The following is a 116,671-nucleotide window of genomic DNA, read 5'->3' as shown; positions in this document are numbered from 1 at the left end:
ACTTTTCAGTCAGCAGCAGTCAGAGTTGCTGTCTTAAAACACACCACAGTCTATGTAAAATGTACCCCTTGTTCCAAAATATATCTAACAATTCTGAACTCCTTAAGACTTCCCCTTTCCCCAAACAACATTGAAATTAAATAAATCTAAAAGTCGAATCCAGCTTATAGTTACCACACAATTCAGGGATGATAATCAAGTCTGGGAAATGTCTCTTCTTGGTCCAGTGAATATATTTAAATGGCTTTTATGAAGGTTTCTGCACTGCCTTGGCTCTAAGACTTAGATGTAAAACTAGCTTCCTGGCTGGAGGTTGTGGTCTCATTTCTCAGGCTGTTACATGTAACCTGGCCTTCCAGACTGTTGGATCCAAACTGGCCTGTCTGCTTCTGAGGGGGCTGACAATTGTACTTTGATTCTGCATTCTGCGTTTTTGGCTGTCTGCCTCCTTCAAATTCCTATCCTCCAGAAATTAACACGTGAATGTCTTCACTGACCTCTCCTTCATCTAGGTAAGCTGTTTCTACTAATAGTGTGATGTACACCTGATTTGTCTAAATGCCTGCTAATCTCAATACCGCGGAAGTCGCCTTTTGAATGCTGGATAATGCTGTCACGTGGAAAATTACATGCTGTTATGCCTTGTTAAATTTGTTTATTGCTGCAACTAGGCAGATAGAACATAGAACATTACAGCGCAGTAACATTCGGCCCTCGATGTTGCGCCGACCTGTGATACCACTTTAAAGTCCATCTACACTATTCCCTTATCATCCATATGTTTATCCAATGACCATTTAAATGCCCTTAATGATGGCAAGTCCACTACTGTTGCAGGCAGGGCATTCCATGCCCTTGCTACTCTCTGAGTAAAGAACCTACCTCTGGCATCTTTCCTATATCTATCTCCGATCCGTGACATCAGCCAAGCTTCCTCAGATCGAAGAATAATATGCAGTACTGAATAAAAAAGAATCAGCAGTTGGAAGATCCAAAAAAAATCCAAGAACCTACGGTTTCACAACCCTAAAATACTTAGTTACTGTGGGGAACACTGAGAAAGATCAATCCAGGTAGTCATTGCTGACAATTTAAAACACAGAAATCACAAACATAATTTCTGCGGGAAACCACCAAAACTGGCAGGCATGGGGAACCTCATTGAAATGAGGGGACATCTTGGATTTCTGAACAGCATTTCGAACTATACACAAGATCATTTTTAAATGACGATGGCTCACAAATCTACCTTACCAGACTGGATTCATGCAAGGGTCAAATCCAATGCAACCTGGAGAAGAAACATGTTAAATTACCCAAGTACATCAGGTCTAAGTAGGAAATCAGAAGAAGTCCAGATTAATATGTTTTTATACTTGTTTGGCGAACTAGGTGATGAAGTAATCCTAATGCAGTGCATTGAAGAATCTTCAACCAGCTTTGTTGAGATATTAAAAGCTTTTGACAAATACTTTAACAGTAGATCCTGAGTTTTCAGAGCACTGCTCCTTCCTCAGGTGAATGGAGAGATTTTCAGCATCAGGTGTAATTTGCTTTTATCATATAGCCAGCCTTTCCAATGCATCCTGCCCATAAATCTTTCACTCATCTATTACCTCTGCCATTCCTGCTTCTACCGAATGTTTTCAGCATAATTTCCTTAATAAACAATGATAGAAAGTACTCATTAAGTACTCTACCCTGGGCACTTCGGGTGACGGCAGGTGGGAGACAGCCGCACATTGGAGGGCTCCCGTTCGGGAATGGCATTTTCAGGGTCTAACGCCTGGTCCCAGGGGTAACACAGGCGGCAAAAGCAGGGAGAAGGCACAGTGAAGGGAAATGTCAAAAATAAGTAAAACAAACGGCCGGAAAAAAGTGGCTGAAAGCCCATCGTGGAGTGGAAAGGTCACCGCGGGGACGGCAAGAAAGGTGGAGGCTGGGGCACTAGGGGAGGTCGCATTGCCCACGGCTGAAGAAATTACTAAAGTGATGGCCGTGGAACTCGAAAGGCAGTTCACAAAACACATGGAGGCGATGAGAAAGGAAATGGGGGCGGTATTGAAACTGCTGGTGGAGGAGGCGATTGCCCCGGTGAGGGCGGCGGTATTGAGTGCAGTGGCAGAGGTGCGGGAGCAAGGTGAGATGCTGAAGGAAGTGGAAGAGACATTATTGCAGCACAGTGATCAACTTAGCTCGATGGGGAAGGAGATGCAGAAGATGATAGAGATCAACAAGGGTCTGCGAGCCAAAATGGAAGACTTGGAAAACAGATCCAGGTGACACAATCTGAGGATCGTGGGTCTGCCCGAAGGAGTGGAAGGCCCGAGGCTGACTGAGTATTTTGCCACGATGTTGGCGAAGCTATTAGGGGAGCGAGATGATCCCTCCCGATATGAACTGAATCGGGCTCATCGGTCGTGGAGGCCTGTACCAAAAGAAAGTGAGCTGCCAAGAGTACTGACTCTGTGAAGGAGAAGGTCCTGTGCTGGGCAAACAGAAGCGGGTGGTGCAGTGGGCTGGAACTGGTATATGCATATATCAGGACTTTATGGTGGAGCTGACGAGGAGGCAGGCTGCCTTCAGCCGGGTGAAGAAGGCACTGTACATCAGTAAGGTCCAGTGCGGCATAGTATACCCAGCTAAGTTGAGGGTGACCTACAAATGTGGAAGCAGTGGAGGAGTTTGCAAAGGCAGAAGGACTGTGGCTGAACTGAGAAATGGTCATGTACCGATGTAGCCTCATGTAACTGTATTTTTTCACTGCGTGCTGGTGTATGTGCTAAATGAGCCAACGTTGTATATATTTGGATAAGGGAAGAGATGGGACTTTCACTTGCAATGATTTCTGGGTTTTCCTGGGGCCGGGCAAGGGGAAAAGAGACCCAAGCAGGGGCCTCCACGCTGGCCGGTTTAAGCCGGCCCGTGAACAGGAGTGAGGTGGGGGGGAGGGGCTGCGGCCATCGAAGCCTGGCAGAACAGGTTCCGATGAGTCTAGCCAGGGTGGAAAGTTGGGGGGAGGAGTTTTATAAGAGAAAGTGGAGGGGAGGAGTTGGGCGGGGTTACAATTCATGGGTGTCATTTACGGTACTCTTTCGGAGATTGGATGGCATTGAATGTTAGGGGGGTGGTGGACTCTATAGGTCAATGGTGGCCATAAACGATTCCTGATTCCTTTTTCTTTTTTTTCCCTTTGTTTTTCCCACCGTGGGAGAGTTTGTTTTACTTGATGCTCATGTTGTCAGGTGGGCCATTGTTTGGGGTGGTGGGAGGATGGGATCGTTGTTGTTGATAAGGGGATTGACTTTGTATTTGTTATCATTTACTGCTTGTTGGCGGGGTGTAAATTCTGAAGAAAATGGAGAATAAAAATATTTTACAAAAAAAAAAGACAAATACTTTAACCATAAGTTGTGGAACACACAGAGCTTAAAATTAGAGATTTTTTTAAAAAGCCAGTAAAGCTCTGAAAGGAAAAAAGTCAATTCTCAAGCAAACCACACAATGGTGCCAGAGAGATAGAGAACATTTCAGAAGCCTTAAATCTAAGTTTTTTTTTTAAACTTTCGCAATTTTAGCCAAACTGGAACAGCAGGTGACAGTGCTGAGCCACCTGACTATGATTGAGGAGAAAGTAATAGAGTGCTCGAAACTGCAGGCAGATAAAGAAAATGCAGCAGCAAGATAACAGGTTTGGAGCTAAACACTAAGAAATGAAAAAAAAACACCGGGTGGCAGGATTCTCCGTTGGCTGACGTAAAAATCACGAAATGTGATTGGGCGGATAATAGGTTCCCTCACTAAAATTGCGGCGGGCACCGATTTGACGCCAAATCACAATTCTGATGTGTTGGCTGGGGTCAAAGGGCACCTACGGGAGTGGCCTGGGGAGACACCTATACGACCCGTGGCCCTAAGTTCACAATGGGCTGTTAGTGGTGTACGTATTCTGCAACAAAGAATCCCACCTCAGCTACGTCAAACTAGTTACTGCGACAGCGGCGTCAATGCGGTCTGGAATGCACATATAGTAAACATCGTCTGCAGACCATTAGCGGCCCCGACCCAGTCTTCTCTGGGACCTCCGCGATGCCCCGCCTCTGATGGACCAAGTTCACGATGGCGAGGTTCACTTGTGCTTTTAAAAATCGGGAAACCGGTGTGGTAGCTGCTGAGGGAGAGAGAGGAGGTACGGAAAATGTCCAACATTGCCATAGTTTGCTGACAGTTGTGCCACTGGCTGGGTGGGCTCCTGCCAGGGCTGGGGGGAGTAGCGGGGGTTGGCCATGAGGTGGGCTGTGGGGTGGATGTGGACGGGCACGGAACACATTGCCACAGTCAGCAAGGCAGCCATGTAGCTGCGCATGCCACGAACAGGGTCGTAAAGGTGTCCCCCCAGGCCACTCCAATAGGTGCCCTCTAGCCCCAGATGACACATCAGTTGTATGGGCACGCTCCAGCATAACCAGTGCCATCTTGTTGGCTGGGATGGCTGTGTATGGGGATTGTAATGTGTATATGCGGCTGCAGCTTGTCAGCCTCCTGAGTGTTAAATCGTAGATCCGGCGAAACCCGTACCGTTTTTCATTGGAACCGCTTGTGTTAGTCTCAGACACTTAGTTTCAGAAACGGAGAATCCCACCCCAGATACGTCAAACTTACTGAGAACCACCGAAACCGTAAAGTGAAATGGCTGAAACAGATCGGATCCAAGAGAGACCGAGCACATGACTGTGTCTCTTCCTATCCCTCTGGGATTTTGCGCTCTTTGGGGTGATCCTTAACTTGGACCCAATAATTCGACAGACTTCGATCACTGCCTTTGATTTTGGTCAATAAAGGGGCGGACTTCTTGATGGCTGGGCGTGTCCTTAGCGGTCATTGACCGTGGCTGTTTGGGCTCCCTGAGTAAAGGGAGTGGCACCGATTAGTCTGTATCTGTATCGGTTACCTGAGTACAGTTCTTTTGTTCTGGGGAAATGGGCCATTAGAATGCAAATGAGCGGGGGTTTTGATCGCGTCTAGCTATCTGGGTTGCAAATCCACACACAAGCTCTGAGTCTGTGTGAGTCCTGGGTTGGCCATAATTCCCATGGTCCTTTGCATCTGAGATGGCTACAAGAGTTCCTTCATTCTATAATGAATGAGGTAAACCAAGGACCATCGCAAATATCAGATGGGGAGTTGAGAAGGAGTGGTTCAACTTCATAGAATGAGAAAAGACAATTAAGCTCAACCAACCAAATGTCAGAATGATCACATCCAAACCAACCCCCTGTTCATCAGATTTTCGCAGTACAACATGAGGTATTATCATAACTATCAGCATTGCAAGGGTTAATGTAATGTTGAGAGTAGCCACTACAGGGAGCTACAGTTACAACTATGTAAGGCACTGATGCTGGGCCTTAGGGGAGGAGTGTATGCAGGAGTTAGCTAGTGAAGGTCAGAAGAGCAGATAGTGCAAGTGAGTGTAGGTCATAGTTTAAACCAGTAGTGAGATTAGCTGTAGATGAGTGTAGCATAGATGTTACTTATCAGTTGTGTATTCTTAAGGAGCACATGGCGAATCCAAGATAGTAGTCTAAATAAATTCATAGCTTTGTTTAAGTCAAAGCTATTTTGGGGTCTTTGTAAATACTACGCCAACTATCCTGAAATAAGCAACACAAAGAACATCACACAACAGTCATACACTCCTCCAACTGTTGTAAAGACGAGGGGCGGGATTCTTCGGAAACCGGCGGGGCGGGCAACTCCGGCGCAAAGGAGTGGCGTGAACCACTCTGGCTCCGGGCCGCCCCGAAGTTGGAGAATCCTCTGCACCTTCAGCGGCTAGGCCAGCGACGCAGTGGTTTGCGCCGTGCGGCCGGCGGGGAAGGGGCTTGGCGTCATGCCAATCAGCACCGAAGGGCCTCCGCCGGCCGGCACGAGTTGGCGCATGCGCGGGAGCGCCAGCGTGTGCTGGCGTCATCCCAGCACATGTGCAGGTGCGATTCATCTCCGTGTCTGCCATCGCGGACTGTTACACCAGTCGGTGTGGAGGAAGAGTGCTCCCACCGCACAGGCCCGCCGCGGATCGGTGGGCTCCGATCGCGGGCATGCCACCATGTGGGCACCCCCCAGGGCCAGATTCCCCCGCGCCCCCCCGAGGACCCAGGAGGCCGCCCGCGGAGCCAGGTCCTGCCGGTAAATACCTGTCGTAATATATGCTCGTGGGACCAGCCAAAAATGGGCGGCCACTCGGCCCATTGCTTGCCGGAGAATCGCTGGGGGGGGGGGGGGCACTGCCAACGGCTCCCGACCGGCGCGATTCCCGCCCCCCGCCAAATCCCCGGCACCGGAGAATTCGGCAGCCAGCGGGGGCAGGATTCACGCCCCCCCCCCCCCCCCCCCCCCCCCCAAGCGGGGGAGTCGGAGAATCCCGCCCAAGATTTGGAAGAATTATAAAGACTGCAGACAATCTCAACCTGTAAACACAGAAATTTGAAGGAGGGGGCGGCGGAGCTGGTAGAAATAACATAAATATGTTGGCTCAACAGGAATGTATTGTAAATACGTTGGATAAGGACTTGGGAAGGTCTGGCATGGAAAGGATTACTGTGAAACTATGTCTAGTATAAGGGCCTGGCATGGAAAGGAACACATGACCCGAGTCTTGTACGGGACATAGATGTGTGTAGAGGCAAACATGAAGATAGCTCCTAGATTAGACCTTACACTATATATATGTATATGGTTATGACCAGTTAATAAACAGTTATTATTAAACTACACAAGCCTCAAAACTACTTTGTGACACCTACCAAACTGCACACATCTTACAACAAACCTGAAGCTTCATGTTGTGCTGCATTTGAGGTCCGTCAATTGCTACTGTTCAGCCTCTTACACCTCTCACGCTGGGCCTGGAGAACGGATGGGCGGGGTACCATGAAAGGAGTGTTGGCAGGTATTGTTGAAAGAGGACTGTACTCATTCTTTCTGGCCTTGTGAGATTATATTGAATCTCCTCCTATGCTGAAACCAGCTCCTTGGGGGCCTGGAGTGATGGATGATACTGTTGGTATTGCCCTGTTCAGCTAGTCCTGCTTCGATAGTTGTGCTGGAGATAGTACTGCAGGTGCTGGCAAACAATACTTCTCTTCTTGTCCTGACCTCCTTCATGAGCATCTCTGAGCAGGTAACAGAAAACTTGGGGCCATCGCTGTGAATCACAATGACAACAATTCTGTCCACACAGTGGTACAAGAAATCTTGTAACAGAGAATTAAATCTCATTTTATGAAGTGTATTCCCACTTACATAGGCTTTGAGTGGCTCATCAGAAATAATACATGACAATGACCAGTCAGCCTACCTGGAGGCCTACCAATTACATCACAATGAAACTTTGGAATTAAAATAGCTCAAGCCTCACAGTGCTTGCTGCTTTTCCCACTATCCGCCTGTTTGATTCATGCCCTGAATGAATAACAGGTGCCTGTACTTTATGTAGCATATAATTCACCAAGTATTGCATACTATCTAGTACATGCCATCTAGCGTTCTGTCATTTGGACAGCAAAATGTAACTAATAGTTCATGAAGCATATACAGATAATGAATAATTTAGAAAAACGTACACCCACTACTAGTTCCACTATCGGTCTACCTGTGATGAAATGGTGCTTTGACATATCTGATGCATTTAGCTACAGTAGTATTGTACTGTGAGACAATTCTCTTAATGCACATGTTAATTAATAAGTTAATAGATGGTATCTGGCTTCAGCACAATACTAATTTAAAAACTATATGTCAAACAGTTGAATTGAAGAAATGGCTACAATATCATCAAACCCACTGAGACTTCATAACAGCCTTTCAGAAGAAAAATTGGAAGTATAACTCCAGCAGTATGCTACCAAAGTATTTTTATTAGAACACAGAATACAGCTGTTCCACTATATGCTTTCTGGAACATAAAGGCAGATAAAGTGATAAAGCCCAATTTGCAGATTTTATTGTGGATTGTTTTGTGCAATTGCTACGTATTGTGTCAAAACTGAAATGTGTAACGTGAATTATCCAGGATAATGGTGAATCCATGGGTATTTCTTTCAGTTCCTGACAGTTCAGCAGGAATAGTTTACATTGTTACAAAACCAAATGCAAATTTGTTTAAGCTAAAATAATATATAGTTGGCAATAATTGAAGGATCTCAACACTATTTTGTTCTCTTGCTACTGTTTTATTTAAAGAACATTTGAATGAAGAATTTTAAATGGACTTTTAAATTTACTAAAGTTGCATAACTAATGAATATTATGCTAAATAATTAAATGCTAAGTAAAAACACCCATTTTAAATCATCAGCAGATTAAACACAATTAGTTCTCTCTTTTGTTCTAATTGCTCATTATAAGACAACAACACGGCAGCACGGTAGCCTTGTGGATAGCACAATCGCTTCACAGCTTCAGGGTCCCAGGTTCGATTCCGGCTTGGGTCACTGTCTGTGCGGAGTCTGCACATCCTCCCCGTGTGTGCGTGGGTTTCCTCCGGGTGCTCCGGTTTCCTCCCACAGTCCAAAGATGTGCGGGTTAGGTGGATTGGCCATGATAAATTGCCCTTAGTATCCAAAATTGCCCTTAGTGTTGGGTGGGGTTACTGGGTAATGGGGATAGGGTGGAGGTGTTGACCTTGGATAGGGGGTAGGGTGCTCTTTCCAAGAGCCGGTGCAGACTCGATGGGCCGAATGGCCTCCTTCTGCACTGTAAATTCTATGTAAAAAAACAGAAACCTTCATTCATAGATAAAATCATCCACAAATGGTTATTAACATTAAAATATTTTTCATGTGTAAATTTCTGAAAGAAAAAAGTTGGGCCTCAATAGTTGATTCATTATCTAAAACAATGACTGTATTCTCACAGTCAAGGCATTTTTAATAATTTCACTCTTTAGCTATGCATTCAATGAGCACCTAAAACCATGAATAAATCAATGAATCAATAAACCAATCATCTATCAGTCAGATGCCAAACCTCTCGGAAAGGTTATCCCAGAGCTGATGCAGACGCTAGAGCACGGACGTGAGATTCAGGAGGGGATGTCAGTGGCACTCCGGAGAGTACATAGCCGATTGGAGGAGTCCCACGGCTATGGGACATGAAATGAAGCTGGAATATGTGGCACTGAGGCACACACTGCTTGGGTGGTGACCGCGGTGGAAAACATGGAGCACAACATCAGCATCATGAGTGTCAGTGTTCAAGGTGTGGTTCAGTTAACATCGACCATAGCTGACGGCCTCAACATAATGTTCCAGTTGCTGAGGGATGTGTCCCAGATGCAAGTGGACATAATAATAATAATAATCTTTATTAGCGTCACAAATAGGCGCGCAATGAAGTTGCTGTGAAAATCCCTTAGTTTCCACACTACAGCGTCTGTTCAAGTAACTGAGGAAGAATTCAAAATGTCCAATTCGCCTCACAAACATGTCTTTCGGGACTTGCGGGAGGAAATCGACGCACCCAGAGCAAACCCATGCAGACACGGAGAGAATATGCAGACTCTGCACAGACAATGACCCAAGCCGGGAATCGAACCTGGGGCTCTGTGAAGCAACAGTGCTAACCATTGTGATACCGTGCCGCCATTGTCGAGGCACTGTCGAGTGTGGTCCAGTCCCCATGGAGACCCCCTGGGCACTGTTCGGGAGGAGGGAGCACTGGAGGCTGACCTGAGCCAGGCCACCAGCTCACCCCGAATCCCTCCTTCCTGACACCGGTGCGTCTGAAAGTCAGCTGGCAGAACAGGGTGGCACGGGGCTGCCAGTGCCACCGGTAAGTTGTCCGAGGCCCTCCGGCTCCATGTCCCCCCGGAGGACGTCCGCCAAGGGCATCAAAGGGCACAGGTCATAAGAAGCAGCAGGCTGCATCCACCTCTGTTGTGCATGCTGGGTATACACCGAGACGTAGATGAAGATGATTGAGGATAACTGAGTGGGCAATGGCTGCTCACAGCCACAGGGAGTTAAAGTGACCATCAGCATATAACCATGACCAGGCTCTGTCCTGGAAATGTTTGGTAAGACAGACAGGCTGCAGCTCTAGTTATCCCAGTTCTGGATATGTACAATATTGGAAGATAATAATAATCGCTTATTGTCACAAGTAGGCTTCAATTAAGTTACTGTGAAAAGCTCCTAGTCGCCCCATTCTGGCAGCTGTAGGATGACCTGTAGGCCGCAGACACTAGCCCCTCACCCCCCCCCCCCCCCCGCCTCCCCCCCACCCGAGGGCGACCCCTGATATATGGCACCCAGCCCCCCCATCCCGAGGCTGAATGCCGGGGATTGGAAAGGCTACTCACCTCCACAGCTCCCCTCAGCAGCCATTGCACTGGCTTCTCATTTTTATGTCGGACTGCTAAACGGTGCCTGCACGAACACTCACTGGGGAGCCAGTTCGCTCATGGGAAGCCATTAGATTGGGCTTCCATCTCGTTGATCAGATGGAGAATGCTCTTAATTGGTCTCAATTGGTGTTTCACCTTTAAAAAGTGCAAGCATGTCTGGGTGGGATCCGGCCAATTTAACCACGAGCTGATTCACACCCGGCATGGATCCCAATTTCAGCCTCACCCGCGATTTAACAGCTGTGCCTGGATCCACGCCGGCCGCAATGCGGCTGGTAAATCACACCCCTGGTCATTCTTGGTCTTGAACTTATTGGGTTACCACATGCGAAGCGTTAAATTTGGCAACTACACTCCTCAGTATTTGCATTAAGCTAGCCACTTGGTGGCCTCATTCTTGACACCGATATAATGTTGACAATGGTGTTGCAATTGTTTGGGGAAACAACAGAAGAGTACATCTGCGACAGGATATTTGTTATCCTCAGAGCACAACAGCATTTCACACAAAGCTGGTGACTATATATGTACATATAGTGTGATTTTGTTAACCAGTAAATTGTAATATTTATTACTGGTAAAAAAGCACAAAATTTGACCAAACTGATAAAACTTGCACTTTTTAAAGGGGAATGTTTATTTTTTAATGTTAACTACTAATTTTTCCGCACTGTTAGATTATAACTTTTTCTTTGATAGTAAATTGATTGCACACACGGCTTCACACTGTACTGATTTGCTCAGGTTTCTGCAACACATTTGTGGTTATATTCTGGAGCCCCCTGCTGATTTGTGAAAGAACTACAGGTGCTGTTTGAACATTATTGAAGCAAGGCGCAAATACCTGTATACACTGACTCTTGATCAGGAGCAATAGAACAATGTCAGTGAGAATGGGTCAATATAACATCACTCTAGCATGTGCCCATGCACACCTCAAGTTCTTCCTTCAGCAGAATGAGAGTAGACATTTAAAATGGGTTTATGGTGACTAAATAAACAAATAAAAAAATAAAATAAATAAATTTCCGGAGGAAACCCACGCACACACGGGGAGAACGTGAAGACTCCACACAGACAGTGACCCAAGCCGGGAATCGAACCTGGGACCCTGGAGCTGTGAAGCAACTGTGCTAACTACTGTGCTACCGTGCCGCCCATAGACAGCTCGTCTCCAAGTCTCAGGGAGGTGTTAGGAATGTCAAGTTTTATAAAAAGTTATTTTTTAAACTGTCTATTAAATTCCAAGATTCAATTAAGCGGGGGACTAGAGGGTAGTTAATTAGCATTTCTATCTTGTTACAGGACTCATATGATTCTCATTGGCATGACGATTGAAGATGAGCTTTGAGTGGCGAGGAGTCCATCGGAAGTCATTGTACGGCTGGATTACAGGTTTTCCTAAAATATCACTGCACCTCGCAGACAGAGTTTATCTACAAAAATCCGAGTGATGGAAAGATAGAGAGGGAAAGAAAGCAGAGAGATAGAGGCAGCAAGTGGTTAATATTCATTGTGCAAAATGCAAATGGGAGCTCACGCTTGGATTGAAACGACCAAGGTTGGGAAGGTTCAAACAAAGCTGGAAGATTTGCACAGCTTTAACTAGGGGGGGTGGGGGGGGGGGGGGGGGGGGGGTGGGGGGCGCGGAGTGGGAAGCCAGTCTGACCCAAGCTGTGAAAATCAGTTTGGGAATTAGAAGAGATCAGGCTGGAAAAGGGGAGAATAAACAAAGAATCATGTTGGGCTAGTTCCTAGAGAATCAAGGGCCTGTAGCAATAGAGTTGGGCTGTGAACTCTCCCCTGTAGCCCTTGCCCATGACTGTTTCTGCATTTTCACTTCACCCTCAACCCTTTTTTGGCTCTTGGTTTATAGCCAGTTTTCAGTGATCACAATTCTGCTGCATTTGCTGCTTGTGTTTTCCGATGGGCAAAACATTTAATGGAGCTGGTGTGAGTCAGGTCAATTTTAGGAGAACAGTACAGTGGGACAGCGAGCCACCACAAAACCCTGCCAAGGGACAATATAAACATTATGCTTTGGAAGGACCAGAAATGGGCACAACAAGGAAGAAATGTGGTTCCCGATGGTGGGGTTCTAACCACCTATTGGCCGTCGGGAACCTCGGGTGGCGTCTGCAGACTCAATCCACAGATGCCTTGGTGGGGGCGGGGAGATCAATCGCCGGGGGTGGTGGGGGGGCCTTATTGACAGCCAGGGGAGCAATCAGCGTCACAGACCCGCAGGCACCCGCGATCTCGGGGGTGGCCTACATTTCTGATGTCGCTCCGCGGCCCAAGTCCACCATGTCCCATGGGTGGCCGCTGCAGGCGTGGACTCCCGACCAGAAGTGCGGGGCTCCGTATCCGCAGCCAGAGCTGCGAGGAGCAGTCCGGGGCCCTGCCAGCCCCCTGCAGGTAGAAGAATCGCTCAAGACTTTCTTAAGGGAAGTCCAGAGTGAAACACTGGCGTAAGACATAGCCCCATTATTGGAGAATCCAGCCCATGATATTTAGATAGATGCTGATCCAACAGAATATTCATTTTGATTCACTTACTTTGTAGTATTCTATAGTCTAACAGGCATAATGCAAGGAATGTTTTTCACAGAAACCTACTTCTAATTATGTCTCAGACTATTCATCTACACTTGCTGCACTAGCAACTGCAGGAAAAATGTTTACATTGTCCAATTGAAATTGAGGTCTTGACAGGGAGAGAGCCATGTTCTGTAGGCATGGATAAAGGTGGGGACTGAACTCTCTCTCAAATAGTTTCAAATTTATATGGGCAAAAAGAAGAGGGGAAAATCATTACTCTCTCAATGTTTAATGTCAGGTAGGTTTATATAATAGTTCAACGGTCCGTGGAGCTCCTTCTGCACTTTATAAATTAGATTTGATGTGATATTGAGTTTGTACTCGAGTTGGTGTGAAACCAAAGTAGTTTGAAGTGACACCATCAAGGAGTCCAGTTCATACTCACATTTTATGCAAAATTCAAAATGCTTTGCGGAGAATAAATATCAATACAGACTGTATGGATAAAGCAGTCAGTTTGATTTGTAATTTTTATATCATGCTAAAATGGAAGTGTGTTAATACAAACTTAGTTTTGAATATCGAAGGTGGAACTCTTATATTGAATTTGGGTCAAATCTCCAGGAGAAGTTTGTAACACAAAATATTTAATCATTAATTAAATATGAAAAACACAACATTTTATGGAGAGACGTGCTCGTTGTACCACCTTTCGGGTGCTCTGGTTTCCTCCCACAAGTCCCGAAAGACGTGCTGTTAGGTGAATTGGACATTCTGAGTTCTCCCTCTGTGTACCCAAACACGTGGTGGAATGTGGCGACTCGGGGCTTTTCACTGTAACTTCATTGCAGTGTTAATGTAAGCTTACTGTGACAATAAAGATTATTAAATTAAAATTAATCTTAGAACCTCTAAGAACTCAAGATTGAAGTCAGCATCTTGCATGTCTTGTCCAGTTAACTTCTGAGTACCATAGCATGCATGGTCGAGAGACTGGTGAGAGAAGATGCGATATCATCCCGATAACAAAATGTGCTGTTTCTGTTGTGTCACTGATTTTCCATGGGGTGCGGTACATTACTCTCCCTAACTGCAGGAGGAGAGCAGGAAATCAGTTGTGTTTAAGGACCCTATTCATGTGATCCACCAGATTTTACAAGGTGATCTAAGTTTGAAGGTCCAACGGTTGGCGATACAGACGGCTGATGGGAGATCCCGACCTGCATCAAGGTGACTGCACACTCAGTAGCAGACTACAGATTGCTAATGCCTTGCAACATAATGCCACACATACTGGATGCAGCCATTTTCTAAATGCGGCAACAATTTATCGGCAGTCTTTCCAATACCTCATGCAAATTCCTACATGCAGAAAACAACTTTCTTTTAAAGGCTACACCGCTCATACCAGGATCATTGATCACTTTAGCAGGAGTCAAGCTTTCCCTCCAGCAAGCAATCAATTGAACTGTCCCTTCCAGTAGTGCCTTGCTCTTCCTCACTTGTAGGACAGAATTTAATCCGTAAGGCTTGGGTCCCAACTGTTGGAGTCACTTTGCTTCTGGGAGTGGAAACATGTGGAATTCAAAGGTAAGTTGAAAGGGTGAATGCAGGCCACATGAGGCATGTGCAATCACATGGCAGGGAGGGCACCTAACTTGCTGTTAGGTGATTCTTTGTAGCTCCAAGTCAGCTGAAGAAGAGCCACTTGATAAGCATGCAGGCTCTGCAGGTAGGGAGCAAACAGGGCAACTGGGACCTATAGAGTTGAAAGTATGTTGGACGGGAATCACAGGTCTCCAATGCCAAAATTGCGTGCGGAGATTGGGCAGAGAATCCACATTGGCGCCGAATTCAATTTGCAATGCTCCAAAACAGAGTACTCCAGTACTCCGTACACCGTATGGATGGCCTCAGGACGTTACTCGAGGCCCTTCCCCCGATGCTCCGCCCCCGACTGGCCATGCTCCCGACAGCGTGGGTCTCTCATGCTATTTATTTTTCGGGAATTCGGCGTAGCGGCTGCGGAGTGAGTCCAGCACTGCCAGTCGGGCAAGGGCCGATCCGCGGGCGGGGGTGGGGTGGGGTCTTTGATAGGGGCTGGGGCACTGGTGGGGGGTCGTCCGGGGGGGTGGTGAGCCTAGCCAAAGGGGGGGGCACTATTTGGCAGGCCGGGTACACGCAAGGCCAGCGCCATGTTGCACGGCGCGGCTATAGGCCGCCGCCATGCGCATGTGCGACCACGGACCTGGCCATTCTCCGGCCATATCTGCAGCTAGAGCCGGGTGCTCTACACTGTGTGACTGCTAACCCCCCAGACGGAGGATCGGTGCCATTTTGCGCCACTTGTTCGGTGTTAAAACGCCAACGCCACCGTTCCAACGCTGGAGTCAGGACATAGTCTCCAAATCGGAGAATCCAGCCCATTGTTTTAAATCCAACTTCTCATCCCTCTTTGGAACTGTCACACTTCTACCCCTAGCATTTCCCCATCAGACTTTCATTTAAAGACACCCAATGGTTCCCTTCTGCTGTCTATTCACCTCCTGATATCCCCATCACTCCCAACCTCCCCCCCCTCCCCTCCCCCCCATCCCTGGCCTGTAAAATGCTTGAGGCTATGAGACAAAAAGACCCCCACCCCCCCACCAAGTTTAATAATAACTCCCTTGCCGCCCAGGAATGATGGGAGGTGCTCTTCCCCACTGATGCCTCATGTCTGACCCAGCAGCCTGGGCAGAGATTGCAGTTATCCTCAGGAACAGTCATGACTCATGACTGTGTGTGTGACAGAGGTCCACTCTTCCTGCCCTTCTACATGGTAGAAGAAGCAGGTTTAAATCTATTTCCGTTAAAAATCAAATGGTCTCTGGCACATCGCTCCATGGTGTTCACATCTTGGAACGGCACTGCAACATTCAAAACCCTCACCCTCATCTCAGTCAGGGTGAAGCACAAAATCTCCTCATTGCAATGTCACATTATGGGGCTGTGGGAATGCCACAATGGTGTCACCAGCTACATCCATGGGGATAGCCCTCATCACCCACAATTCAACCGTTGACTTTTTAAAAAAAATTTTAGATTACCCAATTATTTTTTCCAATTAAGGGGCAATTTAGCGTGGCCAATCCACCTACTCTGCACATTTTTGGGTTGTGGGGGTGAAACCCACGCAGCCACGGGGAGAATGTGCAAACTCCACACGGACAGTGACCCAGAGCCGGGATCGAACCTGGGACCTCAGCGCCGTGAGGCGGTTGTGCTAACCACTAGGCCACCGTGCTGCCCATTCAACCGTTGACTTGAGCTGGAATTGGCATCGTAGGAGTCATGAAAGCTCCAAAATCAAGTACAAACCTGCATAATAATTCTGTATTGTCACAAACCACTTGCACATTAAGGGAGTAAATGTCCTTGTAATTGACATATGCTGCTGGCTGTTTTTGGGAAGCTCTAGTGGCCACATGAATGCAGTCAATCACTTCCTGCACTCATGGAACCGAGCGAAGGTCCCAAAGGCAACCGTCCCTTCGGCCTGGTTCTCTGCATCGGTCTCTACATCGGTCAAAAAACCTGATTGGTCCTTTCACACAGGGTATTGGTGACCTTGTACATGTGGCAGCCTGGGCTATGCCACTTACATCCCCTGTGGAGCCCTGCAAAGATCCAGTAGCATAGAAATTCAGCATTGCAGTCACCTTGCGACTGACATCAGATTCCCTCCAAAGCCACGGGGCTGCAGACCTTGTACAAGGAGCAAACACAGGCCAGTGGCTGCTTCCCAGGATAGCCTCAGCCAACTCTGGCATTGTCTCTCAGAGAGGAGGTAATTGGTATGTCTTCAAAACACGTGCTGATGCACCAATGCTCATCAACAACTAAGCCTTCCTCCTTACCAACCACTCCCTCTGATGCTATCTGTTGATGGCCTTGTGGTCCCATTGTTTGTTTAGCCATGGCCCTCCTCCAGCAAATCTCCTCCTCCACCTCCCAAGATTGCAATAAGACTGTGAGAAGAGGGCAGGCAAAGATATGAACACCTCTGTGTACACAGCTTTCATCCATACAGCAGTTAACCGATGGAAATTACTGAGCTTCCCATGTACCACACCCAAGAGCCCTCCTATCCCACCATTGCCTCCTCCCTTAAAACCTAAACTTCCCCCAGCTGAACCGGTTTGGAGCAATATTGTCAGACACGCCCACTATATACCTTTTGTTGTCAGCCATCATCCTCCAGCCTCTGTCACCCTCAAGCTTCTACCCATTGACATAGACTCTCCAAAAATCACCATGTGCCTCCCCTCAATCACCTCCACACCCATCACCCAATCACAGTGACCCTCGACCCTGTATCTCTTATTCTTGACCATAACCCCAACACCTTGCTTCTCAAAATCTTGGAGCTTACATTCGGCACTTTTTTTTTGAACATCATTTTTTTTCCATAGAATTTACAGTGCAGAAGGAGGCCATTCGGCCCATCGAGTCTGCACCGGCTCCTGGAAAGAGCACCCTACCCAAGGTTAACACCTCCACCCTATTCCCATAACCCAGTAACCCCACCCAACACTAAGGGCAATTTTGGACACTAAGGGCAATTTATCATGGCCAATCCACCTAACCTGCACATCTTTGGACTGTGGGAGGAAACCGGAGCACCCGGAGGAAACCCACGCACACACGGGGAGGATGTGCAGACTCCGCACAGACAGTGACCCAAGCCGGAACCGAACCTGGGACCCTGGAGCTGTGAAGCGATTGTGCTATCCACAATGCTACCGTGAATAGGGGCAACACGGTGGTCTGCTCCCCTTCCCTTTTCTGCAGAGTTCAACAAAGACACCGCTAACATCCAAGCCAAAATGATTATCTCACCTGGTAATGACGTAGTCATTAGTCAGGTGGCATGACGTTCCCATTCACTATGGACTTAATTAGGAAACTTTATGAAAATTGATGGAATGGTAATGTACAAAAGAGATTCTGGGCACCAGACTGCGCGAGTCCCAACCAACTGCCTGAAATGTCACCGATTTAATCGTTAAACTTAACCCAAACTTAACCCGGTGCCAGGAAGCTGAGATTTGGCTCCAGCCTGATTCAGTCACCCCGCCTGCCATGTTTCCCACTCATTAAATTCTACTCATACTATGTGATTCACCAAGTACAGGTTCCTCTAACACACTATCCCCGCCGATTTCTGCACCAGTGCTTGGTTGGGATTGACGCATTGCTCTTTAGCTTAATCAGTAAACCCCAGCCATGGGCCGAACGACTCCTTCAGCACTGTAGGGGTTCTATTTTATGGACACCTGAGAAGGGCCTAAAAGAGTAGAAATAGACAACATTTGGTACTCAGTGACAAGTATAAGCAGAGTAGCAGAGCAATGCACTTTCAGACTTTCTGGACATACATGTTTTCCAGGTAGAGCCACAACATGCACAAAATACACTGTCTTGCCACTTTAAATTGATTCAAAAATTTAAGTAACCTGATATCAACTACACACTAGTGCTGAACATTCAATCCAAATTCACCCTATTCACTCCTTTGTCATATCACCTTGACAGTATCGAGCTTATACAATCGACTTTAATCATTCAAAACATCAGTCAGTTTAAAAGATGCCATTTACCAAAAGAGTCAATCAAAATCATTCCCAGTCACCAGTAATTTCATCACCAGTAATTACACTCAATTAGTACCTAGAGCATCAGTCAAGCCAATAAAATGAACAATTACAATTAACCCACAAATTACTAGTAGTTGTTTAATCAAACAGTTATACGGATTGTGCGACAAAAACAATAGTGATGCCATCAGTTAGACACCAATTTCTGCCAACCACACATACACAATTAAACTTTGAAATCAGGAATTAGCTGGCCGAGTTATCCTGCTCCTCCGGAAGCTCCACTATAATAGCATCTCACCAAGAGACTTATCATTGAAGGGAATGGAATGGAGTGAAATTGCAACAAGTAGATACCACTAGGCAGCACGCTGGCACAGCAGTTAGCACTGCTGCCTAAGGCGCTGAGGACCCGGGTTCGAATCCTGGCTCTGGGTCACTGTCGGTGTGGAGTTTGCTCTTTGTCCCTGTGTCTGCGAGGGTCTCACCGCCTGTGGTGAATGTAATATAAATGTATATATGTTAATTCACACTGTCTTTGTAAGCGCAGTAGCGCTATCCTACCACTAGGGGGAGTAGCGCTGGGAGCACTCAGGAACTTGTACTGGGCTCCACCCTTGGCTCCGCCCATGACTCCTCCCCCTAGTGCAGCTGTATAAATACCCTTGTCCAGAGTCAGCCTGAGTTCACTACGAGTTCATCGACAGGTAACAGGCTGGCTCTGAAGTAAGTCGATTAAAGCCTAGATTCACATCGGAAACACGTGTCTCGTGAATTGATGGTTCCATCAATTTAATCGACTTAAGAACAGTAAAGATCGATTATGGAATCGGCCCTCAGGCATGGACGCCTGGAACTTGACCCGCAGGATGCAGAGGCTAAAGAAAACTTCTCCCACTGGATCCGGTGCTTCAAGGCCAACCTGGCAGAAGCGAGCACAGCCGAAACGACAGAGGATCAGAAGCTAAGTCTACTGCACGCGAGGGTGAGCCACAGAATCTCTACGCAACTAAACTCGGCCAGTTCATATACTGCGGCGCTAACAGTTCTCGATAAAATGTATGTAAGGCCCATTAATGAAGTTTACGCTCGCCATGTGTTCACGACTCGCCGCCAGCGGCCTACGGAATCACTCGCCGAATTCCTAAGGGAACTTAATAATTTGTCCAATGACTGTTATTACCAAGCGGTTACCGCGGCTGAACACATGGAATTGGCGGTACGCGATGTTTTTGTAGCGGGCCTCAGGTCTAACTATGTGCGCCAACGACTGCTGGAAAAGGGGGCCCAGGACTTAGAAACGACTGTGGAAGCTGCTACCACGATGGAGGTCTCCATCCGCAGCCTTAACTCGTTCCCCGCGGACCCCGCAACCCAAACATGGGCCCCCGACCAGCGACTCTCCCAGGCCTGTGCTACGCGGCCGCCCAGCCACCATGCTGCCCCAGCCAGCCACTGTGCTGCTCCAGCCTGCCATTTCTGCGGCCAGAACCAGCACCCGCAGCAGCACTGCCCGGCCCGCAACGCACCTGCAGCAGCAGCGGGCGAAAAGGCCATTACGCAAGAGTGTGCCTCGCAAAAAGGGCCGCAGCTTCCAACTCCCCAGCGACTCGCAGTAATCGCTCCCCTCACTCGCAGGCCCGCGGGGCCCGAAACGCTGCGACCTATGCCCCGACCCCGTCCCCTCCAGCCATGTGCGATCCATGGGGGCCGCCATCTTGGAAAACCTCCACCACGCGGCCGGCCACGTGCGACTCAGGGGGGCCGCCATCTTGGACGCCATCTTCCTCGCCGCCCGCCACGTGCGATCCATGGGTCCGATCGGCATCTCCGCGCTCGGACAATTCTGAGCCGCCGACTACCCGCAACTCAAAGCGGTCACCCTGGACCAATCACAACCAAAGAATCTACGAAACTCGATGGCAGAAGTCCATATCAACGGGTACAAAACGCCATGCCTCTTCGACTCCGGGAGCATGGAGAGCTTCATACATCCAGACCTGGTAAGACGCTGTTCGCTCCCTGTTTTCCCCGCGCAGCAAACTATCTCGCTCGCTTCAGGCTCCCACTCGGTCCAGATCCAGGGGCGCACCACCGCGACACTCACAATCCGGGGCGCTAGATACTCGAAATTCAAACTCTATGTTTTGCCCGAACTCTGCGCGCCACTCTTATTAGGCCTAGACTTCCAATGCCACCTCAAGAGCCTCACCCTCAGCTTCGGAGGGCCCCTGCCCCCACTCACGATCTGCAGCCTCGCTACGCTGCGAAATCCTCCCCCTCCTCTCTTTGCCAATCCCACTAAGGACTGTAAACCCGTAGCCACTTGTAGCAGGCGGTATAGCCTGCAGGATAGGGTATTTGTCAGAGCAGAGGTCCGAAGGCTACTCAGTGAGGGGGTTATAGAGGCCAGTAATAGTCCCTGGAGAGCTCAGGCGGTGGTCGTTAAGACCGGGGAAGAATTCCGTATGGTGGTTGACTACAGTCAGACCATAAATAGATTTACGCTCCTCGACGTGTATCCCCTCCCCAGGATTGCAGACATGGTAGATCAGATCGGCCAGTACCGGCTCCTTTCCACGGTGGACCTAAAGTCTGCATACCACCAACTCCCAATCCGCCCGGAGGACCGCCACTACACGGCATTCGGGGCCGATGGCCGCCTCTTCCATTTCCTCAGGGTCCCTTTCGGCGTCACTAATGGGGTCTCGGTGTTCCAACGAGCAATGGACCGAATGGTGGACCAGTACGGGCTGCGGCCCACGTTTCCGTACTTGGACAATGTCACCATCTGCGGCTATGACCAGCAGGACCACGACGCCAACCTCCACCGTTTTCTCCAGACGGCACAGAAACTGAATCTCACGTACAACAAGGAGTAATGCGTTTTCCGCACATCCAGACTAGCCATCCTCGGCTATGTCGTGGAAAACGGAGTCCTGGGCCCCGATCCGGACAGTATGCTTAGACCGTATGCTCTTAGAACTCCCTCCCCCTCATTGTCCCAAGGCCCTCAAACGGTGCTTGGGATTTTTTTCCTACTACGCCCAGTGGGTCCCTCAATATGCGGACAAAGCCCGCCCACTCGTTAGGACCACACGATTTCCCGTCAGCCGAGGCACGTCAGGCCTTCGACGGCATCAAGGAGGACATCGCCAAAGCGGCCATGCGGGCGGAGGATGAATCCACCCCATTTCAGGTAGAGAGCGACGCCTCAGAGGTAGCTCTTGCAGCCACGTTAAATCAGGCAGGGAGACCAGTTGCAATTTTCTCCCGTACCCTCTCCGCTTCAGAACTCCGACACTCTTCAGTCGAGAAAGAAGCACAAGCCATTGTGGAGGCTATCCGTCACTGGAGGCACTACCTCGCAGGTAGGAGGTTCACCCTCATCACCGACCAAAGATCGGTTGCCTTCATGTTCGACAACTCGCAAAGGGGCAAAATTAAAAATGACAAAATTCTGAGGTGGAGGATCGAACTCTCCACCTACAATTACGATATCAAATATCGACCCAGGAAGCTCAACGAGCCTCCGGATGCACTAACCCGCGGGACATGCGCCAGCGCGCAGATCGACCGATTAAAAGTCATCCACAATGACCTCTGCCACCCAGGGGTCACCCAGCTCGTCCACTACATCAGGACCCGAAACCTGCCTTTCTCCAACGAGGAGGTAAAAGCGGTCACCAGGGACTGCCCGATCTGTGCGGAGTGCAAACCGCACTTCTATAGACCAGACAGGGCCCACCTGGTCAAGGCTTCTAGGCCCTTTGAACGCCTCGTGATTGGTTTCAAAGGGCCTCTCCCTTCAACTAACAAGAACGTTTACTTCTTAAACATCGTAGACGAGTTCTCCCGTTTCCCATTCGCTATCCCGTGCCCCGACATGACCTCCCACACAGTCATTAGGGCCCTGCATAGCATCTTCACTCTGTTTGGTTTCCCCAGCTACGTACACAGCGACGGGGGTTCGTCCTTCATGAGCGACGAGCTGCGTCAGTACCTGCTCGACAAGGGCATTGCCTCGAGCAGGACTACCAGCTACAACCCCAGGGGGAACGGGCAGCTGGAAAGGGAGAACGCGACGGTCTGGAAGACCGTCCTACTGACCCTCCGGTCTAGAAAGCTCCAAGTCTCCCAGTGGCAGGAAGTCCTCCCAGACGCGCTCCACGTTATTAGGAGCCTTTTGTACACAGCGACCAACCAAACCCCTCACGAGAGGCTCTTCATTTTTTTCCAGGGGCACTACCACGGGGGTCTCACTTCCGGCATGGCTGAGGACGCCGGGCCCCGTACTTCTGAGGAAACACGTCAGGGCGCACAAAACCGACCCCCTTGTTGAGAAGGTGCGCCTGCTCCACTCCAACCCCCAGTACACATGCGTTGAGTTCCCTGATGGCCGTCAGGACACAGTATCCCTCTGGGATCTGGCACCCGCCGGATCCAGCGCCCCCTCTACCCCCACAGAAGAACCTCTCACCCTACACCCCATGCTGCCGTCCCCTTGCGCTCCCGAGCTCGCTCCACCAGTTCCGCGCCGGCCAGCCCCCAGTCGAACCAGGAGAGTATGAAGCTCGGATACTACCCTCCCTGTAGTTCGCCATCGTACACCAGCACACTACACCCATCCAGCCACCGCAAGACGCTGCAACCCCGGTGCTCCGCAGATCACAGCGGACAATTCGACCACCAGACAGACTGACTTTATAGACTAGACCACCACCCCGCCGGACTTGATTTTTTTGCAGGGGGTGAATGTAATATAGATGTATATATGTTCAATCACAGTGTCTTTGTAAGCGCAGTAGCGCTCTCCTACCACTAGGGGGAGTAGTGCTGGGAGCACTCAGGAACTTGTACTAGGCTCCACCCTTGGCTCCGCCCACGACTCCTCCCCCTAGTGCAGCTGTATAAATACCCTTGTCCAGAGTCAGCCTGAGTTCATCGACAGGTAACAGGCTGGCTCTGAAGTAAGTCGATTAAAGCCTAGATTCACATCGGAAACACGTGTCTGGTGAATTTATGGTTCCATCACCTCCACAACCCAAAGATATGCAGGGTAGGTGGATTGGCCACCTTAATTGGAAAAAATTGGCCCTTAATTGGAAAAAAAAAATTGGGTACGCTAAATTTTTTTTTTAAATAGATACCCACTAAAGGTAGGGCTGGTCCATTCAAATGAGTGTGAATTTTTAACAGCTTGTTAAGTTAATTACTGCCAAACAACCTTTCTGGCACTGAAAATTAACTTTTATAAGTGTAGTATTATTCCTTTATATTTTAAATATTGTTGATGATTTAAAAAATGTAATCATGTAGATTTATTAAAACATATTTTATCTCCTTTCTCTTAATCCATTTAGTTTGCTGTGCCTGACTTGGCATTGAATTAATTGTTCTAACATATATAACAGAGTCTACATGCCTCTGTAAGGATTCTTCAATCTGATATATTAAGGAAACACACAACTGCTTGTCCTGTTCACACAGGTCCCAGACCCCTTTGGAGGGCATCACGAGTGTGCAAAAGCTCACAGAAAGACTTTGGTCAACGGTAATGAATGGCTAGCACCATTTGTTTACTGCTGACTGCAAAATTTGGGACATATTTATTGCTTACCCACTCAGTCCATGTTAAGGCCACTACCATCGCATTGACTAGCCTCCCTTTTTACTTCACGGTTTTTGAGCGAAAGTATGTGGAAAGCAGGGCCTTCTTAGGATTGTTCACCGTCCTGAAAACATCAACAGTAGGTTGACAGGGGACCCCACAGAGAAAAATGTCAATACTCTGTTGCAACAGGACACTTTTGTGTGCCCCAACCACCCAAGCAGCAAATATAGGAACCAGATAGTTGGTATATTTTCTGAAATTACAATGTAGTTGTGGTGAGGAAGTGATTTTTCTAGCTAGATAATTGGTGTGGATAGAGATAGTAAGCTGCAGAGTTCTTGCACATCTTTAATTTACTATCTGTCGGCAGGGCAATCTATGCAACATAGTTCGTTCAGAGATAACCCAATGCTAGCAAAGTAGCACCTACATTTTATGTACTGTCAAAACCATAAGTTTTAGAGAGAACACACCGATTAAAAGTGTCAAACCATATTCTGAAGTATGTGTGGGGTTGGGGGGGGGGGGGGGGGGGGGGGGGTGGAGGTATGCCAGAAGTTTATCTGGGTCATAATAATAATAAAAATATACTGCATTAAGAGGCGGCACGGTGGCGCAGTAGTTAGCACTGCTGCCTCACGGCGTTGAGCAACCGAGTTCGATGCCGGCCCTGGGTCACTGTCTGTGTGGAGTTTGCACATTCTCCCGTTGTCTGCGTGGGTCTCACTCCCACAACCCAAAAGATGTGCAGAGTAGGTGGTTTGAGATAATGCTATAATTGAAAAAAAAAGAGAATTGGGCACTTTAATTAAAATATATATATACTGCATTAAAATTTACACAGAACTTTGAAGGAGTTAATTGTTAATATCCTGTGTTGCTGGGCAAAGGCTGGGTATTTCTCAAAGGGGAAACCACAGCCAGCCAGACTACAAAGGAGTGTGAGAATTACAAGTGAAGAAACAGAGATTAAGGCAAAATTTGCTGACAAATACAACTGCAATCCAACAAATGATTTCATGGTGAGAGTAATATTTCTGCAAAAAATTTGTTTTAATATTTGTTTCATCTACCCAGTTGAAACCTGTACTGCTTATGCAGGCAAAATTGCTGGAAAAATATTATAAATGGGTAGCTTACTTAAGAGATGCAGTGGCTGGCAGCAATCAATTTGCCACTGGATGAATAACCTTTACCACTCTTCACTAACATATTGTACATATTTTGTATTGCATCTCTGATGGTACAGCAAAATTTGAGCTGCTAATCCTTTAGTTATGATTCAGAGATTGTGATTCTCCACTTAATCATTATTTTAAGCTAACCCATTTAATACTGAACCTTAAATTGTAAACAAAACATGCTATAAAATGATACTGCACCATTATGTACAGTACAAATGAACTACATTTGACTTTAAAATACAGAAGCAACAGCTTTTATTTCACTGAGACTGCACTGTTGCTCAGCCCTATCATTTACTTCATTATGGATTATAATCATATATAACATATAAGGAGTATTTTACACTTTGTTACAACTGAGGAATGTGCCACAAATTACAGCAATGAATAAAAAGGAACTAAAGAATTAACATGGACAAAATTCTAAAGTAACTTGAAGTGCAACAATATACGGTACAATTTATGGAAGGAAAGAAGTGTATAGAGATTCAAAGCAAAACAAATAGCATTTAAAATAATGTACAACATTGGTCTCAAGAAAGTACAGGATTAAGTATCACTGCCCATATTTCTTATACAAAAGTCTTGTTCTTTTGTACTGAGAGTCTTGCTCATTTCAAATCTTCTAAATCAATTCTGAAGAACCTAATTTGCCAGTTGCCATCCAGGTACAGCTGGTCCATTGGTCACATGACGCTGAAAAGTGTCTCATCCATCTGCCATCAGCAAGACATTTCGTACTAAACGGTAGCTAATTCACTTCAGACGTAGAAAAGTCTGACTTTGGAAGTACTTACAAGGAGATCATCGTCATAGAATTTGGTTTCTATGACTACATTCCCACTGTTGGTTAAAGAAAAAAAAATTAAAACAATTGGAATTACAACGGTTAGAAGTTACATGTCAAAAATCTCTAATTAATTGGATGAAAGCAAACAGCTCTATCTAATGGTGGAGGGTTTTTCTATACATACAATATATACTGTTCCTTTCTTCTTTTCACATGCTTAAGAATCTATTGCGTGTGTAATTTATTAAAAGAATATATATTGTTTCTCTTGATGTGTTCTTTCCCAAACATTTTGAAGCTGTTTTTTTACAAATTTAGAGTACTCAATTCATTTTTTCCAATTAAGGGGCAATTTTGCGTGGCCAATCCACCTACCCTGCACATCTTTTGGGTTGTGGGGGTGAAACCCACGCAAACACGGGGAGAATGTGCAAGCTCTACATGGACAGTGACCCAGAGCCGGGATCGAACCTGGAGCCTCAGCACTGTGAAGCAGCTGTGTTAACCACTGTGCCACCGTGTTGCCCATCTTGAAACTTCTAAGCAGAATATTAGGTAGCACAGTGATGTAGCATTAGCGAACAGTACTATAGAGTGAGAGGATGGTGATTCAGTCCTCTATTAAGCTTGTAGTTAAAGATAACAGAATTGTCTTTGACCTTATCTGCAGATTTTTTTTCTTTACCAATTGACAACAATGAATCTATGCACTCCTGATATAAAAACAAGGAGCCTGCATGACATTGTAGAATTTATTATTCTGAAAGAGACTAAATAAAAAAATAAAGTAATGGGGATAATGGCATAGTGGTAATGACACTGGACCAATAACTCAGAGGGCCAGCCTAATGCTCTGGGGACCAAAGGTAAAATGCTGGAAAATCTCAACAGGTCTGGCAGCATCTGTAGGAAGAGAAAAGATGTGTTGAGTCCAGGTGACCTTTTGGCAAAGCTAAAGAGAGAGAAAATGACAAATATTTATACTGTGGAGTGAGAATGAAAGATGAGTCATGCTACAGAAACCCAGGGAAATGGGGTGCTAATAGCCACAGAAACCACGAGGAGAGCGTTAATGGCAATCCCCAGAGAGAACAAAAGATGTGAAAGGCCAAACTACAGAGAAACTAACATCAGAGGGTAAACTGTGACAGATGTAGATGTGGGGGGAGTGGAAGGGGGAAGCAAAGAGGAGAAAGGAAAAGAAAAGATGGCAGGGGTAAGTATATATAAAGAAAGACAATTCCTTACTGATATCACAGTATGGATATTGTCGACCCTGCAGGAGCTGCCCTCCTGATGGCGGTGGTAGTCATCCAGATGCCAGCGACCGCCCAAGATGTACAGGTGTCGCTGGTCATTTGACGAGACGTCAGACAGCATGTGCCGCAAGAATCTTTGCCTCAACAAGGGGATGATGTGGCACCTGTACCATGTCCTTGTGGACTTGGCACCAAGTGGAGGAGCGGGATACCTGCTCCCAGTGGCCGTCAAGGTCACCGGTGCCCTGAACGTTTATGCCTCGGATTAATTCTAGGGCTCGAACGGGGACTCACAAGCTACAGCCCACAAGTGCACCCATGAGGTTACGGATGCCCTGTTTGCCCGGGCAGCTGACTATATAAACTTTGTCCTGGACCAAGCCCAAGATGCCCGGGCTAATGACACCAGTGCAGAGGCCAACGACCGATGCGGAGATCTGCTATAAGGTAGCCCATGTGCCCACCCCGGCTGTAATTGAGCAGTGTATCACATTGCTTAAAATGTGGTTCCGATGCCTCCACCGCTCTGGAGGTGCACTTTAATACATCCCCTGGAGGGTCGCCTTCTTTGTGGTGATCTGCTGTGCCCTCCACAACCTGTCACAGCAGTGGGGCGATGTGCCAGAGGTGGAGGAACATGCGGCCTCGTCAGAGGTGGAGCCAGACGAAGAGGGGCTGGAGGACGAGCCCAGGAGGGAACTCGGGAGCAACTGGAAGATGGAGGACAAGCAGCGTCAGTTAAGGTCCGGCGTTCCCCCATACGTCCCCCACCCGGTCTACCTATGTCGGCACTGTCAGCGAGTCAATATACAAGGCAGGAGGGCGATGATAACCAGCTGTGAGCTCCATTCTGGTGGCCCTTAATCTACGCCATAGTCTGACTACTATCCGTCTGCTAACAGCGCGCTTAAGGCATCACCTGCTTGTGGTAGCCTTGGGGGAGAAGGGGGCCTGTGGTCTTCGATTCCCCTCGCGGGTGTCTGCTGGAGGGCCGCAGCCGATTTGCCAGTGCCACATGCCTCACCGTGCCACCCTGTTCTGCACGCTGGCCTCAAGGCGCACCGTTGTCAGGAGAGCTGTTGACCACCTTCGCCCTCCCCCCTCCCCCTGTAGGGAGGCTCTGGGGTTGGCGTCCAGAACTCCCTCCTCCTAATGGGTGCCTGTCAGGTCCTGGGGGTAACCATGGGACAGAGGGGCATATGGATTGAATTCCAGAGCCCCTGCATCATCTGGCTCTGCCAGCCCTGGCGGCTGACAATTGTCTGCACCATGGTGTCGATGTCCTCAGCGATGCCCTTCAGCAACCGGGCCTCGCTCTGCAATGCCTCGCCAATGTCCATCTGCACCTGGGGCATTGTCCTCAGTGACTGGGACATGATCTGGAGCGCCTCTGTAAAGCCTACCTGAGAATAGGACATGCTCCGCAGCGCCTCGGCAAGGCCGACCTGCACCTGGGACACATCCCGCAGTGACTGGGACCAAACCTCAACTATGGCTGTCACTGACTGAGCCACACTTTGGACACCACCACTCATGCTCCAGACTCTCCATTGCAGTCGCCACCCTAGCAGTCTTGACCTTGCTGCCACACATTGCCTGCGCAATTTCCTGCACCCGTAGCCTTTGGGGCTCCTCCAATCGGCTTTGAACCCACAAGTGTCGCTGACGTTCCCCTCTGAATCTCACGGCCACACCCTAGAGTCTGCATCAGCTCTAGTATAACCTGGCCCAGAGGCTCAGCAGCTGACTGGGATCCCACTGGGTCCTGGGGTCCAGCAGACCTCCGACTGCTGTCTTCCCTGGATGTTCCTGCCTCCACCTAATGTGCATCAGCAACTGTGTGGTGCTCACTAGATAGATTGTGCCCAGAGGTCTATCCACTACTTCTGCCCACTGAGGAGTGTGTCGCTGCACTGGTGGAGGTTGGGTCTGACAGCTGTAATGCCTCAATGGTGGCATCTTCAGTGCTCTCCTCTAAGGCACTCTCTTGGGAAGCGGGGGGGGGGGGGGGGGGGGGGGTGCATCCCGGGTGGAACGTCACCATCAGATGAAGATCCTGCGGGAGAATGGACATATGGTCAGGAAGAATCAATATATCTGGCATGAACAACACGTGTGACGGGCCATCTGGGTGGGGGGCTGGTGAATCCTCACCTCTGGTTCAGACATGGGCACCGCCGCTGGGCATGGGTGGGGTGCGCAGGGTGTGTTGGAGCATAGGCGCGGCATTGTGTTAGGAGGGGTGGGGAAAGAGAGAGGCGGTGCGGTGCCAACCACAGGACCGTCTGGGTTGGGGGGAGCAGGATTGGCAGGCAGGACTGATGCCAGGGGGCCGATGTCAACTCACCTGTGCGGTCCGGTGGAGGTCGCTGAGCTTCTTATGGCACAGGGTGGCGGTCCTCCTGATAACACCATGCGCTGATGGTCGCTGCCATTGCCTCCCATGCGACACTGGCTGCCCTATGGCTAACCCGTTACCCCCTCAGAGGAACAGGGTATACCGTTTGGACTCCATCGCATCCAACAGTTGGGCCAGGTTGATGTCACCGAAACGTGGGGCTGGTCTGCCTGGTGGCATGGCTGCGTGCTGTCTGGGGTTTGCTCTACGGGATTGGTTTAAGAGCTACTCCCTCCTCGTTAGTGGGGAGCTGCTGAACACAGTCCAGACAAGTCAGTTCGGGACAGTCAGTTCCAGCGTAAAGCCCGTGAGGCTTCATTATGTTCCCTAATGAATATTAGGTAGCTGTAACAGCCTTGTCGGATCAGCAGACGGGAAATACCGGCAATTCCCGCTCGCTTCCATACTTAGAAGTCTTTCTGTTAGATCATGTCCAAAGCACCCCACCCGAGCACCTTTTTGAAAGGGTTAATATGGCATACAGAATAAAAAAACATTTTTTGATCAAGACTACAGAGAAACTAACTTTAAAAGAACCGTAATATGATCATGGCCAGAGAGAGAGGGAGAGAGAGAGAGTAAAAAATAATTAACATAGAAGTACAAAGAATTTTTGCTTGAGACAATTGAAGGTCAAAGAGAACAAAAAAATACTCAATATAACAATTTACTACAAGAGTAACACCATGATCGTAGCAGAGTTCTCCACCTCCTTGACGGAACTGCCTGGAAGTGAAGATACTGAGCCAACGAATGAGAGGAGAAGGTGTGTTGTCGTGTTGTTTCTGCAGCTTCAGGAATAGAGTACCCCAGCACCCCGCCACCTCCACCCCAGCACCCCGCCACCTCCACCCCAGCACCCCGCCACCTCCACCCCAGCACCCCGCCACCTCCACCCCAGCACCCCGCCACCTCCACCCCAGCACCCCGCCACCTCCACCCCACCACCTCCACCCCAGCACCCCGCCACCTCCACCCCACCACCCTCACCACCTCCACCCACCAGCACCTCCACCCCGCGCCACCTCCACACCCCAGCACCCTGCCACCTCCACACCCCGCCACCTCCACACCCCAGCACCCTGCCACCTCCACACCCCGCCACCTCCACACCCCAGCACCCTGCCACCTCCACACCCCAGCACCCCGCCACCTCCACACCCCAGCACCCCGCCACCTCCACATCCCAGCAGCCCGTCACCTCCACCCCGGCACCTCCACCCCAGAACCCCACCACCTCCACCCCCACCACCTCCACCCCAGAACCCCGCCACCTCCACACCCCAGCACCCCGCCACCTCCACACCCCAGCACCCCGCCACCTCCACACCCCAGCATCCCGCCACCTCCACGCCCCAGCGACCCGCCACCTCCACACCCCACCATCTCCACACCCCAGCATTGCCACCCCCCTCCACCACCTCCATCGCAACTCCCCCATATCCCCCTCCACCACCCCTATCCCAGCACCTCCACCACCCCAGTACCCCCACACCCCCTCCACCATCCCCACCCCCCTCCACACCCCAGCACCCCCACACACCACCCCGTCACCTCCATGACACAGTACCCCCACCCCCCATCCCAGCACCCCCACACCACCACCCCATCCCAGCACCCCCACATCCCATCCCAGCATCTCCACCCCAGCACCCCGCCACCTCCACACTCCCCCTCCACCCTCAGCACCCCCACAACCCCCTCCACCATCCCCACCCCAGCATCCCACCACCTCCACACCCCAGCATCGCCACACCAACCCTCCACCATCTCCACCCCAGCACCCCACCATCTCCACACCCCAGCATCGCCACACCAATCCTCCACCATCTCCACCCCAGCACCTCCACACCAACCCTCCACTGCGATCCGACCATGCATCATGTCTTGCAGGATCACCTGGCGACGAGGTAGGCCCTTGTGGTACCACCCCCCAGAGGGTCTCAGGGTCATCCCTATACGCCTCCACCCCCCACCTTCCCTCTGTGGCCTAGTAGCTGCAGTGGACACATGAATAATGGGCTAACATCCATGACCTGTTGCTGCTGTAGTCCCCGGGTTGACATGACGATAAAGCAGGCATTAATATCCCAATTAAGGGCCTCAATTGGTATGTCTGAAAGACCATCTACAGGTCTTCCCACACCAGACTTAATCTGGTGGAGGCATGAAGGTGGTGGGATCCCCTCCTCTCACCCTCATGCCTGATTAAATGCCATTCTCCCCAATCCAAAAATGAGGTGGTGTTTCTCAGTTTCTCTCTTCACAAATGTTGCCAAACCCGCTGAGTGTATCCAGCATTTTCTGTTTTTATTTTATATGTCCAATTATTAGGCAGTAACCCGAAAGTAAGAGAAAAGGTGAGACTTCTTCTGAACAAGTACGAGAAAATACACACTTGAGGCAAAGATGTAACACGAGGATACTATATAAGAAACGCTCTTTCCCATTTACTTGTTCAGGTACAAGCTTTCCTCATGTATATGGGAGGGCAATTTGCCATATCTTTGGTTTTATTATTTTATTTAGATAAAGCAGGCAGGGAAGGTGAATTCCTCTATGTTAAGAAGCGTGACCGATTCTCTAATGTTGCCTTGCAGATTAATGCAAAGAGCACAGAATAAGATGACAACTCTCGCTTTACATAAATTTTCACAACAAAATACATGCTTTTGGATTACTCCTCAACATTCTTCGAAACAAAATGGCTTAGTGTCAAATATGTACCTACCTTCAAATCAGAAACATAGATGGGACAAAGATGAATCAAGTAAAAAAAAAACACAATGTTGATATTTTCACTAGTCATTAATACTCCATGCACACACAGGAGTGTATATAACTACAACTGATTACAATATTATGTTCGCAACCTCGCTGTAATGTTTGACCCCAAAATGAATTTCTGACCGTATATCCATACCTTCGCCAAGACCACCGGTTTATCATCCTTATTTGTATCATCATTTGTATCAAGAAATCCCTCATTTGTATCATCATTAAATTTTTGGTCATCTAAACCGTTGCAGCCCACGTTCATCCTTCCAACTCACTGACCTACATCAGCACCCAGTCGAGTAATGGCTCAATTTAAAAATTCTCATCCTCATTTTCAAATCTCACCATGGCCTCACTCCTCCCCCTCTCTGTAATTTCCTCAAACCCCACAATCCTTGGGTATCTATTCAACTAATTCTGCCAACTTAAGCATCCCTGATTTTAATTACTTCACAATGGGTGACGATGCCTTCAATTGTCTCGCCCTCAAGCTTTGGAATTCCCTCCCTCATCCTCTCTGCCTCTCTTTTCTCCTTTAAGATGCTTCTTAAAACCCAGCTCAGTTAGCAGGATTTTGGCCATTTGTCATAATATTGCCTGCACGGTGCTCCCATGCCTGCATGGGTTTCCTCCGTGCGCTCCGGTTTCCTCCCACAAGTCCCTAAGGACGTGCTTGTTAGCTGAATTGGACATTCTGAATTCTCCCTCAGTGTACCCGAACAGGTGTTGGAGTATGGCGACTAGAGGATTTTCATAGTAACTTCATTGCAGTGTTAATGTAAGCCTACTTTGACACTAATAAAGATTATATTATATATATCATATAGGTGACTCGAGATCAAATTTTGGTTTATAATGTTCCTGTGAAGTGCCTTGCGATATTTAATTACAGTAAACGTGCTATATAAATACAAATAGTTAAAGTTGTTTCAAGGACTTCAGGAAAAAGACAAGATTAAGCCAGATGTAAACAGACTCAATCGAGAGAGGGTCTATTTTAATTAACTAGAAAGATAATCTGGCACAGATGGAATTGAATCAAATTTAAAAAAGGAAGAGAATTAGGTAAATAATTGGAAGTGAAAGGTTTTGCAGGGAATGGGACCATTTGAATAGCCCTTTCAAAGAGCTACACTGGCACAAGGGGAAAAGAGTCTCCTTTTATGCAGCATCATTCAAAAACAGCAGCCAAAGTACAGTGCAAGACTGTCATAGGTTCAAAAACAGCACAAGAACATTTAAATCATGCAATAGATTTGTACTACATGCTTTTAGAAAGGCAACAGCCCTTTGTTCATTTCGGGATTACTTAGATGTAGTAAGCAGAAGGATAGAGTATCAAGAATTTGGTAAAGAAATCAGGAACTTAGAAAAAAATAATTAAAAAGGAAAAGAAAATGAGATGAAAGTCAGCCAACTGCAGGTTGCAGTACATGTTCCATCATAGGTAGTCTACTTAATTTTTTATTATCAACGTAACCTTTTTTATACTAAAAAGTAAGTAAAGTTGCCATAGTCCCAGATGACCATAGGCTGCTTTCCCCTTTGAGGGGAGAGCTGACTGGTGGTGATTTAACCTGAGGATCACCAAACCTCAGGTGAGGAGCAAGGTTGAGAGGTGGATCTTCATGAATAACCTCAGCCGGTAACGGAAACTGAACCCACACTCTTAGCCTCACTCTGCATCACGAACCAGATGTCCAGCCAATTGAGCTAAACCGGCCCCTTTTTAAGAATACAAATGCAGAAACACACTAATATAATACATTGCATCACTGGTCACTTACGTTAACACATTAGCTGGCATCATCTGTGATTCTGGTGCTGCTTCTATTAGTGATTGCCAAGTGTTTGTGGAGTTAGGGATGACAAAGCCAAATTCAAAAAACCATTCTAGAAAAAAATATATGGAAATAAGTTTTCATAACGATTAAATATAACAATTACCATCTCTCATTAAATATTTACAATTGTTAAATTTTACTGGGTATCTTCTGGCCTTTTACATGATAATACAGGATCTGAAGCACAGTTCCTGATGCTTTTGTGGCCTCACCATGAAATTTTGGATGGATAACTTTCCAGTGTCTATGCTTACCGAATGGAAGATCGCCTACTGCTTCAAAGAATCAAGTGTTCAATTGGTGTAGTGCAAATTCGTAATTGTGGTCTTAACCAGTCTCTAACTACACAAATGAGTCAACAGGTGAATATTGGCAGTAAAGCTGACCTCTAGTTTATTTTACTAATCTAACTGTGTTATGTACTTTTCTCTTTCAGCAAGCTAATCTGCATGCATGGCTTGCTCCTCTTTTTATGTGTTTTAATCTGTACAATTTTGAGGGTTGGAATATCACCCTTGAGTTTGATTAGCAAATCTGACAAGGGTATTCAAAATGCAGTTTGACCAACATTGTACCGTTTTAGCAATGGCATACTCCAACATGTACAGGACCTTTTGAGCTACAAGGGTCTACTTATAGCTGCTATGCAATGACCAAAAATGTTAAATAGCAAGTTTAATACGCCTGTATCGCTTTCAACTTCATTCATTGTTATTGCAGCACTATTCATAAAGGATATATGGTGCCCAATGCTTAATCTTTTTTCAAAATATTTTTATTCTCCATTTTCACATTTTCTTCAGAATTCACACCCCACCCACAAACAGTAAACGGTAACGAATACAACGTCAATCCCCTTATCAACAACAACGATCCCATCCTCCCAAACAAAGGCCCACCTGACAAAATAAGCATCAAATAAAACAAACCCTTCCAAGGTGGAAAGAAAAAGGAAAAAAGAAAAAGGAATCGCCTGTGGTCACCATTGACATATATAGTCCACCACCCCCACCCTGTAATATTCAATACCATCTAATCCCCAAAAGAGTACCGTGAATGACACCCATGAATTGTAGACACCCCCCACTCCCCCCCAGACTCCTCCCCTCCACTTCCTCTTGTAAACTTCTCCCCTCAACCTCGGTTCCTTCCCCCAACTTTTCACCCTGCTAGACTCACCGAAACCTATTCTACCAGGATCCGATGGCCGAAGCCCCTCCCCCCCACCTCACTCCCGTTCACTGGCCGGCTTAAACCGGCCAGGTGGAGGCTCCCACCCGGGTCTCCTTCCCCCTTACCCAGTCTCAGGTAAACCAAGAAATCCCCTTTAGCACACAACTCCCGCATACACACCCAAGCCCCAAAGAACCATCATTGCAAATGAAAGTCCCATCTCTTCCCTCGTCCAAATATATACAGCATCAACACATTTAGTACGTACACCAACACGCAGTGAACAAATAGTTACATGAGGCTACATCGGTACCCGACCATTTCTCAATTCTGCCACAGTCCTTCTGCCTTCGCAAACTCCTCCGCCGCCCCAAAATAAAAATTCTTGGATTTGTAGGTCACCCTCAACTTAGCTGGATATACAATGCCGCACTGCACCTTGCTGATATACATTGCCTTCTTCACCCGGCTGAAGGCAGCCCGCCTCCTGCCAGCTCCACCGTAAAGCCCTGGTATATGCGTATACCAGCTCCAGCCCACGGTAGCATTGTGGATAGCACAACTGCTTCACAGCTCCAGGGTCCCAGGTTCGATTCCGGCTTGGGTCACTGTCTGTGCGGAGTCTGCACATCCTCCCCGTGTGTGCGTGGGTTTCCTCCGGGTGCTCCGGTTTCCTCCCATAGTCCAAAGATGAGCAGGTTAGGTGGATTGGCCATGATAAATTGCCCTTAGTGTCCAAAATTGCCCTTAGTGTTGGGTGGGGTTATTGGGTTATGGGGATAGGGTGGAGGTGTCGACACTGGGTAGGGTGCTCTTTCCAAGAGCCGGTGCAGACTCGATGGGCCGAATGGCCTCCTTCTGCACTGTAAATTCTATGATATACCCCTCGCTTCTGCTTTGCCCAGCACAGGACTTTCTCCTTCACACTATACCTACGGAAACACAGTTACAACTCTTGGTGGCTCACTTGCCTTTGGTATAAGCCTCCACGACCGATGAGCCCAATCCAGTTCATATCGGGAGGGTTTGTCCCCCTCCAATAGCTTTGCCAACATCGTGGCAAAATACTCTGTCGGCCTCGGGCCTTCCACCCCTTCGGGCAGACCCAAAATCCTCAGATTCTCTCCCTGGATCTGTTTTCCAGGTCTTCCATTTTGGCTCGTAGACTCTTGTTGGTCTCTATCACCCTCCGCAACGCCACCCGCCTTCCCCATCGAGGTGAGTTGATCACTGTACTGCGATAATGCCTCTTGCACTTCCTTCAGTGTCTCACCTTGCTCCCGCACCTCCGCAGCTGCGCTCGATACCGCCACCCTCACCGGGGCAATCACCTCCTCCACCAGCACTTTCAATACCGCCCCCATCTCCTTCTTCATTGCTTCCATGTGTTTTGTGAACTGTTTTTCAAGTTCCACAGCCATTATCTTGGTCATTTCTTTTTTTTTTTTTTTTTATAAATGTTTTTATTCAGTTTTCGTATTTTATATTGAACAAATTACAAATTGTTAGGAGAGAGAAAAAAAAAACAAACAAAAACAAACACGCAAAAATTAACACACATATTTACAGGTAAGCATCTTCGTAGTAGTAACTGCGCCCCCCCCCCCCCCCCTCCCCCCCTCAACATGTTTATTTAGCTTGGTTTTGGGCCTTAGCTAGCCATCGAACCCCCGTAACGAACCTGTAGCCCCCCCCCCCCCTCCCGCTACCTTCCCCCGACTATTCTTCCTCTTGTACATTGGCCACAAATAGGTCCCGGAACAGTCGCATGAATGGCTCCCACGTTCTGTGGAAGCCGTCGTCCGACCCTCGGATGGCAAATTTGATTTTCTCCATTTGGAGAGATTCCGAGAGGTCGGACAGCCAGTCCGCAGCTCTGGGCGGTGCTGCTGACCGCCAGCCAAACAGGATTCTACGGCGGGCGATCAGGGAGGCAAAGGCAAGGGCATCCGCCCTCCTCCCCAGGAATAGATCTGGCTGTTCTGAAACCCCGAAGACCGCCACTATCGGGCATGGCTCCACCCTCACTCCCACCACTTTGGACATTACCTCGAAGAAGGCTGTCCAGTACTCCACGAGTCTGGGGCAGGACCAGAACATGTGGGCGTGGTTGGCCGGGCCTCTTTGGCACCGTTCACATCTGTCTTCCACCTCCGGGAAGAACCTACTCATACGGGTTCTTGTTAAGTGGGCTCTATGTACCACTTTTAGTTGCGTCAGGCTGAGCCTTGCGCACGTGGAGGTGGAGTTGACCCTATGCAGTGCTTCGCTCCAGAGTCCCCACCCGATCTCCATCCCCAGGTCGTCCTCCCATTTCCTCCTTGTTGCGTCCAGTACGGTGTCGTCCCTATCTACCAGCCGGTCATACATGTCACTACAGTTCCCTTTCTCTAGGATACTTGCGTCCAGTAGGTCTTCCAGTAGTGTCTGTCGTGGCGGTTGTGGGTACGTCCTTGTCTCCTTTCGTAGGAAGTTTTTGAGCTGCAGGTACCGTAGCTCGTTCCCCCCAGCTAGCTGAAATTTCTCTGTCAGTTCGTCCAGTGTTGCGATCCTGTCGTCCGTGTATAGGTCCCTGACTGTCAGTGTCCCCCCGTCCTGCCTCCACCTTTTGAAGGTGGCGTCGGTCAGTGCTGGTTTGAACCTATGGTTGTTGCAGATGGGAGCCCTGTTCGACATTTTGGTCAGGCCAAGTTGCTGCCGCAGTTGGTTCCAGGATTGGAGGGTGGCTGTCACCACTGGGCTGCTGGAGTGTTTTTTGGGTGGGGATGGGAGTGCTGCCGTGGCGAGGGCCCGGAGGGAGGTTCCCATGCAGGAGGCCTCCTCCGCACGCACCCACTCAGCTTCTGGCTCCTGGATCCATCCCCTTACTCGCTCGGCTGTTGCTGCCCAGTGGTAGAATTGTAGATTCGGGAGGGCTAACCCTCCCCTGGTTTTTGTTTTTTGTAAGACCTTCTTTGGGATCCTAGCATTTTTACCCCCCCATACGAACGCCATGATGAGTTTGTCCAGCGCTTTGAAAAAGGCCTTGGGGATGTAGATCGGAATGGATCTAAACAGGAAGAGGAACCTGGGCAGTACGTTCATTTTGATCGTCTGAACTCTCCCCGCGAGGGAGAGCGGGAGTGTGTTCCATCTTTGCAGGTCCTTTTTAACTTCCTCCGTCAGGCTGGTGAGGTTCCATTTGTGGATCCCTTTCCAGTCATGGGCTATTTGGATCCCCAGGTAGCGGAATTTATGTCGGGCTTGTTTGAACGGCAGCCCCTTTAGTGCTGCCCCCCCCCCCCCCTTGCGGGTGTAATGGGAAGATCTCACTTTTGCTCATGTTGAGTTTGTAGCCCGAGAAGGCTCCAAACTCTTTCAGGAGCGCGATGATTCCGTCCATGCTGCTTTGTGGGTCCGAGATATAGAGGAGCAGATCATCCGCATAGAGTGAGACTCTGTGCTCTCTACCTCCCCTTCGGATCCCCCTCCAATTTTTTGCTGCCCTGAGCGCGATTGCTAGCGGTTCGATTGCTAGTGCGAACAGCAGCGGGGACAGTGGGCATCCTTGTCTGGTGCCCCTGTGCAGCTGGAAGTATTGGGAGTTGGTATTGTTGGTCTGTACACTCGCCATGGGAGCGTTGTACAGGAGCTTTACCCAAGCGGTGAACCCTGTTCCAAACCCGAACCGCTCCAGTACCTCTATGAGGTATTTCCATTCGACTCTGTCGAAGGCCTTTTCTGCGTCCAGGGAGACGATCACCTCTTGTGTTCTCTCCCCGGAGGGGGTCATTATCACGTTCAGCAGGCGCCTGATGTTCACGGTCAGCTGTCTACCTTTGACAAAGCCCGTCTGGTCCTCTGTGACCACCTCAGGTACACAGTCTTCTAGCCTTTTGGCTAGGATTTTGGCCAGTATTTTGGCGTCTGCATTCAGCAGAGATATGGGTCTGTATGACCCACATTCCGTTGGGTCTTTGTCTTTCTTAGGTATCAGCGAGATTGAGGCCTGTGCTAACGTGGGTGGCAACGTGCCCCTAGCTAGCGAGTCTGTGAACATCTCCCGCATGTGCGGGGCCAGCGCTGTCGCAAATTTTTTGTAGAAGTCCGCCGGGAATCCGTCCGGTCCCGGCGCCTTCCCCGCCTGCATGGAGCTAATGCTGTCCATGATCTCTCCCAGTGCTAGTGGTGCTTCCAGATCCCGTTTTCTGCCCTCTCCCACAACTGGTATGTTCAGTCCGTCAAGAAACCGGTTCATCCCAGCCTTCCCCGTTGGGGGCTCTGAGGTGTACAGCTCTTGGTAGAAGGCCTTGAAGGTTTTGTTAATCTTCTCTGGTTCTGTTTCCAACGTGCCTCTGGTATCTCTGATTTGCGCGATTTCTCTGCTGGCTGCCTGCTTTCTCAGCTGGTGGGCCAACAGGCGGCTGGCTTTGTCTCCGTGTTCGTATAGGGCCCCGCGTGCCTGGCGGAGTTGGTGTACTGCTTTCCTGGTGGAGAGCAGGTCAAAGTTCCTTTGTAATTCTTTTCTCTCCGCCAGGAGTTCTACAGTCGGGGCCTCGGAGTATTTATGGTCTACCTCCAGTATGGAGTCGACCAGCTTCTGCCTAGCCACCCTTTCCTCCCTATCTCTTTGCGCTTTGTAGGCTATGATTTCCCCTCTTAGTACGGCCTTAAGCGCTTCCCAGAACGTGGAGGGTGAGACCTCCCCGTTTTGGTTGATCTCAGTGTACTCCGCTATGGCCTGCGCTATCCTTTCGCTGAAGGCCTTGTCAGCTAGTAAGGCACCGTCCAACCTCCATTTGGGGCGCTGGGCCCTTCCCGTCTCTAGCCGCACATCCATGTAGTGTGGAGCGTGGTCTGATATTACAATTGCGGAGTATTCCACCTTGTCTATCTCTGGAAGCACCGTTTTCCCCACCACAAAGAAGTCAATTCTGGTGTACACGTTGTGTACTGGGGAGAAGAAAGAGAATTCTTTCTCCCCCGGGTGGGCGAATCTCCAGGGGTCTACTGCTCCCATCTGCTCCATATAGTGGCTGAGTTCCCTTGCCATGTTTGAGGTTTTCCCCGTTCTGGGGTTTGATCTGTCCGTCGTTGGGTCCTGTACACAGTTGAAGTCCCCCCCCATGATTAGTCGGTGCGTCGCTATGTCCGGGATTTCTGCCATGGTCTTTTGGATGAAGCTCGTGTCGTCCCAGTTGGGCGCGTACACGTTAACTAGAACTACCGGCGCCCCATCCAGGGCCCCGCTGACCATGACATACCGTCCCCCTGGGTCCGTAACCGTCTTTGTCGCCCTAAACATTGTCCTCTTGCCAATCAGGATCGCCACCCCCCTGGCCCTTGCCCCATAACAGGAATGATAGGTTTGTCCCACCCAGCCCTTTCTTACCCGCAGTTGGTCCCGCTCCCTCAAGTGCGTCTCTTGGAGGAAGACTATGTCGGCCCTCATGTTTCTAAGGTGGGTGAGGACTCTAGATCTCTTCACTGGGCCGTTAAGTCCCCTTACGTTCCAGGTGACTATTCTGGTGGGGGGCTTCTGCCCCCTTGCTCCTGTGGGGTTAACCATATTTGTCCGGTGGACGCGCCCCTGCCCTCTGGGGTTTCCCTATGTTAGGGGGCCGTCCAGGATGTCCACTATCACTGCTCTCCCCATGCGGTCGGGTCCCTGCGCTCCGGGGTTCCCCCTTGTCCCGGGGACACCCGCCATGGCCGTCCACTTTGTGTCCGCCACGCGGGTAGTCCCCTGCACTCCGGGGGGCCCCCTTCACCCACAGACCGTACTGGGTGGGTGCTTGCAGCAGTTCCCTGTTTCGAGCCCTTGTCTGTGGCACTTTGTGGCCCTATTCCCTTACTGGCCTCTTTTGTCCCTTCGTCCCTGCGTTTCCCCTCCCTGGTCTCTCGCCCCCCGGGTGCCCCCCCCCCCCCCGCTCTATCCCTTTCGGGGATACCCCTGTGTACCCCTCCATTGCCCCTCTCTCCCCCATTCCTGTCCCCATTTGCTCTCCCACCTTTGATGGGTGATCCCCCCCCTCCCCTGCCTGGCGCCTTCCCCCCTGTTGGGGGTGCGCTGCGGCCCTGCTCTGTTGCGCGCCCCCTTCGCTAGCTTTCCTGCTAGCACGGTGGCTCCCCTCTCGGAGGTTGCTGTCCCGCTTCCCCTCTCCCCTCTCCAGTACTCCCGTTCCCTCGTGCCGGGGCCTGGCCTCCCACCTGGAGCGGGCCCTAGGGCATTGGGTTGTTTTCCGTTCTGGGTGTTTCTGCCAGGGGGGAGGGGGCTGGCTTTGCCTCGCCCCTCCCCACCCCCCCGTCGGCATGACGTGTCTCCTTGCCATGGGCCCCTCGTCCCTACTTCCCATGGCGTTTTTCCAGCCCGTGCTCCTCGACGAATCTATTCGCCTCGGCAGGGGCTGTAAAGAAATATTCCTTGTGTTGGTATGTGACCCAGAGTTTTGCTGGGTACAGCATACCAAAACGTACTTTGTTCTTATAGAGAGCTGCTTTCGCTCTGTTGAACTCCGCCCGTCTCTTAGCTATGTCCGCTCCAAAATCCTCGTAGATTCGGATGGCGTGCCCGTCCCAATTGCAGGCTCTATTCTCCTTGGCCCAGCGCAGGATTGTCTCCCTATCCCGGTACCGGTGCAGTCTGGCTATAACTGCTCTCGGTTTTTCCCCTTCCTTGGGCTTCGGGCGCAGTGACCGATGAGCTCTGTCCATTTCCGGTGGGGTGGGAAAAGTTTCCCGCCCCACTAAGGAGCCCAGCATCGCAGCCACGAATGTTGTGGGATTTCTACCCTCTATCCCCTCTGGCAGGCCCACTATCTTGATATTTTGCCTTCTCGAGCTGATCTCCTGGTCGTCTACCCTGCCCTTCAGGCTCCCCTGTGTTGCACTCAGTTTCACCATTCCCCTCTCCAGGGATATGACCCGGTCGCTCGCGTCAGTCGCTGCCTTCTCCAGCTCTTTAATGGTTGCCCCCTGGGCTTCCAGTATCTTCCCTTGGGCTTCCAGTATCTTCCCTTGGGCATCCACTTTCTTCTCCAATCTGGTCAGAACCTGCTGCACCCCTGACATGGCCCTGGTCGCTGCTGCCTGTGCTGCGGCCTCTGCGTCTGCTTTTAACTCTGCCTTGAATGCCTGCAGCTGCTCCCTCACCACCTCGGCAAAGGCTTCCTTCCAATTCACGCCCCCCTCTAACCCCAGGGGAGAGGTTGCCCGCCCGTCCAGCTCTTCTGGATGCGGCGAAGCATCCTTCCCGCCGCTTCGCGTGTTGACTCGTTCGCCCGAGCTGGCTTTCCCTTTGCCCAGTCTACTTCCGGTGCCCCCTTTCTCTTGGCTCCTTTCTGGCACTTTTTTCTCCCCCTTCCCCTTCATCTTTTCTTCTCTCCTTGTTCTTCTTTTTCCCCCTTTTCCGCACCCTATTTTTATTTTATTTATTATTATATATCTATATATGTATATATATATATATATATATATTTTTTTTTTTTTTAAATTTATTTCCCCTACCCCTTTTCTCTTTACCAGTTTTCTTTTGGGAAGAACAGAAATACAAGTCTCTTTTTTCTTTTTTCCCCACTCAACCAGGAGAGAGAGTCCCTTTGTCTTTGCCACGTGGTGGTCACAGCAGTTGGGGGGGGGGGGGGGAGGGGCGAGTGGGCCGGTGGTCGCTGCTGGTTGGGGGGGGGGGGGGGGTGGTCGCTGCTGGTTGGGGGGGGGGGGGTGGTCGCTGCTGGTTGGGGGGGGGGGGGGTCCCCGCTGCTGGTTGGGGGGGGGGGGTCCCCGCTGCTGGCTGGGGGGGGGTTGTGTCCCCGCTGCTGGCTGGGGGGGGGGGGGGGTTGTGTCCCCGCTGCTGGCTGGGGGGGGGGGGGTTGTGTCCCCGCTGCTGGCTGGGGGGGGGGGGGGGGTTGTGTCCCCGCTGCTGGCTGGGGGGGGGGGGTCCCCGCTGCTGGCTGGGGGGGGGGGGGGGGGGGGGGGGGGAGAAGAGGGGCCGCCGCCGCCGCACCGCTCCTGGCCCGCGGGGGGGGGGGGGGGGGGGGGAGAGAGAAGAGGGGCCGCCGCCGCCGCACCGCTCCTGGCCCGCGTGGGGGGGGGGGGGGGGGAAAGAGAAGAGGGGCCGCCGCCGCCGCACCGCTCCTGGCCCGCGTGGGGGGGGGGGGGGGAGAGAAGAGGGGCCGCCGCCGCCGCACCGCTCCTGGGTCGCGTGGGGGGGGGGGAGAGAAGAGGGGCCGCCGCCGCACCGCTCCTGGCCCGCGTGGGGGGGGGGGGGGGGAGGGAGAGGGGATGGACCTGCTGCTGTTGGGCCCCCCTGTCGCCGCTCCGGCTCCTCCGCTCCGGCTCCTCCGCTCCCGCTCCGGCTCCTCGGCTCCGGCTCCTCGGCTCCCGCTCCGGCTCCTCGGCTCCTCGGCTCCTCCGCCCCGGCTCCTCGGCTCCTCGGCTCCTCGGCTCCCCGGCTCCTCCGCTCCGGCTCCTCGGCTCCTCGGCTCCCCGGCTCCTCGGCTCCCCGGCTCCTCGGCTCCTCCGCTCCGGCTCCTCGGCTCCGTCTCCTCGGCTCCCGCTCCGGCTCCTCCGCCGTCCGGCCTGTCGGGGGGGGGGGGGGGGGGGGGGGGGGGCTGTTCCTCCTGCTGTCCACCGCTTGCGGGAGCCCCTCTCCCTGCGACCTCCTCGCTCGCCGCCCGGAAGTCAAGTCTATACCATCTTGGTCATTTCTTCTGCTGTGAGCGATGTGGCCTCCCCTGGTGCTCCAGCCTCTGCTTTCCTTACAGTTCCTGCACTGACTTTTCCACTCTACGGCGGACTTTTATTAACCCCCTTTTTCATGGCCGTTTTAGTCCCAAACTTGGACATTTCTCCTCCCTGAGCCTTCTTAAAGCTTTTTCAGCCCCCGGAACCGGGCGTTAAAACTCCGAAATTTCTGTTCCCGAGCGGGAGCCCTCCAGTGTGCGGCTTCCTCCCGCCCACCGTCACCGGACGTCCACCCAATGTTTAATCTTGCATGCATGTTCAATTTTATTGATCATAAATCTTTCCATTTATAATTTATATATTTAAAGCAATTTGTTTTGAGAATCCTGTGTTCCTTTTTTTTGGGAAAAGAGTTGGCTGCTCTCATGACCTCACCTCCATTCCAGTTTGTTTGTATATTTAAACATTTCCATTAAGCTTCTGAAATAAGTTGCTTCGGTAAATTCCAAACAGTAGATTACCAAAAACTATTCCTTTAGATGTTTCACTCAGCACTCGCCACGTTACCCTCCCATCTCTTCCCTGAGTTTACCATTCAGCTAATTTCTTATCCCAGATTCTAATTTCAAATCTCAGTCACCTTACGCTTAAGTAGATGCCTTTCTGGAAAAACACTGTCAAATGTTTTTTTTGTTGACATACAGTAAGGATTTTCATAGCCTTTCACTGGAGAGGATATCACTCCCTCTAAACGTCTAGGAATTTAATCAAGCAGAATCCTCCCAGAGATACAAAAGCAAATACTGCAGCTGCTGTAACTCAGAAATAATAGACAATGCTGGAAATACTCAGCTGGTTGGCAGCATCTGTGGACAGAGAAACAGGGTTAATGTTTCAGGTCAGTGACCTTTCATGAAGACTGATGATGTGCAAACCGTACACATTTAACATGTCAATTTCATTTGCCAGAAATAATTATCGACCTGGCTTAGATTTCATAGAATCAATGAATCCCTATAGTGCAGAGGGAGGTCATTCAGCCCATCAAGTTTGCACCAACCCTTTGAAAGAGCACCCCAACTTATTCCTGTAATTTCACCTAATGTTGTGGACATTAAGGGACAATTTAGCATGGCTAAACAACCTAACCAATACATTTTTGGATTGTGAGAGGAAACCGGCGCACTTGGAGAAAACCCCCGCAGACACCAGGAGAACATACAAACTCTCCACAGTCACCCAAGGCCCCTGGTGCTGTGTGCCACCCGTGGTTTATGAAGAAGGAATTCTTAGAAAAGGAAGGTGGCCAGTGATACCAATGATAGCCTATTTGTTTCAGTGCATAAAGTTGGTTGCTTGAAGAATTGAGAATATTATTGCAATTAACTTAGATTTACTGAAAGCATGTAAGATTATCCCAAGACCCAGACTAAGACATGTCCTTGCTCGCATCCATAGAGAATATAAAATTGGTAAAAAGAATGAAAAAGAGCCTTCTCACAGAGGTCTGAGAGTAGGTTTGGAAACCTGAAGGGCTCAGGTTCTGAACCAATGCTACTCATTAACATTATAGTTTGGAGGAAGGCATTAAATAGTACAATTCTCAAGATTGTAGATGATAAAAATCAGTACAAAAGTTGGGCTTTGAACCAAATTAATACATAGTAAACTGATTCAATTAACAAAGGGAACCGTACCAATATGTGACAGATTTCCTTTGTTATCAGCAAGTACAGTTTTTGGCTTATTGATTTGGAAAGTTCCCCGCATGCATGTACAAAATGTTACAAAGCAAGTGAGATTCCGAGTTGTATTGCTGGCAATACAATGACCGGAAATCTCCATTTGGGAGAATAAGTGTTCCCGTCAGGAATGAATAACGTGTGATTCGCATTTCGGTTGGGGGCGCTAATCATTCTGAGATTCAGGACATGCAAATGGGCCAGCACTCTGCCTGCGCGAATTAAAAACAATTCCCGGCTCAGCAAGCGGCGTAACTACTGGGGCCGGAATTAGCACTTAAGAGCCTGACAGCTGGTACTGTTTTTAAGCGCTCCATTCACCACACACTCATTGCAGCCATGAAGATGGCTCAGAGAAGACCTGCCCCTGCCCCCCAAATTTTGGGAGTTTTTAGTGGACCCACTGCTTGATACCAGTGAGGAGAGTAGGGACATCCTGGGGAAGAGGATGGGCCACAGAATCAAGCCTGCCCTGCTAAACAGTGCCTGGGAAGAGGTGGCAGAGGTAGTCAGTGCTACCAACCTCACCAGGCGGAGATAGTTCGAGATCCTGAGGGGTGGGGGTCACTAGTGAGGCCGCTGCCCTGAGAGGGGCAGAGAACCAGAGAGGGTTCAGTAGGCCACGGTACAGGGTAAGCTCTGCTAATCCCCTGCTTCCTCTGCAATGGGGCAGTGTTTCGAAGGCTTGTGTAATGAAAAAATGTGGCATTTGGGCCATGAATGTTGACCTGGGATTTTTCTTTGGGGAACCGATGTTGGGCAAGCGCGAGGCGCTTGCTGGGACTCGCGGGGGCCGTTGCTTTTCAGGGAGAAGCGGCGGTTGGGAGCGCGACAGCCGTTATTTTTAAATGAAACGGCAGTTGGAAGGCAGTTGAAAAAGCAGTTAGAAGTGAGTTGGAGAAAGGCAGCCGGAGAGGAAGGCAGCCGACAACCGGAGCAGAATAAACAAAAAAGCCAACGGCGTGCGGAGGCTGGGCGGACGGCTCCACAAAGCGGACAAGGAGCCAGCAGCGACAAAGAACAAGGTCATAAATAAATAAAGAGCTGGAAGGAGGAAGGAGAAAAGGCTGTGAGGCTCACTTTTAAAAACCAAGCAGCCCAGAAAATACATCAGAAGACCCAAAATTAAAACAATAATAATTGACAAGGAAGACCTGAAGGTCTTACAACTGGCCTAAAGCTTCCAAAGAAAAGATCTTTTATATCCTTTATTAAAAGTAGTTTTAATCTTTTAATTTGAAAATAAAGTTAAGTTAAGTTGATAACCTGAAAGAGTTAATATCAAAAAGTTTACTTTAAGGGCAGCACGGTGGCCTAGTGGTTAGCACAACCGCCTCACGGCGCTGAGGTCCCAGGTTCAATCCCGGCCCTGGGTCACTGTCCGTGTGCAGTTTGCACATTCTCCCCGTGTCTGCGTGGGTTTCGCCCCCACAACCCAAAAAAAATGTGCAGGTTAGGTGGATTGGCCACGCTAAATTGCCCTTTAATTGGAAAAAATAATTGGGTAATCTAAATTTATAAAAAAAAAAGTTTACTTTACTTATAAAAGCCTGACCCGTGAGTAGAGCTACTGAGTGATAAGTAAACAAAATCTTTGAGGAAGATATGGGTTATACCAGTGACTAACTTGAAATATTAGTTTGACCCGAATAGCACCCACCTAAGTCGGCCGAGGAGTCAGGGACTCAAGGGAGTCCCTGTTCACCATATAGAATGTCTTGACCCCTTTTTTGGTTTAGGGGTAGATTTCTTGGTGATTACAACTTCAAGTGCCAACAGCTGTTGGGCCACTGATTGAACAGGGCCACCCCCACCCCCTTGATGACACTGCTGGGGTATGAGGGCTTCCACAGGGGTGGCCTGGGTGGGCTCCCACATCATCAGATGATCTCTGAACATTCACAGGACACGGTGAGCAGTCAGCAGTGTGAGCAGCAAGGAGCCTGTAAGTAGCATCAAAGCAACGGCGATCTGAGCCAGGCCACCCCGATCCCCCCCCCCCCGCGCCACCCCCAGCAAGTTCGACAATCTTTGAGTGTTTGTTTAGCCGCCTGCTCCCCTTTAACAGCCATGGCGCTCTGGTCTCACTTGTAAATACTTGCACCAACCTGCACACTGGTGGAGCATCACGGAGGGGTGGAGCATGAAGTGCCCAACCCGCTAATGATATTGAAATCCATGCAAATGACGGTTTTGCACGGCCGCGCCGGCACAGGGCACAAACTTTGATAATGCCGCCAGCGAGGGACCAGAGCATGGCAACGGAATTGATGCCGGAAATCGCTCCTCCGCCTCCCTCACCCCCCCTCGCTCCTCCGCCTCCCTCATCCCCATGCTCCACCACCTCCCTCGCCCACCAGCTCGCTCCTCCACCTCCCTCGCCTAAACCCTTCCTTAAACCAAGAAATCAGAAACCCCAGTTATTTACAGAAAGAATGAAGTCACCAGATTTCATGGTTTGAAACAAAAGGAATTTTTACTGTACAAGAGTCAAGCAAATCTATCTTATACTCTAAAACCCAGAATCAACATAATTTAAACATGAATTAACAGGCAAATTGAGGTTGATTATAAATTACACATTTGACGGTAGATATGAAAAAGACCGATATTACAAATTGGCTCAACAATCAATTCAGCATACAAGTCATCAATTTCAGGCAAAGCCCTGTCTTGGCTCACTCTTCTTGCATTTATCCTGATCCCAGCCGACAACAGCACACAACTAACCCAAGATCCAAGGGCGTGGTCTTCACCAGAAATGGTACCCATCTAAAGAACCACCTCAACCCTGCTTACGACGGTCTGGATGGTATAGATCCACCAATGTTATCTTTAAGTAACAGAAACAGCTGCAGCAATTGTATGTTTGCCTATTCTCAGTGCCCGGATCTAATCGGTCTTCTTCAGCCTCGACTGCACCACTGGGATCATGATGTGTTCTTTTATATGATTTCAACCAGTTTCAGTGTTTCGATCTCAGTTTCATTCTCAGAAACTGGAAGGGTCAAATTCTTTTCTCGGTTTCCCTTTTCAATTTGGGTCTCTCTCAAAAAAATACAAGTTTAAAAACATGGATTACATCACAGTAGCTATATCATTTCTGAATAGGGCTGGCTTAATGAGTTAAATGACCTTTTCCCATCCCTAATTTTATAAGTTTGTAAGAGTATGAAAGTAGCATCTTGTTTAGTTAAATTAAAAAAGTAAATAGTGTGTCATATAGCATCTGTACAGCTTTGAAGTCAGGTACATACTTGAAACTTCATTATAGCTTTCCTCTTTAGAAATGGCTTACTGCGTATTTTCACCAATTTTAGGCGGTTAGTGACCCAGCCTACAGTGACAAGTGCTAAGAATTAACAGGTAAGGAGAAAATTCCAAGGCAGGCACATAATAAACAGAGAATATCGTATTTCTTTGTTGTATTTTGGCTCTTAAAATGTCTGAATGTGACTGGCTATCCGAAGCCATGAAATGCAGAACAAAAAGCAAGACAATACAATATTGGTTCAATGTAGATTGAACATGAATAACATAAACAGCTATCAAGTCAAGTCTCTCCTGCATAGCGACAAAAGCTTTAGATTTTCAGTGCTATTTCCCCTGAAGTTGTATAGAAACATAGAAAATAGGAGTAGAATTAGGCCATGCAGCCCTTGAGCCTGCTCCGCCACTCAATATGATGATGGCTGATGATCCAACTCAGTAACCTATTCCTGCTTTCCCCATATTTTTTGATCCGTTTAGCCCCAAGAGCTATGGGCGGAATTCTCCCCAACCGGAAAAAATCGGCAAAGCCGTCGTGAACTCGGCCGAGTTTCACAACGGCTCCCCACGGCCCCATTCCCGAACGATTCAGGCCCCGGAAATGGGCTAGGAACGGGGCCACGGGAATCACGTGGGCGATGACGCCAGAATGGTGCTACGCCCGAATGACGTCGGTGAGACGCCGCTCCGCGTCGTGAAAAGGCGCGGGCGACCAGGTCAGCAGACTGAGGATGACGGAGCCACGGAGGGCCGCGCCGAGGTTCACCGAAAGTGACATGGAGACCCTCCTATATGCCGTGGAGCAGCGGAGGAGCATCATCTGCCCTAGAAAAGGGCAAAGCCACCCTGCCAGTGTCGTGCAATGGGCCTGGCGTGAGGTGGGCATGGCAGTGAGTGCTGTGGGGCACACCCCTCGGTCTGGCGAGTAGTGCCGGAAGAAGCTTCACGACCTCACCAGGGCTGCCAGGGTAAGTGCCAAGAGGGTGCCCCTGGGTCACAAAAACCACCCCCCCCCCCCCAGTCCCTCATCACCCACCTCCCCCGCCGGGCACGAGGGGGGGGGGGGCGAGAGTGAGTGGAGGGTGGTTACCAAAGTTGTCACAGACCCACATGAGCACTGCGACCCACTGGAGATATACCATGGTTTAACTGCAACTTTCCCCCCAACCTGTGCCAATATCTGAACGGCCTGCTGATACCTGCCGAATTGTAATGATCTATCTATGCCCCCCCCCAACAGGACAAGACTGCTCACAACAACCGGGAGCGTAACAAGACCGGAGGGGGTTCTCCCATAATGCACCCCCTGACCACCTTTGAGCAGAGGGCACTGGACCTTGCTGGGGGATCTGCCACCCGAGAGGTCGGCGCAATGCGAGGTTGGCGGTGCAGAACCAAGTGAGACAACCCTGCATAACAACCCCCCCCCCAGCCCTTCCTCTCTGCCCTCACACTCAGCCCACTGGACCCCCCCATCCTCTCTGCCCTCACACTCAGCCCACTGGACCCCCCCATCCTCTCTGCCCTCACACTCAGCCCACTGGACCCCCCCCATCCTCTCTGCCCTCACACTCAGCCCACTGGACCCCCCCCATCCTCTCTGCCCTCACACTCAGCCCACTGGACCCCCCCATCCTCTCTGCCCTCACACTCAGCCCACTGGACCCCCCCATCCTCTCTGCCCTCACACTCAGCCCACTGGACCCCCCCAATCCTCTCTGCCCTCACACTCAGCCCACTGGACCATCCAACGGCCGGCCGAACGTGTCTAACTAACCCCGTCTTATTCTGTTCCCTAGGGCGTGCTGACGAACATCCAGGGACGTCTGATGCCACACGCAGCCGGAGAACCGCCAACACCACCGCACCCAGGGCCGCAGACCAGAGGGTGGCAGGACGTCAGCCAGGAGGGCCATCCTCCCAACCCGGGACCTTCAAGCAGGACGCACACACGGCGACACAGTCAGCAGGGTCAAATGAGGGAGAAGAGTACATGGGCCGCGTGCAGCCTGCCGCCAGAAATGAATGGGACGATGACCCCTCAGACATAGTGACGGACGAGGACCTAGACCGTGCGGCACTGCTGTCTCCCACACCATCCACCATCCCAGAGACACTCACCTCGATTGGGCAATTAAGTGATGAGGCTCCTGGGTCACAGTCTGGTGTGCACCACACTGCTGAGCAGGTACAGCAGGTGGAGGTCGGAGCAGACGAGGGCCCGGACTGTCGGAGGGCAGGCCAGGTCCAGCATTCAGCTGGCTTCCAGACATTTCCCGGGTTCCTGGATTTTCTCGACCCACCCGGAAAGCCGATGCATTTTGAAACCCAGGGACACAATGAGGGGATGAGGGCCGTCTTCCAGCAGCTGCAGATGCAGTTAGAGGAGTCACACCGCGTCCAGGAGCAGGGAGTGGTGCCGCTCATGGCAGCCACCCAGGCCGACACCGCACGGGTGGCATCCGCGGTCGAGGCAATGGGTGAAACGGTTTCGGACCAGGCCTTGAAACAAAATGTGACACGGGGCTTCGGCCCATCCGGGCCGGAGAATAGCGGGGGTGCTGGAGAGTCGTCATTGTGCCTCCGTCGGGCGACTCTCCATGGATTTCCACGGGTATGCCGACCACGGACATTTGGCCGGTGGGGGGAATAGCGGGAGCGCGTCGGACCGGCGTCGCGGGAAAAAGCGGCGCGGCCCGCTATTCTCCCACCCATCGTGATTGCGGAGAATCGCACCCTATATCTAACTCCTTCTTGAAAATATACCGGGCGGGATTCTCTGCCGACGGGATTTTCTGTTTTGCTGGCGCCCGGGGGGTTTTCCGACAGCGTGGGGCTGCCCCACAACAGGAAACCCCATTGACCGGCCAGCGTAACGGAAAATCTCACTGGCGGGTCTGGACAGAAATGTGGCGGGACGTAGAATCCAGCCCCCAATCTTTTGGTCTCAATTGCTTCCTGTGGTAGTGAATTCCACAGGCATACCACTCTCTTGGTGAAGAAATTTCTCCTCATCTCAGTTCGAAAAGGCTTATCCCGTATCCTTTTATTATAACCCCTGGTTTTGGACATCCATGTACCACCGGGAATATCCTTCTTGCATCTTTCCTGTCTCAACCGACTAGAATTTTATAGGTTTCTATGAGATCCCCTCTCATTTAAAAAAAAACACCAGCGAAGAAAATCCCACCATCCCAGGAATCAGTTTGGTTAAACCTTCGCTGTATCCCTCGATAGCAGGAATAGCTCGATAGCGGTCTTCCTCAGATACGGAGAACTAAACTACATGCAATATTCTGGGTGTGGACTCACCAAGGCCCTGTATAATTGGAGCAAGACATCCCTGTTGCTCTACTCAAATCCTCTTGCAATGAAGGCCAATGTACCATTTGCTTTGTTTCCAGCCCGCTGCACCTGCATGCTTACCTTCAGCGACTAGTGTACAAGGACACCCAGGACTTATTGCACATTCTCCTCTCTCAATTTATAGCCATTCAAATAATGATTTGCCTTCTTGTTTTTGTTACCAAAGTGGAGAAACCTCATTTATTCACATCTGCCATGCATTTTCCCACTCACTCAGCTTGTTCAAATCACACTGAAGTATCCCCGAGTCCTTCTTGCAGCTCCCCCTTCCTCCCAGCTTTGCTTCATCTGCAAATTTTCGGATATTACATTCAGTTCCCTCATCTAAATCATTAACATATATTGTGAATAGCTGGGGTCTTAGCCCCGATCCGTGCTAGTTATTCGGACAAAGACCCATTTATTCCTACTCTTTGTTTTTGTTTCCTGTCTATCAACCAGTTTGCTATCCATCTCAATGCACAATAAGTTGCAGTGTAATGACAGTATATCGGTTTGCTGAGGATGTAGCAAAAATTGTGGTTCACAGCCCTTGTTTAATAAGCTAAACTCTTAAATATTTGTGCACTGTTTCTCATTTTCTAACCTGCCTAGGTTATTAATGTAAGTATCTGAACATTTACACTGACATGTACTTTCTGCTCCTCCAATAATATGCATGCTTAAATAAGAAATTTAAAAAACATTTCACCATAAACTATGAGGTGGATGAAAAATTACTAAACACAAACATTTGTTTACCAATGTTTTTCTACTACATCTGGACAAATTATGATTATTACATGAATTACTGACTATTTGTATAATCTTTTCATGCAATATAATGCAACAGTGACACTATGAAATACAAGATAATCACCTTCTAAGCATTGGCCTTTGAAGAAAACTTTTTGTTCTAGCCTAAATTTTTCCATCTGTTCGGATGAGGAAAAGTTTAGTTCTCTGGAAACAGCTTTGCATTTCAGGATCTTTTTAGGAACTCGAGCTGCAAAGAAATAAAAATGGAGATTTTTCCATTATTTTCCATTCTAAACTATTTAACAACATTAGAACTATGAGGAATTCAAATCCTTCATTTTTGGTGGAGAAAGAAAAGGAAACAAATCAGCACAGAAACCAAATTACAATGGGAACTAAAAGAAACACAAGGGCATGATTAAACGGAAATTAAATAGAGTTCCGTGTCGGCATGTTTAGCCAAGTGTTTCCCAGCGCAGGCAGCATCGAGAATGACACCACTATTAAAAGGGACTCTGCTTCATTTCTGGGCTTTGGCGAGGAACCGCACTTAATCCCATTTTCTTCACTAAGGAGCTCCGGTCGCCAGTGCAGGAAGAGATCGGGGTACCATATTTAAATATTGCCTCAATCTCCAGAGGCCCCCCCCCCCCCCCCCACCCCCCCACCCCAAAAACAGCCCAACTTACCAGTTAGCATCCCACCTCATTAGGGCAGGGCATCCTGGGCCAGAGTGGCACTGCCAGGTTCCAGGCTGGCAGTGCCATGTTGCATCGGGGGTGCCAGGGTACTACCCTGCCCAGAGCTCGATCACCCAGGTGCCCCCCGATCACCTAGGACTACTGGCTTCACTAAAAGATCACCGATAGCACTGCTCACAATCAGTCAGATGTTTTAGAAGAGCAAGGGTATTACACCAAGAAATATCATCAGAATCACTGCTATATCAGGATGGTGTGGGTGAGGAAACAGAAAACCTGGAAGAAGGTCAATGGCCTGCCAGCACTAGAATGGAATTTCATTCCAGCGTTAGAGCAACTCTGAATGAAGAAATAGGCCAGTCACCATTATCAGTTTCTTAGGCAAATATGCTTCCTTGGTTTGATACTTTATTATTTAGAAGTATTTTTGACAATGGGTCCCATGGTTTAGCATTCTAAGGGGGAGAACTGCAAACCTTTTTGCAAAACCTTATGGAACACTAGAGCATGACCAGAGATCTGGGATAATTAAGAGGACAATTGGGATCCACAAGCACTGAGTACACAGTCTATCTGGTTTGTAATAACTCAAAGCAGGTGAAATTCTTTTTTAAAAAGTTTAGAATACCCAATTAATTTTTTCCAATTACACGGCAATTTAGCATGGCCAATCCACCTAGCCTGCACATCTTTGGGTTGTTGGGGGTGAAACCCACGCAAACATGGGGAAAATGTGCAAACTCCATACGGACAGTGACCCAGAGCTGGGATCGAACCTTGGACCTTGGTACCTGGAGGCAGCAGAGCTAACCCACTGTGCCATCGTGCTGCCCTGGCAAAATTTTAACTTCATCTTGCTTCCCTTTGAAAAAAAAAAACTCCTGCCCACCCTGGTGTTTCACAATGACTTTTCTCTGCCTCCAGTTTCACTTCCAATTCCGTGCCAGGTCCTGTTTCCTGACGCTGGACCTCCTGCTGCAGTCTGTATTGCCCTCCCCCATTACCGCTACCCTGAGATGCACAGCGAGACTCCTGTTACTGCTGTTTGCCTTCTCAAAGGAACAAACTTAAATTTTCCACCCAGTTGTTGGGTGTTCACTGCTCCTTACTTGCACTGTTTAGTAACCTGCTCATTCAGAGACTCCTCTGCTCCCATTATGTCATTCTTGAATAATTTGCTATAAATAAATAAATATATGTACAGAAAGTGTGTGAGTTATCTGCACCAGAGAGGACAGCATATTCAGATTAGTATGCTCTGTTTCAGTCCAGTTTCAGCACCAGGAAGAGCATAGATCCAAGTTCTCACCTAGGTATTAGCATATCAATAGCTCACTCATAACCTGCAGCAGTGGTTGAACCATCTTCCTTTCAATTCACTGCCTCAGGAGAGCATCAGTGAAAGGGTGTGTGGTAATAAGGCAGTGCCATTTTGAGGTTATGCCAGTTGTTTTTTGGCTTGATGTCATTCCTGGAAGCAGCCCTTGCATCCCCACCTACCACCTGCTTTGTATCTTTTTTGCCCTATATTTAAATTACCACTGGTTCTTCCTGGGTCATAATTGAAAACTCTTACTCCGTACACAGACTACTAGAATGTATCGCATACTGGGAATCACAGTCGATGCATTTTTTTGCACCTAACATTCTAAAAGGTTATTTTAGGTTGACAGCTGTTTTTCCCTGTGGTTCCCCTGTGGCAGAGTGACTGGGTGACTTTGGGTGCACCACATTAGAACTGAATAAAATTAAAAACAGAAACATTTAATTATATAACTGTGCTAGCTATTATCTAATTGCAGTGGTTAAGGGAAAACAAAGGAGCGGAAGAGAAGATGAATTTTGGATTCTTTTTGCGTAAAAATGGTTCATGAGTAAACTATTACCAACCCACACAGCAATGCTACTAAAACCAACAAAACCCCTCGCCCTTCCTCTCTGATGCTGTTAAATACTACGTATAAAGACAGTAAATCATATTTGTTTGAAGGTAAAAATAAAGTTTGGGTTTTTGGTATAAAATATACAAATATTGGCCCACTCATTTGCACCCAAGTCATGTGCACCCTGTGCACCACCTTAAACTGTATCAGGCTCATCCTTGCACAAGAGGAGGTCCCGCTTACCCTATGAAGTGCCTCGCTTCATACTCCCCAATTGATCACCCCTCAAACTCCTCCTCCCATTTCTATCTGATCATCACCACCCACTCGCCTCCCTGCTCCCCCAGCCACTTATATATATCCCCAATTCTTCCCTCCACTTCCACATCCGGAAGCAGCAGTCGCTGCAACAGGGTATATCCCGGCAACCTAGGGAACCTCCTCCAGACCTTTCGCGCAAAGTCCCTAACCTGCAGATACCTGAACTCACTCCATCCCGGCAGCTTTACCCTCTCCCTTAGCTCCTCCAGACTGGCAAACCCTTCCTCCAAATACAAACCCCTCACCTTGACTAGCCCCACTTCCCTCCACCTCCTACACCCCCACCCCCCCCCCCCCCCCCCCCCCCCCCCCCCCACCCCGGGCTCAAACCCATGATTCTCGCACAGCGGCGTTAGCACCGACATCCCTTCCACCCAAAAATGCCCCTCAACTGATTCCATATCTTCACCGTGGGGTACACCACTGGACTCTCTGAATATCTACTTGGAGCCATTGGCAATGCTGCCATCACCATAGCCCTCAAACTAGATCTCTGACAAGAATTTTTATTTTAGAATTAGAATTTACAATGCAGAAGGACGCCATTCGGCCCATTGAGTCTGCACCAGCTCTTGGAAAGAGCACCCTACCCAAGGTCAACACCTCCACCCTAACCCCATAACCAAGTAACCTCAGCCAACACTAAGGGTAATTTTTGACACCAATGGCAATTTATCATGGCCAATCCACCTAACCTGCACATCTTTGGACTGTGGGAGGAAACCGGAGCACCCGGAGGAAACCCACGCACACACAGGGAGGATGTGCAGACTCCGCACAGACAGTGACCCAAGCCAGAATCGAACCTGGGACCCTGGAGCGGTGAAGCAATTGTGCTATCCACAATGCTACCGTGCTGGCCTTAAGATTCCTCCTCCATCCTAACCCACTCTACCTCTTCTCCTTCCCACCACCGTTGCACCTTGTCCACATTCACCGCCCAATAATAATGAAGCAAGTTTGGCAACGCCAACCCCCCTGCTGCCTCTGTCTCTGTAGCAGGGTCCTCCCGTTCTCGGCACTTTCCCCGCCCATGCAAAGTCTGAAATGACCGTGCCCACTTTCCGAAAAAAAGGCCTTTGGTATAAAGATCGGGAGAGCCGGAAAGATAAACAAAAACCTCGACAGAATATTCATTGTCACCACTTGGACCCTCCCCGCCAACGTTAAGTACAGTGTATCCCACCTCTTAAGATCCTCCCTGGCCTCCTCCATTAGCTTCGTTTAGTTCCACTTATGGAGCCCCATCCATTCCCTCGCCATCTGAATTCCCATGTACCTAAACCTATCCCTCGCTACCATAAATGGCATCCCCTCTAAATTAGCCCCCTGTCTCAGCTCATTCACCGGGAATACCTCGTTTTTCCTGACATTCAGTTTGTACCCAGAGAATCCTCCAACTCTCCCCAGTCGGCCCATAATCCTTCCCATACTCTCCAACAGATCTGAAACATACAGCAAGAGGTCCCTCGGCATTGAGCAACACCCGATGCTCCCTCTGTCCCCTCATAATCCCCCACCAGTCCGCTTACCTCCCTGAGAGCCATCGCCAACGGCTCAATGGCCAACTGCAAACAGCAAAGGCAACAGCAGGCACCCCTGCCTCGTACCTTGTGTAAATCAAAGCTTCGTTAGCTCATATCATTTGTCCTCACCCTCGCTCTTGGTGCCACACACAGCAACTGCATCAATGCCACAAATCTCGGCCCAAACCCAAACCTTCCCGAAACCTCGAACAAGTACCGCCACTCCACCCGATCAAATGCCTTCTCCGTGTCCATGGACACCACCAGCTCCGGTACCAGAGCCCCTGACAGTTTCATCACCACATTCAACGTATATTACTCGCGAGCTGCCTGCCCTTCACGAAGCCTGTTTGATCTTCTGCAACCACCCCCGGGACACAATCCTCCATCCTCCCCACCAACAACTTTCACAATACTTTCACATCCACGTTCAATAGTAATATGGGTCTATACGAACCACATTCCACCGGGTCCTCCCCCTTTTTCTAGATTGGTGTGATTACAGCCTTAATCATCGTCTCCGGCAAATCCTTCTGCAGTGCTTCATTAAATGCCCCCAACAGATGTGGTGCCAGGCCCGTCACAAATCCCTTATAAAATTCCGCCGGGTACCCATCCAGTCCAGGGGCCTTCCCGACTTCATACCCCTGATACTATCCAGCATCTCCCTCAACCCTCGGGGCTCCTTCAAAGCCTGCCTCTTTGCTTCCTCCACCTGCGGAAATTCCAGCTCATCCAGAAACCGTCCCATGTTCCCCTCTCGGTCTCGTAAAGTCCCTGGTAGTACTCCCTAAATGTCTTGTTTATCGTCCCTATCTCCGGCACCACATCGCCAGCCCGTATCTTCAATGTTTCCCTAGACGCAGCCTGCCTCCACATGCAGTTCGCCATCTCCCCATACTCATATTGCACCCCTCTTGCCCTACACAGTTCCCCCTACCGCCCCTTCGTTAGCCTGTCAAACTACTCCTGCAACCTTTTCCTCCCCGCCAATCCCTCCACAGTGTGCACCCTCGAATATTCTATGTCCACCTCCACTACCTCACTCACGAGATGGTCCTGTTCCTCCCTCCTCCCGATCCGCACGAGCCTTAAACAAAATAATCCCCCCCCCCCCCTCCACTGCCTCCAGGTATCATCTGCAAACTTGGAAATGGTGCCTTCAGTTCCTTCTTACAGATATGTATATCATGAAAAGTTGTGGTCCCAACACTGACACCTGAGGCACACCACTAGTCACCGGCTGCCATCCTGAAAAAAAACCCTTTATCCCACTTTCTGCCTTCTGCGAGTCAGCCAATCCTCTATGCATGCCAGAATCCCACCCTTATCAGCATGGGCTCTTAACTAATTTAACAATCTCCTATACGGCACTTTGTCAGAGACCAATGGTTCTTCTTTGTTTAACTTCCTTGTTACCTCCTCAAAGAATTCCAACAAAATTGTCAGATATGACCTCCCTCGACGAAGACGTGCTGACTCAGTCCTATTTTATGATTCACTTCCAAGTACTCAACAATCTCATTTTTAATAATGGACTCTAAAATCTTACCAATGACCAAAGTCAGGCGAACCGGCCTATAATTTTCTGTCTTCTGCCTCCCTTCTTAAACAGGGGTGTTACATGAGCCATTTTACAGTTCTCTGCGACCCTTCCTCTGCCTCCAGTAATTCCTGAAAGATCACCACCAATATCTCCTCAGCTATCTCCTTTAGAACTCTGGGGTGTAGTCTATTTGGTCCAGGTGATTTATCCACCTTCAGACCTTTCTGTTCCCCTGGATAGAACCTTCTCCTCAGTGATGGCCCAGTACATTCACGTCTGCCCCAATTCTCCTGGAGTTCTGGTATCCCACTGGTGCCTTTCACCGTGAAGACTGATGCTAAGTAACTATTCAGTTCCTCTGCCATCTCTTTGTTTCCTATTACCATTTTTGCAGCCTCATTTTCCAGTGGTCCAATGTCTATTCTTGCCTCTCTCTTGTCTTTTATATATTGAAAAAAACTAGCTAGCTTACACTCATGTTTCATCTTCTCCACCGCCCCTCCCCCGCCATTGCTTTTTTTAGTTGCCCTCTGCTCACTTTTAAAGGGTTCCCAATCCTCTGGCTTTCCACTAATCCTCGTTACCTTGTATGATTTTTCTTTTGCTTTTATGCTGTCCTTGACTTCCCTCATCAGCTGTGGATGCCGCATCCTTCCCTTAGCATATTTCCTCCTCCTTGAATTTGTTATGTCTCCCAAATAATTCCACAAAACCCCTGCCATTGCTGTTCCCCTGTCTTCCCTGCTAGGCTCCGCTTCCAATCAACTCTGGCCAGCTCTCCCAACATGTCTTTGTAGTTACCTTTAGTTAATTGTAATACCGCAACGTCTGATTCCAGCTTCTCTCGAACTGCAGGATACATTCTATCATATTGTGGTCACTGCTCCCCAAGGTTTCCTTCACTTTAAGTTCCCTAATCAAATCTGGGTCTTTAAAATGAAATGAATGAAATGAAAATCGCTCACTGTCATAAGTAGGCTTCAAATGAAGTTACTGTGAAAAGCCCCTAGTCGCCACATTCCGGCGCCTATTCGGGGAGGCTGGTACGGGAAATGAACCGTGCTGCTGGCTTGCCTTGGTCTGCTTTAAAAGCCAGCGATTTAGCCCTGAGCTAAAATAGTTACTCTGAAGTTTGAAGTGTTTTCTTCCTTTTAACTCTTTCAGAGTCATTACAAGGGCAAAACTAGCCGAACAATCTGTCCCAATTTAGAAGTGAAAGCGTTCTGTTTTGGAGATATACGAAATGGCTGCAGAACTCCCTTTTCTCATTTGACTCATCTATTAATGAAACTGTGGTGCTTTCATTTAACTATCTGCCGTGGATAAAGAAAGTATAGGTCTGATCTTCAGTATCGAGATGGCCGCACACTGGAAGATGTGCTGGGGACCCCTCAGAAGTCCCAATGCAGGAATTCTGCGGGAATAGCCTGTGAAGTTTTGACATCCAATGGCCAATTCCCATGGATCCAGAACCCTCCGACATGGTCTCCAACTGAGATTTCGAAGGGTTCCAACTCACCAGAATAGTTGTCTCGGAAATATTAAGACAGGAAAAAGCAGTATCTAATACCTGGATAACTATGAAATTGACAGCCCCCCCAACCAATCCCCAGTTGACCCTCTGACACCCCTCCTGACCCTTTGACTCCACCCCTCGACCTGAGCTGACCCGACTTGGCCACCGTATCTCCTTTCCATCTGGTATCCGAGCACCTTGCAACCCAACACCCTGACCAGCTGGCATTCTCTCAGCCTACCACCCCACCCACTTACTTCACTCATATTCATACATTAACTTGTAAAAAGCGAGTTCAATGTCCCTCAGCATTTCACTGTTAGCGAATGAGGACTTCTCAAATTGCACAGCTAGCGTGATAAAAAGGGGACATAACTTGGCTTCCCCCAACGATCCTGCCCTAGGACTTCGAGAACAGTACACTAGAGCCTGGTTGGAAGTCTGGGCTGAAAATGTGGAGCTCTGGCACTGTGTAAAAATAGAAGCAGAGTGTCAATCTGATAGTGATTGCCACTCCTGTGAAGATTCAATTCTGCATTTATTTTCCAGGAATTAATTAATACACAACTTTTGAGGTTAAAATACTCTTTTTTTTAAAAATCCAAATTATTTCATTTAGGATACAGAGTGATCTAGGTCTGAAAAATCATTAAAAGTACCACTGTAGACTAGCCAGAACATGAAAAATACAAAGCACTGCAGTTCCGTAGGGAATTTACGTTAAACTTGTACAGAACTTTGGATAGCCTTTCACTGAGAATACTGTGTGTAGTTCATATTGCAAAAAGGATCGAGTGGCTTCAGAGAAGGTGCAAGAATACTACTAGAACGGAGAGATAATAATTTTCATTAAAGACTGAATAGGATGAAGATCTTTTGTCTGGAAAGAGGAGATAGAGGGCTAACTTCATAGACGCCTTTAAAGTTATGGAGGAGACTGTTAGAGTGGACATAAAAAAGATGCTCTTACTTGTGGGGAGTTCAAAAAAGAGGAGGTATAAATATAAGTAGCTTCAAATAAATCCATGAGAAATTCAGGAGAAATCTCTTTACTCAAGAAGTGTTAGAAAATGAATCGTGCTATCACATGGAATAGTTGTGGTGAATGGCATTCTGCATTTCGGGAAAAGCTAGACAAGTATAAAAGGGAGAAAGGATTAAAAGGATATGCCAGTAGAGTTCGATAAAGCAGAGTGGGAGATGGCATAAACAGAAGTACAGGCTAATTAGGCTGAATGGCCTGTTTATATGTTGTAAATTCTATGTAATCCCCACCCCTTGGAGAAGCTGACACTGCAAACTATACATGGGGATCCGCTAGCAATAAGTCTGGAGATCGTGGTTTTTTTTTTAATGCTTCCTACCCTGTTCCTTCCACGTGCAATCTTAAATAATATGCTTTGTAGCAAAAATCTTTCTTGGGTACTGTAAACAGGTTTGAAGCCCTCTTACTGGGTTGTACAGGATATCTCTAACTACTGCTTCCCATTAGTGACAATGAATCCAAGGCCTACACGATTGGGATGTCTTAAATGTTGGGTGTTAAAAACATGTCTATAATACAAGAGACCTTTGTGACTGTTCCACGTGATGGGGTAATGAGTGCTCTCATAAAAGCTGCCTATTATGTTCAGAACAAGATCGAGAGGAAAGCAATCACTCTGGAATTAGTGAGCTCTACCTGACGCAGCTATTTACATGAGGGAGATTTCCGCCCCTCTTTTCGATAGGCAGGAATGGGGGGGGGGGGTTATAATTCATTGGCCGTTCCAAGCCATCTTGAAGCTCGTGGGATTTCCCCACTCGATTGTCCCCTGCACCTCCACCAGTAATGTAACGGGGGGTTCCCGCCATGCAATGATGGGATGCCTAATTGAATACATTTTAATATTATTAGTGGGTCTCCGCATGTGGGTTCCCCGCCACCTCTGGTGGCATGATGTCACATCAGGTAGGGTTTGCGACAGGGTTTTAGAAACGGGGAACTGGCGAGCAGAACCCAACCGGGGCGCACAGTTAAGCACAGGCCTGAGGGGGGAGTGGGTCATGCGCAGGCAGTACCCTGGCAGTACTGTGCTGTCTGTGGGGAGGTGCCGGGGGTTCAGTGTCTGTTGATGGTGGTGGGGAGGGTCCGTGTTTTCTATTTTTATCATATTTACATAGGGAAGCCTTTTCCTGTCAGGAGCTGCAGTAGCTGCCGGGTGAGCTCATTCAGAGTCCGAATGCCCACATGACATAGTGCGGCCCGCCCTTTCACCTGTTTTTTGGTCTAAGTGTTTAAGAATATGGTGGGAAAAGTCGGCAGTGCAGCCGGTGAGCTACATTCTGCTTTTCCTACCCAAGTTCACACTTTGACAAAAATTGAAAAAATTCCACCCATGGTGTCTTTAAAATAGAAAGACAACTCAAGGCTCTTCAAGGAAGCATAAATCATACAGAAGTCAAGAATTAACTAAAAGAAGGCGGCATTAAGAGGAATGGCTAAACACTTGAGTCAAAGGTTCAGGAGATAATCACATCCTCAGGTGAGGAAATGGTAAAGGTTAGCAGTTAGGCATGAGGATCAGACTATGGGTCAGGCTGGTTGAGGGACCCCAGAGCAGAGCTAAAGGAGCCTCATTCGCACTATTTCAACAGATATGGTGTTCTTTTTTTACCTGTATAGATGAGAAAAGTCTGCAGGATGCATTAGCAAACCATGGGCAATGGTACAAGCAGACATTCAAGTGGGGGATGTGAAAAGGAATGTGGTAGGGGACAGTAAAGTACAAAAACTGTTTCCGCAGCTGCATTCATGTGTTCTGATGCTGGTTTATTGTCAGGAGCCAGGGCTAAGCACATATCCTCACAGCTGGAGATGAATTTGGGACTGGGAGGGGGAAGAATCTGCTTTAAATGTTGACTGTGGCAACTAATGACAAACATAGAACTAGAAATGAGCTCCTGGTGAAAGAGTCTGAGGAGTTAGAGGCAAAATTAAAATACAGAAATCCAAAGGTGATAATCTATGAATGTTACCTAAGCAAAATGCAAACTGATATAGGGACAAACAGATTGGAATGTGTGGTTGAAAGAGGAGTATGTAGGCAGGGGTTTCAATTCTAGGAGATTTAGCACTAGCACGGAAGAGGCAGTTGTTTCATTGGGGCAAGCTCCACTAAATTGGGCTGGGATCAGTGCCTTGTCGAATCAAATAACTAGGGCAATAGTCAGGTTTTAAATTAATTTCTTCATAAAATAACTCCCCAATCCCATCTATCAGTTAAGTGAACCTTCTAATGCATGCTTCTATTTTGCATGCTTATCTTTTTTTGAGAATACAAAAGGATCGTAGGTGAAAAATGAGAAACAAATTTTGAAAATGTGATCAGCAGAATGTGAAAGATAGCAGAAGTAGATCAAGCGTAAAATCTTGTGCCTACCCCAAAAATGAATCAAACCTCAAAATGTAAAGAAAGGACATAGGAGAGCTTGCTGGATCTGATTTTTACTTACGTCGTTAAGATTGAATACACAACTTAACTTGTTTAAAATATTAGTCTAAAATTACATCCACAGGGTACCTAGCATGTTTCTGATTGACACCATGGCCTAGATTTTGCAACTGTAAAGCTAATGGTAATCTATTGACCTGTATATGAAACATATGATTCCAATACCTTCATGCTCCACTCCAGGTAACGAGAGATCTTCTGTGCCTTGCCACAAAACTTTTCCTGTCTCTGCATCACGCAGATTCATCCAGTTACTGAAGAATGAGATTGGTTAAGTAAATAATAATTGAGCATATCAAACATATGGGGCGAGATTTACCGACCAACCCGTCGTGTAATTTTCGGCAGCGGAGACAGCCAGCCAGCAGGATTTACCGACCCCACAGTTGTCAACGGTATTTCCCGGTGACTGCACCCATTATCGGCGGGAAACCCGTGCGCCGGCGTCGGACTTGAATATCCCATCGGCATGAACAGCCGATAAATCCCGCCCATGATTTCACTTTGAAACAAATAATTCGCACTGCCCTTACAACAAACTGCCTGTAGTATAATATAATGCTAGCATTTACAGGTATTTCAAATTGTTATTTTTAACACAATGGTTTTAAGACTAAAGTCTCATTCCCATAAGGACTCATCAAAACATAAACCATTTCAACAGCATAAGTACATTTTTGTATTCACAACATAAGCAATAAGATACAAGTTTTACTTTAATTATTTTTGCATAAAAGAGCTTGGATGCGAATGCATCTCAAATTGGACACTCTCAAAGCTTCCAGTGAAACAAAAGGCCATACATTGAGAACTCCAATACTGTTGTAATTGGTTCATGCTATGATCAGAAAATCACAATTATTTAGCATATTCACTACACTACTCTCGGGTACAGCCACTGCTGTTCTGTAGTAAAACATAACAGCCCAATTGATTACAGCAAGATCCTGTAAGTGGTCATGCGATGACAGAGTGGAAGTTTTATTTTTGGGATTGTTTGGCTGAGGGAGGTAAAGTTGTATTTTAAATAAACAACATACTACTTCAATGTTCTGCTTATTTAAAGTGCACCAACAGTCATATTTCTTTGGAAAAGTTTTACTTTTCAACCCATGGCTCATTAAAAATTAAAACATTAAAAACAATTAGTTCAACAAAACAAATAAATATTAAGTGCAGTCTCAAAACATAAACAAAAAAGTCTGTGCGCATTCAAGACCCTGGTCTTCCTGTTGCTTGCTATTTTGTTTATAAATTTAGAGTATGCAATTCATTTTTCCAATCAAGGGGCAATTTAGCGTGGCCAATCCACCTATCCGGCACATCTTTTTGGGTTAACATAGAACAGTACAGCACAGAACAGGCCCTTCGGCCCTCAATGTTGTGCCGAGCCATGATCACCCTACTCAAACCCACGTATCCACCACAAACCACGCAAACACGGGGAGAACGTGCATACTCCACACAGAGTGACCCCGAGTCGGGATCGTACCTGGGACCTCGGCACCGTGAGGCAACCGTGTTAACCACTTGCGCCACCCTGCTGCCCTTTGCTTGCCATTTCAACACAAGAACCTGTTCCCATGCCCACATGCCCGATCTTGGCCCACTGCAATGTTCCAGTGAAGCTCAACGCAATCTGGAGGAACATCATCTCATCTCATCTTCCGATTAGGCCTTCTGGTCTCAATGTCGAATTCAACAACTTCAGATGATTAGCTCTACCCCACCGCAACCCCTTTGTTTTCATTCCATTTAATTTTAATTGTCTTTTACCTTTTCTTTCTTGTCTTTCTTTATATATATATATTTCCACACCCTCTCCTTATTTTTTCTCCCCATTGCTTCTCCCTACATCTGTCATTGCTTACCCTCTGATTTTCTCTTCTGTTTGGCCTTTCACATCTTTTATTCTCTCTGGGGACTGCCATTTAGTTTCCCTTGGTTTCTGTGACTATTACTCATCTTTCATTCCCCCACCCCACAGTATAAATATCTCCTATTTTCTATGTATTTTACCTTTACAAACGTTCATCTGGACTTGAAATGTTAGCTCTTTTCTCTCCCTACGGATGCTGCCAGACATGCTGAGATTTTCCAGCATTTTCTCTTTTGAATAAACAAAATTTCATTTCCATATGTCCTTGGAAGGGGAAACCATGAAAACACGGTCTCTGTTATGACATCACTTTCAAAACCAACTTAAAAAGGTCCCAGGTTGGGGGAGCGAGAGGCTTCTTTTGGTAAATTGAGGAAATGGGTGCTAACTGGGCTGTGCTGCACAGGGCACTTGTGGGTAGCAACCATGCCAGGTAGAAGGGAAATCACAAATACCACCACCGTACTAGGATAAAGGAAGTAATTTCGTACAGGGGCCAGATGAAGAGATCCCAATTAATTTTCAGAAAGTAGGCTGATAGGTTAAGCAAACCAAATATCTGGTGCAATGGACAGGCTGCATACAAGTTTATGGGTTGTGGCTGGGGTGTAGAAGTGCATCTCCAGACTGGTCAGTGATTGACACTAAGCCTGACACCCATCCTCTCCAGATTGGAGAGGCTATCCAGACTATCCAATTCCAGACAGCATCCTATGGAGCCAGGCTGGAGCTTCTACTGCAGTCATTGCAGCTTCTATGGAATAACAAACAGTATGCAATGAAAGCGGAGGTAACTTCCATGATGGTTCTCTGATCCCCAAGTTGCTTGAACGAAGGTCCTGAGATAGTGCTGTGACAATCATGGAGCATGAACTTACTGACCTCTGTCTGAATACCAGTATTACTTCTTCCTGCACTATCATTTTATCATTGTCCTTGATTTAGCAGTCAGCCAAATGTCCAGACTGTTCAAGCCCATGCTGAGATGGTACAGTCTGAGGCAGGGCCATCATGACTCACAACATTTTGAAAGAATCCTAAGAAGACTTCTGAACTTCCCGGTTCCGAATCTCAGCAGCTTTCCACCTCACCTGCAGATGCCACTGTGGTTGCACTCCGTAGAAGTACCAGAATTGGCAAGGGCACTTATAGGATAGCCATTAAGGGTAATCGCCAAGGGAAAAAGTTCAATACTTGCTGGTTATGCCACTCTTCCAATGTTTATTTTGGCATGCAGTTAAAAGATTGGATATGGTAAATGGATGTTAGTGGCCTTTATGGGGAAGCTGTTTAAAAGACTGAGTGCATTGAACTTCCTGATGGATCCTCATTTATGAACGGCAAAGTATATGGCATTGTTCTCCAAACACTGACAGCAGAGTGCATCTCTCAAAAGAGCGTTTGAATTAAACGTTGGTGAGCGTCCCTCCTAGGTATGGTCAAGCCATCTAAATCTCTACTGAGCACCTAAATTGTTTGCTCAATGATATTCCTGGTGGCAGAGTGTCTCTCATTGTATGAGTGTTCAGTTGGTGGCCAAAGGATTCTTAGGGGGATCATGAGCTATGGACTCAGACGGTTCTCGGTCACCCAGTAGACAGCCAGGCACACTACACTGGAACTCCAAAACCTGTATTATGGATGGCTATCACAGGATAAATGCATCATAGCAGTCCCCTGGCTGACAGACATTCACCTGTACAAAAGGGCTACAAATAGTTATACACAACAGAATTATTTTCTGAATACCTCAGAGTTTAAATGAGGGGCTCAGATGGCTATGTGTCGAGACAATGGTTCCCTGAACCATGGGGAATCCTGCAATCCTGTTGAATTCTCTGTCTCTGGGCTTCCCTGGAATCAGGAAATTTTAAAAAATGCATTCATGAGATGAGGGTTCTGCTGGCTGGGTCAGCATTTATTGGCCATCCCTAATTGAGCTTGAGAATGTGGTGGTGAGCTGCCTTCTTGAACCACTGCAGTCCATGTGGTTTAAGTACACCTACAGTGCTGCTAGAGAGGGAGTTCCAAGATTTTGATACAGCAATAGTGAAGGAACGTCGATCTATTTCCCTGCCTGAATGATGAGTAGCTTGACCTTCCAGGTGGTGGTGTTCCCATATATGTGCTGCTCTTGTCCTTCTAGATGGTCATAGGTTTGGAAGGTGCAGTCCAAGCTCAGGGGAAGCAGCAGTGTAGTGGTATTATCACTGGACTAGTAATCCATATAACATATTCTGGGGACCTGGGCCTTTTTTGTTGTAAAAGACCATCTGGTTCACTGGCGCCATTTAGGGAAGGGTATCATCCTTACATGGTCTGGCCTACATGGAACAACAAACCCACAGCAATGTAGTTGACTCTCAAATGCCCTCAGAAATGGGCATTAAATGTTGGCCCAGCCAGTGACACCCACATCCTATGAAAGTACAAAAAAGTCTGTAGTGCATTTTGAATGCAGTATATACTGCTGTCACTGTTCGTTCGTGGTGGGAGTGAATGTTTGCGGAAGGATGCTAATCAAGTGCGTTGCTTTGTCCTGGATGGAGTCAAGTTTCTGGATTGTTGTTGGAGTTGCACTGATACAGGCAAGGGTAGAGTAGTCTAACACAACCCTGACCTGTACCTTGTAGATTGTGGACAGGCTTTGGGGAATTACTCACTGCAGGATTCCAAGCCTCCGACCTGCTCTTCCATAGAATTGCTACAGTTTAGAAGGAGACCATTCGACCCATCGCGTCTGCTCACATCCTCTGAAAGAGCACTCTACCACTCTCCCGCCGTATCCCTGTAACCCTGCACATGGATCACGACCAATCCACCCACACTGCTTATCGTTGGACTGTAGGAGGATACCCAAGCAGACATGGGGAGGACGGACAAACGACACACAGTCAGCCAAGACCGGAATTGAACCTAGGTTCCTAGTGCTGTGAGGCATCAGTGCTAACCACTGTGCCACCACCATATTTGTACGGCTAGTCCAGTTAAGTTTCTGGTCAATGGTAACCCCCAGAACATTGAGAGTGGGAGGTTCAGTCGTGGTGATTCCATTGAATGAAAAGGTGCGATGGTCATATTCTCTCTTGTGTGGCACGAATCCTTCCCCCACAATCTTTGTTAAGTGTCCCGATAACTCCCGCCCAGTATCTCTCCAACTTCTCACAGTGCCAGAACATATGCACATGGTTTGCTGGTCCCCGCTCACACTTCTCGCACTAGTCTGTCGCCCCCTGGAAGAACCCACTCATCCTCGCCCAAGTCATATGCACCCTATATACCATCTTAAACTGTATCAAGCTCATCCTCGCACATGAGGTCGAGTTTACCTTGCGCAATGCCTCACTCCACACTCCCCAATCTATCTCCCAACTCTTCCCACTTCTCCTTGTCCTCACCACCTGCTTACCCCCTTGCTCTCCCAGCCACCCACATATGTCCCCAATCCTACCCTCCCCTTCCATGTCTGGAAGCACCAACTGTTCCAATAGGGCATACTTCAACAGCCTGGGAAACTATTTCCACACCTTCCGTGCAAAGTCCCTTACTTGTGGATACCTACATTTTCTTCCCCTCCGGAGCGCTACCCTCTCCCTCAGCTCCTGTATGCTTGCAAACCTCTCTTCCAGATACAAATCCCTCACCCTCCAGCCCCACCTATTTTCGCTTCCTCCACATACAGCAGCCCCCCCCCCCCCCACCCGTGTTTCTCACATAGCGGCGTTAACACCGACATCCCTGCTATCCTAAAATGCCTTCTCAGCTAGTTCCACACTTTAATCATGGACTGTACAACCGGGCTCTCCGTATATCTCCTTGGTGCCAATGGTAACGCCGCCGTCACCATGGCCTTCAGGCTGTACCCGCTACAGGACTCTTCCTCCATCCTAACGCATTCTATCCCCTCTCCTTCCCACTACCGCCTCACCTTTTCCACATTTGCCACCCAATAACAATGCAGCAAGTTCGGTACCTCCAAACCCCCCATCTGCCTCGGCAGTAGGGCCCTCTTTACCCTTGACACCTTCCCCGCCCATACAAACTCCGAAATATCTATTTCCAACTTCGAAAAAAAGCTTTTGGAACAAAAATGTCTGGAACATGAATAAGAATCTTGTAAGAACATTCATTTTCACCACTTGGAGCCTCCCTACCAGTGTCAGATGGAGAGTAACCCACCTCTTAAAGTCCTCCCTTATCTCCTCCACCAACATTGTTACATAAGTGGAACCAAACATCGCCCACTCTCCCGTCACCTGGATCCCTAAACCTATCCCTGTCTATCCTGAAGGGTAGCGCCCCTAAGCTGGCTCCCCGACCCAACCTGTTCACTGGGAACACCTCATTTTTCGCCACGTTCAACTTATAGCCTGAGAAGGCCCCAAACCTCCCTAATAGGCCCATAATCCTCCCCATGCTCTCCAGCGGGTCTGACACATATAGTTGCAGGCTGTCCGCATGTGGCGACACCCAGTGCTCCATGCTCCCCCTCCTAATCCCCTGCCACTCTACTGACCGCCCCCCCACCCCGGGCCATCGTCAAGGGCTCTATCGTTAGCGCGAACAGTGCAACCCGAAAGTTTGTAAAATCATCTCATTGGTCTGGAAAGTTTGTAAAATCATCTCATTGGTCCGTATGCTCGCCATTGGGGCCATGTACAACAGACGCACCCCTTGCCACAAACTTAGGCCCACAAACCCCCAGGACCTCAAACAGGTCCCAACACTCCACCTGATCTAATGCCTTCTCCACGTCCATAGACACCACCACCTCCATCCTCTTGACTGGGTCAGAAACATATTTAACAATCGCCTTATAATACTCGAGAGTTGCTTGCCCATTAGGTCCTCTGCAACCACCCCCGGATACATCCTTCCTTTCTCCCCGGCAATAGTTTGGCCAGCACTTTTACATCCGTTGTTAACAGTGATTATGGGCCTGTATTCTAAGGGGTCCTTCACCTTCTCTGGTGTAAGCGTAACCATTGCCTATGTCATTGTCTCTAGTAACTCCCCATTCTCCACCACCTTGCTAAACGGCCCCAGTATATGTGGTGCCAATTCCACTGCAAATTCCATATAAAATTCCGTCAGGTAACCATCTGGCCCCGGGGCCTTCCCCAACTTCATCCCCCTTATACTCTCCATTACCTCCCTCAGTCCTAAAGGCTCCTCACGCACCTGCCTCTTCTCTTCATCCAGCCAGGGAAACTCCAGCCTGTCTAGGAACTGCCCGATATCCACCCCCCTGACCGGGCCCACCATGTCCAGTTCCTTGTAATAGTCTCTAAATGCCTCATTTATCTTCATTGGTTCCGATACCAGCTCCCCCATTGATGTCCTTCAAAATTTCCCTGGATGTGGCCTGCAATCCGTTGCAGTTAAAGTCTCCTCCCACAATCAATTGATATGTGGCCAAGTCCGGAATCATTCCCAACAACTCCTCACAAAGCCCACATCATCCCAATTCAGTGTGTATACATTCACCAACACCACCGGCGTCCCCTCCAACATCCTGGTCACCATCACTTATCTCCCATCCGGGTCCCTCACTTCCTTTGCATTTACAAACCTCATCTTTTTACTCAACAAAACGGCCACTCCCTCGACTTTGAGTCAAACCCCAAGTGGAATACCTGACCCACCCATCCCTTTCTCAGCCTGACCTGGACCCTCACACAGAGGTGCATCTCCTGCAGAAAGACCGCCTTCAAACTCCTAAGGTGCGTTAAGACCAGAGATCTCTTTACCGGCCCATTGAGTGCTTGAACATTCCACGTTATGAGCCTTTCCGGAGGCCTACGCCTCCATTCCCCTCTATTGGCTCTATCCCCTCTAATTTCGCCCTGTACTGGGCCCATCCAATATGGCCCCTTCCCTACCCCTGACCACGCTTCTTCTCCAACCCTGCCAGTTTGCACTCTTCCCCCACCCCCATTCTCCCCTCGGTCATCTCCCCCACCTCACTTCCGTTCACCAGCATTACCTGCCAGCATGGCAGCTCCTTCCCGAAGGCTCCTCCTGCTAGCACCCCACCCTCTCCTCTTTGATCTGTGTGAGAGGCTCCCCAAGGACTTCACCCTCCTCCACCCAAACATGAACACATCCTAACCACAGACTGCTGTCCCTTTATAAGCTGATGATCCCTACAACAAATAGTCGACCCAACAAAAACCATCCACCTAGGAAGAGAAGATACCCGCCACACCCTCCAACCCTCACACTACCCGTATCCACCAAACTCCATTGTGCCAGCTCCTCCATCTCCCATTAAAGTTCAGTTCTCCCCCAGTTTGTGCTCTTTAATGAAGTCATTGACTGCCTCTGAGCTTTCAAAGTAATACTCCCAGCCTTTGGAAGTCACCCACAGTTTTGCCGGGTAGAGCACCTCGAACCTGATCTGTCGTCAATACAGCAACGCCTTGACCCTGTTAAATCCAGCACGCGTTTTGCCAGTTCTGCTGCAATGTCCTGGTATATTTGGAACTTGTTCCCCTCTCATTCACAGTTCAGTTTCTCCCTGGCCCACTGCCGGATTTTTTACTTTTCCACAAACTTGTGGAGTTTTACAATCTTTGCCCGCGGCAGCTCTCCTGCTCTTGGCTTCGGTGTTAAGTGGCCTATGCGCTCTATCCACCTCCGGGGACTTGCCCGGCACCCTCTCCTCCACCAGCCCTGCCAGCATCGAGACATGCCTCGTGGCACTCGTGCCTTCCATACCTTCAGGCAGTCCAACTATTTGCAGGTTCTGCCTTCTAGACCTGTTCTCTTGCTTTTCCACCTTTGCTCTTTACGTCTTGCAAAGGTCTCCCAGGAGCTCCAGCTCCACCGCCACCACCCAATCACTGTGGTCCGACATCACCCTCACCCAGATCTGCGAGCCGTGTGCCCCCATACACTTCTCGACCCTTTGTATCGAGCCCTTCAGGGGTGCCACAGTCCTTTCGATGGTCTTCGATCGGTCCTCCTGCATCGCTTCCCTGATAAAAGTCATCAAGTGCTCCAACTGTGGCTTTCGAATTCCACCGGCCCTTCCCCCTCCGTCATCTTTCCAATATCTGCTGCGCCACAGGTCTCTTCCAGCTCCTTGGCCAGGTCTTTCACCTTCTTCTGCCGGGCCTGATAACCAGCAGACATGCCACACCCGGAGGGGAACTTCTCATCCAACCGTCTACTGCACTTTCCCATCGGAATTTCTCCCGTTTTTCTCCCGATTTCTTGATATCACATGGAGTGTATCGAATTGGCTGGCGACTGGCATCTGTGATGTTGGGGACCTCAGGAGAAGGACAAGGTGAATCATCCACTTTGCACTTTGGCTGAAGATGCGCTTTGTGAAGGCTTCCCCCATCATTAAGGATGGGGATATTTGTGGAGCCTCCTTCTCCAGGGCATTGTTTAAGTGTCCACCATAATTCACAGCTGGATGCAGCAGGTTTGCAGAGCTTAGATCTTATCCATTGGTTGTGGAATCACTTAGCTCGGTCTTTCACTTGCTGCTTATGATGTTTGGCATGCAAGTAATCCTGTGTTGTAGCTTCATCAGGTTGATACCTCATTTTTGTTTCTGACTGGTACTGCACAATTTATTGAACCAGGGTTGATCCTCTGGCTTGTTGTTAAGGTTAGGGCCGGGCCATGAGATTATAAACTGAGAGTACAATTCTGCGGTTGCTGATTGTCCACAGTGATTTGCCCAGTCTTGAGTTGCTAAATCTCTTCGAAATAAATCCCATTTTACATAGTGGGAGTGCAACACAACACGATAAAGGGCGTTAACGTGAAGATGGGACTTTGTCTCCGCAAGGACTGTGCCGACACTATCACGGACAGTTTCATCTGCAGCCATTGGAGCAGATGTTCTTTTCTCTTGTTGGTTCTCTCACCATATGCCACAGCCCAGTAAAGCAGCTATCTCCTTCAGGACTCGACCAGGTTGGTTAATAGTAGTGCTACCGAGCCACTCTTGCTGATGGGCATTGAAGTCCCAGAGTTCTGCACCCTTGCAATCCTCAGTTCAACATTCATCAGCTGTGGGGGTGGAGTAATCAGCAACAGGTTTCCTTGCCCACGTTTAGCCTGACTTCATGTAGTCCGGAGTCCAGTTAAGGGCAGCAGGTTTCCTTCCCACCTCAAGATTAGTACTCCCTCTTTTCAGGTGTATTCTGAGATGATTTCCAGGAAAAAAAAAACATCGATAACAAACCATGGTTTCATGGCCATCATTAGATTTTTAATTCCATATTTTTTTAATTGAATCCAAATTCCCAATCTGCAGATGTGGGATGTAAACCCAGGTTTTTGGATTACTAGTCCAATAACTATACCATTATGCCACTAGCCCTCAGAGCTGCAGTTACCTCCCTAGGCAGAAGTGCGCAAAGGATGAAATATGTGGCATCTGAGAAGGTTCCGGTAGCATAAAAAATAAGTGTTATTGTAACCATAACTGCCACAGGCAATGCAATGTGTCTATGCTGCGAGCTCTTACGACGTCATTCCACATGGCCACAGATCTCTGTGATGATCTCCTCTGTAAAGCTCAGCCTCCTCATACACTAGTCTTAGATCACACAAAAGTATATATAGTTTAAAATTTTTTATTTTTTTTATTTAAAAAAAAAAGAGTATTCAATTCTTTTATATTCCAATTAAGAGGCACTTTAGCGTGGCCAATCCACCTAGCCTGCACATCTTTGGGTTGTGTGTGTGTGTGTGTGTGTGTGTGGGGGGGGGGGGGGGGGGGGAGTGAGACCCACAAACACGGGAAGAATGTGCAAAATCCACACGGACAATGACCTGAGGCCAGGATCAAACCAGGGTCCTCAATGCCATGAGGTAACAGTACTAACTACTGTCCTACCATGCCGCCCACAAATGTACACATAGTGCTCTCTGAAGGTCTGGGTGGACAAGCTTTTCTGATGACAGCTCTTCTGTCCATTTCCCCAGCAGTAGTTGGTGATACTCTTCTTGGTCTCATCACCTCTCATCCTCCTGTGGACCAAGGAGATCCTTAACAAGATGCCCATAACCAATCACTCCCTTTCACCCGGTGAATCCTGTAAGGTGCCCAGAAGGGTACTTATAGTCTAGCACAGTACTCTCCTCTTTTCTGGTATATTCTGAGAGGATTTCCAGAATATTGGTGAACGCAAAGTATCCAGAATGTCTGCCAATGTATCTCAAGAGTTGCCTTTAAATGTAATCAGTTGATCTCCAGCAACAAGTGAGCACAGAAAACTGAGCATTGCTTTAGGCAGTGCTCTAAATCCTCGACAATTTTGTCATTGCTGTTTACCTGGTCGCTGCTATGAGAGAGGTTGCTAATTGAAGCACGACCCACCAAAATGGCATGTGACTTCTTTAATGAGCACCAGCAGACAATCTAATTGTCCATCAGCCTCTTAACCATCCTCTGGGCAAACATTAATAGCACATGTTTCAAATCCTCTGCCAAGATAGCATCTTAAGCTAAATGCATGCTAAATCAGTGTTGCGACTTGAGACTCAATCTTGGGAACCTCTTGGCTCCTTTGCACATAAGGTATCCAATGAAAATAACCACCCCTTGTCCACATTGGTAACAGCATGAGACCAAGAGAGGGAAAAACATTTTCAAGTGAAAATGGCTCAAGCATCTGTGGATTTATTTTACCGTGTGTAACAGACTTGTTTCTATTAATAGAACTTTAAAAAAATCTAATTAGCACTGCCTAGGATTCTAGTGAAAAGGTAATGAGGAAATTGAACAGAAGATTAAAAACAGGACTTGCCTGAAATAGAGGATATTCAATTTTAATTTATTAAGAGCTACATTTATATTCAGGCTTGAAGAGGAGACAGTAACTCACAGAACTGAAAACAGAACTACTTCATATAGGAATCATATTTTAGAGTAAAATGGAACAAAGCTGAAAATGGTAAAAATCTGACATAAAACTGAACACCCCAGATGTACACAGCAGGATACCCAGTATCGGCAAAGTATACGCAGATTATGAAGTTTCAGATGTGTACTTTTCATAAGAACTGAAAGAACAGAGCGGCATGTGGCGTGGTGGAGAGCACTGGGACTGCGGCGCTGAGGACGTGGGTTCGAATCCCGGCCCTGGGTCACTGTCCGTGTGGAGTTTGCACATTCCCCCCATGTCTGCGTGGGTTTCACCCGCACAACCCAAAGATATGCAGATTAGGTAGATTGGCCATGCTAAATTGCCCCTTAATTGGAAAAAAAATAATTGGGTACTCAAAAAAAGAATTGAAAGAACATTGAACATCTTTCAGGCTTTAGTTTAGAAGAAAAATACACACCTAAAACTACATAATCTGCTTTCTCCCCATAATCTTGCCTTTGTAACCCTGCTTCACCTAAAGACTACAGTCTAAATTCCTCATGTGGACCGACACAGGAGATTAGTTAGCAGCTTTAACTCAATAAAATGCCCCAAAATGTTTCACATTGACAAAAATAGGGATGAATGAGGTTAAAAGAGATGGGGAGGAGCAAGGCCACAGAACTTGTAAAGGAGACAAGTATTTAAAGGCTACTTAAAATAGCCCCCTTTTTACTGTTTTTGTAAAAACGTAGACTAAAATGGAATAAGCACGCATGAAAATGTTAAGTGTTTCAAAGTTTTAGTATTAAATATATTCTAGGATATATTCACATCAACTCTCGTTACTGACAATCTCCAATTTTAAACTGCAGCTGTACACAACAAAAGAAATGAAGTCCAAGCACTTCTCTGATTCCACAAAACATTAGTTTGTGACATTCTCTGATACTCACCGTCTTCAGCAGCTGCTGGCAGTTCAATGCACCATCTGGACATGTAATACCGGCAGACCCTATCAGGAAGTTTCCATTATTACAATGAGTTACCTTTGTTTGAGCCTATGTATGCCTTCTATAAACTAACAACCTAATTTAAACATACACTCAAACTCTTAATTAACTATTTCCTACCATTCTGTAATTTATTCATTCTGGTCAGGTAATATTGAAGTCAAACTCTTAATTAACTATTTCCTACCTTTCTGTAATTTATTCATTCTGATCAGGTAATGTTGAAGTCAAACTCTTAATTAACTATTTCCTACTTTTCTGTAATTTATTCATTCTGGTCAGGTAATGTTGAAGTCAGTGACTATTTCTTTACAAGTTTGTTAAGCTGCTGGGATATTTGAATAAACCTAGCTACAGAGAACGAAGAAGGCTTTAGTTTTTAAAAAAAATGCCAGTAAATTAAATACTTGCAGAGGATTAGGTTTCAAATGGAACATTAAATACAAGGACACGCTGCTCATAACAATGGTATATTGCCCTCAAGATGATCTCCAGTGTTCATAATGCGGTTCAACAGGTTCATAATCAGCTCAGGAATCCTTCCACAATTCCCCCCACTATTTCCCAAAGGGTAACCAGTTTTGGGGTGAAGATACACAAAAAAAAGTGATCTCCGTCCTTTACCTTTTTTCATGCTTCTCTGAGCTGACCCGACCTCAACAACCCACTTCCTACTCTCTTTTTTAAAAAAAATATTTAGAGTGCACAATTCATTTCTTCCAATTAAGGGGAAATTTATCTTGGCCAATCCACCTAATCTGCACATCTTTGAGTTGTGGGGGCAAAACACACGCAAACACGGGCAGAATATGCAAACTACACACGGACAGTGACCCAGAACCGGGATCGAACCTGGGACCTCGGCGCTGTGAGACAGCAGTGCTAAACACTGCCCCACCGTGCTGCCCCACTTCCTACTCTCTTAACCCTGTCACACGAAACTGCTGATCCTTGTGGAGACCAAAGTAGCTGCTGATCCTTGTGAAGACCAAGTCCCATCTCCACATTATGGATACCCTCCATCATGTTGTATGGCACTGACACTGTGCGAAATGGGGTAGACTTCGAACAGATTTAGCAACTCAAGGAATCCACGAGGAGTTGTGGCTCATTCAAGCAGCAGAATTGTACTCAACCCCAATCTGCTACCTCATGGCTGGGCATATCCCCCACTCTACCATTACCAAAGAGCCAGGGATCAATATTGATTCAATGAAGAGTGCAGGAGGGAATGCCAGGAGCAACACCAGCCATACCTAAAATGAAAATGAGGTGTCAACCTGGTGAAGCTACAATACAGAACTATTTGCATGACAAACAGCATAATCAGCAAGTAATAGACCGAGCCATTCAGACCAAATGGATAAAATCTAAGCTCTGCAGTCCTACCACAGTGAGTTGTGAATTGTGAACATAGAACATACAGTGCAGAAGGAGGTCATTTGGACCATCGAGTCTGCACCAACCCACTTAAGCCCTCACTTCCACCCTATCCCCGTAACCCAATAACCCCTTCTAACTTGTTTGGTCACTAAGGGCAATTTATCATGGCCAATCCACCTAACTTGCACATCTTTGAACTGTGGGAGAAAACCGGAGCACCCGGAGGAAACCCACGTAGACACAGGGAGAACGTGCAGACTCCGGACAGACAGTGACCCAGCTGAGAATCGAACCTGGGACCTTGGCGCTGTGAAGCCACACCACTTGTGCTACCGTGCTGTCCACGGTAGCAATTAAACAACTCATTGGAGTAGGAGGCTCCACAAATATCCCCATTCTCAATAATGGGGAGCCCAGCACATCAGTGCAAAAGATAAGGCTGAAGCAAATTACAATAATCTTCACCCAGAAGTGCCGAGCGGATGATTAATCTCGGCCTCCTCCAGACATCCCCAGCATTACAGATGCCAGTCTTCAGTCAATTTGATTCACTCCGCATGATATCAAAAAATAGCTGAAGACACTGGATACGGCAGAGGCTATAGGTCCTGCCTATATTCCAGCAATAGTACATACAGTGCAGAAAGAGGCAATTTGGCCCATCGAGTCTGCCCCGACCCACTTAAGCCCTCACTGTGCACCCTATCCCCGTCACCCAATAACCCCTCCTAACCTTTTTTGGTCACTAAGGGCAATTTATCATGGCCAATCCACCTAACCTGCACGTCTTTGGACTGTGGGAGGAAACCAGAGCACCCAGAGGAAACCCACGCAGATACGGGGAGAACATGCAGACTCCACACCGACAGTGACCCAGAATTGAACCTGGGATCCTGGTGCTGTGAAACCACAGTACAATCCATTTGTGCTACCGTGCTGCCCTGAAGCTGCTCCTGAAACCGCCGTACCCCTAGCCAAGCTGTTCCAATACAGCTCCAACACTGGCACCTACCTTCCAATGTGGAAAACTGGCCAGGTATATCCTGTATACAAAATGCAGAACCAATCCAACCTGGCCAATTACCAGCCCATCAGTCTACTCACAATCTTCAGTAAAGTGATGGAAGGGGTCACAAGCTATCAAGCAGCACTTGCTACACAATAACATGTTCAGTGACGCTCAGGTTGCCATTCAGCTCCTGGCTTCATTACAGCCGTGGTTCAAACATGCTCAAAAGAGCAGAATTCATTAGGTGAGATGAGAGTTTAAAAAAAAAATTAATTTTGAGTACTCAATTATTTTTTTCTAATTAAGGGGCAATTTAGCGTGGCCAATCCACCTAACCTGTGTATCTTTGGATTGTGGGGGTAACACAGGGATAATGTGCAAACTCCACACAGACAGTGACCCGGGGCCGGAATCGAACCCAGGTTCTCGGCGCTGTAGACAGCAGTGCTAACTACTGCATCATCACGTCATCTGAGATGAGAGTGACTGCCCGTGACATCAAGGCTGCATTGGACCGAGTATGGCATCAAGAAGCACTAGCAAAACTGAAATCAATGGGAATCAGGGAGAAACTCCGCTGGTTGGAGTCATATCTGGCACAAAGAAAGATGGTTGTGGTGGTTGGAGTCAATCATCTCAGCTCCAGGATAGCACTGCAAGAGTTCCTTACGGTAGTGCCCAAGGCCCAACCATCTTCAGCTGCTTTATCAATAACTTTGCTTCCATCATAAGGTTAAGGTGGGGATGCTTGCGAATGACTGCACAATGTTTAGCGACTCCTCAAATAATGAAGCAGTCCATGTCCAAATCACAAGGACCTGGACAATATCTAGGCTTGGGCTGACAAGTGGCATGAAACATTCACACCACGAAAATGCCAGGCAATGATTAACTCCACCAAGAGAGAATCAAACCGTTGCCCCTTGACATTCCATGACATTACCATCCCTGAATCTCACACTATCAACATCCTGTGGGTTATCTTTGACCACAAACTGAACTGGGGCATCCATATATACTGTGGCTAAAAATGCAGGTCAGAGGTTAGGAATCTTGCGGCAAGTAACTCGTCACCCAACTCCCCAAAGGCTGTCCATCATCTACAAGACACAAGTCAGAAGTGTGATGGAATACTCTCTACTTGCCTGGATGAGTGCAGATCCAATACCACTCAAGAAGCCCAACATCCTCAAGGACAGATCAGCTCTCTTAATTGGCCCCCCTCCACAAACATTCATTCCCTCTACCTTCAACAAACAGTGGTGTAAGTGTATACCATATACAAGATGCACTGCAGAAACTCACCAAGACTCCTTAGTACACAGCACCATCCAAACCAAAGGCAGCTACTATCTAGAACAGGGGTGGGCAAACTACGGCCCGCGGGCCGCATGCGGCCCGCCAAAGGTATTTCTGCGGCCCACCAAGTCATTATAAAAAAAATTTAAAAATTTTTTTTTTTTTTTTATTTTTTTTGAAGGTTAGTGGGGGGGCTGTTGGGTTACTTACTGGTATAGGGTGGATACGTTGACTTGAGTAGGGTGATCATTGCTCGGCACAACGTCGAGGGCCGAAGGGCCTGTTCTGTGCTGTACTGTTCTATATTCTATATGAGGCGCCCAGAATCATAACCTGGTGAAGTAATTATTTTACTTAATATACTATGCGGCCCTTTGTGAATTGTGAATTTCTGAATGTGGCCCTTGCACGGAAAAGTTTGCCAACCCCTGATCTAGAAGGTCAAGAGCAGAAGACACATCAGAACACCACCACCTGGAAGTTTCCCTCCATGTTTCTCAGCATCCTGACTTGGAAATATATCACCAGCCTTCCAATGTCACTGGGTCAAAATCAGGGAACTCCGTCCTTAATATCACTGTGGGTGTACCTCTACCACAGGGACTGCAGCGTTTCAAGAGGGAAACTAACCATCACCTTCTCAGGGGCTATTAGGGATGGGCAATAAATGCTGATCTCGCCAGTGATACTCACATCCCATAAATGAGCAAAGAAAACCTTTGATTCCCTTGTCTAAGAAGAATCGATCTACATCTACCGTGAAAATATCCAATGTAGCCACTGTAGCCACCTAAAATGGACACTAAACTAAACAAAATGGAGAATCGCTAAGACTGCAGGGAAAAGCAGTTTAGCCAAGGCAGCAGCCTGCAAACACTCATTAGCATTTTGCAAGCAGCAAAACTAGTTTCTGGCCAGGTGGAAGATCTCAAACCAAAGGTGATAATGACAAAACGCTTTACATACTAATGAGGCAGTCCAGATCTAGGCACACACAATGGCAACATTTGGGTTTGAATAAGATACTTTAAGTGGATGTCCAGACAGAGCGGCACCAGAAGTATCCACTATAGAAACCGCCCCCGCCATCGAGAGAGACCCTCACATTGGAGGAATTCAAAAGATATCGATTGGGAGTGATCCAATCGATACCTGAAGGTAAAGCCCGCCCAGAAAAAGGCAAGGACATTGGGGACCCCTATAAAAGATAGACCCCCACCCATGGTCCTGTCTGTTGTTTCGTGCTCCGGCTTTGACCAAGAACTCCAACCTGTATCCTGACTCCAGCCGTTGAGCACCAGCCGCCGAACCGTAAGTGCCAATACGACGCTCGCTACGCGAACCAGGCCCACTAAACCCCCAGTGACCAGCACGCTCTCTGAAGGTTGCAGACCAAGACCGGGACGAAGGCCTCGCTCCCTGACCTTGCCTGTTCCTGTTTAGTTAAGTATTCTGATTGCTTAGTTTAGTCATAGCTTAGTCCCTTAGCGTGTGCATGCGTATTTATTATAATTGTATAATAAATATTGATCGTTTGGAACTTACTAATCGGTGTATCGTTTTATTACTTTGAACCTGACCTTGGAATATTTGTGAGGTGTCTATACGGCATCTGGCGACTCCTGAGCTGAAAATACATACATAGAGCCTAGTAGTGTTAAGCACACGGCCTTTAAACGGAGGCGTGTTAATACACTCCAATAAACGCGTATTACACCCATAGTAAAACGTGCAACATCCAATGACCGAGGTCACAGGTTGGATCCGAGCCCTGGGTCACTGTCCGTGTGGAGTTTGCACATTCTCCCCGTGTCTGCATGGGTTTCACCCCCATAACCCAAAGATGTGCAGAGTAGGTGGATTGGCCATGCTAAATTGCCCCTTCATTGGGAAAAAAAAATAATTGGGTACTCTAAATTTATATTTTTTTAAATCCATTGATTCCACCTCCACTACCTCAGAGGCACACATTTCCAGGGTTGCACAGTCCACAGGAAAAAAATCCTCTCAGCTTTGTCTGAAAAGGGAGACTCTTAATTTCAAAACCATGCCCCTAATTCTGGATCACCCAGAAAAGGAAACATCCTTTCCAGGTGCACCTTGTCAAGACCGTTCAGGATCGTATATACTTCAATCAAGTCACCCCTCACTCTTCTGAACTCCAGTTGAAACAAGCTTGATCTGGCCAACCTTTCTTCAAGACAATGCTCAAGGGCAACACGGTAGCATTGTGGATAGCACAATCGCTTCACAGCTCCAGCGTCCCAGGTTCGATTCCGGCTTGGGTCACTGTCTGTGCGGAGTCTGCACATCCTCCCTGTGTGTGCGTGGGTTTTCTCCGGGTGCTCCGGTTTCCTCCCACAGTCCAAAGATGTGCAGGTTAGGTGGATTGGCCATGAGAAATTGCCCTTAGTGTCCAAAATTGCCCTTAGTGTTGGGTGGGGTTACTGGGTTAAGGGGATAGGGTGGAGGTGTTAATCTTGGGTAGGGTGCTCTTTCCAGGAGCCGGTGCAGACTCGATGGGCCAAATAGTCTCCTTCTGCACTGTAAATTCTATGAAATACATTCCAGGTATCAATCTAGTAAACTTCCTCTGAACCACCTCCTCTGCCTTTACATCCTTCCTTAAATAAGGAGACCAAACTTCACACAATATTCGAGATGTGATCTCACCAATGCCATGTATAAACAAAGCATAACATTCTTACTTTATGTTCAATTCTTCTCGTAATAGAGGACAGCATGCTATGTGCCCTCTTTTTAAAAAAAACATTTTTTTCCCCAATTAAGGGGCAATTTGGTGTAGTCAATCCATCTACCCTGAATATCTTTGGATTGTGGGGTGAAACCCATGCAGACACAGGGAGAATGTGCAAACTCCACACAGGCAGTAACCCCGGGGGCAGGGTCGAACCCGGGACCACGGCGTTGTGAGGCAGCAGTGCTAACCACTGCACCACCATGTCGCCCACCAATGCACCCTCTTAAGTACATGTTGTGCCTGTGTACTAACTCTTTGTGACTCATGTACTAGGGCACCTAGATCCCTCTGTATCTCAGAATTCTGAAGTCACTCTCTGATTGAGTAATACTCTGCTTTTCTATTCTTCCTGTCGAAGTGAACAAATTCACATTCTCCCACATTATTCTCAATGTACCATATATTTGCTCTACCACATTTTTGCTCTCCCAATCTATCTACATCCATCTATGTCCTCTTCACGACATACTTTCCTGTCTTTGTGTCAACTACAAATGTAGCTACCGTGCCTTTATTCCCTTCGTCTAAGCCATTGATATGAACTGTAAAAAAGCCCCAGCCCAGGCTCCTGCCTGACTCCAGCCATCACATCCTCTTAATCAGGAAAATACCCATTTATGCATACCCCATTTTCTGAGAGCCAGCCGATCTTCTAGTACATTACCCCTACACTTCGAGCAATTCATTTCCACAATTACCTTTGATGTGGCACCTTATCAAATGTCTTCTGGAAAATCATGTACAGTACATCTACAGACCCCCCCCCCCCTTTTATCCACTGTGCATGTTAATCCTTCAAAGAACTCCAATAAATAGGTATAGCAACTGTAACTGTGCACTGAAATTTTGGTTTACTTTTACAGCAAGTAGCCTAGTTGCAGTGAACAGTACCCATTACATGGCCAGAGCTATGTTTGTAATCATGCTTTTCATTCAATAGAATTTTATAGTATAATATATAGAAAATAGTATTTTAGTTGTGATGCTGTGTAGTCTAAATCACGTGGCATTAGTGGAAGCCTTTGATATGAGGCAATTGCTGCAGTCTCATTAATTCCACTACTGTGGCTATTATGCAAAGGATTCCACATTCAATCTTCTGCACTGAGTGAACTGATCTCGATGGTTATGATGGCATGGCAAGTGATCCGAGTAGCATTGTGCAGTGGCTCCCAGTCACTATTCCACAGCATCCAGTGGAAGTATAGATTTTAGATATGGTGATTAAGCTGATGACCAAAATACCCCCTGGTTGCATTACCAGCAAGAGATAAAAACTAGAGGGTGGGAATGGGAGGGAAATGAGGGATGATTCTAGTCCAGGCTACAGGTACTAGAATCAAGTTGGAGGCTGTGCGTCTTATTAATTTAAAGTGGTGGTGGGGGACGGGGAGAGTGGTCTGAAGTTCTTTCGGGGATGTAGTTTTAAAAAGCACACATGTTTGGAGTGATTTTCCACAGATAAACAACGAGAAAGGGGGATGCAAAGAGATGCAAACAGGGGGAGGTGGTGGTGTACTGGTATTGTCACTGGACTTGTAATCCAGTGACCTGGGTTCGGATCCCACCACGGCAGGTGGTGGAATTTCAACTCAGTAAAATACTGGAATTAAAAGTCAAATGATGACCATGAAACCATTGTTGATTGTCGTTAAAACCCATCTGGTTCACTAATGTCCTTTCGTGAAGGAAATCTGCCGAACTTGCCTGGTCTGGTCGACATGGGATTCCAGACCCACGGCAACGTGGTTGGCTCTTAAATGCCCTCTGAAATGCCACATTTGTACTCAAAACTCTACAAAAACATGGAAAAGGAATGTAACCGGCTGGATCCCCCAGCATCGACCTAGGCATTAGAAACGACAACAGCAAACACAGCCCTGTCTGCAAAGTTTTCTGTACTAACATCTGGGAGCTCGTGGCAAAGTTGGGAGAGCTGTCACTAGGTCAAGCAACAGCATGACATGGTCATACTCATAGAATCATATCTTACAGTCAATTTCCCGTATACCACTATCACAATTCCCGGCAAGACAGACCCAGCAGAGGTGACCACACAGTGGGTATACAATCGGGAGTTGCCCTGCGAATCCTCAACATCGACTCTGAACACCATGATATCTCATAGCTTCAGGTTAAACATGGGCAAGGAAACGTCTTTCCGATTACCTTGTACCATCTACCATCAGCTGATGAATCAGTACTCCTCCGTGTTGAACACCATAGAACATAGAACAGTACAGCACAGAACAGGCCCTTCGGCCCTCAATGTTGTGCCGAGCCATGATCACCCTACTCAAACCCACGTATCCACCCTATACCCGTAACCCAACAACCCCCCCTTAACCTTACTTTTTGTAGGACACTACGGGCAATTTAGCATGGCCAATCCACCTAACCCGCACATCTTTGGACTGTGGGAGGAAACCGGAGCACCCGGAGGAAACCCACGCACACAGGGGGAGGACGTGCAGACTCCACACAGACAGTGACCCAGCCGGGAATCGAACCTGGGACCCTGGAGCTGTGAAGCATTTATGCTAACCACCATGCTACCCTGCGAAGGGAGGAACCACTTGGGAGGAAGCACGGAGAGTGGCTTGGGAATACCACCACAGACTGAGCTGGCCAGGTCCTAAAGGGCATATCAGTTGGACTGGGACTGCAGCATGTGGTGAAGGACCAAAAAGAGGGAAAGACATACTTTTGGGCTTTTTAAAATAACTTTTGAGGACCCAATTATTTTTGCCCAATTAAGGGGCAATTTAGCGTGGCCAATTCACCTACCCTGCACATCTTTCTTTGGGTTGTGGGGGTGAAATCCACGGAGACACGGGGAGAATGTGCAAATTCCACACAGACAGTGACCCGGGGTTGGGATCAAACCCGGGTCCTCGGTGCCATGAGCAGCAGCGCTAGCCACTGTGCCACCATGCCGCCCTAGGGAAAAACACACTTGACCTCATCCTCACCAACCTGCTTGCTGCTAATGCTGGTGCCCATAACAGTATCGGCAGAAGTGACTACCACACAGTGCTTGCCTCGTCTTCGCATTGAGGATACACTAGAATTGTGCTGTGTTATGTGGCACTACCACCATGCTAAATGGGATAGACTTCAAACGATCACGCAACTCAAGAATGGCCATCCATGAGGTACTGTGGGCCATCAGCAGTAGCAGAATTGTACTCAACCACAATCTGCAAACTCATGACCTGGCATATCCTCCACTCTGCCATTACCACTAAGCCAGGGGTTCAACCCTGGTTCAATGAAGAGTGCGGAAGAGCATTTCAGGAGCAACACCAGGCATACGTAAAAATGAGGTGACCACCTGGTGAAGCTACCACAGAAGACTACTTGTATGTCAAAGAACATAAGCAACAAGTAATCGACAGAGCTAAACGATTCCACAACAAAAGCATCAGATCTAAGCTCTAAAAGTTCTGCTACATCCAGCCGTGAATGGAGGTTGACAATTGGTGAAGACTCCGTAAATATTCCCATCCTCAATGATGGAGGAGCCCAGCACATCTGTCCAAATGACATGGCTGAAGCATTCGCAACAATCTTCAGCCAGAATTGCCCAATGGATGATCCATCTCGGTCTCCTCCAGAGGTACCCAGCATCACAGATGTCAGTCTTCAGCCAATACGATTCAGTCCACCTGAAATCAAGAAATGGCTGAAGACATTGGATAGATTATCATAGAATTTACAGTGCAGAAGGAGGTCATTCGGCCCATCGAGTCTGCACCGGCTCTTGGAAAGAGCACACTACCTACGGTCAACACCTCCACCCTATCCCCATAACCCAGTAACCCACCCAACACTAAGGGCAATTTTGGACACTGAGGGCAATTTAGCATGGCCAATCCACCTAACCTGCACATCTTTGGACTGTGGGAGGAAACCGGAGCACCCGGAGGAAACCCACGCACACACGGGGAGGATGTGCAGACTCCGCACAGACAGTGACCCAAGCCGGAAATCGAACCTGGGACCCTGGAGCTGTGAAGCAATTGTGCTATCCACAATGCTACCGTGCTGCAAGGGCTCTGGCAATATCCCGCCAATAGTAGGGAAGACTTTTGGTCCAGAACATGCCGCATACCTAGCCAAGCTATTCCAGTACAATTACAATACTAGCATCCACCCGGCTATGTAAAAATTGCCTAGGTGTGTCCTATGCACAAGAAACAGGACAAATCCAATGTAGCCAATTGCCCCATCAGTCTACTCTCCATCACCAGCAAAGTGATGGAAGAAGTTAGCAACAGTGCTCTCAAGCAGTACTTACTCAGCAATAACTTGCTCACAGGTGCTCAGTTTGAGTTCCGCCAGGATCACTCAGCTCCTGACCTCATTGCAGCCAAGGTTCAAACATGGACAAAAGAGATGAATTCCAGAGGTGAGGCAAGAGTTACTGCCCTTGACATCAAGGCAGTATTTGACCGAGTACAGCATCAAGGAACCCTGGCAAAACTGAGTCAATGGGAATCAGGGGGAAAACCTGACACAAAGGAAGACGTTGTGGTGGTTTGAGATCTATTATCTCAGCTCCAGGACAAAACTTCAGCTGTTTCATCAATGACCTTCCTCCATCATAAGGTCAGAAGTGGGATGATCGCAGATGACTGCACAATGTTCAGCATCATTGGCGACTCCTCAGATAATGAAGCAGTCCATGCCCAAATGCAGCAAGGCCTGAACAATACTCAGGCTTGGGCTGGTAAACAATATCCAGGCTTGGGCTGGCAAGTGGCAAGTTACATTCGGCCATGCAAGTGCCAGGCAATGGCCATCTCCTACAAGAGAGAATCTAACCATTGACCCATGACATTCAATGGCATTACCATCGCTGAATCCCCCACTATCAACATCCTGGGGGTTATCATAGATCACAAACTGAACTGGACTAGCCATATTAATACTGTGGCTATCAAAGGCTAGGAATCCCACAGCAAGTAACTCACCACCTGACCCCCTCCAAAGCCTGTCCACCATCTGCAAGGCACAAGTCACCACTTCTGGATGAAGCTTGTTACGAATGCTTCCGGCCTTATCTTTTGCACAGATGTGCTGGGCTACAATTAATCATAGAAATTAATCACCTGCAATGACTTCTCTTCCCCCACTCCTATATCATGACTTTTGGTATTAGTGAGGATTTATTTTGGTCCCTTCCTATTTCTTATCTATGTGTTGCCCCTCGGTGACATCATTTGAAAATACAGTATTAGTTTTCACTGTAAGTTGATGACTACCTCCCCATCAACTCTCTCAGCTTCTCCACTCTTGCTGCCAAATTATCAGACTGCTTGTCCAATGTTGATGTAATTATCCACAATACGCTAGAGGATGGCAAGCAAACAGACATCCTGGGAAACGATGCAGGAAACATCAGCGATAACCGTTAGGCTGTTAGAGCTGAAAGGGTCAGCACAGGGAGAGGTGAGCAAGAAAGAAAGTAGACTGGTAAGTTTAACCCCAGCTTGCCCACTGGGTGGGATGGCCATCAAGGAAGTGGAATGGGGAGGTTGAGGTTGCTGCTCGTAAAGAGGCAGGAACCAGTGCCTTGATAGATGCGAATAGAGTCATGGAGAAAAGCCATAGACTTATCAGAAGGAATCGAGTCTAGCACTGAAGAATAGCACTGACTGATCAGAGTAACCAACAGGGGAGAAATGAAAGGAGGAATGGAAACAGGAGAGGGGGACCTAGGAGGGGTAAAGAGAAAAGGAGAAGTTATTGAAATAGACCCAACACCAATATGGTGTTTTGTTCGAGAATGGGAACTAAATATCGGCTCAATTTTAGGAAAAGTTCAAATTCTCGCCAATGTCACATTTAGATTTTGCCTACAGATATTGAGAATTGTTCCTTTCTATTAAAATGCTTTAGATTTCAAAATATCTGTTGATGAATCCAACTAGAAAATATTCTCAGAAATACTATAGCTTTAATTCAGATTGCAACACATGCAAATATGCAACACAATATAAATCATGCTGAAATTTCCTGGCATTTTTTATTGTTCTGTCAACATCCTGCACCAGAAAACCAAATAACCTAATGCTTCTTTCGTTTCCCTGTAACCATCCAAACTTCTGCTGTTAAATTGGATATGGAGGGGAGTGGGAAGTGAGGAACACTGTTGACTAATAGGCAAGGAGAAACAAATGTTAAAAATTTATGTCTTGTTATTGTGCAGTCTATTCAGAAAGGTCTGCAATTTATATAAATTTAGAAGTTTAAAAAGTTGCACTCTTCAGACACATTTATACTCATTTATCTTTTCCATAGTTGAATTATCAATTAAATTACATGCACGTCATGTAGAACAACAATTACAACTCTGTTCACATCCAACTTCACACAGCAAGTGGTACAGATTCCATTCACCATGACCTAAAGAAGCATCCCCATGAGACTTTCTATTTAATGATATAACTTGCTTTCAGTGAATAACTAAATCATTCCCATTTATACAAAAATATATCTGCAAAAAAGAGACAATATGCACAGGGAAGTCTGAGCTTTCGTTTTCATGGGGTGTAAAATAAGAGTTTAAGCAGAAATAGGATTGGGTTTTCTTGACTTCAAAGGCTCAATTGCCAGAGCTCAAGCTCCTGAGCTGCAAGTTGGACAGCCTTGCTCCATGTCAACCCACACCTCGATTCTTTGGACTCGGGACAGTGGGCTGCTTCTCTATCAATCAAACTTGGAATAGTATTTTCCTGTATGACTCAGTGCCATGCATTTCTCCCATACTATTCTGGTACAGCTTATCAAACAAAACTCCTACAACATTTGACTATCACCCTTTAAATTCCATTATTTATATAATTTATAGGCAATGTCTTGTTTCAGCCTGATTCAGAAGACCTTCTTGTTCAATCACAAAAGTTTCTCGTCAGGCTTTTCAAATATCTCCCGAAAGTCTCTGAAAGTCAAACTTAAACAATTCTCCGACATACCAAAGCAATTTATCCACATGACAAGCACAGACCCTCTCTCCCTAGAGAGAGGCAATTCGCTTACTCAAGTCCAGAGAATTGAGGCATGGGTTAATAAAGCCAAGGCTTTTCCACTTACCTCCCATTCTCAAGCGTGAAAAGATATACGGTTGGTGTTTAAAGTGCAAAAGCAGTACAACTTACTGATACCATTTCTTCTTAGCCCAAAGAGTTCCATCAAACTGATTAGAGGTTTGGCTTGAAGAGTTACCTGGTTCCATTAGTGAGCCATGTTGCCAGGTCAATCGTATTATGGTATTTTGGAGCACTGCAGACCAAACTGGTTTAATAATCAGATGACTGAACACATTGCAAATAACTGACCTGGTTCTAAAATTCTAACAACAGACATGTCATCTTCAAGCCACCTCAACTCAAAGACCCCACTTATTAATCACTTCACACAGCGTTTGTCATGCAGGCAGCAGTAATTTGTACCAGTGTCCTATAAACAGCAGGAAACAACTAACCAGTTAATCCATTCTTTTGTGTCAGTGGTTAGAGGGAACATTGGTCAAGACACTGGGACAGCTTCTTGCTATATTTTGAATAGTAGCAGTGTATCTTTAATTTCATTGGAACGATTTGAATAGGTGGATGCAATTTTGGTTAAATATCTTAAAGAATGACATTCCCTCAGTAACACACTGATATAGCAACCGAAAAGACGTGCTCAAGTTTGACACAATACTGTATCACCAATGACTAGCGTTCCCTGTGAAACGTACAAGGAATCCATAGGAAACAATAGGACTACAAAACCAAATGATCCAACAGTCACTTCAAAGCACAAGACCATAGGAAGTAATGCGTCTTCACCAGGTGGCATCCTTAATATTCAAGGTTCACCATGATTGTACTGCAGGACAGGATGAAGAGGCTAGCCCCAGGCCTACCTCAGCCAGAATGGAGATCGAACAACATTCTAGCTGTCTGTGCAACTGAATGACCCAGCCACCCCAGAAGCTATTAGCATTTGGAAATGCCACCTCCCCAGTATAACATGCTGGAGGTTGTCAGAAGGAGCTTTGGCGTAAAGTTATAGTCCCTGATGTTTTCTATGGAGTCGCTCTTGAATGCTCTCTATTGGGAATGGCCCCACAGCTATGACGAAGGAAGGGAGATTAATTTTAAAAAGTCAATCAAATTATGCCCAGAATCCATATTTTCTTCACTTGGTTGGGAAGACCAAACACATTGTCCCCAGTCCACACCACAAGCTTTGTTAGATGGGGTTCTGGGATAGGGTGGAGGTGTTGGGATAGTGTGGAGGTGTGTGCTTAGGTAGGGTGCTCTTTCCAAGGGCTGGTGCAGACTTGATGGACCGAATGGATTCTATGATATGTTCCTAGCCACCAACTCCATGCCTCTTCTTGGCAACTGTCTGAAGCTAAACCAGGCGGTTCGCGACCTGGGTATCTATCACATCTAATTCCAAGATAAACTTCCAACAACGTAATCACCAGGTCTGTCAATTTCCAACTCCAAACTTCATCAGACTTCACCCCGCCTCAACTAAAAATGACAAAAACCACATCTCTCCCTGACACATCTAGATTTGACTCTTCCAACACACTTTTGGTTGGCCTCCAACATTATACCCTCTATCAACTAAAGTCATCCAAAATCCTTCTCCTGGGTTCTTACACACACCAAGTTCTGTTCACCAATCATTCTGTACTTGCTGCCCTACATTGCCTCATGATGTGAAAAAGCATAGATTTAAAAATTCTCATCCTGGTTTTCAAATCCCTCCATTTTCCTCGCCCCGCTCCATCTCTATAATCTCCCTCAGCACCACAACTCTCCAAAATATCTGCACCTCTAATTCTGGCCTCTGGAGCGTCCCTAATTTTAATTGTTCCACCATAGACGGCCATGCCTTTAGTTGTCTGGTTATAAAACTCTGGAATTCCAGGAACCTCTCTGCATTTCCTTTAAGATACTTTTTAATACTTACCTCTTTGACCAAGCTTTTGATCATCTGCCCAAATATCTCCCCATGTGACTGTGACATATTTTGTTTGATAAAGCTTCTGTGAATTTATCCCTTTTATTCTACTTACTTTTGAAATTCCCTATTGTATCTGCTTCTACCACCATTTCTGGCTCATTGTAACTTAGCTGGAGTTCAAGTTGGAAATACTATGACACATAAGGGAGAGGGTGCAGCGTCTAGACAGTTTGTTCTGTTTCAGACTTTGGTCAAACCACATACAGAGATGCAGGTCTGTATTTTCATATTTACAATTGTGTTTTTCAGCTTTTCCTTTTTCACCATTTTTCTTCATCACGTCCTCCTCTACTAAAGATGCTTAACTCTTAATGCAATCTTTTTCAGATGCTAGTTACCATCCTGTGCTGTGCCTTAGGTATTTAGCAGAGACATCTTTCATTATGTAGCAACTGTTGCTAATTCCAGTTGTACCATTAGTATCTTAGTTAAGTCATACATCCTTGCAATTTTTGTTGCAGCAAATGTAAAGGTATGCATCACTTTCAAGAACCCTGGAAGAATGATAACTCTATGACTGTACAGTAAACTTGCATTATCCAGTACTATACTAACCGGAATTCTCTAGTAACTGGAATTTCTGACAACTCGAAAAAAAAGCCAATCATTTTTAGTGTTCAGATAATGCATTATTTAAAAGCCCAATATTTAAATCTTCAGAAATTGTTCTCAGATTTTACACTGAAATTATTAAATTATTGGATGAGTTTTGTTTTTTGTGCCTGAACAAACATATACTACACTTTGAATTGCATCCAGAATAATGTGACTTCCCATTAACCAGCATTTTGTGTTGAACCGGCATGCCAAATAACAAAGATTTGACTGTATCAATTAATTCATACAATCCCTACAGTGCAGCAGGCCATTCAGCTCATTGAGTCTGTATCAACCCTATGAAAGACCACCCTACTTAGGCCCACACCTTCGCCCCATCCAGGTAACCCAACCCTAATATCTTTTGGGCATTCAGGGGCAATTTTACCATGGCCAATCCACCTAACCTTCATATCTTTGGCTGGTGGGAGGAAATCAGAGCACCTGGAGGAAACCCACGCAGGCACGGCGAGAAAGTGCAAACTCCACACAATCGCCCACGGCCGGAATTGAACCTGGGTCCCTGGCGCTGTGAGGCAACAGTGCTAATTACTGTGCCACCGTACTGCCCTATTGTCAGACTATTCTCTGAAAGACTATTCAAGTTGGCATAGACTTTGTGGTCAAAATATGCTAACAGCAATCTATTATTAAAGTGTAAATCAGATGGCAACTTTTGGTGACCACATTTGCACAGTTAAATGCAGAAATCAGAAAGCTGCTGTCCTTGCTCTTCTAGAAACTTCACTGTAATAATATCACACTGGAAGATTCAATAATGAAACACATGGGAAGGTGTGAAATTTGGATGGATACATACATGAGATACCCATCAAACGCAGCAGAAAAAGTTAGGGTTTGTCCATTCCAGAGCAAGTATTTTTTTAATGGTATGATAAGCCTTAATTAATTTAAAATAACTTCAGTGGCTCTGAAAATTTACTTTTTGAAGTGTGGAGTCTCATTCCTTTGATTTTAGTCATTGTTGGGGATTTAAACAAATAATTTATTTTGCCTCCTATCTTTTTCACTCCACCCACACCGTTTGTACCTGTAAAGACTTGTTTGCCTGCAAAGACTCGTATTGCAGCCGTTCTTCACACTCCAACCTGAAATTATCTTGCAATTGTGTCTCTGCCAGTATATGCTGTTTGTGAACCTGCCTCCACTTCACCTGATGAAGGAGCTGTGCTCCGAAAGCTTGTGATTTCACTTAAACCTGTTGGACTTTAACCTGGTGTTGTGATCACATTAAAATATATACACCCTAGTCCAGCAATTTCTTAACTGTGCACATCCTAGTCCAGCACCTTCTTAACTGTGCTCACCCTAGTCCAGCACCAGCATCACCACATCATTACTCTCACTCAATCTCATACTTCTTTCCTTCTCTTTATTTTGCCTACACTACCTGGTTTAGCTTTATATTAACTATTCTAATGAATACTTCCTGGTTCAGACTACATGCTTCAGTGAGGTTCTTTCAATCCCATTGTTCAGATACACAATTGCTTGCCCAGTTCACACAGGTCCGAAATCCCCTCTAGAGGGCACTGCACCAAAATGGCTTTCTAAACACTGCAAGTTTCTTCTGTACAATAACCCTTACACAGTTTGTCGACAAGTGAAAGTGCAATGAAAGGTTAACACTGTTCGTTCATCACTGATGACAAAATGCAGGCCAGATATCATACCTTCAGACATAATTTTCAAATATGTAGCTTCCAAGAGATTAAGGTACATTAGAGCGGTACAATTCTAACCTGATTGGTACATTACTTTAGTTTTACTCTAAAGTGGTGGCTATTAATTCCACAGTGTGGTTAAATCCTACAGCAGCACACCACTACCTTCTCATGGGCAATTAGCGATGGACAACACATGCTGACATTGCCAGCGACAGTAACATCCCATGAACAAATAAAAATTATACTATTACATCATAAAATTATCAATCGCCAAACTACTTATCTCATCCTTTGGATCAAGACAGGAAACTTGCCCAATCGTCATTAAGCAGAAGTGACATATTCTGATTTAATGTACATTAGTTTGCATTTCAAATCATGAAAGTCACTCCCAACACCCGGGTGTTGACAGCTTTTAAATAACTCAGCAAAGCATATGCAGAGTGGTATAGAGTTAATCATAATGGCAATGGGAAAAGTACAAATCAATCATCTTGAGCTGCACTGAAATTCAGGTGTTTTGTCACCAACGTGTTCATGTTCTGACTTGAGTTAACCGTTGGACGTTTTTGCCCCAGAAGATGAGTATTTGCCCTGACGAGTGTCATGTACACCCAGCCCTGTCGTGTGTCCTCCACTGACGCTGCCACTGCATTAAACCGCTCTGCTTGCAGCTAACACAGGGTGGGATTTGGGAATTACCGGGTGCAGCCTCCTTGGCCCTGTCCTGTGGAGTCACCTTCAGCGCCACTGCAAACTCGGCGCCCTTAATTCCTGAACGGGTTGGGTTGCCTTTTGAGTTTAGATCTATACAGCCGCACACACACACACCATTATTTATATATATATATATATATATGCAGGCCCCTGGTCCAGGGCCGCACTTACCCCGGGAACAAGCAGCTCACAAAGCGGGTAAAAGAGGAACATTCAGACGGGTAAAGGATACAGCTTAAAGCCCTTCAGGATCTCCTTAGCCCTGTCTTCCTTCGAAGACATTGCAGTTCTCCCAGTCCGTCTCTGATAAATCGGAACAAAGGGATTAGAGCGATTAATGTGCGAAAGAGAGGAGGAAAAAAAAAATCTGTAATGTCAATAAATTTAAAATCGAGCAACAAGCTGATTATCGCCACAGCAACGCTCGGCTCAGCGCCGCCGGACCCGCCTCCGCCTCCAACAGCCAATCGGGAGGGGGCCCGCCGCCACCGCGCCAGACTGACAGGCAACCCGACCAGTAGACGAAGGGCAGCCTCGCGGAGCGACCAATCAGCAGAGGGGTCTGCGCGGTGTAGGCGGGGGACCGTTGGCAGCGCCAGCCTCGCAGGAGCTGATTGGTCAGCCCCACCGTCAATCAACCTGCAGCCAGTTTGCAACTCTCCTCCACTCACTGCATTGTGTTGGAGAAACTGGGGCAAGTGCTGAGCCCAGGCCAAGGCCACACTTTCAAGTATTAACTCTACACTGTTGTCCTGGAACACGGCAGTTTTTGTTTCACAGCGATGTGACAATTAGATCCTAAATGCAGCCTAAGTCGAGAGCTAACAAAGACAGAGAAATGCTGGGTAATCTCAGCAGGTCTGGCAGCTTCTGAGGAGGGAGCTAACTTTTCGAGTCTGGATGACTCTTTGTCAAAGCTCCAAATCTAGAGTTGCTGCCTTTCAGCTTAGCCCTGGGCATTAAACTGGAGCAGCACGCCAGCATAATGGTTAGTACTGTTGCTTCACAGCTCTAGGGTCCCAGGTTCGATTCCTGGATTCCTCTGTGTGGAGTCTGCATGTTGTCTGCGTGGGTTTCCGATGGGTGCTCCGGTTTTCTCCCACAATCCCAAAAATTGCATTGTTAGGTCATTTTGGACATTCTGAATTCTCCCTCTGTGTACCCGAACAGGAGCCGGAATGTGGCGACTAGGGTCTTTTCACAGTAACTTCATTGCAGTAAGCCTACTTGTGACAATAAAGATTATTATTAAAAACTGAATCCGTCTTAGCCCGGGTTTCCCCTGTTCCGATTGATCAGAGACGGACTGGGAGAATGCAACATCTTCAAAGGCAGACTGAAGGAAAAGATTCCAAGCGCTAACCGAAGGAGATGAGGGAGAATTCTGCTGATCTACCCAATAATTATACCTCCCGCAAAATCAGTAAAACAGATGCTAAAACAGAAAATGCTGGAACCTGATGAAAGGTCATTGATCCAAAATGTTTCCTAACATAACTGGTTAACTTTTCAGGATTTTCTGTTTTTACTTCAGGTTTCCAGCATCTGCAGTACTTTAGTTTTCATTAAATCGGCAATCAGATCATTTAGAAATCAGGAATTTACAACACAGATGAAAGCCATTCAGCCCATCCTGCCTGTACTAGCTAAAAAAGAGGCATCCAAACTAAATGCATTTTCCAGCTCTTAGTACAAACATATCTATAAGGCTAGGACACTTGTAGTGTGATGTAGGCTTCAGGAAAAGCATTCCAGATCGACCCCCAAAACCATCTGGGTGAAAAGTTTCTCTTGAACTCCTCTCTAATCCTTGTACAAATTAATTTATATCTATATCCCAGTTATTAAACTCAGTACTCAGGTAACCAAAGGGATGCTCTGAAAATCAGTAACAGAGATAAGTTAAAACCTGTTGTTGGAAAATCTCAGCAAGTCTGGCAGCATCTGTAGGGAGAGAAAAGAGCTAACGTTTCGAGTCCGATGACTCTTTGTCAAAGCTAACAGACAGAGAAAGTGGGAAATATTTATAGTGGAGTGAGAATGAAAGATGAGTCATAGCCACAGAAACCCAGGGAAAAAGGGTGCTAATAGCCACAGATACCAAGGGGAAAGAGTGTTAATGGCAGTCCCCAGAGAGGACAAAAGATGTGAAAGGTCAAACAGCAGGGAAACTAACATCAGAGGATGAACTGTAGGTGTGGGGGGGAGGGGAAGGGGGAAGCAAAGAGGAGAAAGGTGCAGGAAAGGTGGATAAGATTGGGGTGGGGGGGGGAAATTAAATGTATATTAGGAAAGAATGAAATGGTAAAAGACAGTTAAAATGAAATGTGCAGCAGGCCAAGATCAGACATGTGAGCATGGGAGCAGGGTGTTGTGTAAAAATGGCAACCAACATGAAGGTTAGGATTCTGAATGCGCACAGACCGAAGATGCTCAGCAAAGCGATCACCCAGTCTGCGTTCACGCTGGAATTGGTGAAAATGGCGGAAAATCTTCCCTTCACTCCCTCTGCATTCTGCAGAGACCATTCCCTCCGAGACAATCTAGTCCACTCCTCCATACCCGGTACCTCTCCCATCACCCATGGCACCTTCCCATGCAATCGCAGAAGGTGTAACACCTGCCCCTTTACCTCTTCCATGCTTAACATTCCAGACCCAAAACACTCATTCCAGGTTAAGCAGCGTTTCACTTGCATCTCTTTCCAATTTGATCTACTGCATTCGCTGCTCCCAATGTGGCCTCCTCTATATCGGAGAGACCAAACGCAGACTGGGTGATCGCTTTGCTGAGCATCTTCAGTCTGTGCCCATTCAGGATCCTGACCTTAATGTTGTCATTTTAACACAACGCCCTGCTCCCATACCCGCATGTCTGTTCATGGCCTGCTGCAATGTTCCAGTGAAGCGCAACGCAAACCGGAGGAACAACATCTCATCTTCCGGTTAGGCACGCTACAACCTTCAGGCCTGAACATCGAATTCAACAACTTCAGATGATCAGCCCCACCTCGACCCATTTGTTTTCATTTCATTTTAACTGTCCTTTACCATTTCTTTCTTTCTTAATATACATTTAATTTCCACCTCCCCCCCCAATCTTATCCACCTTTCCTGCACCTTTCTCCTCTTTGCTCCCCCCCCCCCCCCCCCCCCCCCCCCCCACACCTACAGTTCATCCTCTGATGTTAGTTTCCCTGCTGTTTGACCTTTTACATCTTTTTTCCTCTCTGGGGACTGCCATTAACACATTTTCCCCTTGGTATCTGTGGCCATTAGCACCCGGTTTCCCTGGGTTTCTGTGGCTATGACTCATCTTTCATTCTCACTCCACAGTATAAATATTTCCCACTCTCTCTGTCTGTTAGCTTTGATAAAGAGTCATCGGACTCCAAACGTTAGCTCTTTTCTCTCCCCACAGATGCTGCCAGACTTGCTGAGATTTTCCAGCATTTTCCCTTTTGTTTCAGATTCCAGCATCTGCAGTAATTTGCTTTTCCCCAAAGCCTGTTCTTGGATGGGGAATTGGGTTGCATTGCTGGTATCTGAGATGTGTCAAAGGTACATAGTCCAGCCAGAAAGGGACTATGTTGCTGTTTGCAGAACGTTGCTCTGTGCCAATTGGCTGAAGCATTCCCCAATGTTACAACAGCGCTTACAATTCAATAATACTTTACTGGTTGTGAAGCATTCTGGAGTGTATCGAGGTCATAAAAGGCACTATACAAATGGAAATTGTCAGTGCTGAAAGTACTTCACACCAATTTGCAATGTAAGTGCACTCTTAAATATTAATTGCTCAAAAATGGTTTAATAAAATGCATCCAAATTTAAACACTTGAAAATTCAATTTAAGTGTTGGAACTTGTGATTATATTTAAGGGTAGGGTGTAAAAATACAGCAGAGACTTGGGCTACTCAGGGATTTAATCGCCTACATGAAGAACAGACAGATGGAACCTGCCTCATCAAAGTAGACCAGGAGAAGGCCTTTGACAGAATATCGGATGATGGATGTGCTCTCTAAAATGGGATTTGGGTAAGGAAATGGGTCCAACTGCTCTACACAAACTTCAATAACGCAGTTTCAATAGTGACCAGAAAGCTTTTCTGATCAAACTTGCAGCCAGGCAAGCCTGTTGTCTCTCTGCTTTGTCTGTATGCGGTGTTTAACTACTGTATTTACCAAGTTCCTCAGGAAGGATGTGAGTATAAGAGGGGAGGGGTACAGATGGTTTCCTGAGCAGACTGTCCAAGTCAATTTGCAGAATGTCTCATTGCCAGAAGAAGGTGTAGCTTGATTGGTGGTAAAATAGGTCATCCCTCTCAAATCTTTCATGCACACCCATAGTCTCAGCGCTGCTGTCGACTGCCCTCAAGGGGGCTACAGTGGGGAAGACACCATTGACCACTTTCTTCTGGTATATTCCTTTGCAAAGAATGCCTGGAAAGCGATGGAGATGTTTTGTCGAGGTTCATCCCAAGAAGCGCCGTAACTCGAGGATCTCAGTTTTCTCAGCTGTTCCCGAGGATGCACATCGAAACAATCTTCAACTGCTGCTGGAGGACCATCAACTTGGTGAACGATGCTCTTTGGTCTGCCCAAAATCTGCGAGTCTTCCAGTGCCATAAGGTGTCCACTACTGCGTGTTCCAAACTGGCACATTCCTAACTCCAGGATTATATGCTCAGGGCAGCCTCTGCAAAAGCTGAATGAGAAAACGCCCCAGCCTACCATAGTACAACTGATGGGCTGGAATCCATGCAAAATCCCTCAGGCTGTCTGCACACAGAGAATTTTTGATTTGAAAAGTATATGGTAAATATAACCCGTAACTGTAAATATAATGAGGCACTGGTTGTAGAGTGCCACATACTGTATTGGAAAAAATGAACTGTGTTGAATTCTATGTAATGTCAAATCTTAACAGTTGATTCTCACACTTTGGCAAATTATGACAGCCTACACTTTAAGTCTGCAGTGCCGTGGTTTTGCTGCTACTTAATTTGCTTCAAGTTTTACGGTAACCTGTACAGACACAGAGTACCCATCCCCCACTATTTGCTGCCACCTCCTGAGTAGTGTTTGTATTACATCGCAGATCTCTCAATTTGCACTGCTGCCTTGGTCCTTGTAGACCTGGGCAACTTAGGAGTGAAATTGTCTGCGTGGGTTTCACCCCCACAACCCAAAGATGTCTAGGTTAGGTGAATTGGCCACGCTAACTTGTCCCTTAATTGGAAAAAAAATAATTGACTACTCTAAATTTATAAAACAAAAACCTTAGGAGTGAAACCAGGAAGTACATTTTTACACAAAGGCTGGTGGAAATCTGGAACTCTCATGCTGCACATAGGTTGTGGGGATTCTGGATAAATCAAAAGTTTCAAGTTTGATTTTTGTTGTGTAAGGGCATCATCAAGGGATATGGAATAATGGAAATGAGGGACAAATTAGTCATCACCTTAGTGAATGACAGAACAGGCTTGAATGGCTGAAAAACAATAAATTGTATTTATATCGTCAAGTTCCTTTCATGACCTCAGGACATCCCAAGGTGCTTAATTTAAAGCTAATTAGATAGTTTTCAATTTGAAATTAGGACAATTTATGGACAGCGAGATTCCATAATAAAATAACTAATTTTGGATGTTGATTGAAGGATAAACGTTGGTCAAGGAGAAGTATCATGCTCTTCTTTCAATTGTATTGTACATGGGATCTTTTATATTCACCTGAGAGGACAGTCAGGGCCTCAGTTTAATGCCTTATCTGAATGATGATGCCTCCAATAGGGTAATACTACCTCAGTTTGGTTTGGACCAAACCGTGGAATAATGGACATGATTTTCACTTCTTGGCAACTTCCAACAGAAATGTCAGGAGCAATATCAACCGCTCTACATGGTCTTCATCAATCTGACCAAGTCTTTCGACTCAGTCAATCGAGAATTGCTATGGAAGTCCCTGTCAAGCTATCCAGAGAAATTCGTCAACATCCTCCAACTTCTCCATGACAAGATGTTTGTGACAGTCCTCACCGATGGGAATAAGACAGAAACTTTTGAGGTCAAGAGTGGAGTCAAGCAGGAATGCATCATAGGCCCCACCTTTTTCTCAATTTTCATTGGACCCATCCTTCACCTTCTCAAGAACAAGCTTTCCAGTGGAGTGGACATCGTCTACAGGATGGACAGAAACATTTCAACCTCCAACTGGTTGAAATCCAAGAAGAAAACAACACTGACATCCCTAGTGGAACTTCAGTATGCGATGACAACACCATCCTCGCTCTCTCAGAAGAGAATCTTCAAGCTATGCTGGACACCTCCGTGGAAGCGTACCGAAGAATCAGTCTCAGCCTCAACCTTAAGAAGACTCAAATCCTTTATTAACCTGCCCCTGGGCAAGATCAAGAGAAACCGTCCCAAATGTGGAACATTTTCCCCTACCCGGGGAGCCACTTTTCATCCAAGGCTGACATCACCATGGATATCCAACAACATATCCAATCCGCGAGTGCCGCTTTTGGACACCAAAGGATGATAGTCTTCCACAAACCTGATATCTCTGGTGATACTACGATGCTCATGTACAAGGCAGCCCTCTGAAATCTTCTCTAGGCTCAGAAACCTGGACTACGTATAGACGCCGTCTCAAGGCCCTGGAGAGGTACCATCAATGCTGTCTCAGACGGATTCTCCGCATCAGCTGGGAGGACAGGTATACTAACATAAACATCTTTGAAGGTGTCAAGAGTACCAACATCGAGGCCATTATCATCCAAAACCAACTACGCTGGGCCAGCCATGTGTTTAGGATGTCAGAATCACGCTTGCCAAAGCAAACTTTCTTCGTCCATCTCAAGGAATGCAAGCAAACTAGAGCAGGACAAAGGAAGCACTTCATAGATACCCTGAAGGCTTATCTCAAGAAATGCAACACAGACTGCAATGCCTGAGAGACCTTTGCTCAGAAGAAACCTCAATTGGAGGAACCTCCTGATTGAAGGAACACAATTCTTCGGGAGCACCCGAAGGCAGGAGGAGGTCCAGAAAAGGAGCCTGAGAAAGGAAGGCCAGCGCTCTCAAGACCAAAGACCAGTCCCACCTCTTGGTGGCAAATTTGTTGAAGATACAGCTCTAGGATTGGGATCATCAGGCACGCAAGGAACCACAGAACCCATGACCAGTGACACAGAGTTTCTTAGGTTGACAATCAGACTCATTAGTGATTGATCGCCAAAGAAGAAGAGACTACCTCAGTGTTACACTTTAGAGTAGATTATGTGCTCAAGTTTTTGCTGATGTTGTGAGATGCAGAGGTGTGCTTGAATCTACAATAATCTGACTCAGAAGAGAGTGCTATCCTGAGCCATGGCTAACACCTGTTAGCCTACTTTATCTCCCATATATAGAAATCCACTTTCTCCTGGGCCAAAGACAATTTCTATGTTTGCTTCTGAACATTCATGACTCCACTGTTATTGCCAATTTCTATGGAGGCTATTTTCTGCTCCACTTATCTCTTGCATCAGTTTCCTGGTCCTCCACTCAGGATATTAAACCGTGATCTGCCAGTCTGCTCTGTAATCTGTCCCATTGTTGCTTAATGACTGATAACCAGTACTGGCAAAAATTTCCTCCAGTTAAATGTTGAGAAAACGGAAGCCATTGTTTTTGCTCCCTGTTCTAAACTCAGCTCCCTAGCCAATGTATCCATTCCTCTTCTTAGCCATAGTCTGAGATTAAGCCAATCTGTTCACAACGGTGTTGTTATGTTGGACTCTGAAATGAGCTTCCAAGCACATGTTCATGCCATCGCTAAGACTGCTTATTTCCACCTTTGTGACATCACCTGACTTCATCCCTATCTCAGCTCATCTCATATTGAAGCCCTCCTTCACGCCTTTGTTACCAACATAAAGGAAGGACAGTAGAAAGAGGGAAAATCGACCGTGGATATCTAAGGAAATAAGGGAGAGTATCAAATTGAAGGAAAAAGCATACAAAGTGGCAAAGATTAGTGGGAGACTAGAGGACTGGGAAATCTTTAGGGGGCAACAGAAAGCTACTAAACAAGTTATAAAGAAGAGTAAGATAGATTATGAGAGTAAACTTGCTCAGAATATAAAAACAGATCGTAAAAGTTTCTACAAATATATAAAACAAAAAAGAATGGCTAAGGTAAATATTGGTCCTTTAGAGGATGAGAAGGGAGTTTTAATAATGGGATCTCCACATCATTAATAATGGGAGATGAGGAAATGGCTGAGGAACTGAACAGGTTTTTTGGGTTGGTCTTCACATTGGAAGACACAAATAACATGCCAGCGACTGATAGAAATGAGGCTATGACAGGTGAGGACCTTGAGAGGATTGTTATCACTAAGGAGGTAGTGATGGGCAAGCTAATGGGGCTAAAGGCAGACAAGTCTCCTGGCCCTGATGGAATGCATCCCAGAGTGCTAAAAGAGATGGCGAGGGAATTGCAAATGCACTAGTGATAATTTACCAAAATTCACTAGACTCTGGGGTGGTCCCGGCGGATTGGAAATTGGCAAACGTGACACCACTGTTTAAAAGAGGAGGTAGGCAGAAAGCAGGTAATTATAGGCCAGTGAGCTTAACTTCGGTAGTAGGGAAGATGCTGCAATCTATCAAGGAAGAAATAGCGAGGCATCTGGATGGAAATTGTCCCATTGGGCAGACGCAGCATGGGTTCATAAAGGGCAGGTTGTGCCTAACTAATTTAGTGGAATTTTTTGAGGACATTACCAGTGCAGTAGATAATGGGGAGCCAATGGATGTGGTATATCTGGATTTCCAGAAAGCCTATGACAAGGTGCCACACAAAAGGTTGCTGCATAAGATAAAGATGCATGGCATTAAGGGTAAAGTAGTAGCATGGATAGAGGATTGGTTAATTAATAGAAAGCAAAGAGTTGGGATAAATAGGTGTTTCTCTGGTTGGCAATCAGTAGCTAGTGGTGTCCCTCAGGGATCCGTGTTGGGCCCACAATTGTTCACAATTTACATAGATGATTTGGAGTTGGGGACCAAGGGCAATGTGACAAAGTTTGCAGACGACACTAAGATGAGTGGTAAAGCGAAAAGTGCAGAGGATACTGGAAGTCTGCAGAGGGATTTGGATAGGTTAAGTGAATGGGCTAGGGTCTGGCAGATGGAATACAATGTTGACAAATGTGAGGTTATCCATTTTGGTAGGAATAACAGCAAACAGGATTATTATTTAAATGATAAAATATTAAAGCATGCTGCTGTGCAGAGAGAGACCTGGGTGTGCTAGTGCATGAGTCGCAAAAGGTTGGTTTACAGGTGCAACAGGTGATTAAGAAGGCAAATGGAATTTTGTCCTTCATTGCTAGAGGGATGGAGTTTAAGACTAGTGAGGTTATGCTGCAATTGTCTAAGGTGTTAGTGAGGCCACACCTGGAGTATTGTTTTCAGTTTTGGTCTCCTTACTTGAGAAAGGACATACTGGCACTGGAGGGTGTGCAGAGGAGATTCACTAGGTTAATCCCAGAGCTGAAGGGGTTGGATTATGAGGAGAGGTTGAGTAGACTGGGACTGTACTCGTTGGAATTCAGAAGGATGAGGGGGTATCTTATAGAAACATATAAAATTATGAAGGGACTAGATAGGATAGATGCGGACAGGTTGTTGCCACTGGCGGGTGAAAGCAGAACGAGGGGTATAGCCTCAAAATAAGGGGAAGTAGATTTAGGACTGAGTTTCGGAGGAATTTCTTCACCCCAAGGGTTGTGAATCTATGGAATTCCTTGCCCAGTGAAGCAGTAGAGGCTCCTTCATTAAATGTTTTTTAGATGAAGGTAGATAGTTTTTTGAAGAATAAAGGGATTAAGGGTTATGGGGCGCGATTCTCCGCTCCCCAGGCTGGGTGGGAGAATCGTGGGAGGGCCGCTCTGGCACCCCTCGCGATTCTCCCACCCCCCACGCGACACGCCGCTCGGAGAATCGCGGGTCACCGTTTTTCACGGCGACCCGCGGTTCTCTGGCCCAGATGGGCCGAGCGGCCTGCCGTTCCCGACCTGTTCAAGCCGTCGGCAACCACACCTGGTCGCTGCCGGCAAGGTGAGTTTGGGGCTTGTGTGGGGCGGAGAGGGGATTGAGCACCACGGCCGTGCTCGGGAGGGGACTGGCTCACGATTGGTGCCCACCGATTGTCGGGCCGGCGTCTCCAAGAGACGCACTCTTTCCCATCTGCCGACCCGCGAGATCAAGCCGCTACGTCTTGCGGGGCAGTGGAGGTTAAGACGGCAACCGCGCATGCGCGGGTTGGAGCCGGCAAACCTGCGCATGCGTGGCTGACGTCACTTAGGTGCCGCCGGACGCGTCATTCTCGGCGCGGCCCGGCGGCCGAGTTCCAAGAAACGCCGCTCCTAGCCCCCCCGGTTTGGGGGGGGGGGGGAGAGAATAGGGGGCGAGGTGCGGCCTCCGACGCCGTCGTGAAACACTCCGGGTTTCACGACTGCGTCGGCCGTTGCGGAGAATTCCGCCCATGGTGTTCGGGCCAGAAAGTGGAGCTGAGTCCACAAAAGATCAGCCATGATTCCATTGAATGGCAGGAGCAGGCTGAAGGGGCCAGATGGCCTACTCCTGCTCCTAGTTCTTATGTTACGTGTACACTTGGCTAGGATGCATCCTGGATGGTCTCCCACATACTACCCTCCTTAAACTTAATGCCAACCGAAACTCTGCTGCCTGTTTCTTAACTCACACCAAGGTCTGTTCACTTATCAGCCCTGTCCTTACTGACGCACATTGGCTCCGGGTCTAGCATTGACTTGAATTTAAAGTTTTCATCCTCGTTTTCAAATTCCTCCTTGGCCTCATCACTCTCCATCTCTATAAGCTTCTCCACTCCATTACCTTCCGAGATACCTGCATTCATCTTGGCCACTTGAGTATCCCTGATTTTTATCACTTCATTTTTTACCAAGCTTACCTTCACACCAAAACTGTTTATTTTCTCTTTTGGAATAATAGGGGAAGTGGTGGAGGGATTCCTGAGCTGATGATAAGCCTGTTGAACCACATTACCAACACTCCTTCCATGGCCATCAAAGCCTGGTGTTGGACTTGGACCCAGAGGTAGTAACGTGCCCATTGTGCCACAGGAGCTCCATAATCACTTTGTCATTAGGGTCATGGCTTCTGCAGCCTCAGCCCAAATCTCTAAATTCCCTCCCTCTCTCTCTTTCTCACTTCCCTCCTTTAAGGCACTGCTTAAAATGTACCTCTTTCACCACGATTTAGGTCGTCTGATCTAACATCTCCTTATGTGCCTTGGTGTCAAATTTTGTTTTATAATGCCCCTGAGAAGCACTTTGGGATGTTTTATTATGTTAAAGGTGTTGTTGTTTCTTTGTTTTGCTACTTTATACTTGTTTTCCATAGTCAGTGCCTTCACACTTCACTTATTCTTCAGAACTGCTGAGTCACTATTCAGTAGACCGCTCATCAACCTACTTCTGATGCCTTCGATCTTATGTGCTCCTCACCTCTACTGATGCCCTTTGGACCAGTTCCTTCAGTATATGGTTCTTCCCCCTGTCTCTTCCTCTTCCTATCACCCAGTCATGTCACTTTTAATTGTTCACTCCTCAGGTATTTTGACTCCCCAATTCCCTTCCTAGCCTACCATTAATCATCTGTCTTCCCATTCAACTGCTACTGTCCCAAGCTTGAATTCCTCCCAAATAAGCCTACAGCCACCATCTGCGCTTCTCTCAGCAATCTCTGGAAAATCTATCTGCACCCCTGTTGCTGCATCCTTACAAGGATACCCCCAACCATCTCACCTTCACTTCCGACCAACCTTGCCTCCCAATCTTGCCAAACCCCTTCCCTTCCTGCACACCCTACCCATTGTTGCTCTCTCAGACTTTGCCAGAAGAACACCGCCCCTTTCTGCTTTCTCCTCCGAAATGTTCATTCAGTCACAAAAATGTGCTTGCATTTCATTCCCTTACTGTGGATAATCACATCATCACATGATAATGAAGGAAAATTGGCTCACAAATGGCACCTTCCCCTTTCTGAAGCCTCCATATCTAACTTTGCATAATCTACAACACTAAACCCATCACCGTGGTGATGTGATCCATATCACCAAATCCTTCCTTGGGCTCTCCCCGTCTTCTCTGATGACCTCTTTTCCCTAAACACCACGCTTTTTCTCCTTTTCATGTCTCTCAGTCATCATTCTCCACCACACAGGCATACTTCATCCCTAGGTTTTCCACCAATATACCTTCGCTCCTTTCCTCACTCAGCCACTGCACTGAATGACTCCTCATCCTTGGTGATTTCCATCGTCATCTCAATACACCTTGACCTTAATTTGACTGCTCTTCTGCCTTTTCTCAATGTCTTACTCCATGAAACCCTCTGTGACCTTGCCACCTGTGGAGACCACTCCTACAACTCCTACAGATAAGGCCATCTATGGCCACTTCCTTCTTTCACTCACATTAACCGACCCCGTTCCAGGTTCACTTCCACTTGCTCCTGGAATAAACTCACCCTCTAGAAACTTACAACGGCCCTTTCAAACTTCCAAACACAATATTTCCATAGTGTCAATCTATTCAACTACTCTCTCACCTCCATCTTTGTTTTTTAAAAAATATTCATTCACGGGATGCAGATGGCTCTGACCAGGTTATTGTTTATTGTCCATCGCTAATTACTGTTGAGGTGGCGATGAGCCCCCTTCTTGAACCTTTACAGTCCATGTGATGGGCAACTTGCTAGCTAGGCTGTTATAGAGGGCAGTTAAAGTTAGTCACATTGCTGTGGTTTTGGAGTCAATATAGACCAGTTCAGACGTATTTTTAAAACAATTTGTAAGTTAAATGGTCACCACTACTGGTGTTAGCTGTTTAACACAAAACTTGTTTCATAAACTGAGTTTGAATTTGATCCCATGCTTTCAGATTATTAGTCTAGGCTTCTGAATTATTAGTTCAGTAATGTAGCCACTGTGCTACTGTTGTTATTTAATGCCTGGGTTGCTAAAAAGACCTGTACTCTCTTCGACCACACCATTCTTCCTGGTGCCCATGCCCATATATCTGTTCTTGGCTTGCTGCAATGTTCCAATGACGCGCAACGCAAACTGGAGGAACAACGTCTCATCTTCCGGTTAGGCACGCTACAGCCTTCCGGCCTGAACATCAAATTCAACAACTTCAGATGATCAACCCCACCTCGACCCATTTGTTTTCATTTCATTTTAACTGTCTTTTACCATTTCTTTCTTTCCTGCACCTTTCTCCTCTTTGCTTCCCCCTTCCCCTCCCCCCACACCTACAGTTCATCCTCTGATGTTATTTTCCCTGCTGTTTGACCGTTTACATCTTTTGTCCTCTCTGGGGACTGCCATTAGCACTCTTTCTCCTTGGTTTCTGTGGCCATTAGCACCCGGTTTCCCTGGGTTTCTGTGGCTATGACTCATCTTTCATTCTCACTCCACAGTATAAATATTTCCCACTCTCTCTGTCTGTTAGCTTTGATAAAGAGTCATTGGACTCGAAACGTTAGCTCTTTTCTCTCCCTACAGTTGCTGCCAGACTTGCTGAGATTTTCCAGCATTTTCTCTTTTGTATTCTTCCTGGTGGTTCTATCTTGGCTTCAAGTGCCAGAAACACAGACTTAGTCATATCTGGCGACAATTAGCCATCCATTGCCTGATCTGGCCTGGGCATTGAACACTATCATTAAAGATCAACCATTTACCTGTCTCATCAATGAGCCAAAGGGGCTAGTTTAGCACAGTGGGCCAAACAGCTGGCTTGTAATGCAGAACAATGAAGCAGCTCGGGTTCAATTCCCGTACTGGCTTCCCCGAACAGGTGCCAGAATGTGGCGACTAGGAGCTTCACACAGTAACTTCATTGAAGCCTACTTGTGACAATAAGCGATTATTATCATCATCTCACCTTTCCCTTGCCCACCAAGTGAAAGCTTCCCATATGTTCCCTCTGCCGGAATCCTGAATATAAGAATTCCAACTCCATCTGCAAGTTTGCTGACGATACGACCATAGTGGGCCAGATCTCGAATAACAACGAGTCAGAATACAGGAAGGAGATTGAGAACCTAGTGGATCGGTGCAGTGATAACAATCTATCCCTCAATGCCAGCAAAACTAAAGAGCTGGTCATTGACTTCAGAAAGCAAAGTACCGTACACACCCCTGTCTGCATCAATGGGGCCGAGGTGGCGATGGTTAGCAGTTTCAAATTCCTAGGGGTACACATCTACAAAAATCTGTCCTGGTCCACCCACGTCGATGCTCCGACCAAGAAAACACAATAGCACCTATACTTCCTCAGGAAACTAAGGAAATTCATCATGTCCACATTAACTCCCACAAACTTTTACAGATGCACCATAGAAAGCATCCTATCTGGCTGCATCACAGACTGGTATGGCAATGGCTCGGCCCAAGACCGCAAGAAACTTCAGAGAGTCATGAACACAGCCCAGTCCATCACACGAACCTACCTCCCATCCATTGACTTCATCTACACCTCCCACTGCCTTGGGAAAGCAGGCAGCATAATCAAAGATCCCTCCCACCCGGCTTACAACTTCTTCCATCGGACAGGAGATAAAAAAAAGTCTGAGAAAACGCACAAACAGACGCAAAAACAGCTGCTTCCCCGCTGTTAGCAGACTCCTAAACGACCCTCTTATGGACTGATCTGATTAACACTACACCCCTGTATCCTTCACCCAATGCCGGTGCTTATGTAGTTACATTGTGTACCTTTTGTTACGCTGTTATGTATTTTCTTTTATTTCCTTTTCTTTTCATGTACTTAATGATCTGTTGAGCTGCTCGCAGAAAAATACTTTTCACTGTACCTCGATACATGTGACAATAAATAAATCCAATCCAATAAGGGGTGAATTCTCCATTTTGGGAGACTATGGGCATGAATCTTCGTCGGCCAATGCTAGAATCGGTCTTGACGATGGAATCGAGGTGGGCAGTGGGTTCAGTGAGTGCAGTGCCAACCGGAGCCACCATGTAGCCCATTAGACCTGGGCACTGGAGTACGCATCATGCTAATATGTCAGCCTTTCACTCCCTGCAGACAATGGGTATTGGAATATAACCAGCAATGGTGGCCTTTCTCCTAATCAACAACCCTGGCTTTGAAAATGACTGCCCTAGCCCCTAACGCTATCCGATGAACTGTAATTTAACTGTTTGCTAATTTTCTAACCTTACGTGTCCTAATGCTCCTTCTAGGTTGTTCCCCCAGGTGATACATCAGAGGTGGAGGCGGCTGACTGTGTATCCCGCCCTGTGACCTGGGTGCCCTTTGGCAGCTATCCTCTGGAGCAACTGGGCCTGAGATGGGCCCGGCAGTCTTCCGGGTGTCACAGGGGATGTGGTGCCATCCTATTTTCCCTGCTGCCCATCAGATGCACCAGGGACAGGTGGGGGGGGGGGGGGGGGGCGGACGGAATTCAGAGGTGCTGCAGTGTTTTGCCACCCCTTCCCCTGCGGGCCTCACCACCATTGGCCCCATCACATCCTCCTCGCTCGGGGTGCCCAATGGCCCCCAGGTCTACTCCTTGGGACAGGGTGTGGTCGGAGTGAGCTCCAGGGGCTCTGCCATTACGTGGCCTTGCCGGTCCTGGAGGCCTGCTCTCTTCACGACTAGGGTCTCAATGCTAGGGACCATGGAGCACAGGGAGTGTGCAATGTCCCTCTGGGACTGTGCTACGTCACTCAGGGACCGTGCCGGATCCCTTGTGTCTGGCTCAGGTCAGCCAGTGCAAGGCAATGCTCTCAATGTCCGCCTGTTATGACTGGGCCACGTTCTGGCGCAATGCAGTAATGTCCATGTGGTGCTGGTACATGGCTGCCAGTGACATGGCCACCATGTCCTGTGACTCAGGCACCACCCGCATAGGATGCGCTAGCCCGTACCATGAACGTCACCCGTGCTGTGTTGGCCTTGATAGACTCCTCCAACTGCACCTGCAGGCACTGGATGGTTGCTGACACCCCCGTTCATATAGTCCCCGACACTGCATCTGCATCCCCAACATTGACGGGACCACCCATCGACCTGACTGGATGGCAGCTAGTCTTGGGTTTGGGCCTTCGACCCTCCGCCCCCTCGGGGGTTCCTATATCCACCTGTTGCACCGCTGCATGTGTGTGGTGCGACCAGATAGTGCCCAGGAGCCTCTTTACTATAATGCCAAACTGAGGTGTGTCTCTGGGATGGTGGAGGGTGCCAGTGACTGCACTGAAGAGAGGTTGATGTCGTCTCTGGACATGTGCTCCGGGGGTGTCACGGGGTTGCAGCTGGGCCGAGGGAGCCCGGACAGTCCTGCCTCATTGCCCAATGAGTCACGTGGTTGTGGCTGGGGGCGGGAGACACCGGTCAGTTCCGCATCGTCTGGTGGTGACCCTGCAAGACACAATACAAAACGCATGGTGCAATCATGAGTAAGTGTGGTTTGTGTGGGTGTGTGTTGGGGGGGGGGGGGGTGCTTCATGTGCCATAGGGACGTCGCAAGGCATTGGGGCCACACTTGGTTGTTCCATGCCACCCTCCACCTCTGCGACCACCCACTTATCCACCCGACCGACCAGGTCCAATGTCCTCTGCTCCACGATGGTAAAGGGCTGCAGGTCAGGTGGGCCCACTCCGGTCTTTTCCCTATCCCTGCGGTTGTGGGTCACCTTCTCCCGGGAGGGAGATAATACACAGTGTGAGACACTTGGACGAGGGCAGCGCAGGAGGTCTGCAGTTGGTGGCCTGTGAGTGCATGGCACCCGGCCATAGCATGTGGCGCAAGGTGGTGTGGGGTGTGGGTTGGGGGTGGTGCCAGGGGCAGGGAGATGGTGACTCACCCAGGCTGCCCTGAGGAACTTGTGAAGCTTCTTCTGGTCCTCGCGGTGGCGTCCACGGCCTCTGCCACCTGCACCAAGCCTGGTTGCCTTCTTCCCACCCCGAGGAACACCATGTCCTGCCTCTCCTCAAGGGCATCTAGCAATATCAGCAACTCTGCATCCATAAATCTCGGGACTGCTCTCTGGGGTGGCATCTTCTTGGCTGGAATGAGAGTGTGTGGCAGTGGAGTGTTTATATGCAGCTCCAGCTTGGCAGGTTCTCCGGTGCTAATCCTGACCGCAGTGAATCTGATGCCAGCAGCAGTTGGAATTGCACATGGCGCGAGTGCTGGCCCATTAGCGTGTCCTTAATTGCTCCGGGACCCGCATTGCCATAGGGACCGTGGAACATCCGCCATTCAGTCCCAGCATCAGCACTGCGTCTCTCAAATGGAAAATCCAGCCCTTAGTCTTTTCTATTGAATTCAAAAACAGACTAAAGAATGGCTTCTAAAACTTTATAGGCCCACTAGGTGGTGCCAGACTCAATAGATTTATAAAGCTGGAATGGACACATACACAATAACATGGGATGGGAACAGAATAGAAAATATTGGTTTGCATTATGCTTGGTAAAGTAGATGTCAAGGGAATGTTTAAGTCCTGAGAGTGAAGCATGATAGTCACCTTGTCCCATAATATTCCAGTAACTGTCAGCTGTTGAATAACATTTTTATTATTGGCAATCCTTCAAGTATCCATCCATTGTGATGGGGGAAAAAAGTGTAACGTGAAGAATGCACATCTAGTTGAGGCGACACCATTTTGAAGGCAGAAGACCTGGGCCTAGAAATTTGATTGTGTCCATGGTGAAGCACATGTCATAGCCACTCAGCTCCTGACCTCACTACAGCCTTCGTTCAAACGTAAACAAAGGAGTTGAACTCCAGAGGGGCGCTGCCCTTGACACCAAAGCAGCATTTGGTCAATTGCGGCATTGAGGAACATTAGAAAAACTGGAGTCAATGGGAGTCACAGGGAAAACTCTCCACTGGTTGGAGTCATACCTAGAACAAAATAAATGGTTGTTGGAGGTCAATAATCTCAGTTGCAAGACATTCTGCAGGGGTTCCTCAGAGTAGTGTCCTTGGCCCAATCATCTTCAGTTGCTTCATCAATGACATTACTTCCATTGTAAGGTCAGTATCATGGAATTATAGAATTCCTACAGTTTAGAAGGAGGCCAAATTAGGGTTAGGACCCTAACCCCATCGGGTCCGCACCAACCTTCTGACAGAGCACCCTACCCTGGCCCCAGGCCCACCCCCTGCCCTATCCCAGCAACCCCACTTTACCTTTAGACATTAAGAGCAATTGATTATGGCCAATCTACCTAATCTGCACATCTTTGGACTGTGAGAAGAAACCGGGCACCGGTAGAACGGGCAACCTCCATACAGATAGTCACCCAAGGTCAGAATTTAACCTGGGTCCCTGGCTCTGTGAGGCAGCAGTGATAACCACAGTTCCATTGTGCCGTCCCTTCGCTGGAAACGTGGAGATATTCACTGACAATTGCACAATGTTCAGCACCATTTGTCTGAAGCAGCCATGTCCAAAAGCAGCAAGATCTGTATAATGTCTGGCCTGGGCTGACATGTGGAAAGTAACACTTGTGCTACGCAAGTACCAGGCAGTGACCATCTCCAACCATTGCTCCTTGACATTCAATGGCATTACATTGCTGAATGGGCCCAGCCATATAAATACCATGGCTACAAGAGCAGGTCAGAAGATAGGAATCCTGCAGTGAATAACTCACCTCCTGACTCCCCAAAGCTTGCCCACCATCTACAACGCACAAGTCAGGAATATGATGAAATACTGTCAACTTGCCTGGTGTAAGGCTGCAACAACACTCAAGAGGCTTGACATGGCCTTTCATAGTAACTTCATTGAAGCCTACTTGTGACAATAAGCAAATTATATTATATTATCCAGGACAAAGCAGTCCACTTGATTGGCATCCACAAACATTCACTTCCTCCACCCCCGACGCGCAGTGGTGGTGGTGTGTACCATCTCCAAGATTCATTGCAGAAACTCACCAAGGCACCCTCGACAGCACCTTCCAAACACATGGCCGTCACCATCTAGAAGGGCATGGGAACACCATCGGTTGGACGTTCCCCTCCAAACCACCCACCAGCCTGACTTGAAAATGTGTCACCATTCCTTCAATGTCACTCTGTCCAAAACCTGGAACTCCCTCGCTAACAGCATTAAGGATGTACCTACACCACGTGGACTGCAGCGGTTCAAGAAGGCAACTCACCACCAACTTCTCAAGGGCAATGAGGGATGGGCAATAAAAGCTGGCCTAGTCAGCGAAACCCACATTCCAAGATTGAATTTTAAAACTGCTGCTTGTGTTTGTCCACATGGTCCCAGTTATCATGTTAAATTCATGCTGTGAGCTTATTAAATTGATGCAGGTGTGCAACCAGCACTACCTATGCTATTCACTTATTGGCCACAGTATTAGATAGAAAATCGATAAAGTTAACTTGGAATATTATTTTAAATTAAAATGGAATTAAAACAACGGGACACAGTTCCAATATCAGTTCTAAAGTTACCTTTTACTAATTTCTCTTGAACAAGTGAAATTCTGCTCCCTTCCCAACCTTCAAAAGCATCATCTAATATAGCACTATGACCTAGATATATATATATCCCTTCATCATAACAAGGTTAGAACATTGGTATTCTCTATGAAGGAATGATCAGCGGTTAAACTGTGTTCAGGAGAACTTCCTAGATCACCATGTTCTCAGCCCAACTAAAAAGGAGATATTTCTGGATCTGGTGTTGGGAAATGGGCTGGATCAAGTGTCTTTGGGGGAATATTTGAGTAAGAGTGATCATAAGGTTTAGATTAGCAATGGTGAACAACAAGGAACAATCTAATACCAAAATTCTAAATTAGGCTTATTTTGATGCGATAAGAAGGGGCCTAGCCAGGGTAAAATTGCACAGTGACAGGAAAAATTGCAATGGAAAAATGGGTGATCTTTATGGAAGAGCTACATTAGGTAAAGGCTAGAGGTATTCAAACAAGAGCGAGGCAAGAGAGCCAGAAACAAGGTTCCTTGGAAGATAAGGGAGATATTGATTATGATGAAACAAAAAAGGAGGGTGTATTATCCATGGCAGGATATACAACTGAAAACCTGGTCAAATACAATAGGTTGAGAAGGGCAGTAAGGGGGAAATTAAATTGACTGAATAGAATGTCAGTCAACACAAAGGAACCCCAAAATCTACTAGCATGTAAATAGCAAACCAGCAGTAAGAGGTAGAGTGGGTCCTATAAGGGACAAAGAGGAGCAGAGCAAGGCCAGAATACTAATGAGTTCTTTGTATTGGGTTTTACCAAGGAAGAGGAATTTGACAAAATATCGGAGGAAGCGGAGATAGTGGAGGCAATGGGTAGCGTGAACATTGGGAGGGAGGAGATATTAGAAAATCTGGCTCTGTTTAATGTCAATAAGCCACCTGGTCTGGATGACTTGCATTGCAGCTTGCTATAAGAATGGGAGTGGAGGTGGCAAAATGCCTTAGAGCTGGGTTTTGGTTATTGAGGTGTATTGGGGCACTTTTTACCAAAGTGGGTCTGGTGAGTCAGGAAATTTCCTGACCCACTTTGGTATAAAGTGCCCCAATACACACAATTTTCTGGGGGGTGGGGGGGGGGGGGGGGGGTGCACAGGTGCAGAGTTGAGTTGAGCCCTCTGACCCCGGAAGCAGGGCAACAGCAGCCACATGGGCGGGTAAAGGGCTGGTTTAGCTCACCCGGCTAAATCGTGGCTTTTAAAGCAGACCAAGGCAGGCCAGCAGCACGGTTCAATTCCCGTACCAGCCTCCCCGGACAGGCGCCGGAATGTGGTGACTAGGGGCTTTTCACAGTAACTTCATTGAAGCCTACTCGTGACAATAAGCGATTTTCATTTCATTTCATTTCAAGTGCCAAGGTGAGCTGGTGAGAAGATATACCTTGGTTCTCTGGGACTTCATCCTAGTTATGTTAGAAGATTCAGACCCTCCCACCCACATCCCTCACGCTCTTCATGAACCCTCCCTTGGCCACATA

The 116,671-nt window shown here is 47.5% G+C and overlaps 1 protein-coding gene across 2 annotated transcripts; it reads right to left on the bottom strand.

Moving 5' to 3' along the window:
- Positions 1 to 25,236: 25,236 nt before the first annotated feature.
- pde6d (phosphodiesterase 6D, cGMP-specific, rod, delta) lies at positions 25,237 to 96,072 on the bottom strand. Of its 2 annotated transcripts, none has more exons than XM_038815833.1 (5): positions 95,840 to 96,072; positions 64,558 to 64,646; positions 53,527 to 53,652; positions 34,399 to 34,504; positions 25,237 to 26,229 (listed from the first exon to the last, which is right to left on the bottom strand). In XM_038815833.1, the coding sequence occupies exons 1-5, from the start codon at positions 95,887 to 95,889 to the stop codon at positions 26,148 to 26,150; spliced, it is 453 nt and encodes a 150-aa protein (XP_038671761.1). In that variant the 5' UTR covers positions 95,890 to 96,072; the 3' UTR covers positions 25,237 to 26,147. The 2 variants fall into 2 exon arrangements, with proteins under 2 accessions (XP_038671761.1, XP_038671762.1); XM_038815834.1 differs by having other exon boundaries at positions 95,779 to 96,024.
- Between the last annotated feature and the right edge of the window lie 20,599 nt (positions 96,073 to 116,671).

The sequence above is a fragment of the Scyliorhinus canicula genome, chromosome 13 (genome assembly GCF_902713615.1).
Source record: "Scyliorhinus canicula chromosome 13, sScyCan1.1, whole genome shotgun sequence".
Classification (NCBI taxonomy): domain Eukaryota; kingdom Metazoa; phylum Chordata; class Chondrichthyes; order Carcharhiniformes; family Scyliorhinidae; genus Scyliorhinus; species Scyliorhinus canicula.
The sequence above is the reverse complement of the archived record's forward strand: the minus strand, read 5'-3'. Positions and strand labels throughout refer to the sequence as shown.

What these genes read in the sequence shown, in the direction of transcription:
- pde6d (XM_038815833.1), bottom strand. Translation starts at nt 95,889, where the DNA reads ATGTCTTCGAAGGAAGACAGGGCTAAGGAGATCCTGAAGGGCTTTAAG. An exon ending in ACCTGGAGTGGAGCATGAAG is followed by an intron (nt 53,653 to 64,557) that starts GTATTGGAATCA and finishes ATTTCTTTGCAG; the next exon opens with CTCGAGTTCCTAAAAAGATC. An exon ending in ATGCCAGCTAATGTGTTAAC is followed by an intron (nt 26,230 to 34,398) that starts GTAAGTGACCAG and finishes TTTAACCAACAG; the next exon opens with TGGGAATGTAGTCATAGAAA.